At 37.9% G+C, this 144,179-nt stretch overlaps 5 protein-coding genes across 8 annotated transcripts; 1 reads left to right on the top strand and 4 right to left on the bottom strand.

Annotated features, from left to right (window-relative positions):
- Positions 1-93,108: 93,108 nt before the first annotated feature.
- nsun3 (NOP2/Sun RNA methyltransferase 3) lies at positions 93,109-102,722 on the bottom strand. The gene is made up of 6 exons (XM_084395430.1): positions 102,430-102,722; positions 102,090-102,199; positions 100,187-100,548; positions 98,468-98,622; positions 95,404-95,525; positions 93,109-93,524 (listed from the first exon to the last, which is right to left on the bottom strand). Exons 1-6 carry the CDS (start codon positions 102,547-102,549, stop codon positions 93,257-93,259), a joined length of 1,137 nt encoding a protein of 378 aa, XP_084251556.1. The 5' UTR covers positions 102,550-102,722; the 3' UTR covers positions 93,109-93,256.
- Positions 102,723-104,039: 1,317 nt separating this feature from the next.
- On the bottom strand, positions 104,040-118,121 carry arl13b (ADP-ribosylation factor-like 13b). 4 transcript variants are annotated; one of them, XM_084402858.1, is made up of 11 exons: positions 117,553-118,121; positions 113,611-113,681; positions 113,260-113,509; positions 111,026-111,131; positions 110,641-110,843; positions 107,897-108,011; positions 107,650-107,809; positions 107,349-107,468; positions 105,944-106,012; positions 105,371-105,435; positions 104,040-105,270 (listed from the first exon to the last, which is right to left on the bottom strand). In XM_084402858.1, exons 1-11 carry the CDS (start codon positions 117,609-117,611, stop codon positions 105,229-105,231), a joined length of 1,260 nt encoding a protein of 419 aa, XP_084258984.1. In that variant the 5' UTR covers positions 117,612-118,121; the 3' UTR covers positions 104,040-105,228. The 4 variants fall into 4 exon arrangements, with proteins under 4 accessions (XP_084258984.1, XP_084258985.1, XP_084258987.1 ...); XM_084402859.1 differs by having other exon boundaries at positions 104,040-105,435; XM_084402861.1 differs by lacking the exon at positions 105,371-105,435.
- Positions 118,122-118,693: 572 nt separating this feature from the next.
- Positions 118,694-132,198, bottom strand: znf654 (zinc finger protein 654). Its single transcript, XM_084402857.1, has 9 exons — positions 131,980-132,198; positions 130,974-131,119; positions 128,102-128,183; positions 127,119-127,254; positions 126,794-126,996; positions 124,370-124,506; positions 123,999-124,140; positions 119,940-123,858; positions 118,694-119,860 (listed from the first exon to the last, which is right to left on the bottom strand). The coding sequence occupies exons 1-9, from the start codon at positions 132,103-132,105 to the stop codon at positions 119,850-119,852; spliced, it is 4,902 nt and encodes a 1,633-aa protein (XP_084258983.1). The 5' UTR covers positions 132,106-132,198; the 3' UTR covers positions 118,694-119,849.
- A 543-nt stretch (positions 132,199-132,741) lies between these two features.
- Positions 132,742-134,142, top strand: cldng (claudin g). Its single transcript, XM_084402307.1, has 2 exons — positions 132,742-132,873; positions 133,349-134,142. Exon 2 carries the CDS (start codon positions 133,351-133,353, stop codon positions 133,978-133,980), a length of 630 nt encoding a protein of 209 aa, XP_084258433.1. The 5' UTR covers positions 132,742-132,873; positions 133,349-133,350; the 3' UTR covers positions 133,981-134,142.
- A 4,801-nt stretch (positions 134,143-138,943) lies between these two features.
- On the bottom strand, positions 138,944-140,343 carry htr1fb (5-hydroxytryptamine (serotonin) receptor 1Fb; the record flags this gene model as incomplete). Its single annotated transcript, XM_084403109.1, has 1 exon — positions 138,944-140,343. One exon carries the CDS (start codon positions 140,341-140,343, stop codon positions 139,225-139,227), a length of 1,119 nt encoding a protein of 372 aa, XP_084259235.1. The 3' UTR covers positions 138,944-139,224.
- Between the last annotated feature and the right edge of the window lie 3,836 nt (positions 140,344-144,179).

Raw genomic sequence — 144,179 nt, 5'->3', positions numbered from 1 at the left:
ATCCTTTTATTTTAAATATTTGGCATGGTTGTGGGCTGCTATGCATCCCTGTGTGTTTAATAAGCAGAGTGTACGCGTTGTGGACCTGCCTATAGGCGCACATTACTAATGTGCTCATTAAAATAAAAAAATAAAATAAAAATAATTGGCTCCATTGACTTTAGACCAGGTTTCAGTTGGTCAATGGCGCAGTCTATTTCTTTTTTTTTTTTTTATGAGGTTAAGTGCTCACGGAAGAGATGAGTTTTCAGTTGTCTTTTGAATGTTGTCAGGGATTCTGCATTCTGGATGAGGGTGGGGAGATCATTCCACCAGCATGGAACCGTGAATGAGAATGTTCTGGAGAGTGATTTTGTGGCTCTCTGTGATGATGGTACCATGAGTCGTCGCTCATTGAACGATCGTAGGCTTCTGGTAGGGATGTAGACTCGTAGGAGTGAGTGAAAGTAGGAGGGAGCTGAGCCTGTGGTAGATCTGTAAGCAAGCGTCAATGCCTTGAACTTGATGCGAGCAGCGAGTGGTAGCCAGGTGGGCTCGTTGAAGACAAGACGAGCTGCAGCATTCTGAATCATTTGTAGAGGTTTAGTTGCACATGATGGAAGTCCAGCCAGAAGAGCATTGCAGTAATCGTCTAGAATTGACCAGGGCCTGGACAAGAAGTTGTGTTGCATGCTCAGTTATGTTGTGCAGTGCAAACCTGCATGATCGAGCTGTCTTTGTAATTTGGTCTGTGAAGGTCAGCTGGTCATCAAATATTACTCCAAGATTTCTGACCGACCTTGATGGGATGATTGATGATGAATCTAGCTGGATAGTGAAGTCGTGCTGCAAAGACGGATTGGCAGGGAGGCGGAGAAGCTCAGTCTTTGCCAGGTTGAGCAACAGGTGATGTTCCTTCATCCATGCCGAGATGTCCGCCAGACAGCTTGAAATCCATGCAGCTACTGTGGGATCATCTGGTTGAAATGAGAGGAAGAGCTGTGTGTCATCAGCATAGCAATGGTTAGAGAAACCATGTGCCTGTATGATGTGTCCCAGTGATGTGGTGTAAATGGAGAAGAGGAGGGGTCCAATAACTGAACCCTGTGGAACCCCTGTGGTCAGTTGATGTGCTTTGGATACCTCGGTTCGCCATGCGACCCTGAAGGATCTACCTGTGAGATAGGACTCAAACCAGTGCAGAGGAGTACCTGTGATGCCCAGTGATGAGAGGGTGGATATAAGGATCTGATGATTCACAGTGTCGAAGGCAGCAGACAGATCCAGGAAAATGAGAACTGAAGATTTGGAAGAAGCTTTTGCGATCTGTAGGACTTCTGTGACCGACAGTAATGCAGTCTCAGTTGAATGTCCTTTCTTGAAGCCAGATTGGTTGACATTCAGCTGGTTGTTCAGAGACAGGATGGATGTTACTTGGTTGAAAGCAACTCGTTCAAGTGTTTTCGCAATGAATGGTAGGAGAGAAACAGGTCTGTAATTCTCTACAAGTGATGTATTTAATGTTGTTTTTTTAAGCAATGGAGTTACCTGAGCCTGCTTGAATGCAGTAGGGAAAATTCCAGTATGGAGGGATGCGTTGATGATGTGGGACAGATGTCTTGCTGTTGTCTTTGATGCACTTGCATGTGTAAACCAGGTACAGTTGGTTGCCTGATTTGTGAGTACCTGTGGTGATGAGCCGTTTGAGATCGAATGAGGCTAGGAGAGAGATGAGTATGTTGCATACGGCTTCTCTAGATGAATGTTGAAATCACCAAAGACTACAAGTTGGGTGACATCCTCAGGGAAAGAGGACAGAAGCATATCCAGCTCCTCCACAAAGCTTCCCAGTTGTCCTGGGGGCGATATATGACTACAATATGGTTCTTACTGGGAGTTGTAAGCGTAATAGCATGATATTCAAACAAGTTGTTATTGCATAGAGAAGAGAGAGCTGAGTATTTCCAATCGTTAGAAATGAGAAGACCTGTACCCCCACCCCTCCCAGACTAGCGAGGGGTGTGAGAGAAAGAGAAGTTTCACAACAGGTAAAAGGGATCAATCAATGAAACACTGGAAACCTGGGACAAACAGAAACTGAACAGAAAACTCAGGGGCTGTTTACACAACACCGTTTTCAACTAAACACTTTGGCCATTCATTTACACGACAACGTTTTGGGTGCCTGAAAACACAAAGATTTGAGGAAAAACAATTTAAAAATAAATTATGCTAAAAAAATATTAAGAAATATTAATATCTTATTGGGTTACATTCAAAATAATCTGTTTTTATCTGAAATTCATGCTGCATATATGTATCATATAGAGCAGGACCTTCTTTTAATTGGCTTAAAAGAGTACATACTTTTAGGGCGTAGTATAAGTAGGTGAATTGGGACGCAGCAATAGGCTCCATCTGAATGCATGCTGCTTCCCTACTATATAGGACTAAATGTACTTTTTTAATGGTCTCCATTATAATGTACATATATCTCCATTCTCCACATAAATCTCATCCTCAGCATAGTACACATGTGCCAGAACAAGACAGAACAAGAAAAACAACAACAGACACCTGCATTGATGTGATTGAAATACATTTTTATTGCTCATAACTTTTGGATGGAAATAGTGCAGATACTGGGCAAGACTCTTTCTAGTGTGCATGTGTTGCTACCTGTGTTCACTATCAAATGGAGTATAGTTTAAAAGGCTAACCCTGCGTCTAAATATGACTACTTATATTATATATATAGTAGATGAAAAAAAAAGTATGTGAGCTGATTAGTATGTCCAAATTAATAGAATTTATAAAACAGTAGTAACCTAATATTTTTGCCGAGATTCTGAAGTGTGCATCCAACAGACACATTACTATACCATGAGATACAGCGAATGGCAGTGAAGCAGCTATGCTATAGGTTAAATTACATTCTTTTTTTAAAGGACGCGAAGTAAGTTTCAAACCAAATGTAGCACCCACTATATGCAATTTCGGATGCAGCTTATGTGTTCGATTGTGTGTGTATGCTTAACCGAAGTATACTTAAAGCTTTATTCAAAAGGAGTACCTACTCAAGAGAGTATGCCATTTAGGACATAACCATAAAGATGAAAGATGAAGGTATCAAAACATTGCACCCTCATAATCAGATGAATGGCTAACGGGGTAATTATCGCAGAGTCTTTACCCTTGGCCTGAGCAGTTGTTCAGCATCACATAAACCTCCGTCAAGCTTGATAAGACATTTAAAAGTTAGAGATTTAACATTTGTCACCACCAGCAAACGGCAAGGACTCTTGAGAACCTGACTATACATGCCCGGGGCTCATAATTCATACTAAGAGAGGCAAAACACTGTGCAAGAGGGACATGATGGACACACACTCGCTCTCTTTGTGGCTCGTCATATGCAGGTAGGCTTCTGACACCGTAGCGGTGGCTCTGAAAACAAACGCGGTGACAGAAGAGTGTGGCGGGGCTCGAGAGGTCCATAAATAACGGTAATTACGCGTGACGTGCTCACTGGCGGCTGACCTCGGGAGCTGACGGCCATGGGTGCACATCCGTGACTCGCACACTAGGCAATATGGGCGATTGAGTGGAAAGCAGTCGAGACTACAGGAGGGTGGAGGAGAGCAGAAAGGGAGAGAGAGAGAGAGAGAGGACGAGAAGAAGCAGGGGAGGGATATGGGGAAGGCTAATGTATGTTATGGCTCCTGAGTGCTAAGTGCAGCTGTAAGCTTCACAGGAACATCAAAACACAATTGACTGGCTGAGCACTGAGCCCTCAGAGTACAGCTGGTGAAGAGATAGAGAATGACAGAGAGCGAGAGAGGAGAGAAAACCGGATGACTCACATCTCCCTGCATTCATACGCTTTGAATACTTGATGACAGCCTTAAGGTTACATTGAAAAGCCTGAGTTAATCTCAATATGTAGTTCATTAAAAATCTTGATTATCTTGGCCTTTCAAACAGTTTTTTTTTTTTTTTTTTTTACTTTTGTTTTGGTTAAGTTCTTTGGTTAAGTCTTCTTTTTTAGTCAGTTTTACTCCTATGATTGAAATGGCATCTAATTTTATCTGATGAAAATGCAATTGGGGGTTAGGTGCCTTGCTCAAGGGCCTCAGTCGTTTCCTGCCGGTAAAGGGTAACAAGGTAACAAGTCGGGTAACAAGTCCGACTCTCTAACCATTAGGCCACAACTGCCCTCATGAAAGAATGAAAAAAGCATGAATGAATCTTATGATTGCTGATTACTTCACACTACCCCACATTAGCTATACAATCTTATGTTGTAACTTAAGACACTGTTACTGCACATGAATGTTGTTAGGCTAATGGAAATCTTACTTATTTTATCTGATTAAACGTCTGTTGGAGCAAATTATCTAACTTTAACTTATGCAGTGACTTTCGTAAAAGTTAAGGAAACCTAAAACTTAAACTTACTTCAAACAGGGTAGCCAACTTTGGAGTTCAGCTTGGAGTGAGAATTACTCCAGCAGGGGAATAATTATTCTTAAGCTTGTGATTCAATATTGGATTCATTTGGATGTATGAATATATCTATATAAATATTATGTACTCAATAAAAATAAAAAAATAATCTGAATCATTGGTCCAATACATTTTTTTTATATTAAAACAATTAGATGCACAACGCCATTAAGACACTAAATTTGTTGATAAGAATAACATTGCTTTAAAAAATAAATAAAAATAATTCCGTAAAAGATTAATTTAACACGTCTTTTGTTTATTTTCGTTTGCTTCTAAGAGCCTAAAGCCAAAAGTTCTCTATTTAGTATATGGCGCTTCCTCGTTCTTTTTCGCCTTAAATAGAAGTGAAGAAATGAATAAATAAAGTGACCTTTGCATAGTAAAGTGCAATCGTATGCTCTTAAAACGACAGTAGAGGTTATCTGAGTCTTCTCAGGTTGTATAAAGACTTCACCATAGTCCAACAGGGAAGTGCTGTCAAAATTTTCAGAGGCTTTTTAAAAAAGGTTTTGCTGCACCAATACTGGGGAGACTTTAAGGCTTCCAGTATATTATAAACCCATGGGTGAGTTATATAAGAACTGCATTAATCCCTCTCACTCTATCTAGCCATCTTAGCTATCTCACAACTTCATGCTCAATGTTTTCTTGGCTCTGTCCTTGCAAAGTTCACTGCCTCAGATTATGCGAGAACATTTTATTTCAGCAGAGTGCAAAAAAAATAAATAACCGTCACAAAATAGCGTTCTCATTTTATTCAATCTGGCCACCCACTGTTGTCTTTGACAGCAGCTTGTCATGTTTCCCAACTGTTCAGTTTCAACCCCTTTGATGAATTGCCATCGTCTTTTTGCTAATTAGCAAACTTCCCTGCCATTCACCTGAGTGGAAAACAGATCTATCACAAAACTGAAAAAAAAAAGAAAATGTTTGACACTTCAAGACATACAGAGGAACCACTTAATCCTAAATAGCCAAGAGTAAAACCAGAGCTTCTTCTGCCCTAGCGATAATTGAATACGTGACTTGGAGGGTGGTCAAGGTCATGCAGGTGAACTGATAGTGAATTGAAAGGTTATCGCCGGAATGTCAGTCACAATATGTAAGGCATCATGGCTGGCTGGTGGTGTCAGATGGTTGCTTCTTTTAGAGCTCATAAGCCATACTATGAGAAAGAAGAGGTACTTTTACAGAGATCTCTTCTTGTCAGTGACTCCCATGGGAGAGTTTCTATGCAAGGGTGCGTCAGAATGTTCTGGTCAGAGGATTTTTGTATTGCGTCTTGCTCATGCTGTTGGCTGAGTACAAAACTGTGAATGTGTGTACGTGTGCACGTCGTAAGGAATTCAAAGTTACCAGCATACCAGTGTTTATTTTATAGATTCTGATTAAGAATGCAAGTTTGTAAGTGCATTTGGTGCAGTGTAAAATATTGTCAAGATTAAACAGCAATTACTTGCAATAAAACTTTACTGTGAAATCAATGCAGGCTAGGACATTTCAAAGCACAATACATAATATATTGTGTTGCTTTGTGGGTTAATATTGAAAATAGTTGTTTCATTTTAAGTCACCATTATGGTGATTATTGTTTCCCCTGGAAACTTGAAAGTTATTTTATTTTGATTACTTTCTCATAACTGGTTTAAGTCGTTTCACTGTCACATGGAGTTAAATAGCTAAGAAATTGACTATTGCGACTTAGTCTCTGCTGCAGAACACAACTAGGTCTTCAGCCCTGCTCCTGGGGACCCACTTTCCTGCAATTGTTATTTCCAACCTTCAGTTTACCTGGAGCCTCATTTATAAATGTTGCGTACGCACAATTTTTTTTTGCAATTTTACATGCACATGTCGTTATTTATAAAAATAAACTGCGTAAATATGTGTGCACCGTGGACACTCCTCTTTTACTGGCATGAGTGAAGTAAACTGAATGATTTAAACTCTGTTTTACATCTGATATAGCCTACATATTTAGATTAAATATGCCACTCTCATTGATAGAGTTTCATGAAATTTCATGAAATCATTATCCAAAAGTATTTTTTTTTTTTTATATGAATTTAAATAGAAATATTTGTAGTGGATGCGTTGCTTTTGAGCACCTTTCCTGTGGAATGCTGTGTTTTAATGTTTTAACTAAAGCGAGGATTGCTTGGCACATGATAATTCCTTTTTAAATTGTGTTCTAAATAACTCATGTTCTGAGAAAAAAAATGTGCGCAAAAAATGATCAATGATGCGCACTTGACTTCGTCTGCAGAGTGCTTAGCAATATAATGACATACAATGAAGGACCTACTCTGTGATCAAATGGTCCATTGATCCGTTTGACTAGGTCTAATGATACAGTACTGTACAACCTCTGCTGAACACAGGTGTACTTTTGGTGTTGTATCATGCACAGACATACAGGAGCCTAATGATAACCACTTTTGTGGTCTCCCCAATATTATGAAATATACCATTGTATTTGAAGGATATAATTTGAAGGAAATTGTAAGATATGTTATTTTTAAAATATTTTGTCAGACAATTATTTTACAGTGAAAAAAAGAAAGAAAGAAAAAAAGCATTAAATAAAATAAGCATTCCATTAAAATAGGCCTATATAAACATCCTAAAATATGCGTTTACCTTACATGCAAAACTGCATACATTTGTATATATACATTGTATATATGTATATATATATATATATACAGTATATATACACATGATAAATATTTGTTGTTGGACATTAGATGTGCCTTATTTAGAATTTTAAACCTACAAATGTATTTTTATGATAGAAATAACTGTAAAGGGACTATTGTAATGGGGTAAATCAAGTGTAGGCTAATATAGCCAATTACTAAGCTCAGATTCATCTTACCAGTTAAAATGTAGTCTGTGCTTTTGTAATTATTTATTTTAAATTTTGTGATTTTAACTTCTGCTTTAATAAGCTTTTTTATTTTATTTTAGATTGTAATGTTCTAATGTTCCTCTAATAACCATTCAAATGTACTACAGCTGCCAAATAAAACCAGAGAGAAATGTATTCATAAATCTTTAAACCTATCTAATTAAATCTTGGGCACAAAACAAAAATAAAACCTGGATAATATATATTGTGTGTATATATATATATATATATATATATATAGGCTACAATGATAAATGAGACACTATAGACCTACAAACGTGTTAAATTATATTGTATACTATCAGTTGTTTATGTAAAAAAAAACAGTCGACAAAACTAAATGTTTTGTATGTGTAATACGTTATGTTTTGATTAACAGATTATAAACATTTACTTTGCACCCTTAAAACCTTGGCAAGAGTTTACGTCAAAGATTTATATCAACTTAGAAATTAAATGAGCTTTCCTGAAAATAATGTTTTAGTATAATAATAAATGTGTAGTTTTACAATCCATTCATTGTGTTTCCAATCTTTAAAATAATACAGTGATAAGACAGTAATTATGTGACAAACATGTTTTATTTTGTTATTACACTTATGTAATTACATGTTTTTATACACTTATGTTTTTTATACACTTATGTTATTATTGATGTTCAACAATTGAGAAACATGCATTTAAGTCCCTCTGAAGTCCCTCTGTCATCAGCTCATCAGTTCTCAGTCTGTCAAATGTGTCCGAAAGAAACAGTTCTCGGTTCTGTACTGGTGATCCGAGAACCGCTGTACTTGTACGTTCGGTAGTGTGCGCATGCTCAGTTTCAGCTGCTCGTGCTCATCACTTCTCTCAGCACAACATGTCTCAGTTTAGTGAACTGTTGGGATTTACTGGAGTAACATATACTTCAGGCATGTCCAAAAGTACTGGTTCGACCGGTTCACTCAAAAGAACAGGTGTTGTGCTGAATTTCGACTCCCCTTCGCGTGCACGCTCATGACGTCACTTCACTAGCCGCAGCTGTCTTTTTTAATGTTCTTCGCCGGTAGAAACAACACAAAAACTCTCAGAAAGAGCATGAGAGCAAGGCACACTTTCCTTCCCGCTCTGAAACAGTGACCTTACTAATGTGCTCTGCATCTCCAATGTTAGCCTATATAGAAAAATGTGCAATGAACGAATGAACTGCACTGCAAAAATGCTTTTCTTACTTAGCCTTTTTGTCTTGTTGTTTCCAGTCAAAATATCTACAAATTCTTAAATCAAGATGCATTTACAACATAAGAAAAACTCTGGGTTTACCGAAGAAAACCTGCTCCCGACCAGGTTAGGTTCACAGAGTAAGTTACCATGGTAACTGACTCTGAGTATAAGTTACCTCTCTTTCAGAAACAGGCTTGACTTACTCTGCTTTCTCGGGTTTGACATACCTCCCATTCTGAAATGGAAAACCAGAGTTTCCCTCATTTCAGGGTTAACATACTCAGAGTTTTCACTTAACCTCCTTTCTGAAACAGGCACCTGGAGATACAAACTCCACATCAACAAAAATGCAAACAAAGAACTGCGAGGACTCAAGGCTTAAATAAACAAGGGAGGCTAATTAACAGAACAGGGAACAGGTGTGTGCTAAATTAACAAGAATAACTAGGAACACAGACTGGCAGGCAGACAGAGAAAACCAAAACTAAGGGTGCGTCTCAATCAGCTCCCTAGTTCAGTAGTCAGGGCACTGTTCAGGGATTCAGACATTTTAAGGGCTCTCTCATAGCCTGACGTCGTCATACTCAGATTCTAGTCAGAATGTGAGTCTGATACTGTTCCATAGAGATTTGATTATGGGGTGTGTCTCAACCGAACCAGGAAAAAAAAAACCTCTGCACTCAATTGGATAGACCTACAACCAATCAGAGCAACGGAGTAAATGACGCATGTTCTTCATTCATATTTTCAACCAACAAAATGTCGCGGCTCTCTGTTCCTCTTTTAAAATGAATGCGCTGTGGATATCTTCTATAACAGACGCGATGGCGGAATCTACACATGATGTTTCATAAACAAAGTTCGGGAGGAACACGTACAAATAATCAATCTAATATCAACTTGTCATCAAACAATACCATGTCTAACGTTACCCTATCTATCAGCATGAGGAAGCATATTCACTCTGTCAACTTACCTAACACTCCTTGACAGTTTTCCAGCATCCCTCCACCACCCCGAATCCTCACTCTTGTCTTGTTCTCTCACAACCAGGAATATCACAACCATATAATATTTACGCATTTATTCTATCGACTTATTTGTGTGAAATCTTATACGCATTTATTCTATCTGACTTATTTGTAAATGTGAACTCGTGAAATCTCAATTCTCCAGAAGCAGTCGTCTTTGTTATAAACTAATTCAAATCAAGCGCTCTTTGGTGACGTGGATGATTACGTTACCGTTGCTCATCTGTCCATCATCGTATAAAGCCCGCCCTGACAATTTGATTGGTCCGAACAATTTTTGTTCGGGCATAATAGCTCCTCAACGGAGCGAGTCCAGACCGAACTTCCCGACCAAAAAATGTTGTGGGCGGGGTTCGGGCTGGCACCCAGGCTAGCTCTCTCAATCAAAATCCTACAAGTGCACTGAAACATTCGGTCCCTAATAAGTCCTAAAATGCACTGTGTAAACTAGAGAACATTGATGCTCACTATGGTACCTTAACTGAAGTTCTGAAGCACGAAACATAAATCACATGAGCCAACGCACTACACATAACGACACGCAATAGATGTTTTTCAAAATACAAACCATTATTTATTTATATGTCAGCATAAACATACATCTAGACAGGTAATGAACATAATCTAGCTAACATTTATAATTTATTTACGGCTGAAATGTTGCACGTAGATACAAGCAAAGTATTTATCATACCGTACTTTAAATAACAGTAAAATATAATGTCAGAAAGATATCAGTTCTGCTGTTGTTTATAAATACCAATAGTGATGTTGTACAATGAGGACGTTGTCATGTTGCCGGAAATCAAGCGTAGCGTCAGTTCTGGCAGGTCACGTTAGTCAAGCTCCCATCAGCTGACTCTCAGCTGATCCACGTCTACCTATAGGAATACGACGCCTATCACTGAATACATTTATAAGCTCCTTCAGTATTATCAGCAGCTATCTCGTTTCTCAGGAGCTAATTACCCTCCTCCATCCCCAGCTCCTCCTCTCGTCAGTCAGGATTTGGCATTCTAATTCCCCTTGAATCAGAATAAATTAAATAAAAATCTTGAATTAATGATATCTGCAATACATTCCTGTTGGTTCTGTTCTGTTTATCCTAAGGGGGGCTATTGCTGCTACCCCTGCTCTTATCCATGCTAAGGCTGCATGGATGCGCAGGGAGTGCTTGCCCAGAACAGAACCACACCGCCAATCCAAACTGTATGCTAATTGTCAATCGTATTTGATGATAGTGGTCCTGACAGAAATAGAGTCATCAGTGTACTAATGTGTAGTGATCCAGCGTACTTACTGCCCTTACCAGTGCCCAATTTGTGTACACGATATACTGATTCATGAGATAAGGAGCTGATTGAGATGAACCCTAAAACATAAACGGACTGAACATACACATGACAAGGGTACAAGGGTAGACGACTCTGCTTGCATCCACCTGTTTGTCGAGATGAGAGGTAATTCACATAGTGCACCTGGATAGTGTAATGTCATTACTAATCACCCTGACACTGACGCTTTGACTCTGAGTGACAAAGTACCGACAACATGTGAGGAAAGAAGTGGCGGTATGTAAGAAAAAGTGAAGGTACGCTAAAGATAAAAATATAGAAGTGGCAGTATTGAGCACTGGTGCGTATCGGCCAACTTTGAGCACTGGTACTCGCTCATTGTGTATGTAGCCTATATATATATATATATATATATATATATATATATATATATATATATAAATTATTATTATTATTATTAGGCTATATATATATATTTCTTTATTTATTTTTACAAAAAAAGTTATATAGTGTACAAATTCTCCATCCAAGTATATCTTTTTCTGTTGAATAATGCAAGTCTTCTGAAGCCAATGGCAATTGTGGGTAGTAGAACGAAAGACAAGATTCAGTAAAAATCATTCATGAGAGTTCATGAGAGAAGTAGCAATGTCACGGTGGAGCAGCTAGGCTCGTAACAAAACCAAAAATACAAAAAAAAGAAAAAGACATGAATGAAAAGGAACAAAACAAAAATGTTGCTGTGAAGCTGCAGCAGTTAGTAAATAAACATCATGCTTCCATGCAGTTGTCAGTATTCCTAGACAGAGTGCGAATTACCCCACCATAATTGGGGGGTACTGCTCCTTCACTTCTTCTATGACCATCATGGTCCACTACCATATTGATATGGTCCTCTGCATATGGTGTGTATGTGCAACACACATACAAGGTCTAAACATGCGACAAACTGATAATCAGTAGGCTACAGAATATCTCATTGTTATTATATATCCAAAAGAGAACTGTTTTGATCAACTCCCAAAAGATAGAAGTTAAGTGCACTGAAATACCATTCTAATTACTGGTAAAAGTAATACCTTTACAAGAAGCCTATTGCCTATTTCAGGGTTTTTCCTGGCTCAAAATGAGGCGGAGGTGGTAAAATCATAATAATGTATTTTAATAATAAGATAATTAAATGTGTATTTTATTTTTTAATCATATAGCCTAATGTGTTTCCCACATTTTTTTGTTGGTGGAGCTTGGTATCTCTAGGTGGGTCTGGGGGCATGCCCCCCCCGGAAGAAAATTTTGTACATTTTAAAGATAAATTCATTAATCTGGTGCACTTTGAGTCACCCGAATCCATTGTTAAAAATAAATAATCCACCCGCAAACCGCCCATATTGTTTGATTTAGATATCTGCATCTGATCATCACATTACAATTATTCAAATTCTTAGTGTTAAGCATGATAATATGGTAACATATCACACTGAAGTAGGCTGCTTTAAAATGAACATTTATTTAAAATAAAAGTTCTTCTTTTGGAAAAATTACATTTCCTTAATAGCTTAAACAGAGGCTTTACTCCCTTCAAACTTAAATTGTCAATGTTTCATTACATCACTGTTTGAAAACACTCAGAATAATGTTTTGTACCTTTATAAAGGGCATTTTCCCCTCATTTCTATTAAATGTATGCTCCATCTTTCATTTCAAATTCTTAAATTTGATAAATATATTCAATTTAAATAATTAGACACTAGGCTGTTACCAATAAAATTAAATAATTTACATTGAAAAATTATAACTGTATTAAATTAGATTATTTTAAATATTTTTGAATACACAAATAAGGAATGTTGAAAAGAATGATACTTTTTGAAACTAGCGTTTTGTCATTCAACGTTGACACTTGCTTGAGAAGTTGAAGTCGTTCTCTATCTCCGTTGCTTCTAACCACGGTGGTTAAAAATGGTATGGTCCACAATAGGGGTGTCTGAAATCGCTTTACATTAAAATGTTCCTACAGTGAAAATAAGAGTTGACTTGTATTGTAACTGTAATTATATTTTTTCACAATATCAGAAAAATTATCTGACCCCCCCAAAACTGATATTTCTGTCCCCCCAGTACCCCCTGTACCCCCTGTAATTCGAACTATGCCAGCAACACCCCGGTATTTGTTTGAATGTTGAGCCGCAGCTTGTTAGATGCTGATGCAACAGAAACCAATCAGCTGTGCCATGTAGATAATGCTGTGATCGCTACCAAATGAGTCAAAGACTTATCAGCCTGCACCATCTAGAGTTTCATGCCAGAACTAGGTAATTACTAGTAGTTACACTGCCAAATTAAAGCCATATAGTGCAAAAAGGAATAAAATAAATTAAATTATATCATACATTGACACTCATGTCGTGAATATATACCAAAGTAGGTCTCCAAAAATATCACATAATTTGCCTACCCCTATCTGTCAGTCACATTCAACGTTATGTCGAGGACTGACAAATGGGGTCTCACTTGGGAGCCCCAATCACCTCTGAGTTTTAGAAAAAAAAATGGCCTGTTTCCTGTCCTCATCTGACGGCCACAGTCACTGTGTCACATGTCTGGGCCAGGAGCATGCTGAGACAGTACTCGTGGAGTGTTCATGTCCTCACTGTGAGAACTTGACCATGTCAACACTTCCGTCGCAACTCTCCTTCCTCGTGAAGGTTATTCACTTGTTCCTGCAAAGTGCCGCCCCCTGGCGGAACCGTCCATGTCTCCGATCCAAGGCCTATGAGACAAATGCAGCTCTGGCTGCTAAGGCTTACAGTGTCGCAGGACAGGCTGCCTCTGCCTTGCATCCTGCAAGTACACCAGGCCTCCTGGTGCACCACAGCATCCTGCAAGTACACTCAAAGAACTGCACAAGGGTAGTTCTGAGCAGTGCCTTCGTTGCTCTCCAGGTGACTCCCTCACTTGGTGAACACTGGATTGAGTTTCCTCCGAGCATCCTTCGACAGTCAGATGTGGCAGAGGTGTCCAACTCCAGGCCCAGTATTCGAGATGCATGCGTAGTTGGTCAGCCACTGTACTGGGCTAGATGCCCAATATGTTGTAATCCCAAATGTGTTCCATACGTATAGCACTGCTCCACGGGTCAGTGTATTTCCACATGGTCCTCCCTATGGGTAGGATGTGGCCTCCACCTGGACTAGGTTCACTTCCCCAGTGTTAACAACTATGGTCATGGCTGAAAGGAAAAATAGGAAGAGAGCTGAAGCATCTCTTCTCGTAAACTAACATATCAGGAACAACAGCTACAACCATCTCCATGGTAAGCCCTGTCACTTACCTCCCATTTGTCAGTCTTCTATATAATGTCTAACATGACTGACAGAGGGCAATATTTCAGATACATGTATTTAAAATACGTATTTGAAATACAAAATATTTTTGTAATTTTGTATTTTAAAGCTTTTGGAAAAAAATCAAATGTAATTTGTAATGAGTATTTTTGTATTTTCAAAATACATAAAATTCTTTCAGCCAGTCAACCTCTTTATCAGGGTACTGATTTCGTGCTTCAACTAGTTCAGACACGCCAACCCCAACATTCATGCATGTGAGCTGCAGTACAACTCAGCATTGGATCAGCAATTTTTCTGGAATAAAGTGAAGATGTCATGATCAATTCTACTTGTTGATTAAAGTTAAATAGTGCATTATTCAGATTTGCCTTCAGTTAATATGAAAGAATAAAAGAGCACAGACAAGTGGGAAAATAGTGTAAGCCAATCAGTCTTGATCGGTTGTTGATTTTTATCAACTAGCTTGTCAAATGTGTTTAAAGCATTACTGCATGTTAAGGCTGGGTGATATGGCACTACATATCATAGCGATGATATAAAGTGTGAATTGATGGAACTTTTTCTAAATTGTTTAAATAGATAGGCCTATTTGTGGGGTAAGGAAATTTATCCGTGCAGCTTTTAGTGGGCAGGAATTATTGGAACGTTAGAGTGGAAAAAGAAGCACTGATGAATGATACACCACAAAAATCTTCAGCTTTTAGTTTTATTGTTCATAAAATTAAATAAAAATGATATTCTGATTTAAAATTTTAGATAAACTTTCTAATTTGAAAAAACTTACAGAAACAAATGACCTTTACATAAAATAAATATAAAATGACTATACTTAAAAAGCATGGGACTACCTAAAAAAAAAAAAAAAAAAAAAAAACAAGCCTCAAAAGAGTTTGAAATTCAGTTCATTGCTGTGGTATCAAAAACTGATAGTGCAAATTGTGAAACCATGATATATTTTGTTACTGTGAAGTAAAATTAAGATTTTGGTCATATCGCCCATCCATATTATTTGCTAGATAGCAGAAAAGGTTTCCACAGTTTTACATACAGTATGAATTTTTTAATTGTGTTCACCACAAGTCTAGACTGTGTAGACAATGTAGACTACATTGTAACCTGGTCAAAAATATAGTATATAAATAGCTGCTATTTTGCATTTTTGCTTAAGAAAGAAAGAAAGAAAGAAAGAAAGAAAGAAAGAAAGAAAGAAAGAAAGAAAGAAAGAAAGAAAGAAAGATATAAGGTTAGGAATTAAAAGTCAGTAAGCCTATGTTTTTTCTTCATTCACTGTGACCTATACCTGCATCGGTTGGCCAATTTCACATGTATTTTGAAAATACAAAATACTGTATTTGTATTTAAATAAATAAAAAAATCACACAGTATTTTGTATTTGTATTTAAATACATTTTTACACGCAGAGTATTTTGTATTTTTATTTTAAATACATTTCCATGTATTTATGCCCATCTCTAGAGACAGGGAACGTCTTGGTTACTGATGTAACCCTCGTTCCCTGATGGAGGGAACAGAGATGTTATGCTATAACCCTGAACCACCACTGAATGGCAGATACACCATCTCGGCTCCTTAGCATAAACCTAAATGCGTGCTGCCATCTTATATACCCATATGTACAGGGGAGTGGCTCTGCATGCAAATTCCACTTGCAAATTCCATTGTCCATTTTTCTAAAATTCAGAGGTGATTGGGGCTCCCAAGTGAGAACCCATTTGTCAGTCTTCTACATAAACCCTCCATCAGGGAACAAGGGTTACATTTATCAAGCAAGACTTTTTTTTTGTTTTTTTTTTGACAAGGCAAAGTTATAAAAAGCCATGTGGTGTAACTCCACCCCCCCAAAAAAGTTTTTTTATTTTTTTTTAATTTAATATTCATTATATATATAATTTTAACCAGTGTAACGTCCCTCCTCATTGTGTCGCCTATCATTTACATCATATACGCGCAACCATCGATTTCAGTTTTTCTTCCGTAGAAACCATGGAATCACCACAGACACTTAAATATAATATGTGTTCAATTAGACGGGTGAGCAACTGTTTGGATACCGTTATCGACAGAAAACTCATCATTGTTATACTGTATAGCTCAAACACGGTTAGTCTTATTGTTTGAATCTCTTGTTTTCTTGATTTACCGCCAGTAACATGTTTGTACCATGCCTCAGAGACAATACTATGTTATGATGATCCGAAGACTGCAGACTACTGAAGAAGACGAAGACGAAGATGAGGATGATGTAGACCGAAGAATGAAGACACAGGGATGTTATGAGGATCCGAAGACTGCAGACTACTGAAGAAGACGAAGATGAGGATGAAGACGAAGATAAGCTGAGACCTCAGGGGAGAAATAGAGCATGGCCTCATGAGCTAACGGGGCTATACGCTAACATAAATTTCTCTTTCTCTCTCTCTCTCTCTCTCTCTCTCAAAACACGTCCATTTCATAAAAACTACCAGACATACCTTCTCACTTGCCTCAGGAGTCTATATTAGCCTCTGAGAGCTTTTTTTTTTTTTTTAAATCAGTTTACAGATGGCACAAAAATAGCACATTTAACAGTATTTTTCTGTAAAAGTACATAGTACATAAGGGAACTTACTGTCAACCAATTAATAGGTTTTTATGGGTAGAATTAGGGCTACAATCTATTTTTTTTTTTTTTTTTTTTTACAGTGCTCATACTGCATTTCACATCTAATCTGAAGGAAATTTTGAATTGTGAATGTGTTATATTCATATGCAGCTACTAGCTACTATAAATTATTCTGTTCATTTATAATAAATAATAACTAAGTTCATGAACAATAAGAGGTTTTTAATGTTAATAATAAAACAATAATAAAACATTTTGTTAGTCAAAAATAGTGATGTGTAAGTTCATTTTATGTCATTGTTTAAAGCTTTTTATGCCCTTTTTATTGCGAGATTTGAAGACAACGTAGTTAATTGATATTTGTATGGTTAAAAAAATATATAGTTTTTATTGTGGGGTAATGGGAATGGTCTAGGAACATAGTTCGAATTACAGGGGGTAGGGACAGAAATATCAGTTTTGGGGGGGGTCAGATAATTTTTCTGATATTGTGAAAAAATATAATTACAGTTACAATACAAGTCAACTCCTATTTTCACTGTAGGAACATTTTAATGTAAAGCGATTTCAGACACCCCTATTGTGGACCATACCATTTTTAACCACCGTGGTTAGAAGCAACGGAGATAGAGAACGACTTCAACTTCTCAAGCAAGTGTCAACGTTGAATGACAAAACGCTAGTTTCATAAAGTATCATTCTTTTCAACATTCCTTATTTGTATATTCAAAAATATTTAAAATAATCTAATTTAATACAGTTATAATTTTTCAATGTAAATTATTTAATTTTATTGGTAACAGCCTAGTGTCTAATTATTTTAATTGAATATATTTATCAAATTTAAGAATTTGAAATGAAAGATGGAACATACATTTAATAGAAATGAGGGGAAAATGCCCTTTATAAAGGTACAAAACATTATTCTGAGTGTTTTCAAACAGTGATGTAATGAAACATTGACAATTTAAGCTTGAAGGGAGTAAAGCCTCTGTTTAAGCTATTAAGGAAATGTAATTTTTCCAAAAGAAGAACTTTTATTTAAAATAAATGTTCATTTTAAAGCAGCCTACTTCAGTGTGATATGTTACCATATTATCATGCTTAACACTAAGAATTTGAATAATTGTAATGTGATGATCAGATGCAGATTTCTAAATCAAACAATATGGGTGGTTTGCGGGTGGATTATTTATTTTTAACAGTGGATTTGGGTGACTCAAAGTGCACCAGATTAATGAATTTATCTTTAAAATGTACAAAATTTTCTTCCGGGGGGGCATGCCCCCAGATCCCCCTAGAGATACCAAGCTCCACCAACAAAAAAATGTGGGAAACACATTAGGCTATATGATTAAAAAATAAAATACACATTTAATTATCTTATTATTAAAATACATTATTATGATTTTACCACCTCCGCCTCATTTTGAGCCAGGAAAAACCCTGAAATAGGCAATAGGCTTCTTGTAAAGGTATTACTTTTACCAGTAATTAGAATGGTATTTCAGTGCACTTAACTTCTAACTTTTGGGAGTTGATCAAAACAGTTCTCTTTTGGATGAACACATGCTGCACTTGGCGATCACGGTGGGGATTGATATGGTAGTGGACCATGATGGTCATAGAAGAAGTGAAGGAGCAGTTCCCCCCCCATTATGGTGGGGTAATTCGCACTCTGGTTGCTGGTAGCAGTATGCAGCGCGCTTTTAGAAACCATCCACCTTCCTCAGCTCCACCTGTATAGATCTGCTACGGGGGTTAAATCATGTATGTTACATGTGCAGCAGCAGCGTAGCAAATCTATTCCGCCAAGACCAAACACATTAACATTTCCATATCCATTACCATGCCAATCTCTATCATACCAATCTCCCGAGAGTTGTCATGACAGAACTACTACTACTACTACTAATACTACTACTACTACTATTTTAACAATAATAATAATAATAATAATAATAATAATACAATTATGCCAATAGCAGATTATGCCAAACTACTTAATATGGTTTTCTTTTCAAGAAGTTAATTTTTTTATACATTTTTTAATCATTATGATATCAAGATGCTGTATCCCTCACATTTATAACAAACAGAATTTAAATTAAGAAATTGAAAACATGTTCACCAAAGAAGAGGTGTATTCAAGTCATCATGAATTAATTTCATTTTATTGTATGTTTTGATAGATCAAAATAAAATAAAATTAAGAAAATTAAATAACAGTGCATGCACATACTATAAATGGCATAAGAAGCCTTTTAATAAAACTTAATCAATAAAACAACCGCTAGATCCTATAATCTTTTTTTTTTGTTGTTGTTGTTGTTTTTGCACGAACTAGGGTACTTATAGCTTAGCATGTAATGGCTATAGGTTATTTTATACCTGAATCTATTTTATATTTCCCAGTGAAGTCAAGTTGCAATGTTATTCTATGTTAATCATTGGCACCCATTGTGCATACCAGCCCACGTTACAGCTACAATTAGCTCTCCGGCAACATTCCCCTGTTTCTCCACCAGCTCTGCCATTTCAAACCGCCGGCTCAACACCCACACAGCCACACAACCAACCCACGAGAGGCTGACACGAGTCTGTGTGTGTGTGTGTGTGTGTGTGTGTGTGTGTGTCTGTGTGCATATGTGGTGTCGTGCTTTATGAGGATATCAAGTATAGCTACTGTGAATGCTTTAAAGAGAAGAGGAACAGCCGGGAGGGACCACTGTCTCTGCTCTCTGAGAATGAGAGGAGAGATCAAAGAGAGAGGAAGAGAAGGGGAGTGAGGGATCGGAGCGAGAGAGGGAGAGAGAATAAAAGTGAAAGAGCTTGAGCTAGAAGCCTTTGATCCTCCAAAATTGTGACCTTTGCGTGAACCAACAGCTTCCTCCCATGGAGACCCTGCCAATATGGCATAGTTCTGATTAAAACACAACTTCATTTGAAGTTGGATGAGCTTTTGATTGGGCCTCATGAAGAAAATAAGCTGTGAAAAAAACAGCTTATTTAACACAGAGATAGAGGTTAATCCTAATTTAAGATAATAAACCTTTAAAAATCCATTTGCTCTAGATGGATGAGTAATTTATACTGAAAAGGTCTGTTTTCATGCTCTTTAATAACAGCAATTGTTTGGCCTGAATGGAAAATCAGGTGTGGTCTCACTTGAAATGTAAACTTCCATACACGCGTCCACATTAAGCCTCACTAATAAGCTCAATTTGAGTTGGACATAAAAAAAAAAAAAAAAAATTGTTAACAAGGATAGTTCACAAACAAAATGTTTGTCTTCATTTACTTACCCTCATGTCATTCCAAACTCAAAACCTGTTCCAATGTTTACTTTTTATGTCAATTCAATAATAGTCAGTGGTATCCAAAACAACACTGGACCCCATTGACTTTCTTTATATTTGGACCAAAAAAAATATCTTTAACAAGTTGGTAAGTTGTTTACTCTGCTCATTACGAGAAGGACATGTCAGTTAGTGACTCAAGAACCACTTGGACCAATTCAGTTAGTCATGAACTAACCAGTTTTGTGAACAAGTTCAAGAAAAGATCTGACTCAAAATAATGATTTGCTACTTCTCTTCAAACTTTCTTGCATAGTTTGGGTACAGGCAAAAATAAAAATAAAAATATGCAAAGTTTCAAAATGGACAAAGACTGGCCTGTTTGACGCAGTCATGGAACTTTCTGGAACAAGAGAAAAGCGCAACCATACCCTCCCTCCATCCCTTCTCTCCCTACCATCTTCTTTTCTCATTTTCTGTCTCTATCTCTCTCACTCACTCTCTCTCAGCCTTCCCTATGGGTATTTCATCGAATATTTATGTCCTCTTCTCTCTCCAGAAGTGTCATTTTAACTTTAACAGGCTTTGAAGCCAGAGAGTTTGACACCACAGAATGTTGTAAAACTAAAATAAAAAGCATCGACCTGTCTCCCTATCTACAATAGCTTCATAGCAAGTCAACTGGAGATGCTGTGCTGTTCTAGCCCTTTAGACATACAGTATCATTAAAGCTAGAAAAACTGGAAAAGTACTGACTTATGAAGAACAATAAACAGTTTTAAAGGTTAAGAAGACATTTCCTCATTGTTTTAAAATGGAACTTGGCAACTCTAGCCATTTCTTCACTGATTTTCACTTTTGTTGTCGCATGTTATCTGAAAATGTCACAATTTCACAACACTGTCGTAAAAAAAAAACTCACTTGCGGCACCCTCCTCCCCCTTTCTACCACTGCTCATGTGCATTTGTTATTATCGGAGCCGGCCAACTTTATCGCGTGGCGCTATGTCTACCAAGGTGGGTAATACATCATACACAATATCATATGGCGTGTGTGTTTATGTCGAATTGCCGTAAAGCAGTTCTCGCTTCTCACGAGACTTCCTATTTCCAATTTACCGGGACGTTGTTGCAAGGTTGGTTTTCCACCTGGGAACGCTAGAGGGAGCGGGGAAAGTCACCATTTTCACCAGAACAGGTTATTTAACCATCCAAAAGATTTCTAAACGGTTTTATTAAGTTGAAATAGTTGCCAAGATCCCCTTTAAGGCTTCTATCATAAATACAAAGAATAATCTGTAAAAAAAGTTTTGCTTTAGGCCTATATGGTTTGCTTTTCTTTTTTTTTTCTTTTTTTACAAACATTACTGACTCTAAAAAATATATAATGTGGTGTAACCATAAAAGTATTTCCATGAATATACATGTGTTATTAGTCAGTTGGTATTTCTGAATAAATGTATCTAGCAAAAAAAAATAAAAAAATTATTCAATGTAAACTTGGCTTATAATACATCTTCTAAAGTAATTCAATAGCAATTGGATACTTCTTAATAATAGCAAATCTTCTAAAAGAAAATTTACAATTTCTCTAAACTACAATTATAAGCCAATCCCAGGTGAACAAGTAGCCTACACATAGTGAGGAAGTCTTCAACTCTCAGACAACCCATTCACCTGGAAATTGATTCCACAATTGATTCACTCTGACTGGTCAAAGCCAGATACTGTGTCCACGGGAGAGTTGATATTATCTTTCAGCCGATCAGCGATGGCTCTCCATATTCTTGGAGATGAAGAAATGATTAGGCTGTCCAGTGCGTGTCATCTTTGACAGTGAAGGATCAGAGGGAGAGTGTAGCCTTTGATGAAACAGAAAAATGGCCTGGGATCATAAAGCCAAAGGTAGGCCAAGCTAAGATTGCACTTCTGTTGACCATCACTATAACTCATTTTTCATCAGATCATCTACCTCAAGCCTCATATCATTCACAGAACTCTTATTCCCCAAATAGACTCGCCACAGATAGAATAAAGTAAAAAAATAATACAGTTCTTTTATTTATTTATTTTTCAATATTTGCAGCGCTTTCTGACCTGGCACTCCAGAGAGATTGTATCTTCTCCACAAAGGTTGATGCCAACTAAGATAACTACCCAAGTGATGATAAAATATATGCATACAGATGCACTTGTACACAGTATGAAATGAAAATGTTTTTTTTTACGTTGCCAGCCAGTGCCAGCATTTTTTATAATTTTCACTAAAATGTCATGGCCCCCAGAATATTTTGTTGTATGAATTTCTGAGCATGCAATATATCAAAATAAAGAACAGACCCTCATGCATTCATTTTTTTATTCTCACTTGAATGTGGCTAAGTTGAATAAAAAAAAAAAGCAACATTTTGAGCAAAAAGCTAAGAAAACAGAGTTTTGTCAAAGGCTACATATGATCAAAACATATGGAGTAGATTGCTTCCATCAACACTCCCAAAGCTGCACAGTCCTATAGCTCGTCTTGGGTCGACATTTCATTCAGTAACATTAGGCAGTTTCGATTTATATGCTGCAAATGTTGGAGATACAGATTTTCATTACATCGCAACACTTTATGTATGAATGTCTTTGCATTATATAACACTTCCAACTCAAAAATAAGTTTGCTATTATTAGTTCCCTTTCAGTCGCTCACGTTCAACGTAGTCTTTCGCTTCGGAGCCGATCGGTCTTCCTGACGGTGTCTCTGAAGAGTGTTCAACGAGCGAGTGTGTCGGTGCTTCTTCCACTGTGTGGGGCCCCTCCAGAGGACAGGATGCCGATTGCAGCATTTGAGGGTGAGCTGGCCTCTGGAGATGATGACTCGGCGGAGTGTAACGTTGCCCGAGCCAGATCCAGAAATGTCAGCTATGCTGAAATGGGCCGCCGAGGCTGTCGGGCTCGCGTGGAATCCTCCACCATGTCCTGAACAGTCTCGGTTGGATGATTGGTTTCTCGGGGCGGGCCGCGCTGGTTCTCAGCCCGCCGCCCCAGTGCCTTTCTTTCCCGAAGTGCATGGAGAGCTTACTAGGTCGTGGGTGGCAGTAACGGGGGTCTGGGCGAACCTCCAACTGCACTGGCATCCATTGCCTCGAGTTGTTAAGCAGTTCACCTTGCTTGATGCCTCTGCTCAGCAAGCCTGCATTGCTCAGTACAGCGATCGTTGCACTACGCTTCCCTCACATGTCGTAACTGGCCCGCCACCTCCTCCTATGGAGTCAGAAGCTTCTGAGGTCGCCTCTTCCACTTTAAGTTCCGGCCTGCTCAATCGTGCTGCCGAAGAGGCCTCACGACAGCCTGTGGCCGAGGAGAGTGGAGACTCCATCCCCAGGCGGTCCAGCTGTTCTGGGATCACTTCAGGGCCGCACAGTTACATCTGTTGCCTCTCCGAACTCGTCCCCTTTTTGGGGACGAGTTGTTTACTCCCTGAAACACGGAGACACTGGCATACAGCTGGCCCTGGGGCCTAAGCAAAATGCACTTCTTGCACAACACTGCTAAGTCAGGAAGGAGTAGGAGCAGGTCTTCTTAGTTGCCCCTTAATGGCCCAACTGGACCTCGTTCCCCCGAACTTATGCTCCTCTCGACAGCCCCTTCCTGACCCATTCCTCTGAGACATCTCAGGGACGGGGCACCGTTGGCACCCGCACCAGACCTCTGGAAACTCCATGGCTCGTTGCGGAGGTTCAGCTATCTACCTCAAAATTACTGCAGATACCATCACTTCTGCGAGAGCTCCCTCTAAAAAGTGAGGCTTGCTTACGACCTGAAGTGGAACCTGTTCGTTGTTGGTGTTCTTCTCACGGGAAGACCCCCGAAGGTGTTTGATCACTTCTGTGCTTCTTTCGTGCAAGATGGGTCGGAGCGAGGGCATTTCCCTCCACCCTCAAAATGTATGTTGCCTTTATATTAACGCACATCATGATGCAGTGGATCTAATCCGTGGGGAAGCACAATTTGATCGTCAGGTTCCTGAGGGGAGCAAGGAGATTGAATCTCCTTTTGAGGTTGAGATTGAGTGCTACTGCACTCAGAGAAACTCAGCCACTGTGTCTTCAGCGGTTCATATTTAGGAACATCAAAATGACTGCTGTGTTCGTTATTACACCCAAGAACAGAACACCACAATCGCTTAGACGCCATTCTGCTCCAGCGTATCAACAATGTCCGCGCGGGCTATTATGACAGCTCGCTCAGGGCGGGTCTGTGTTGAAACGCTGCTGTCAATGAGGAGTCACGTGACGTGGTAAAAAATAAAGAAATAAAATAAATAAAATAAAAGCTCTAGTATAATTTATTTGCAGATACATGGTTTGCTATATTTTTATATAATTCAAGGAAAACCATAAATCTTTACAGTAGTCTCCAAAGATGTCCACATATTTTCCATCAAACTGTGAGCCTCTATTTTAGTTTCTCTTCAGTTCACCAGAATGTGTGTTTTATCGTCTTGTAGCACCATAATGAATGTCTTGCCTGAAGCTAGTGTTTTTTTTTTCTTTTTTTTTCTGGTCTTTCAATGGACAAAGGGGTAGGATGAAGAATGTACCCTTCCTCACAAAGGACTCACAGAAACAAAAGACTAAGAATCCAAACGACTGCTTTAACACTAGGACCCTAAGACCTCAATTTTCAGTCACAGTGCATCAAAAATGAAATTTAAATTTAGACTTTTACTAATGGTTATGGTCTGTTTAACTTCTTTCGCACATCCTAATCTGATATGAATATTTATATGAATCATTTATTATAAGGGGCCTGCTATTCACTAAAATGTCAGACAACGAATCATACCTGTGGCTAACATTAGTCAAGCACTAATCCTATGGACAAGTGCACCAAAACAAGACAAGTGTGCCAAGACAAAACAGTGATATGAAATGAGCTAAATATCAAGTGAAATTTCTACCATAGTCAAGACAGACAGTTAGATGGTCATTAGAAGTGAAATCAATTATTTTAGGGTCTTTGGTCAATCTTTGTCCATCACATAGAATATCATGGGATATTTTTATATCTGCTGAGCTTATTTAAACTCACCCTGGACAACCCTCGGCATTCACGGGAAGCATAAGCAACTGACACATGATTTATAATTGGTTGAACATCACTTCCCATAGAGCTGCTATTTGCATATTTCCCAGCACTCTTGTCAAAGTGGCAGAGTTTTATGTGCCTTAACATATTTAGCAGCCTGTGGTGTTGACAACTTGAGGTGTTGCTGCAGCTTTAAATATCACACATGCTGTTGGAGTAAGATCAATCCTTTGAGAGCCGTTGGACAAATCTCTTTTCATCACAGTTGAGAGTAGGTTTAGTGTGACACTCATTTCATCGGCCACCAATGGCTTATCAAGCTTACCTACAGAATATAACCCATGATGGCCATTTGTCCTTATCACAATCCACAATCTAACTGAACGATTTCTCAAAGTCAAGCCACATGCTTTATTGTAACTTCTCTCCTTTTGAAGAATTGTGTTCTCTAATTACTCAAAATTTCCAATTTAGACTTTTTAAAGTACTATTTGCTTCGCCATTTTCAAATTGAGCTCCACGAACACGCAATTGTTTTATTTATTTTTATTTTACTAACAGAAACGGACTTATATTTATATTTAACGTTATATTTAATGTTTCATTTTGACAAGCATTATACCTATAGGGAGAGGGGAAACTAGGAAATCATCTGCAATTTACAGTAACCATGTAAACTTGCATTTAATCATTCTTTTAACTAAATAAATAACTTTATAGTGTAATAAGACATTTATTATAATTATTATTGTTTATTAAATTATTTCATACATATATTTGGGAAATGACCAACTTTTGATTGGGTGGGCCACAATTCAAATCCCATCCCTAGCTTCACCACTGTTGTGATTCGAAAAAATTAAGTTCTTTGATTTCTTGTATAAAGGTTTAAATGCAAAATAAAAGGCATGAGAGTCAGCGGTTTTTAGTTGTAAATTTTTATAAAAAATATTTGTGATTTTAACATGTTTAAATGTTTTGCCACTTGCACAACTTAATATATAAATGTGTATAGAAGTAATGAATTGCATAATATGTTGTTTGCATAATATGTTGTCTATGAAAGATTGTATAACTGTACTGTGTATACAATGAGAATCACATCAAATGTTGTATGTGGTATACTATATGAACAGTTGCACACTGCAAATGCAACATATGTGAAAGTACAATGAGCACAGGCTGCTTTTCCACCGCATATGTACTGCATATGCACTGCAAACAGAGTATGTACAGTATGAACCTGTTATAACAGTGTCAGTATATTGAATCTGTGCATTATGTCTGAAAGTGAAAGCAGCCTAATATTGCTGCTATCTGTGTTTTTAATGTTAATCGAACAACTAAAGACTCACTGCCAAAAAAAAAATAAAATAAATAAATTCACTTAATGCTCTTGACTGAATAACTTTTGTAACTTTAATAAGGATTCATCTATATTTAATTTATACAGTGAGTACTATGCGGTGTTATTTTACATTTGGTTACTTTATTCAATGTCTTTAATCTACTGAAGCAGTTTATTTCATTTGTATCTTTGTTCAATTGTGTTTATTTGTGCTATTGCTTGTAGTTTGATTATTTGTTCTTATTTTATTACAGATTGTTTAATTATATTTAATAGTTTAAAATTTATATTTATATAAAAAAAATAAAAAATTCAATTTGTCATTCTATGTAAAATGTCTGGTGAGTAAAATAAATTGTAGGCTACTAGCCAATGGCGACTCGAGCTTCAATTTGTCCATATGGGGTTGTATGATAAACATTTACAGGACTGAAGTAACTACTTGATTATCCGTACATCTTTCATACAACATAAATACATAAATAAACAAATTGTTAAAATCAAATCAAATATGATACATCAGACTTTTTAAGAACATTTTTGTAAATTGTATATCTCTCATCATCGTATTGCATTGCATTACAACACATTCTCAACAAAACACACATATGCATTCTTTTTTCTTTCTTTCCTTTTTTTTATTTTTTATTTTTTATATTTTGTCTAAAGGTTCAATAAACTTTTAAATAAATAAAAAAAAATCTTGATTTTGTTATTTGTCAGACTTTACAGGGTTAAATACAGACAATAAATGCACACTTTTTGCAATTAGAGGCTATGTAAAAAATAGACAGGTAAATAAATGAAATTGTATTGCACCAATATTGAGACATCCTTTACATTGGGCAATGATACATAGATTAGTAAGCAAGTTATTTGTTTTAGTGCAAATAAACTGTGGCAGGAAAAACATATGTAGGGTATAGATGCAGTAAGATGCCCCCAAGGATAAGATCCCTCCTGCATCTATTTGACCATGTCATTCTCTGGTCTAACATCTTAACACATTTACTGACAATTTATGCACTTATTAATCATGACTTTTCAATTAATCTGAACATCAACATTTGTGAGCATTATTCCATTTATTCAATAGATTTGATGAAAAATGATCAATTTGATATAACGATCTGTGAATTTATTTGGTTGGATATAAGAAGTAATTCATTTTGATTCATACAGTAACAAATGCTTTTTTTATTTTAAAGTGAAAAGTGAGACCCTTGGGGTAAGATACCCATTTCAGTATTGATCATTCATTATTATTTAGTTGTTTAATATCGTAATTTAATAATTGTTATTTAATAGTTCTGTGACTTAGATGTAGGTCTACAATTTGAAAGCATTATTCATTATTAGAATTATTCTGTAATTGTAATTAAGATGCATCTCTATGACTGGGATTCTGTTGACAGTTATTTGTCTGTCATTATTCAATTTCAATTATTAAACTAAATTGTCAAAATGCATACATTTTCACTATTTTATGAAATTAATTACCCTTTATTTTTCCAATCTTCATAAACACTTTCACAAATAAATTGTTAAAAAATGATACACATCATGATAATTGTTAAAAAATGATAGTGTATCATCATAGTTTATCTTACCACAGAAATGCTTTTTAATTTTATACTATAACAACTCAATTATCAAATGTTTCCTTTTAATAGCATGTCGGATGACGTCCCATTATCCTGAATATGCTTAAGTTGTATGTAATAATCAATGTAGAAATGCACACTGTTCTAATTATCTAATTAACTATTCTAATTATCTTATCTTACCTTTTATATAGATGTTATTTCATATTGTCACAGCACATAAGAGTCATTACATACTTCACTGATATGATTCCTATCTCGTGTTACCCTGTCTTGCCTTTAATTGACTTTAAGGTTTGAAGTGTATTTTGGTTTCTGTTGTTGACTTTGTGATTAGTTGCTGTGTTTGCCTTGTTTCCTTTCTCCTTGTTAGTTTCTACAGTTACCCTCATTAGTTACCATAGCAACTAATCACTCACACCTGTTCCTTGTTCCTGCCTTATGTTTCTTCTGTTCTTGGGGTACGTTTACGCGACAATGATGTACTAAAAATGGAAATGTGTTTAAGTTGCGTTTTTCACGTACAGAAGTCAACATTGCAAAAATCCCCGTTCAGTTCACACAGATTCTTGAAACCGATTAAAAACGCTGTATTACGCATGTCAGGCCAGTAGTTGGCGATGTCACTTTGTAAAGAAAAACTATGCGCCTATAGACTGAACACGATATACACACGCTTGATGTCACCATTTTCACAAATTCCCGTATTTGTAGTTTACCCGGAGACAATATAGCAGTATCGTTTTCAAAAGCATGCACTTTGAGTTTTCAGGCCCCCAAAAATACCATTGACATGTAAATGAATGGCCAAACCGCAAAAAAAAGTTTTCCACTTTTAGTTTAAAATAGTGTTTGTGTAAATGGCCCCTTAGTCTGGTGTTGTCCTCTGGATGTTTCATGCACGTTTATTTATTTATTTATTTTTCTGTGTCTGGAATACCTTGTTCTCTTCCTGGATTTATTGTGTTCTCTTCCTGGATTTACTTTTGTTGTTTTGTTTAAATAAATGTTATACTGCATTTGGATCCATCACTCCTTTGTTAAAACAGCCACAATACACCCACTAAAGCAGGAGGTATTTTTAGCCATTTTGATTTATTTCAAGACAGCAGCCTTATAAGGTGACTGGTATTGCATTAAATGACTGTTACAATGATGATTGCAGACACAATCACAGAAAAGAATACTCGAGGCCAACCAAAGTGAGTCATCAGTATTATCACAGGAGAATTGGTTAAAAAGCCCAAGATATTCAGATATTTGTCAGAGCCAGAGGCATCTAGTAGATAGTTAACCAGATATATACTACACGTATACTTGTTTTTTTTAAATAGGTCGAAATTCTCACTACAGACTCTATTCACATTTTTTTCAGTGTTTTCTGTACAACCATTTGCAAAGGCTGTTGTCCCATTATTTCAATGTCATTGTGGTATAACCTGAGGATTATCTCAGATAAACCTCATGCCCCTTGTGAAAAAGAAGCGTACTATAATTGTATTGAATGTGCACTTGTGGTGTACCTACTTCAAATCTAAAAAGTTTTTAAAAAAGCTTTACTTGCAGATAATATAGTATTAATCACTATCAGAAAAAAAAGTACAAAAGCTGTCACTGGGAAGGTACCCTTTGAGAAGGTACGCCTAAAAAGTGCATATAAGTACCTCAAAGGTACATATTGGTACCTAAATTATACATATTAGAACCTTTTGATAACACATTAGTTTAGAGTCCAATTCTCACTATTAACTAGTTGCTTATTAAAATGAAACGTGCTGTAATGTCTGATGACAAAACAGAAGATGTCGCTCACTAAAGATTTTAATCAGGATTGCAGCGAATGGCTATTATTCAAAACAATAACAAAAGCAGCATTATCTGCATGCTTTCTTCCATATCTGATAATTCACTGCATTAAAGGGTTAGTTCACCCAAAAATGAAAATTCTGTCAGTAATTACTCACCCTCATGTTGTTCCAACCCCGTAAGACTTTCGTTCATCTTCGGAACACAAATTAAGATATTTTTTATTCAATCTGAGAGCTGGATCACTCCTCCATAGGCTTCTCAGACACTATCACTTGCTGGCCCAGAAAATGTATTAAAGACATTGTTAATATAGTCCAAGTGACTCCAGTGGCTCAATCTTAAGTTTATAAAGCGACGAGAATACTTTTTGTGCGCAAAAACAAACAAAAATAACGACTTTATTCCACTTTTCATTTCCTTCTCTCTGGGCCTCGAGTCTTTTCACGTAGTGTTTAAGCGTAGCGCGTCTGTGTTGCACGTCACCACGTAGGCTCACTATTGGCCGACGCTTGTCATGTGTGTGATACGTGGTGACGTGCAACACAGACGCGCCAGCAAGTTATAGTGTCTTAGAAGCTATGGAGAAGTGATCCAGCACTCAGATTTAATAAAAAATATCTTAATTTGTGTTCCGAAGATGAACGAAGGTCTTACGGGGTTGGAACAACATGAGGGTGAGTAATTACTGACAGAATTTTCATTTTTGGGTGAACTAACCCTTTAACCCCATAAATGCCGGAAAAAAAGGGAAGAGCAGCAAATCACAACTATTGACTTTGACTTGCAGTGCTACAGTATAAATACTCACTACATATCAAACATATCAAATATCTGTAACAGACAAAGCAATATTAGTGACACATGGTAAAAAACACTTGTGTGTTGCGACTTTACTGTCGGATCCAAGTTGGCACTGTATCATATTTTATTTTCAGTCTCTCTGAAAAGCCTGCGTGGAACTGTGTCTTGTTTAAAAACAAATCCACAGTAAAATGAAGCGAACAAACGAACAGTGTCTTACTGACATGACCTGACATGGAACTTCGTTAAACAAATAAATAAAGTTCATTCAGGCTTTCCTAATGTTAGAATCACAAGGATGGCAATCCAAAGACTTTGTCCACGACTTGGCAGCTTGGTTTCAATATAATCTGTTTTTGGACTAATGAGGAAGTTTTGAGTTCTGACACTAACAGGATATTTTTTATTGTACAATGACATCTTATATGTCAAAATATTAATGAAAATTTGATTTCTCAATTCATGACCCCTTTAATTCCAATCAACATGCAGTTACCATGCAAATAAGTGTCCGAAAACATTACATTCAGTTCGTAATTAAGTAAATTAATTTAAAGTATATCATATATGTAATAAGAACGCGTAAAAAAAATGCTAAAGTGTACTTTCTCACAAGGGACCTTACAGCTAAAATTGCCAATAAACATGTTGATTTCAAAATAATGATTTTATCTCAATACACAGCTAATTGATCAATGGTTTCTGTACATATCAGTCAAACAGTCTCATCCTATCCAAGTATATACTATATAAGCTGCAATGTGGACCATGTAGTTTATTTAAAGGTTTGGCTATGCAAATGCAATAAATTCCAAAACAACTTCTTTAAGACTAATACAGATATGCAGCTAACACATTCTGGTGTGACAGGGAGGAGAAGAGGAAAGAGATGAGCATGTCCTTTGGTGACAGCTTGCTGAAGGTGACTCTTGTTCTGATGGTCTCCAAACTCCCACCTGCAACAGATGCATAGAAAAGAGCAAATATAGCAGCGGAGAAAGGTGCGATATAATGGTCGCCTGAAAGTGACAGGAGCCTGGCTGTATGCAAATAGTGTGTGTATGTGGATGCACGAGAGACTGTGTGTGTGTGTGTGTGTGTGCCCTGTTTGTCTGCCATACTTTTTACACATCATTATTTCCAAGCTGTCATTCAGTATATGGCCGAAGGGAAAGAGGAACAGTTTTTTGCCTCCAGGGAATATGCCGAAGCTAGAGTCTCTCTGCATGAGTGTGTTAGAATAAACACCAGAGAACTCAATCACACTATTCCCTTGTGCCCTTCACTCTTTCCTAAACACCACAAAGTTCATATGCAGGTCACCAGCAGCTATTGGTTAAAGGTGAAACACAGACAGTTCGAACTGGGATGGTTGGAATACAGTCAGATATTGTTATCCCTTCTGAGCTTATCTTAATCTCATTCCTGGATAACTCTCAGAAAAACACTGTAATCACAAGCAACCGGGACATATAATTTATAATCGGCTGAACATCACAGCCCATAGAGCTCTTATTTGCATATGTCTTAGTGCGCTTGTCAAACTGGCAAAGTATTTTTTTGCCTCAATGTATTTAGCTGCACGCGGTCTAGACAACTCGAGGTGTTGCTTGTAGTTTATGCGATCCGAGCCTGCAGTAAATAACTCCTTGCAGAGAGACGTTTTGTACAAACACTGATTAAGAAAAAAGTTACACTGTATATTTGACTATGCAAATCAGTTAGAGGCAAGAAACTTTTCATACTCATTATTCAGACTCACGTGTTTAGGTTTATGTTCAGAATTCCGAGGTCTCTAATTCACACGTTAAAGATGTTTAAAGCATATGGATCAATGATACAACACTCTTTTTTTTCTCCAGAGCAATCAATTTATTCAAACATAACTAAATAAATATTTCAACATAGGCTCAATAAAAAATAAAAAATAAACAATCTTCCTGTTTCTAGAAATCACTGCAGTTTCCAGCTGAAATGAACACTACAGTAGCAATAAAACACTAACAACGTTTATTCCTTTTCACAGAAATTATGATTACAAGAGCAGATTGTTGATTATTAAAGGTCCTATATTGTCAAAACTGAAATTTCCTGGCATTTTTCATGATAACAGAGGTCTAGGTGCTATGAAACTACCATATAAGTTTCAAAACAGTCAATCCACAGACACATGCACACAGCCTGCATAAAGTAGCTGTGCCTTTTCTCGAGCCATTGTGACTTCCGTAAAAATTTGATGTCAGAACTACTCAGTCACCGCCTTCAGTCACCACCCCGGGCACTGCCCACCGTCAGGAAACTACATCATTGCACAGGCTTCCGATTCTGAACAACATTAATAATAGAGAACAGTGGCTAATGTTTATTTATTCGGAAATACCACAGCAATTTAGTTCGACCTTAACCTTCTGTTCTGCACATTTCACAAGTGACTGCGTCTGTAACGAAGCTGAGAAATGCAGGCGAAGACGAGGAGCTAAATGCAGTGAATTATGGGAAATGTAGTTGTGAGTGAATAATAATAGTCTGATGTAGAGTGCCCTCAGGTGGCTCTCAAGGGCACTCCAGCTGATGGCCGTTACAGCGTCAATCGGGCACAGTTCAATGCCGGTTTTTCAAAGAAGCTACTCCTCAAAGATGCTGCAGTCCCTACAGTTCATAGTTTTACAAGTTTACCTTGGGCGTCAATTGCAGCATGTTATCGCGTTCTGTGGGCATCCTTGCAGATTTACCACAAGTAGGCTACACCTTTTACTGAAAAAAGTAACATTGTAAAACAAATTGTAGCATGTCAACTTACTGTATCAGTAGGAAAGCAATAGTTATAGCTTACTGCATTCGGTGTCTGTCTGCTAGCGTTACATATTATAAAGCAGTTAAGTGTTTTAAAATCAGTGTATAACTAGTTATTAACGTAGCCTACATATTTTGGAGATTTAAATCGAATTTGACCAAAAAAAGTCTGAGTTTGTTTACAGACAGTGCTAACGTTAAATCTGTATGCAGCATTGATGTAATGGTAATTATAATACTCTTACAATAACGCTGAAAGTAAGGAGGTGGTTGTTTGTCTCCCGTTGTCGCCGATTCGGGATCTGAGTCCGGCTCGAACATATAAGGCCGGATAACATTTCCCTCAGCAATGTCCATCATTACAGGTGTTTTATTTACCTTACTTGTGAGCATCTCCAAGCCACAGCCATAGACAGTAAAAGAAATGGACACAGCGACCTCATAGACTTAAACGGAGACAAGTGAAGTCAATTAGAAGCACTCACTTCCTGATGGCTGAACGTACTGCGCAGACTCAAACTGAGCTTGACGACGTAGATGTGATGTAAGCAACCTGTCTGACAGTTGTAAGTCTTCTGGTAGCTGTGCCAAGAGAAATCTGAATCATTCCCTTCCGAATCTTGCAGAGACGGAGAGTGTGAGTAGGAGCTGTCCATGAGCTAGGAGCAGGAGCAACTTTATAACTCTCTATGGGCTTCTCTCTTGACTTTATCGGACTTTATGCCTCCACGTCCCCCCGATTGACTGCGAGCTTCTCCTCCTGTCTATACAGTAATTTCTGTACTGTGCGACAGAGAGTCGCGTGGTTATGACGCAATCGTTAGCCTATTTTTACAAAAATGGCTTCTACGGGGCCATAGTGTAAGATACAAGGTAATGGAGCCTTTTATACATTATCGTGTTTCTTTAGAAATAAACAATGGACAAATGGAGTCTTTAAATGCCTCAGATGTAAAGTTAGGAATACGACGCCTATCACTGTATACATTTATAAGCTCCTTCATCATTATCAGCAGCTATCGCGTTTCTCAGGAGCTAATTAAATGGCGAAATTCGTCAGGCAAACCGCATCATCTCACATCATGATCATACCTGTCAACACTCCCGTTTTTCCCGGGAGTCTCCCGTATTTCACACCCATCTCCCGCCCCCCTCCCATTTTGCTATTTCTCCCGGGAAACTCCCGTAATTTGTATGGCCCAAACCTCGTTATATGAATAATCAATCACATCAATATAATAGGCTTGCAAAATCTGCGCAGAACCAATCACCAGGCGGTCATCCACTCCTCACTGCAGTCGTAGACCTTATGTAGCCCCAGCCCTTTTCAGCGCTGCGCTCGTTGTATTTTGTCTAACCGGTGTAGCAAATTAGCTCTATGGAATATTAATAATCAATAATCACTGGTTATAATTGATTATGAGTATTTGGATCAGTTAATATAATTAACTTACTGTCGTAAATTAATATTACAATCAATTAACCTGTTTGTCCCGTGAACACTCAGGATTAATTGTTTATTAACTCTAAGAAATGTACATTTCCGGGGCATGGGAAATGTCTTTCTTACTTTACAGTACTACTAAGAGCAGTAACCAAGATCTAAATGATTAGTGACTCCAGTTATGAGCTTGAGACACGGACAACTTTACGTGTGACATGAACAAGATTTTATTGACTAGTCTAAACACTTAAACTACTCTAACATACACACACATACATTGCATACAGTTTACCAAGGGAAAGAGAGCTGAAGCAGAATACAGGAAAGCAAGAAATTTTAGCATTGTTTGAAATTCAGCAGATCAACAGCCTTGAGCAAACCATCAGTTTAGTTCTAACATGCCCTTCTTTAAAGGGGTAAGGATACTTAATGTATCAAATAATGAGCCTATAGCTGTGTCCCAATGTGAAGGCTGCATCCTTCGAAGGACTGCAGACTTCAAGAATGCAGCCTATGCGTCCTTCGAAGGACGCACCATGTAGCCTTCGTAGGATTTCCTAATTGCGCAACCAGGTGTTTCTGATCACCGTTCCTGGCGCCAAGCAATGGTGCGAGAGGATTGCTGCCATCCTGATAATTCATTTGATATAATTGAGTAAACAGCTATGGAGCCAGAATTGGCTATTGTCATTTTTATGTTTTATATTTTACTGGAGGACATGGTGAGGATGTTTCAGCCCGGCGCTGCCAGGTCATGTATTTTCGGTTTAGCCCTGTTTGAATATAAAAAAGTCCAGTATTTCTCAAGCTCGTCATCGGCAGCTGTCACAGTTGCCAGGCGACAAGAACAATCCTCCGTAGGCTAGACCGGTCCGAGTGCTTCAGATGCGCCCTTTCATATGGGACGCAGCTGTATGCAACAATTTGTTAATATTGTGACAATAGGCCTACATTTTGTTACTTTAATTTTCGGAACTGCATATTTCGTTAAGTATTCACGTACAAATGTGAAATAACCTACTGAAGTACTATTTTTTTCCCCTCACATATGATTTTACATTAAACTACACAAAAGTATATAATGTAACAACCTTGAAAATATTCAGAAGTAAAATGCAGTAGTAGCATAATATAAATACAAAACTATCATAAAAACCCTGACAAGGTTTTTTTTTTTTTTTCCTGCAGAATACATACCTCTAGTTTTACTCTTGATACTTTAAGTACATTAGAGTATGCAAGATCATTTTGCTTAACTAAGGTTTTAGTAGTTTTTCCCCAATGCAGTATTAGTAGTTATTAAAAGTACTTTTTTCAGAAATATACTCTTAAAAAAATAAAATAAAATAAAAACTCAGTGACATGGGAGCCGTCGATTGAACTTAGTGGATAGTGTAAATATGCACTCAAACACTCTGGAGACCATCCCAGATGATGTCCCACCAGCAGAAGGCCTTACCAGGGTCTCTATTGTGGAGCCCATCCCGGTCCAGCAGCTCCACCAGGGTCTCCCTGCTCAGCTCAATAAAAGTCTACATCATTTTTTTCTTATTTTATGTACTGTAAATGTAAATGTTTCAGTTGATGTTTAACGTATGTTGTTAATAGTTGGAAAAAGTACTTTAATGTAGCCCGTGGAACAAATGATTTTCATTTACCAATTTTATTTGAAAAAAAAGTATACAAGAATTTGTTTCATGTAGAAATTATTACTGTCATTACAAAAATAAACAATGTCCAGAACAATTCATTCTCTTTTATTTACACATTTAAAGTTGCATAAAAACAATGTACAGATTTTTTACCTTTTAAAACCTCTTAACAAGCAGCGGCCCGTGGGCGGGCCGTCGGGGGCGTGGCTATACTTTTATAAATTGTTTAAGCTTTGTTTTATAACAAATATTCAACTGACAATCATAAACTATGCATCATTTGAAAGCTAAAACACTCAATAATCATGTTCTAAACTTGTTTTTGCAATCAATACACCAGAGAGGAAAGGGTTAAATTAAATGCAAAAGGACTGTTCATGTAAAAATGAGCAAAATAAACCGCTATAGAGCTGGTAAGTCCCGCCCCTTCCGTAAAACCCCGCTGGACCTCTAGGTTGAAAAATCGTCAATGCAAGTGAATGGGAGAAAATAATTATTTTCTGGTCCCGTTTGAATTGTGCCATGAATGTGAACATATGTTGTCTGTGAATTTTTTATATTCTATCATACAGAAGTTATTACACGACAATTAACACAAGGACAACTTCAGCCGAAGCTGTCAAAAGGCCGGTACATGAAGAACATGGCTAACATTACCACAAAACTGAGTAGCCTAATAACAGACGTGGCTACAACACTATATCTGCCACGCAATTTCGTCTAGCCTACATCTGACAATTCTGGGCTCAAACACGCCCTGCACACCACACATATTTAACATGTTAAATATGAAAAATACTGTTCGATAGAACTGCTTTGTTACCACAGTTTCTGCGTGTTTCCTCAGGGATGAAGTTCCACATTTGCGGCTATCCAACACGAAAATGTTTGCAGCAAAGCCTTTCACAATATTTTCTTCAGATAACTCCAAATTTCTCCCACACACTGGACTTGATTTTTGATGACGTATTGTCGACAACTTTACAATCTCCACTAGCTATTCTTTTCTTCAACTCCTCAGCATCCATCTCGACGACTGCAAGCAGATCGCGCGCGCGCAGTTATGATGAATTTTTAAAAGTGAAAGTAGCCTAGGTAACGTTATAGATCCTGGGAGGGCATGGTAAATAATAAGCTGATGTGGATTTTAAATTATTTTATCAACTTGAAATACAGGCATATTTTTGTAGATGTGTTCCTAAAAATATGCATATATTTTTACGTCTGTCATGTTGGAGCCATAGATATAAACAAACTGCTTCGGTGTGTCGCATAGATGTCGTCATCGTCTTGCTGCTCCCTCCCCGTTCTGTGATTGGTTCCCTAGCTGAGGGGAAAATCTGGTCCATGGTATCCAGACTGCCTAGCAGCGTGAATAAAATCGCGCTGCGCTCAAGGCAGCATGGGGAAACCCAGGCTAGGAATTTTGTTCAAATGTTCAAATGTTGTGCTGAAATCGTTTTTTTCTTGTGTGGTTTGAAGGGCAGAACAGTTCTGAATTGATATACATGTATGTAGTAGGCCTATATAGTGTTTACTCCTTATTTAAAGTGGCTGGGTGACAGGTGTCCATTTGGAGTCTCCAAATTGCATTTTGGAAAGGACGCCTATACTTTTCTTGAATAAAAGCTTACAGAAACTACATTTTTGGGAGTATCAACCTCAAATTTGAATCTAAACATGGTCAGACATTCAGTTTTATCTTTATGGTGTTTTCAGGCCCTTAACATAAAAGTCTGATACATTTTTCCCTAAGTGAAGTTAATTCAACGAAATCGTGAGTCACTTTCATGTAAATTTGACCTTGTTTTATTCTGTTCCTATGCTACTTTGAGTTATAATGACTCTTGTGTAACTAAGTTTCAAGTGTCTAGTTTAAAAAAAAGATCAGAGTTATGAATGTGGACCATAGGGTTTAAGAGCTACATACATTTGTATTTGGGTATGTCATTTTCTGAAAATTCTCAAAAATAGGGGCGCTGGTTTAAAAAATAAAAGTGAAAAAAAGTTGAACAAGAATATGTAGAAAAAAAAATATATTTTTCAATCATTCTCTCAAGAAGAGAAAACAGCCTGTCCATCATCTCCCTACTCTCCTGTGCTCTCCTCGCCTCTGCCTACTGGTGCTGCTGCCCCTGGCTCCTCCTCACCGTGGGCACCCACTGCTGAACTCGGCCCTGGTGTGTCCTCAGGGATTGAGGCAATGACGACAAGGGGGTTGGTGCAATGCCTCTGTCCCAACACCTCATCCATGAGGACAAACCAGGGCCAAGTTTCAGCAGTGGGTTTCCCACTCACACCCTCACCTGTCCCAGGACATTTGCAATCCTAAGGGCAGAGCAAATGAACCATGGCTTGTTGAAGGGATACTCCACTTTTTTTTTTGGAAATAGGCTAATTTTACAACTCCCCCAGAGTTAAACAGTTGAGTTTTACCATTTTCGAATCCATTCAGCCGAACTCCGGGTCTGGCGGTACCACTTTTAGCATAGCTTAGCATAGATCATTGAATCGGACAAGACCATTAGAATCTCTCTCAAAAAAATGACCAAAGAGTTTCGATATTTTTCCTATTTAAAACTTGACTCTTCTGTAGTTACATCGTGTACTAAGGAAAATGTAAAGTTGCGATTTTCTAGGCTGATATGGCTAGGAACTATACTCTCATTCCTGCGTAATAATCAAGAAACTTTGCTGCCGTACCATGAGTGCAGCAGGCGTATTGATATGACGCAGCGCCTGAAAATAGTCCCCAGCTCAGTAACTTCCAACGTGACCGGGACTAAGTTTGTCTAACCTATTAGACCTATTTTCAGGCCCTGCGTCATATCATTACAGGGTTTATTTCTCCTCCTCTGCCAGAATTTAAGTGAGATTCACAGCTTTCTGGACATTCCTTTGGATCGTAAAACTCTTATCAGTTTCAGTGTGTGTCCTGTAACAAGACACCGCATCCTGCCAGTGTGTTAGCTTCATTTGGGATGTTAGTTTTTGGGGGACGTTTCACAGGCCTTAGTTGGGACAGTGAGTTTGCTGGATTATTCATTAAATAAATGAATAATCTGTGTGTGTCTGATTGGTCCAGACGCTACACCGGTCTGTATTTTCACAGCGATCTTGCGTATTTATGAATGAACGGCTTGTTTTAAAATCTTCCCGGTCGACTGACATTTGTTAAGACATCTGCTTTAAACATTACAATCCTCATGATAACTTTCATTAACTTTACATTAAGTAAATCCACTTCAAAAGCTAATTACTCTTGGACAGCAATGCCATAGAAATATACAGAGCAACCGCAAAAGGAAGTTCAAAGACAATATTCTAAAGATGGCTGCGCCCTTGTTTCTCTGGCACATAAGGTCTATAGAGAATGAGGAGTTACGTCACAATCTTTTCACGAAGCGTTGCATTCCGGGAAGGTATGGCAGGCGATCGGGGTCAAAAGTCTACGAGACCTTATGTAGCCCCGCCCCTTTTCAGCACTGCGCTCATTGGCCCTCATTTATCAAAAGTGCGTACACCAAATTTCCAGCGTACACCTGGCGTACACCCAAAACCACGGTGACTTTGAGATTTCTCAATATGGACGTTGGCGTACGGCACGCTCAAATCCTACGCCAGCTCAGGAGGTGGTGTACGCACGTTTTGAGTGCGGGAATGCGCAGAAAAACAATCCCTAACACCACAAAACGCACTGACAAACTAAAAGATATGATATATTATGACCCACTGTAAAAAAACAACAACATAGGGATGTTAACCGATGACCGTTTGACCGATGGTTGACCGTATCAACCGATTAAAGTTGTCGGTAGTCGGTTAAAAAAAAAATCTCTAAATTAGACAGTGGACTAAACGATAGGCTACAGTTAGCCATCTCATTCCAAGATCTTTTTGTGTGAAGTGAACAAAACAAATCCCTCACACTCAATTTTTCATAACTCGCCTGTTTGTAGGCCTACTTAATAAACCAATAAAAACATTTGGTTTTCTGTGTCGGCTGCAAAGATGAAGTCTGACTCGCGATCTTCGCAGTAGTGAACGCGCCGGAGAGAAATACACATTTCATACAGATTAGGCCTACATCATTTTATTTTGTTTTGAATGGTTCTGTTTAAAAGTAGAGATTTCTGTAGATAATAGATATATTTATATTTTTTTTAGGTGTGTGAGGCGATCAGTCTACCTTATACGTTGAGTTTCGGTTCATGGATGATAGCTTAACGTTATCCAGTTCAGGCGCTGGCGCCTCCGTGATTATCTCTGCTATTTACTTTTTATTTATTAAATCCAGAAAATTGGATAATGAAACACTGATTAAAATTAAGATACAATTAATACAAAACGAAATTCGCTTTAAAGAAAGGCTTTGTGCTTTCTGTTTGAGGTCTCTGTGAAAGTTTTAAAGCATGCCGCTTTCACAGCGCTCACGTCCGTAATGGATAACTGTCACATAACAATGTTTTTTTCCTCATAAATGCGAACACGAAAAATAAAAGACAAAAGACTTTTTAAAAAAGACAACCATCCACAACTTTATAACACTCCAGGCAAAGTATACCTCTTTTTTTTGTTCAGTAATAAAAAGGCTTTCAATGACAAAAAATAAAAATAATTCAGACTGACAAAATAATAAAAATGACTTTTAAATAATAATAATAATAATAATAATAATAATACAAATAATAATAATAACGACATTCTTCTTCTAAATAACAATAAGCGTCATTAATAATAAAAATCATAAATAATAAGAAGAATATTACAAATTGTCATGCAATTATTAATGTGAATGAATGGTACTCCACATCACATCATCATCATTATTGTACACCCCAATACATGTGACGTGATACGAAATTAAATACTAATTGTTTCAAAACACATGCTGTAAAATAATGCATTGTGATAGGTCATTTGCTCATCCAACGTCGGAGAAGTTTCTCTTCTTTGCCGTCTTCCGTGTGTCCATGGCGTAAAATGAGGGCGTGGGGGAAGCGGAGACTTGAATATATAAGGGCGTGTTATTCTAATGACGCTCGTTTTCCACCGCGGCATTTATCAAGGGCAGGTATTGCCTACACCTGGATTTCAAAGGTACGCACAGCTTCATAAATCAGGCGATGAGAGGAGTGTAAGCATAATCTTACGCCAATATATACGCCCATTTCTACGCAAGAATGATAAATGAGGGCCATTGTCTTTTGTCTTCCGGTCTGTATTTTCACAGCGATCTTGCGTATTTATGAATGAACGGCTTGTTTTAAAATCTTCCCGGTCGACTGACATTTGTTAAGACATCTGCTTTAAACATTACAATCCTCATGATAACTTTCATTAACTTTACATTAAGTAAATCCACTTCAAAAGCTAAGTACTCTTGGACAGCAATGCCATAGAAATATACAGAGCGACTGCAAAAACGGAAGTTCAAAGACAATATTTTAAAGATGGCTGTGCCCTTATTTCTCTGGCGTATAAGGTCTACACTCTCGCATACATTTCAGGCGAGGCGCATCTCAAACAAACCTATTATTCCAAGGTTGTCCAGTTGCCAGATCTTGTATGAAACGCATCCTACTCACATAATACATATCATACAATTTTCAACCCATTTGTGAGCTCCTCAACCTGGCAACCTACAACCCAGTTGCGTTGTTGTGATATCTGGCGCAGGTAGACGGGGGAATTTGAGTCAAGAATCAGTGGTAGAAATGGCATTAAAAGGATCAGGTAATATGGGGAAAAAAAAACTAAATATAGCTGCAAATTTAACAATAGCTGGACTGAGGAATTTAATTTCTTATCTCTAAAATACTCCTCTGGAAAGACTAAAACAACTCAGCTTCTTAAGGGTAAGTTATTCTGTCTCAGGGCCGGCCCGCTGCATAGGTGGAAAGGGCGTAGGTTTGATTTTGAAATTGGTGGGGACATCCCCAGAAGCTGAGCTGCATCTGTCATTAAAGGGATAGCTCACCCAAAAATGAAAATTCTGTCATCATTTACTCACTCTCAAGTTGTTCCAAACCTGTATGAATTTATTTCTTCTTCTGAACACAAAAGAAGATATTCTGAAGAATGTCGGTAACCAAACAGTTGATGGACCCCATTGACTTCCATAGTAGAAAAAAATGCTCAATACTGGTTACCGACATTCTTCAAAATATGCATACAGGTTTGAAACAACTTGAGGGAGAGTAAACTATGACAGAATTTTCATTTTTAAGTGAACTATCCCTTTAACAGAAATGAACTGTTGGCATATTTGTTTCACATCAATAATGTCCAGTTTGTCAAAAAAAAATTCCCCACAAGGACAAGTATTTCGGATATTGCCATCTTTGTGGTGCATAGGGACATTTTGTCCCTATAATTTAGTGTTCTCTCTCTCTCACACACACATACAGAGACACACGAAACTAACGATTGTTTGCCATTTATCCCGCGATTGTAATACAGTAGTAAAAACTGATTTGCCCCGCGTTTTTTTACACAGAACTGTTGATACCTCCCTAGCTTACCGCATCTAGGTTTCCTTCGGAGGAGCATTGCCGCTTCACACAAGAGCCTCTCATATGTTAGAAAGAAAAAAACAAAGCCAATCAGTTTAGCGATATGCTTAACAAGCAGGCGGGACTCAGATATATTAACCGTTTGTGTACCATGAATTGCTAATTTTTCTCAGAACGCTCTAAGTAGATTTTAATCTAAGTAATATGTCTCCTGATTAAATAAAATAAGCCTAATACATAAAAACCACAAGACACAACAGTGGTTATATATAAATATATTTTGATCGAAATTATTGCTAGGTGTTTCATTTACCTTGTTGCACAGACCACCAACACAGATGCATAGTTTCTACATGCCATGTGCGTTCTTTTTATTTTCCTTTTCCGAACAGTTGTACTTGCACTACTCATCGCATTAGTGCCCCCTAGTGGCACTCATCAGTACATCTTTTTTTCTTTTCTTTTTTTTACATATTCCAATGTAACAGTCAAATAATAAAATAAACAAAACTTCTTTCAGAAAACTTCCTGTTGTGTTTTTTTTTTTTTTTTTTTTTTTTTATCACAACATTTTAACTATTTAACAATGTGTCACATATCAACACTCAACACTCTTTAATAAGTCTTTTGGGCTTAACAATTATTCTCCTTGGCCTCACTGGTTTTTCTGCATTCAGAGATGGCGATAGCGTACTATCTGCAAAGCTTTTCTTTGGGGTACTCTTCTGCCCAACATCTCTCTCATTGCAATTTTCTTTTGAAGCCAAAGAATTGCTCCCATCATCCACATTGAATTCTGTTTTTGGAATTTTCAGCAAATCCCACCTATTTCTGTGAAGAGTATTACCATACTCTGTGAATACTTCGTAAGATCTAGGCGTGATCTCTTTCAGAACTTTTGCTTTTGGTCCCCATTTACCGTCACATCTTACTCGCACCAAATTTTTACATTCCAGTGGGCGCAAAGGTTTTGCAGTTTTGTTGTAGGTGACCTCAGAGCTGCATTTCCTTGGCACAGATTGGTCTTTGCTTTGTAGCAAATGTTCAGCTGAGGGTAACTTTGTCCTCAGCTTCCTACCCATCAGTAGTTCTGCTGGAGATTTCCCATCTTCTAAAGTTGTTGACCTGTAGTTCAGGATAGCAAGGTGAGGATCCTCCCCAGCTTCAGCTGCTTTCTTCAGCAGACGTTTCACAATCTGCAAAGCCTTTTCGGCTAACCCATTTGACTGTGGGTAATATGGACTTGATGTTATGTGCTCGAATCCATACTGCTTTGCAAACTCTTTGAATGTCAGTCCACTGAATTGAGGTCCGTTGTCACTGACTATAGTGACCGGGAGTATCACAAAAATTGTTTTCAAATGCGAGATCACATGCTTTGCGGAGGTGTCTGTCAACAATGCAAACTCTGGATAGTTGGAGTAGTAATCCATGACAACTATATAATCTTTCCCATTCAGTTGGAACAAATCAGCTCCCACTTTCCTCCAAGGCTCGCATTGTTTAAAGTGAGGTAACAGCGGCTCTTTTTGCTGTTTGTATCGGTGTTGCTGACAAATCTCACAGCGTTGTACACGTGTTTCTACATCTCTATTCATATAGGGCCAATACATTACGTCTCGGCCACGGCGTTTGCATTTTTCGATGCCCATATGACCTTTGTGTACAAGTTCTGTCATTTGTTGTCTCATCGTACTTGAGACTACTATCCTACTTCCTTTCAGAAGGACTCCATCAATGATAGAAAGCTCATCCCTGAAATGCTGATACGGGCTTGGTAGCGTCTCGTCTTCCGGTGAGTTGATTTTACAAATCACTTCTTGCAATACGCTGTCGCTTGCTGTTGCGTCTGCAAACTCCACCCACTTCTGTTTGGACACAGGTATCTGGCCCACAACACAATCCACATGAATTTGTACATCATTTTCCGTGCTACTTTTACCAGTGTGTTGCAGGCTGGCTCTGCTAAGAGCATCGGCCACTATCAAAAGTTTACCTGGAGTAAACTCAAATGTCAAATGGTACTTCTGCAAACGCAACAGAAGACGTTGGATGCGTGGTGGTGCATCATCCAGGGCCTTCGTTGATATTGCGATCAGAGGTTTGTGGTCAGTCTCCACCATCACTTCCCTGCCATACACATACTCATGAAACTTCTCGCAGCCGAAAACTACACCTAATGTCTCTTTTTCAATCTGTGTGTAATTTCTCTCTGCTGCTGTCATTGTGCGTGATGCGTAAGCAATAGGAAACCACTCTGTCCCATGTTTTTGGAGTAATACTGCTCCAAGTCCATCTTTCGATGCATCGGTCGACACTTTGACCGGTTTTTCTGGGTCATAGAATTTCAGCACTGGCTCTTTGATGAGGCTGTTCTTAAGCATTTCCCATTCTCATGCATGTTGGTGCTCCCATTGCCATTCACTCTTTTTCTCAAGCAAACTACGCATTGCTGTTGTGTTGGCAGAAAGTTTGGGTATAAATTTACTCATGTAATTGATTAACCCCAATGCTTTTTGTCTTTAGGTGCTGGCATGTCAACTACAGCTCGCGTTTTTTTCTGGGTCTGGCTGTATTCCTGCTGCGGATAGCTTATCTCCGAGGTAAGTGATCTCAGTCACTCCAAACTCACATTTTTGTCTGTTTAGTTTCAGTCCAGACTTCTGTGCTTGTTTTAACACTTCACTGAGTCTTTTGTCATGTTCATTTTGCGTTTTTCCCCATATTATTATGTCGTCCAGAAAAACTCCCACACCTTCCATGCCATCAAACAGCTGTTGCACTGTTCTATGAAATACCTCTGGCGCTGAACAGATACCAAAAGGTAAGCGAAGGAAACAGTGTCGTCCGAAGGGTGTGTTGAAAGTACACAGTTTAGCACTTTCTTCATCCAGGACAATTTGGTAAAATGCTGATGATGCATCGAGTTTGGAGAAATAACGTGCACCTGACATTGTACTTGTTATGTCAGTCTTTGTTGGCAACTTGTAATGCTCTCTTTTGATCCACTTATTTAAATCTCTTGGATCTATACAAAGTCAGAGATCACCATTTTTTTTCTCCACAATTACCAGAGAATTTACCCACTCTGTTGGTTCCTCTATTTTTCTTATTATATCCTTTTCCATCAAGGATTGCAATTCAGATCTCAGCCTTTCTTTGAGAGCTACTGGCACCTTTCTGGCTGGATGTATGACTGCTTGAGGATTTTCCTTCAGCTGTATTTTGTGTTTGCCTGGTAAACAGCCTACTCCATCAAACACATCTTGGTACTGTTTAACTATCTCTTTAACAGTAGTTACCATCTCATTCTGTTTCTCAACTGTGTCACTCTGCGTAACTGCTCTACTGTTGATCACATGAACTCTCTTTATGAGCCCCAAATTTTCACAGGCCTTCAGCCCAAGTATAGGCTGTCTGTTACCCTCTACCAGTACACACATTACTTTCACAGTCTGTCCTGTTTTTGCTGTAAGTGTGATCCTACATACCCCTTTTGTGGGAATCGGCTCATCATTGTAAGTTCGTATATTTCTCTTTTTTTCTTGAACTTTCGGCTTTTTCCTCAATCTGTAGAAATCTTTTGTTGGCAGAAGGTTCACCTGTGCCCCGGTGTCCAGTTTAAAGGGTACAGTCACTCCATTGACATCTAGATGAGCTATCCACTCGTCCTGAGTGCTCACTTCATCCACCACAGCCTCCACAAAGAACTGCTCGTCCTCATCGCTGTCACTGGTGTCCTTAGCTACTACTCGAACTTTCTTTTAAGTCAAGCAGCATCATGCAAAATGATTTTTGATGATTCAAAATGATGACTATTCGATCCCTGATCATCGAATCAGACAAACTCTCAAAATTGCACGATTGGCTTTTCAGATGTAAATCTATATACTGTTCTGTAGTCTCTCCTTCTTTCTGCATCCGATTACGGAAAACATAGCGTTCGTACGTTTCGTTTTTCTTTGGTGTACAATAGTCTTCAAATTTTGTCATAACAACATCGTACTTATCTTTCTCCTCCTCAGAGAACTGGAATGTGTTGTAGACATCTATCGCGGATCGGCCCGCCACCGTGAGAAGCAGTGCGATCTTCCTGCGGTCATTATCCCTCTCCAGTCCTGCCGCTAACAGGTACAGCTCAAAGCTCTGTTTGAAGGATTTCCAGTTTGCATGGACATTTCCGCTCAGATTCAGCTCATTTGGCTGCCGAATGCTATTTACACTCATTTTACAACTATTAATCGATTTCTCCTGGTACCATGTTTCATTTACCTTGTTGCACAGACCACCAACACAGATGCATAGTTTCTACACGCCATGCGCGTTCTTTTTATTTTCCTTTTCCGAACAGTTGTACTTGCACTACTCATCGCATTTGTGCCCCCTAGTGGCACTCATTAGTACACTAGGGACATATCAGTGACACTGGATATTGGTAGGGACACGTCCCTAGCGTCCCTACTAAATTCTACGCCCCAGGGTGGAATAAGCAAATGCTAGGGGTGCCACTCATCAATTTTTGAGCGCCAAAAAGAGTGATTTTTTTTAATTATTTTTTTTATTTTAAAAATACTATTTTAATATTGTTAATTCGAAATGACCAAATAAAGCAAAAAAGGTCACAAAAACTTAACTAAGTCCCCCAACTCATCTCCCCCGCCCAGTGAGTACTTGAAAAGTGTTTCCATGATATTTATAAGCTATACAGTTTTATTTTAAAAAACAACAACAATATTTTATGTAAAATTAACATTAAAGAAGATCTACATTTCTCAGTTTTATTCATGGTGAAAACGTGAATGGTGCCATAGTTTAGATAGTTTAGTGGAAGATTGCTGCCATCTACTGAAAAACAAAAACTTTTGAAAGTGCTCAATAAAAAGTTTGCACATGAATGCTGTATAGGCCTAATCACTATTGTTATTTATGTTTAGGCTGTGGCTTAGGTTCTATTTTTGTATAATTTAACCATCCTCAGCCTAATAAAAAAAAATATATATATATATATATATATATATATATATAGAGAGAGAGAGAGAGAGAGAGAGAGAGAGAGAGAGAGAGAGATATTTAGATATAAGAGTTCAGATGCAAAAGCCTCTAAGTGCCATCTGAAATTTTCTTCTAGAATGGTCATTTTTATCAAGCTTGTATATTTAAGTTCAGTAATTTCACTTAAATGACATTTTCATTGCCATTTAAGTGAAATTACTGAACTTAAATATACAAGCTTGATAAAAATGATAATTCTAGAAGAAAATTTCAGATGGCACTTAGAGGCTTTTGCATCTGAACTCTTCATATACATAGATAGATAGATAGATAGATAGATAGATAGATAGATAGATAGATAGATAGATAGATAGATAGATAGATAGATAGATAGATAGATAATCTTGCCTAGGTGGGGCAGCAAATTGGTCAGGACCGGCCCTGATCTGTCTATAAACAAAACACAAACTTTAATACATCATCATCTTATTCTTTTTTATCTATGACTACTTATTTTTCTAATTCTAATTATTTGTTAAGTGCCATTGCCCCAGAGCTTGATGATGAGGTCAAAAAAATCTGCCAGACCCAGCCATTTGGATTACTTTGTGATGAGTCAAACAACATGCAGACAGAAAAATAACTAGTAATACTGGCAAGAGTGTATGATGAGAACAGTCTTGAGGTTGTGACTAAATGTATTGACATGCCAGTCTGCAATGTGGGTACAGCAGACAATATTTATGAGAAGCTAGAAACCACTTTGAGGTGAGTTTATTTACACAATGAAGAATGCACTTAAGGCTCATTTTAATTAGATGGCATGAATGTTCATTCAGTTATCACCAAACTAAAAGCCAGTCAACCTTATGTTCAGGATGTGGGTTGCATGTGCCACCTTGCCCAACTTGTCACAGGCTGTTGAATGAAGGTGTATAGCCACTTCCACAAAAGGTCAGTATAAAAGAAGAAAAGTTTTTCTGTTAGTTAGTCTGTTCTCGGTAAATTTAGGGTATAATGACTCCATTTATCCATTATTCATGTACATTTTCCTGCCCTTATTTTTTGTTGTTTGTGTTTCCTGTAGTGCCAAGAGAAGTGAGGTGTATAAAGAGTTTGTGGAGTTCACAGACACAGACAATCTGAATCTGCTCAGAGACTGCAGTACACGATGGCTCAGCCTCCACACGTGCATACAAAGAGTGCTGAATCAATGGGCTGCTCTGAAGGCTTACTTTAATAGTCATGAGGATGAGAGGAGTGCTAAAATCAGGAACCTGGCAGGCTACTTCAATAATCCTGAGATCAAGTTCTGTTTTCTGTTTCTGAGTGCCGCTCTTAAGCCATTAGTTGCGTTCAACACTGCCTGGAAGGAAACACTGTGGTAGAATGAATGAATGGTGGAGATCTAGCATTATAAAAAAAGAAGTGTTTCTTTTATTTAAGTTTACCCATGTTTGCACAATAGGCAGAGAGCGTGATGATCCATAAGCTTCACAGTGAGATGACAAGACTGTTCAAGAGATACTTGGGCTACATTGTTCCAGCTAGATTAATTGTGGATATTCCAATCAGTGAAGTATCATACATGAACACCAGCTGGCGAATGAGGATCTCTTCATTGGGGGTGAGGCCAGAACATTCCCTGAAAATTAAGAACTGCCCTCCATGGCAAAAATATATCAGTAAGTTATAACTTCAGTAATAATGCATGCTTCATTTGTCTTTCTTCATGATTCCTTGTTAATATGTGATTATGTTATTAATTGTGCTCTTAGGACAGTGAGAGCTTTCTATGTGGAAGTCATTGGGGAGATGCTGAAGGTCTTTCCCTTAGACTCACAGCTGCTCTGTGACCTGAAGGTGTTGGACCCAGCCTCTCGCCTGGACATCTCTCCTGAATCAGGTTGACCTTGTTATTTTATGATTTACCTACCCCTTCAAATGACCTTATTGAGAATACCGGCTCTGTACATTTAAGTATGAAGTATATTAACCTAAGTAACCTAACTAATAATGTATTGAAAAACTGTTCATACCACATAGTGACAAGGCTAGGTTGCATGTTTCCACAACTGAGGCTTGATCCAGATATACCGAGCGAGGAGTTCACAGACTACCAGGTCACAGACAGCAAGGAGCTAACCCAGGAAGAGAGAGTGGACAGATTCTGGGGCCTTGTAGAGAAAAGTGAGACTGAGACCAGGTTTAGTCAGCTGACTAGTCTGATGAAGGCACTACTTTGCATTCCTCATAGCAATGCCTCCTCAGAGAGAACCTTCAGCATGGTCAGAAAGATTGTAACAGAAAATCGAATGAGCATGAATAATAGTACACTTTGTGCTCTATTGTGCTGCAAAATCAACTATACAACCCCTGCACACAAGTACACTCTCTCCAGGGGGATACTTAGAGCAGCAAAGTCTGCTGCTTACAATTATAATTCTGGATGTAAGAAACACTAAACCATACTCATGCATGTAAACACACAATGTTAATGTAATGTAATGTAAAATACATGAAATACATGTGTTTTTGTTACATGTTCCACAGTGCTACAGCACATGCACCACAGTGTTTCCTTTTATGTAATATGACATTGTTTGCAATAAAAAGAAATAAAAAGAAACATGAATAATTCCCATGATTAATACCATATAAAAAAAAAAATTAAACAAAGGTTATGTGATTATACAACATGCTTGTTGTATCAGTTGTTGCTGCTAGTCTGAGCTATTGCTGTAGAGTGTATGCTTCCCCTGCCAAACTACACTAGTTTTAGCAATAGTTCCGTGATTATACAACATGCTTGTTGTATCAGATGTTGCTGCTGCTAGGGGTGTAACGGCCCATTCACACCGGACGCCGAAGCGACGCCGAAGCGTCGCGGAACGGAGGCCGCTTCCTTTCGGCGCCCATGTTAAGCCTTGTTTATACTTTCGCCCGGCTCCGCAGCGCGAGTCTCCGCAGACTGCGCGCGCACCTCCCCAAACGGACGAGGCGTTTATACTCGACGCGCTCGCCGTTGTACTATTCTTTGAAACGATAGGGGGCGACTCCAGTAATTATCCTCTAACCATCAGGAATCAGCGATGAGAAGAAGAAAGCTATACACACGTGACAATGTTTATTTTAGTACACGGCCACCAATACCACACTACAAAAAGAATCATGTAAAACCCAGTAAACCCTGAGATTATTGCTAGTGACAATAAAACAAAATATATGGATATGAGAATGTGTATACAACATAACTAAATTATCTATCTCTTACATATTTTCTAATTTCACTAAACATTTCATTAAGTTTCGTGAACATTTTTATTAAACATGGACCTTTATGTTCTTTAAAAATACTTTTTATGCTATTGTATGCTCATTTTTAAAATGTAAGCAACTCATTTAGACGTGCAAACTGGGTGCCAGTGTGGTGAGAAGTTCGAGCTCGGCCAGATTCGGTTCGAAGTCGTTTATCTTCGGATGCGGCGCCGCGCGCGTTGTTACAAAATCTGCCGTGCACACCGCCAGGCGAAATGGGCCCTTGCGCACCCAACGCGCGCGACCGCCCACTCCGCGATGACGTCATTTTTACCGCGCGCACCTTCGCGCTCGTGCGGACGCGTCGAGTATAAACCAGGCTTTAACCTATGGTGTCGTTCACACCAGACGCGGAGCGCCGCGGCATGCCGCGGCCGGCCCGCGCCGTGAAGCGCCAGTTTCGGCGTCTGGTCTATTTTTTGCGCGAGCCGCGAGTGATTCGCGTCCATTCTGGCAGGAAGTCACACCAAGAAACACGAGACATCCGGTCAATTGTCAAAATATAAGCAATTTTCAAATTAAAATACCGCGAGTATTAACAAAAAGTATTAATACAAGAAGTGTACAAACTTCTTGGTTACAGAAACATGGTGTATTCATTTTATGAGGTTATTTACTTACCCATGATGTAAAAAAATAATATAATAAGGAAATAATAATTTTATAATAATATAAAAATATAATAAAGAATAAACAACAACTGAGCAGAAGCGCTTGTTGACCGCCGCGGAGAATACGCGTCTAGTGTGAACAGGCAGGCGCCGGACCGCGCGTGATTTTCCGTTCCGCGACGCTTCCGCATCCGGTGTGAACTAAGGTTCCCCCAATAGATCCCATACACTGTTAAATTGGCTACAGCAAAACGCTTGTTGCAATGTGTCCTTGCTTGCTCCAGCTGGGGTGATGCTTCCCCCATTAGATTGGATCTATAGTGTTCAACATATGCCGCTAACATTAGGATGTATTAACCATTCTATCAGCCTCAGTCGTGTTCGGGGTAGTGTGTAAAAAAAAAAAATATATATATTTTCCTGGTTTCTTCAGAAGTAAACTACAAGCAAGTAAAACAAGGTTATGACATCATTGACAGGTGTCAGTATGCGCCCTTTTTGCAAACCTACATATTTGTGCCTAAATATATCTAAGTATCAGAATCACACTTGTTGCATTAAACCATCCAGCTGTATTAATGACATGTTGCTTAATTCTGCGTGAACTTTTTATTTTGTTTTTTAATAGAGATATAGAATCGTACATATTAGCATTATGGGTACGGTGTTGACGAAAAAGTGTCTTCAGCTGTTTCTTAAAAATGGCTAAAGACTCAGGGCCCGTCCACACGGAGACGCGTTTCGCTGTATACGTATACATTTTTTATCGTATTGGCGTTTCGTCCACACGGATCCGGCGTTTTGGGAGACTGAAACCGCTATTTTTTTAAACCGGGTCCCAAAGTGGATAAATCTGAAAACGACACCCTTGCGGTTTTGTGTGTACAGCCAATCCGTATATTTTGTGAAACGATGATGTCATCACATCACGTGTCGTCTGTGTCACGAGTAACAGCAACAACAATAAAGGCGGACTTATATGATTGTATTCGTGCTGCAGAAGCTACTAAGCCTACTAGCTTTATTACAGGAAAATCTATTGCTTCTCTGCAACTGTGGTGAGCAAAAAGCGATAATCTTTGTCTTCTTCTTCTTGGTTCGTTTACAGCGCGCAAGGTTATGCGCATGCTCAAAGTCTTCTTCTCCGTGTATAGTGTATCTCTGTGGCAGAATTACAGCGCCCCATACTGGTCTGGCATATATACTACACCGTTTTCAGTCGGTTTCAGTGGTTTCGTGTGTACGCAGATATTTCTTGAGACGACGCCGTGTTTACGGAATTTTTTTTTTGAACGAGGGAAAAAAAATATTGGATCGGGAACGCACCGGCTTCGTGTGGACGTGGCCTCAGTTAGGCGGGTCATTCCACCAGCATGGAACAGTCAAGGTAAAGGTCCGTGAAAGTGATTTTACAAAGAGTACATTTGTAAGATTTTGGTTTCCATAGACCCTCATATTTGTCACTGACCCACATGCTAGTTGATCAGTTCAGTGCATTCTCTTTTAGGGGTCGACAGGGAGGTATACACTTCACCAAATTAAAAATAGTTTCATGACAATCTAATGATGGACAGCATTATCAGCACACAGTAAAACAACCATGCATTAGAGCACAGGCAGAGCGTGAGAGCGGGATCAGGTCAGAGCAAAGTCATCCAAGCTCTATAATAACCAGTAAATGCAGTGCTTGCATCCATCAGTGAGGCTGGTTTCGGGGTAATGACGGTGGGCTCTGTTGGGAGAGAGTGACTGGCTAAGGGCAAAATGACTTGTATTACCCTCCACCTACATCAACCATACTGAATGCAATCATAACACTCCACTGTACTGTTAATGACACCACCTGCTACCTCCCTGGCACGTGTGTGTCTGTGTGTGTGTGTGTGTGTGTGTGTGTGTGTGTGTGTGTGTGTGTGTGTGTGTGTGTGTGTGTGTGTGTGTGTGAGGGGGCTACTGGCTGCTCATTTCCCCTGCCAGGTTACATTCTAAATAATAACACAGAGAAAACAGCCCTGGTATATATGTAGCTCTGAGAACATATGGGAGGTGGTGCCTCCAAATTCAGATGGGAAAATTATCAACAGTACAGGTTTTTTTTTTTTTTTTTAACACTGTCCAATTGTGACACCAGCATAAAGTTTCAGATAGAAAAGGGTTTTTGTTTTGCACTTGCATCTGATCCATACTTATTCAGATAAATAAGTATTTTCAGAAACAGCTTTGGTACAACAGTTTACACATGCAGCTGTTAACATTGTTGTGGCAAGACCAATCAGACACAAAATTATGGATATTATTTAATGAATAATCCAACAGACCCCGCAAGCCCATAACACGCCAAGCAGACCCATAAAACGGACTTCTCTCCATTAATTAATAGACAAACATTTCTATGCATGTAGCATTTCTATGAATGAACATGCATATCCCCATGATATTGAGTATTATTACTGTTTTGTATATGTATAGTATCTGTTTTATGCATGACTTCTGTTAGAACTTTTAGAAATAACCTTATTGGTATCATGCTTCCTATCAAAGTCATCCTTATTTAACACCCTGCACATTGGTGTACATCACCTCCTTATAGCATGCATTGTATACTTGTTATATTAATCAGAGTATAAAGGGACACAAAGTGCCAGCTCACTCTGATCATGCAAACGAGTCAGCTTCCAAACAAAGAAACCTTTCCTGCTTGAAAATTACACTTTTCTCATTGCTCAAGCCAAACTCGACCTCCACAGACTCTCAGTGACCTTCTCTCTGTGCCTTTTTCTTCTGTTGCTGTTTGTGTGGGACCTCACGTTTTTCCAAAGCCATGATGAACACATCAAGAATGTGGTGAATCTCCTATAACAAAGACGTAGACCGTGTCTTCATTCAGCCAGGAAGAATAAGCTTGTATCACTCCTTGTTAATAAGTTTGCTGATGGTTCTGTTCAGGAGGTTAACTGACTGTTGCGTTGGTCGTTATGTTTCCATAGCTTCATTCCTCTGTTTCTGTCTCAGTTTCATTCATTCACTTTCACTTTCCATTTGACCCATGTATTTGTCTGCATCCGAAATCACATACTTACCTATATAGTAGGCAAAAAACAGTATATGACAAAAGAAGAACTATATCCGAATCCACAGTACTCATAAAAGAGTAGGCAAAAAGTACCAAGATGATCTACTACTTCAAACGAGATCCTGAAGTGTGCATACGATGGACAATTTACCATCCCATGAGGCCACGGGAGAGGATTTATGAATGGTAGTGAAGCGATGCAACTGACGCTGCTAGGTCACATGATAATGACAACATGGCTAATGTAATACGTCCGGTTACATTCATACTACACACATTCATACTAAACAGAATGTATTTTTTGATGGTCATTACTTATTCAAAATAAGTAGAGTATGCGATTTCGGACGTAGCCTATGTGTTTGTTCAGACTAGTTATGTGTTTGTGATTTAGTTAAATAAAACATTTGTGCACATTAATGGGAGTGTTGAATGTGGTCACTGCTTGCCAATCAAAACCTTTAATGATGCGATTACAGCTCTTTAATATCCTTTCTAAGAGTTGATAGACAATTTTTACTGAGTGTTCGATGGACGAACAGGTTAATTTATTGTAATGTTAAACAAGTTAATTCTATTAACTGATCCAAATATGTATAATTAATTACAAGTTATGATTAATTATATTTCCCTTTCAAGCTAATTTTCTACAACATACAAATAAATGCATGCATGACAGTTCAATCTTTTTCCATCATGTTGACACTTTGTCAAAGGTATTCTGGTGGTGGTTTGGGAAGTGAATAATGCATAGGTGAAACTTTAAAGTTTGTGTGTGCTTTGGAATATGAAAATGTGTTCCACAGGAGGAAAGACTGGCTCTGATGCCAGCATCAAATCACAGAACTGGAATGGAGAAGCACCAAATTGTAATCTCCTCCTCATCAGAAAGGGATAGACATGTCAAGAGAAAGTCCTGTAAGACCTCAGGCCTGTAACGTCCATCCAGTCAGGAAGTAACAGACACTACGTTTCCTGAGTCTCCAGTCTGTGAAGAAGGAGGAAGCAATAGATACAACCACATTAGTCTGCAGGCTGTGAGGAAAGAGACATTAACAGATACACTATAGTCAATGTCTTCCTCCAGTGAGACAACAACAAATACAGCATATCCTTTTGTCCCTCCATCCCAGAGAGACAAATGCAGATTGACCAAGTTCTCAGTCTCTTAGAATCAGACTGACACGTCTGCAACCAGGTTAAGCTCCAGCGAGCAAACCTTCACTTCAAGGTACATTTTAGTCTGTGTGTTCCAGATTGGTAGGAACCTTTTAGTGTTCCATGAGATCAGCATCTCACAGTGCTTCGTGTTCAGGGCTGTTGAAACAGATTCTAACTCCTTTCTCACTGCACTGTTACTCAGCACAACCAGTGGGAAAATATCACTTAACCAAAACTCTTAGCAAAGACCTTGGCATTAGTGTATTGTCAGTATAATTTTCTCATTTTCATTAGATGTTGTTTAGCTGATGCCAATAAATAACAAATAATCTTTCATTTATTTGTTTAATGTGGAATAAGGTTATTTACCTGATTAGTAGAGAAACCTTTCTGGATGTTAAGAAATCTTTCTACACGATAACTTAACATTCAACTAAATAAGTGTCAGTTGCTCATAATATAATAATATTTATTGTATTACAGGTCTGTAGATTATACAGTAAAAGGCTCTACAGTTGATCCGATATTTTACAAATCCTTCAGATTGGTCAGCTGACATATTCTCTCCAAGTTACTTTTCTTTCTTTTTTTTACTATCAAGGTGAAAATCCTTAGCTAGTCCCCTGAAATAAAAAGAAGGAAGGAGTCACCTGGGTAACACTTTAAAATACGGATCCTTCGTTAATGAATAACTACACAGGAACAAATGAGTAACACAATATTAACAATCTAGTAACTACAATGAACTAACAAGTAACTCTGATTAACGAATTAGTAAGTAATAGCACACAGATTTAAGTGGTAGTTCACTATTAACTAATCAATAACTACTATTTTTTTAATACTTCACAGAGAACTAATGAATTTTTTTACAGATTTAATGGTATTTGGATGGCTGATGACTCAGTATGTTCCAGTACTCACCATGATTAGTCAAGTTATTCAAAGCCAGTCCAGAGGAATGCCGGAAAATCGGCCACAGGGTAAGTGTTCCAGACAAGTGCATTTATAAAAACAATTCTTAAAAATTATTTAGTTTATGAATAGTTCTCTAAAAGACAGCAGTGCATAGGCTAATTATTGACAGCTTTCCCAAATCATAAGTCTGCTACGCTACTACATATTGATAATTAGTGTACAGTATCTAGCAGTAATGTTAATCTAGTGCTAGTAATTTTTCCTGCATTAGTTATTAAGTTTTGCATGAATTGTGAATTTTTTTCATTATTTCTCTGGGAAGTATTAAAAAATTGTAGTTATTGATTAGTTATTAGTGAACTACCACTTAAATCTGTAAAAAATTCAGTAGTTCTCTGGGAAGTATTAAAAAAATAGTAGTTATTGATTAGTTAATAGTGAACTACCACTTAAATCTGTGTGCTATTACTTACTAATTCGTTAATCAGTTACTTGTTAGTTAACTGTAGTTACTAGATTGTTAACATTGTGTTACTCATTTGTTCCTGTGTAGTTATTCATTAACGAAGGATCCGTATTTTAAAGTGTTACCGTCACCTGACACTCTCACACTCACCTTAAAGGGTTAGTTCACCCAAAAATGAAATTATCCCATAATTTACTCACCCTCAATTAAGCCATCCTAGGTGTATATGACTTTCTTCAAACAGCCAAACACAAACTGACTGAGTAATATAAACAAAATATCCTGGCTCTTTCAAGCTTTATAATGGGAGTAAATGGTACCTTAGATTTTGATCATCTCTGGCTTCTGGTAACAGCCATACGCAAGTTGAGTTCCGGCGGAAGAGTGACTCAACGTATGACGTAGGATATAGGAGTAGCGTAAGATTAGGTCAGAGTAGACGCCTCTCGCTGATCAAACAAATAGGGCTGGGCAACAAACTCAAGCAAAGTAAATTATGGGATTATTTTTATTTTTGGGTGAATTAACTAAAACCCTCTAATTCGGTGCCAAGTGTGAGAAACACTACACATTAGTTCATAGTGTAAGGTGAATTATGTTCAATAAGATTTTAACCTGAAAATAAGTAAATATCAATGGAAGTGAAATAAATTTGAATGAATTAATATTAAATAAAAACCCAAACCCTGAGAGGGTATTTTGCCTCATTTCAGAAGTTCACTTCTTATAACTACTGAATAAAAAAGAAAGAAAAACAACTTAACTTAACATCAGTCTCTCAGTTTCAGAACAATTCAAATCATAGGAAGTTAAGTAAACACAGTGCTTGGTAACTCAGTGAATTCAGTTCTTCCAGCCCACATAAAAAGTAAATTTGCCTGAATACTACATTTGTAGAATAAAGAAAGCAATTTTCCGTCCCGTTTAAAGCCGGAGGCTGAAGAGCTTTTCGTCGATTATGATGCTGTTGTATGTCCAGGTAAAACCAAAAGAGGTAGAGTCTGCATTCATTTTCTCTTTTAATTGAATAGCGGCGAGTGTCTGGGTCGGTGTCTCAGTGACCATGAGCTCATTTAACCTGTAATGGCAAGTAAAATGAAAGTGGCATAAAGGGCAACACAGTAAAAGAACGTCTCGTACTTTTGTCAATCCATCAGTATCGACTGACAGGAGAGGAGAAAGGATCTTCATTCATCATATCTCATAATTTACCCATAATTCTCTGTCACCAGGACAAGAAGAGTGATGAAAGAAAACGCACAGGATGGACCATAATAGGAGCCACTTGAGTACAGGTGTTGAGGGAGAGACAGACACAGCAGTGAAGGGTAAAGAGTAAAGAAAATATATATGTGACCTAAAATAATGTTTAAACTTTCCCATAGTCCGCAGCTGTTTGTCTTATTTGAGAAATTATAAAATGGCCTTCACAATGAAAAACATGCTTCTTTGAATGCAGTTCATTAAATAAAGCATTTCCCTCAATCCCTTCTGAGCATAAATAAAGCCTGTACCAAACATCCAGAGCCTCATTAACATTTATTGTGTCTCGATAAAAAGTTGCAAAATTAATTTGACAAACAGGAGGGAAATTAGACATGGACCCCTGTGCATAACAAATATCAGCTTGTTTTTATTCATTTATTTATTTACATATTTATTTATTTATTTTCTACCCAGGTACTAAGAAAACAACTCATTTTACAGTCAAATTTATGGTTGTCGGGCCACCGTTCAGGTTCAGAGGTGTACTACAATGACGCAAAGTTTGTTTATTCATTCAAGAAGAATATTAATTTGTGGCTTGTTCCACTTCGACTTCTTCTGGTCTGTGTAAGGATTTTTAAAAGGATGCTAAATTATTTTAATTAGTAAAACACCACCCTGTAATCAAAAGGAAAACACAATTTTGATTAAGTTTGTGTTTTAATGGACCCACTTTTCCCTTTGTTTCAGGGGAAGAGCACACACACTAATTAATGTAAATAAAAGTAGTGACTCTACTAACAGTGCAAATCGCTGTGCAGCATATGTTTCTGGTAGCATTTAGCAACATATGTATCTGTCCAAGCTTAATGATGTTCATACCATTCAAAAGCTTGGGGACATTATTTTATTTATATATATATATAATATATACATTAATATTTTTATTTAACAAGGATGCATTAAATTAATCAAAAGAGCCAGTAAAAAAAATAAAATAAAAAAAAAATAATCTATTTCAAATAAATGCTATTATCATATTCAAAGAATCCTGAAAAAAATACAAAAAATTATAATGTTTTGCAGCACAACCGTTTTCAAAACTGATTATAAGAAATGTCTTGAGTAGCCTACATAATCAGCAAATTGGAATTATTTCTGAAGGATCATGCCACACTAACGATTTTTTTTTTTTTTTCAGCTTTACCATCACAGTAATATAATATAATATAATATAATATAATATAATATAATATAATATAATATAATATAATATAATATAATATAATATAATATAATTTATAACTGCTTTATCAAACTTAGTCTTATAGCTGACTACTTTCTCAAAAGAATAACTGTAGTTTAACTATTTTAAAACAGAAAGTAGCTTCACAGTGAATGATTGAGTGACAGGAGTGAGTTCCAAGGCCTCAAACCATACGATGTAAATCAACGGCTCTGTGGGGACTGTGCTAAAAAATCCAACAGACAGTGTAACTTCAGCGGGAGGCAAAAGTGCCCTGTGGAGTTACAAAGATGGATTCATTTTAGGTTATGTGCAGTGAGTGAGTGTGTGTGTGTGTGTGTGTGTGTGTGTGTGTGTGTGTGTGTGTGTGTGTGTGTGTGTGTGTGTGTGTGTGTGTGTGTGTGTGTGTGTGTGTGTGTGTGTGTGTGTGTGTGTGTGTGTGTGTGTATTTGTGATGAAATGTGAGAAGGAGAGAAGAGAGACATTGGTTTGGACTAAAACTGTAATAGGAAGGGTAACAAGGAGAAGAAAGTGAGAAATATATAGCATTGGTCTCAATTGAAATATATTGAGAGAATCTATAGAAACAAAGAGAGAGAAAGGAGGAACAAAGAAAAGGAGATAGAAGACAGCTTACATGATAGGTTGAGTGTCAGGAGGGAATCATAAGAGATAATGACAGTGGTGCTGTGCTTTAACACACTTCAGCACTCCCGTCAGCGCCTGATGGATGAGGTCTGGGCTCTTAACTACTCGCTGGACTAACTCAAACACACTCCACAGAAAACACTCCACACTGTTCTTGCTCCTCTCGAGGCCTCTGATCCACAGCCAGCAAGGTCATAGAATTGAATAGATGAAATAACTGTTATCAAACAAATGTCCGGGTTCGATTTCATATTTACAATTCAAATCAAGCTAAAAATTAACTGAAAATGAGTGTGGAACATCCAGTTTGGGCTTTTTAGATGTTGTTCCAGATAAACCCATTTAAAGTAACAACATGTAGTTTTTCAACCTTCATAATATATTTCCAAGACCCTTGTGATGGTACATCGACTTACAATAGGTTGAATGACACGTCTGCCAGAGCCTGACGGGGTCTGTATCGCTTTTACTGGCACTATTGGTGCGTTCAAGTCATCTCGTATCTCGTATTTACGAGTTGAACGCACTTGAACGCCACCACAATGTCGTAAATACCAGTGGGGAGCTCGGGATTTTCTCTAAGCTCCGATCTTTCCGAGTTGGGGGCGTGTCAGTGATTAACATGGCGGAATACACAATACGTAAAGGTATTTAGCTGTGATATTGTCAGGCTTTTCTATTAACAGCTCAGTTAGCTAATCGCCAACACAGAATATGATAGTATTATAATACAACAATGCAACATGTAACGATGTGTTGGCAGTGGCTTCATAAATGAATTAAAAACATAAAAATACAAAGTACACCTGATGCACATTTCTTTGTTCTTCATTTTCTAGAACTAGAGTTTAAGAACCTTACTGTATTTTTGTGTAATTAATTAAGAGAAAGTACTCCGCCATTTTGCTCCGACGAAAGTGACTTGAACGCACATGCCGTTATAAACACTACTTCCCACCTCGTACGTACGAACTTCCCAGGAGGACTTGAACGCACCATATGTAACTTCGGGGTGCGGGTAGTAACCAGAGCTCAAAAAGAACTACAAAATTCGACTGCTTTACGGCATACGTCACTTCGCCCACCACAGGCCAACCAGCGCGTCTGTTTTCGTCATGGCTGAAGCAGCAGCGAAACGTAAAAAGTCCAAGGTTTTGTCGGAGTAGAGTCGGAAGAGGAAAAGGGAGAGTGATAAACTGAAAGGCAGGACGAGGATCAATATTGGTCGAGCGTTTGCTCGCTGGCGTGAGCTTATCGTCAGACCGATGCTGACTTGGCCGTCATGCTGTTGAACTAGTAAGTAAATTGCTTGCATACTATCTTTAGTTTTTCTAATCTGTTGTCTGCCTGGCTACGTTACGGAAACTATCTGGTCCTCCATTTATCTTCATGAATCAGCTAACGTTAGTAGATGAGCGAATTATCAATCTGGTAGCTAGTAAACACTAACATGCTAGTTTTAGATGGTTAGGATGCTATCGCTATCATTCTCGTTCAGATTTGAGCATTGCAATCGACATGCAAATCGCAAATGTTTGAGTTAAAACGTTTAGTCTACTAAACATGTATAAATTATGAAAGGAGGAAGATTAATAATATTATCATTGCCCATATGAAAAAAACCTGCATGCTTCATATACAGTAACAGCCCGTTCTCAGGTTCTCATCCCAAGTCGTCATATACTGACGCTTTCAAAATTTCTTCAATATCTGACGCACAAAGCACCCTTTAGCGTCCATATGAGACGCATAACCCTGGTAGGACCTAAACCTACCCATAACCGAAGCGTCTCATATTGACGCTAAGGTGCTTTGTGCGTCGGATATTGAAGAATGTTTGAAAGTGACGATTTGGGGATGAGAATGCGTTGACAGTAACCGTAAATCATTTTACGACAGCGGTAATGGACAATTCCGCTTCCAACCTGTAGGGCGACCGCAGAGGAAGTTCCATGTTGTTGCTTTAACTTTCCCTCTTCAATTAAATATAAAAGGAGAGGTTTTAAAGGAGTCATAACCTAGTATTACATTGGATACCTACTGCTGTATTATAGTCTTTCAGGCCCTTCTAAAAAAGAAAAGTGGAAAAAAAATAAACACAGACCTACTTTTACCCTTATTTCTGAAGGCATTATTGTCTCGCGAGATCAATGCGATGTTTTGGCTGTCGTGGACGATCTATATGGCTCTGCACGCCAGTTGAAAGGGTTGTTGGGACAGCGTCATTAAAAATGAATTTCATCCACTGGTCCCTGATAGTTTCGTCCGATTTTGGGAGATAAAACACATTTACATGTTTTTTATGGCAATCAACCACAGAGCAAGTCCGGTGTGCACTCGGTTTCTCCATCTTTCTTGACTGAACTGAATATGAGGGGGAAGGGGGGCTTCCTGCTGCGGTGTCCATATATGGTATATCCTACTACCTCATGACGTCAAGAGGGAGCTGAAATCAAAATCTCGTATTTGAGTGCGCGTGCACGCGCGCTGGTTTATTTACCCTGAGGTAAACAAACGCTTCACTTTTAAATATCGGCTTCCCGGCCAGTGTATAATCGTTAGTCGATCATAACATACATTGATTCTCGTGGAAAAGTGAAAATTGCAGGTTATGACTCCTTTAAGAAATGTTCACACTTGCTCTTTTCAGTACAACAAAAGCATAATGGTGACTGAGCTCTAAGGGCTCACAAAGAAAACAGAAATCATGACATGGCTTAGTGCGATTATCAAAACGCGAATGCTCCGATTCAATTAAATATAAGCGTTGCTTGTTTCAGTGAATATGCGCTTGTAAAATGGATTGAGGAGCGCAAAGTTTGCCAACCATCTTCCAAACCCTGTAATGAAAAGCACTTATAAATCAGCTGTTGTCAACAAAAAAGAAGCTTTAAGTTCTCCCTGTGGTTTTCCACCAAAATAAAGGTATTCATGTTTGAAAATGAATTAAGACAGCCATAAATATTAATACTGTCATTTTATTATATAAAAATATAAAATTATTCAAATTGTGCAGCCTAAGCAATTTTTATCAGAAATATTGCAATTAGATTTTTCATCCCTGTGCATCCCTACTATGCTCTAAAAAGAGACAATAGTAACAGAAAAAAAGTGTATAAAAAAAATAAAAAGTATATAAAAACATATACCATGACAACAGTCCTTACAACTGATGCCCTATATCCCAAGTCTTCTAAAATCATACAATATATATATATATATTTTTTTTTTTTTTTTGGAATTAAAGTCGATTTGAAAATTTAAGTCGTTATTCACCAAATAATATTCACTAATAATCACTAATAATTATTCACTAATAATCAAATCTCTCAAGCCGTACCTGAATTTTAATTTGATTTTGATTCATAGTTGTTCATAATCGATTGGTTTCAGATAACTCTGAGGATAAGAATGCTGTAACGGTCTACTCTCAAAGTTCACACATATACACACGTACACAGATCCCCATGGCTCACCTCCCAAAATCCAGGCAGACTCTGCAGAAATAGTGGATTTGTGTCATTGTAGAATAGAATGTTCCACCCTGAGTCGACTGAGCTGTCTGCTCTGAACGTTTGTCCTGTTTGAGTATACACTGTTCTTTCCAAGGTTATTTTAACTTTGCTATTGCAGGATTGTGCCAGGACAGATAGATTTGAACCGAGAGAGATAACTGAGCCTTTAATGTCTTGGGAAACATACATTGGTATATCGCTTACACAGTGAACACTATGGCCTTTCTGTCTGCATCCTTATTAAAATAGGGCCTTGGGCGTCTCAACAAAAGTTACTTCAAGAGCATAGAAGCCTCTTCATAAAGATGCGGGATTCTGGCTAAAACATCATGATTATTGTCATTTATTTTCAATTCATACAAACACGTCTGACCTTTGCTCTGCATCTGGCTTCGGTACAGGAGACTCGCATTAACGGGATGCTTGGCTTTACCGCTGGGGCTCCGTCTCTTCAGCCAGGACTCGCTTGATTCATTTTCCCTTTAAAGTAAATGTGTCACTTGTGGTTTAGCTACTTTGTGGTGTATTCAGAAGCTGGATGAGGGTTTTGTGCCCTTGAGGCTGAATGCAAACAGGTCTTGAGCAGGAAAGAGAGAGAGAGAAAGAGGGAAAGAAAGGGTAGAATGATGGAAGAACACAGACAATGAGACTGTCAGGTGGCCTCGGAGGCGTGGCACAGGCCATCAATCATTCTGGCCGATGAACATCAAAAACAATGTGAATATCAAGAGTGAAGGACTGAGAGAAAGCCAGACTCTAAATATAGAGCCACCTATTGGCGATGCAATTTTTCACGCCAGTTAAATGTGCCCTGACAAGAGTGCACAAGACGGTTTTCTCTATGTCGGACGTGTGACCTTCGTGCGAACGTTTTTATATCATTACTATCCTACCTTTGACTTTTTCCCAGACATATCTTGTTCCTTTTCAGACTCACTTCATTTATCAAAGTTTGCATGGCAAGTCTTATTGGCCAAGGTTGCCAAAGTTAGTGCAAAGAGATTCAATTACTGTGTTTGAATAAGTCCAGTAACACACACATACACATAATACAGAAACTAAACTATATTTTCTTGTGGCTAACTGACCTGATGAGTTTGCTTGATAATGCATTCTCCAACACTACCGCTTGTTATCATTAATGTGAAAGGACTTGTACTTCACTAATTACTTTCTGACCAAAAGTATAAATATCAGCATGATCGTTTTTGCTCTTTTGACCCAATGTGCAGACAGGAGAAGAAGAGGGGCACAGAGAGGTGGACCAAAAGTGAGAAATAACAGACAAGTGAAACAGAAGGAGGCATCATTAGCCACAACATGACTAAACAGCATCCAATTACATCTGATTTACAGTGTTTTATAAAAGCATGTTCACAGACACTAGTATAATTAGTATAATTTGCTAATGCTAACATCGCTATTACTGCTCATACTTAAGGTTACGCTAAGTGTTATGGGTCAATAAAGACTGCCTGTGTGATACTATGATGAAATCACGAAAAGAGCTCATTAACAGCATACATATCTTGCAAAGAAACTCCATACTCCACCCAAAAACTGAAATTCTCTCAACAAGTTGTACACAAAGATTTTTTTTTTAAATTATCCATCTTTTGCATATAATGCAAGTGTGTGGGACCCCCAAAGTTGATACCTCAAAATCCATAGAAAACAATTTGATGTTTTGTTAATATTATAATTAATATTTGAAAAATGTTTGTCCTCTAAATCAACGACAACTAAAATTCGGATTTTTTTTTTTTTTTTTTTTTAAATCAATTATAGGCTTACACAAGGGTTATGGAAATGAAATTCCAGGTCAATAAATCTCTTAGATAATTTGACCTTTTATAACATGGCATGGTTAGTTCTGGTGCTAAAATTCCTAAAAACGATTAGTTGTAAAATAAACAAATAAACAATTTTTGAAATACCTTGGAAAATGATATGCAAATTATTAATTATTAACTTAAAAAAAAAAAGATTAAGATACAAACTTAAACTGCCATTCACAAGTTTGGGGTCGCTAAGATTTTTTATGTTTTTAAAAGAGTCTCTTCTGCTCAGCAAAGCTGCGTTTGATTAAAAATACAGTAAAAATTGTGAAATATTATTCCAATGTAAATCAGCTGTTTTCTATGTGAATATAGTAAAGTGTAATTTATTCCTGTGATCAAAGCTGAATTTTCAGCATCATTACTCCAGTCTTCAGTGTCACATGATCCTTCAGAAATCATTCTAATATGATGATCAAGAAACATTTATGATTATTATCAGTGTTGAAAACAGTTCATATTTCTGTGGAAACCACCATATATTTTATTTTTTCAGGATTCTTTGATGAATAGAAAGTTCAAATGAACATAATTTATCTGAAATAGAATCTTTTGTAACATTATAAATGTCTTTACTGCTACTTTTGATCAATTTAATGTGTTCTTGTCATGAAGTGGCAGAACACAGACAGGTAGTATATACACAAAGGTTTATTAAAGAGCACAGGATCGACAATGACAGGTAAATAGCTGAATTGCAGATAGGTTGAATACTGATGGTAAATGGAAGTCTGACTGAGTCTCTTATCTGAACACAGGAATGAATGATGAACCAGAGAGACAGAGTGAAGACCAGACAGGATGATCAACCAGGCGAGGCGAGGAACCGGAGAGACTGGATGGGGATCAGACGATGAACAGGTAGGTAGACAAGCTGGTAGAGTTCGGTTCAGGTAGCAGGTAGAGAGTCGGGTAAGTCGGTGTGGTATCGACGAGACCGGACAGTGAACTGATGGAAGTGCTGAACATAAGTAATGCTTGAGATCATGGGTGCAGAGTGCAAATAGGTGGTGAAGGCAGGTGCAGACAATCAGAACTCAGGGGATTGTGAACGAGTGGGCGGAGTGAGGATGTCTGGTGCTGACAAGGGTGTATCTGTGACAGTATTCCAGGTGGCCGCCTCGTCGTCGAGAGTCAAGGATGTCTTGGACTTGATAATTGTCTTCAGACGGATCCACGGGAGGAGGTACGTCGTCAGCACCTGATCCTGGGGAAGAAGGAACCTGAGGATTAGTGTACGGTTTAAGGAGGGATGCATGAAAAGGTGAAATGCGGTAGTGTGCAGGGAGTGATAACCGGTAGGTGACTTCGTTGATCTGCCTTTGTATTGCGAACGGACCAATGTATCTGGGACAGGGCTGTCGGAGACGGATGTCCCTGGTAGAGAGCCAGAACATTTGACCAGGTTGGTAGGTGGGATTCGCAGATCTTCGAGCGTCGGCCTGACCCTTGTGTCTCCGAACAGCCCTCTGCAGATGGACGTGTGCTGAGTCCCAGACCTTCTTGCTCTCTTGGAACCAGTGATGGACTGCTGGAACATCAGAAGGCTCACCTGACCAGGGAAACAGGGGCGGTTGATAGCCGAGTATGCACTGAAACGGAGTTAGACCTGTAGTGGATTGTCGGAGAGAGTTTTGTGCATACTCGGCCCAGGATAGGTATCGGCTCCAGCAGTTCTGTAGGTTGTCACAATATGACCGCAGGTACCTCCCGATTTCCTGAATCTTCCTTTCAGTTTGGCCATTGGACTGGGGATGCACATGGATGGAGTTTGGGAGGCTTCCCCTGCCGCTGCGAAAGAACCGCTCCTACCCCCGTGGTAGAAGCATCCACCTCGACGAGAAACGGAAGATCTGGATCAGGATGACTGAGGGTAGGAGCGGAGCAGAAGGAATCTTTGAGCTTTTCAAAAGCATTGGTGGCTTCAGTTGTCCAGGACAGAGACTTGGCCCCTTTCTTTAACAGAGAGGTGATGGGTGCGCTGATTTTGCTGAAACCTTGAATAAACCTTCTGTAGAAATTGGCGAACCCCAGGAAACACTGAAGCTCTTTGATGTTCGTAGGTAGAGGCCAGTTGGAAACGGCTTCCACCTTCCTCTGGTCCATGGAGATTCCGTGTTGGTGAATGAAATACCCCAGGAATTGGATGGACTCTTGATTAAATTCACATTTCTCCAGTTTGAGGAACAGCTGATGATCGCGTAGCCGTTGAAGAACCATCTTCACATGGCGGACGTGTTCAGACAGACTGGACGAGTAGAGGAGTATGTCATCGATGTAGACGATGATGAACCGCTGAAGCTAATCTCTGAAAATCTCATTCATGAAACCTTGAAAGACGGCAGGAGCGTTGGACAAACCGAAGGGCATGACCCTGTACTCATAGTACCCAGCAGGGGTGATGAACACCGTCTTCTACTCATCCCCCTTACGGATACGTATCAGATTGTATGCACTGCGAAGGTCTAATTTAGAGAAGATCCGTGCATCACGTAGTTGCTCCAAGGCGGCTGGAACCAGAGGAAGGGGGTACCGGAACTTGACAGTAGAAGCGTTGAGGGTCCGATAATCAATACAGGGGCGCAAGCCTCCGTCCTTTTTACTTACGAAGAAAAAACTGGAAGCGGCAGGGGACGTAGATGGTTGGATGTATTCCTGACAAAGAGCCTCCTCTATGTACTCCTCCGTGGCCTTCTGTTCCGGGATGGACAGCGGGTAGATCTTACCGCGAGGTGAAGTCGCCCCAGGCAGCAGGTCGATCGCACAGTCCCATGTCCGATGAGGTGGAAGTTTAGTAGCCAGTTGTTTACTGAATACATCCTGGAACGCCCAGTAGTAGATTGGGATCTCAGATTCGGTGTCAGTGGCTGGACTTTCGATGGTAGTTGAACCGATAGACAGATTGGAAACCAAAGTAGATGTGGAAGAGAAAACCTTCTTGATAGGATGTAGACAATGAGAAAAACAGTTTTCTCCCCACTTACGAACTTCTCCAGTAGACCAGCAAATATCCGGGGAATGGAGTTCCAGCCACGATCCCAGGATCGATTGTACATGCAACGGTTGATTTATGGGTTTCCGGCGAGCTTGAAGTCTTTGAAGTGTAGAGAGAGAGAGATGAAGTTGCCAGAATCGATCACCGCTTTCGCTGGAAAAGATCGGAGATATGTAAGCCAGACTCGAGTATATTTCATGGATGAAATGAAAAAGGGAAGATCAACTGTACTCACTGCAGGTCGTGGTGGACGAATTGGACATGCGATGCGGAGATGACCAGCGGTTCCACAGTAAAGACAGAGATTATTGAGAATGCGACGTTGCCTTTCTGCTGAAGTTAAATGTGTTGAATCCACTTCCATGGGTTCTGGTACTGGAGGGTTGACTGTCGATATTGGGCGAGGAGGAGGCAGTGCAGGGTTATCATATAAGCAGGCAGTGCGACGCTGGGCTACTCGAATGGAGCATTGAATGAGACCTTCCACTCCTATATTGTCATTGTAGATTGCCAGTTGTAAGCAAATGTCTCGATTGAGACCCTGACGATAAGCAGTAATCAAGGCCGTCTCATTCCATCCACTGTTAGCTGCCAGAGTGCGAAACTGCAATGCATATTCTGAAACAGAGGAATTTCCTTGCCGCAGACGAAATAACTGATCGTGAATAGACAGAGCGTTAGGAGTTTGAGCAAAAACTTCTCGGAAATGACCAATGAAATTCATAAGAGACTGAGTGACAGTACCGTTTGCAACCCATAGTGCTCGAGCCCAGATAAGTGAGCGTCCGGTGAGAAGAGAGATGACAAAAGCGATTTTCGCTCTTTCCGTGGGGAACTGTGAAGCTTGCATTTCCAGATACGGTTCGCACTGAAGCAAAAAACCGCTGCACTCCCCCTCCTCGCCAGAGTAAATCGCTGGTCGGGCCATGGGACTGACAGAGGCAGACGAAGAAGAATTATTGACTGGTGGATGAAGAGCTTGACGAATCTCCTGCAAAACAGCGTTTACAGGAATCTGAGGCGAAGCTTCTTCATCGATATGATCCATTGGCTCTTGCATGTTGGTCCGGTCTTCTGTCATGAAGTGGCAGAACACAGACAGGTAGTACACAAAGGTTTATTAAAGAGCACAGGATCAACAATAACAGGTAAATAGCTGAATTGCAGATAGGTTGAATACTGATGGTAAATGGAAGTCTGACTGAGTCTCTTATCTGAACACAGGAATTAATGATGAACCAGAGAGACAGGATGATGACCAGACAGGAAGGCGAACCGGAGAGATGGAGTGAAGACCAGACAGGATGATCAACCAGGCGAGGCGAGGAACCGGAGAGACTGGATGGGGATCAGACGATGAACAGGTAGGTAGACAAGCTGGTAGAGTTCGGTGCGGGTAGAGAGTCAGGTAAGTCGGTGTGGTATCGACAAGACCGGAAAGTGAACTGATGGAAGTGCTGAACATAAGTAGTGCTTGAGATCATGGGTGCAGAGTGCAAACAGGTGGTGAAGGCAGGTGCAGACAATCAGAACTCAGGGGATTGTGAACGAGTGGGCGGAGTGAGGATGTCTGGTGCTGACAAGGGTGTATCCGTGACAGTCCTTGATGAATAAAAGTGTTAATTTCTTTAACTTCTTTCCAAAAAAATAACAATTCTTACTGACCCCAAACTTGTGAACAGTAGTGTACATGTTTATTGCTTTGGTTGCACTACATGCCATGTGTAAAAGGGTTTTTTTTTTTTTAAACTACATGAAACAAACATAATACACAAAGTACATTTCTAACTTGTAATATGTTTTAATTTAGATTTTAAAAAGATTTTTCCTGCACTTGCTCTTGGACACTGTTTGTCATTCACCAAAAATCAATCAGGACAACTTAACAACAGTGGCGTGCAGTGGTGTTCTGAAATGAAGAGGCAAAATCCTCACAAACACACACACATACATATATTTATATTACGGGGCTGTTGAATGCTTGTTTCTGATTGCTTGACGAATGTTCTAAGGCAGGGGTGTCCAAACTCAGTCCTGGAGGGCCACTGTCCTGCAGAGTTTAGCTCCAACCCCAATTAAACACACCTGAACCAGATAATCAAGGTCTGATTATCTCGTTCAGGTGTGTTTAATTGGGGTTGGAGCTAAACTCTGCAGGACAGTGGCCCTCCAGGACTGAGTTTGGACACCCCTGTTCTAAGGTGTGCGGTTATTTTCAGGGAAACGCACTGCTCAGGCAGGTCTCGACCGCACAACAGTTCCATATCACTTCGCCAAATGATTTCAGTTATTGCAATAGTCTTTACAGCCCACAAAACTAAAACCCACATCGATAGTGACCAAGCAAATAAATATTGTAAACAATTATATACGTTTTTTTGCCACAAAATTACTTTTTATTGTGTATTTTGCAATTATTATTTATTATAAAGGCAGTACCAATTAAAACAATATATTTTATGTGTGAACAGATGTGCAGCTGTTCTTTTTTAATAGTCAACTTATTTTAGGACCATCGTTCGTCAAGCTCAGTAAACACTGGTCACAGACAGGAAGATTCAGGCCATTTAAAAACAAATAAATAAATAAATAAATAAATTACAAACATGACATAGTGGTGATATCTAAGTGTCTGAGTTGTTTGCTTTCTTTTAGTCTTTTAATTATAGTCTTCCCATTAACACCATTGTTTTGTTCATTCAGATAAGATTGATTTGTGAATGCGCATGGAAAAGGAGGCGGGATTTATCGCACAAACCAATTATATCTAATCAAAACAATCATAGCTCGATGGAGACATTGCCTCCTCTCGTGTGACTTTCCCCCATTCATTCAGAGGAAATGCCCCTGCTTAGCAACCACTTAACAACTTGGCAACCACCGAAAACCTGTTAGCTTTGTGGGGTTCGATTTCTGTTACCTGTAACATTTGCATGAGCACTCACATCAAAACAGAGTCTAGAATTGGGTTTATTTGCCATCCAATAGATTACAGCATCTTCCCGATTGGATGTTTTGATTTACAATTTCGAATTGTTATTCTGTCTCACGTCTGTTTATTTATTAGAAAATGACTGCACTCGCTCTGGCCGATTTTTGGTTTACTGCTCTGAATTACTGGAAAGAATTAAAGGTCTCCTCTGGCACATCAACAAATACTGTCAACAAATATATTCAGGGTCATTTAAAGAGATTGTGTTATGCTGCACACACATATATACACACTACATCAGCCAGAAGCAAGCGAGGCAGGTGGAAATTTGCATCATGTCAAGCCTTGTCCTGTCTGCTGACTGCAAGAGATTGCCTCCCTCTCTCTCTCTCTCTCTCTCTCTCTCTCTCTCTCTCTTTCTCAGAAACACACATACACAGTCAGACACACACAGAGACCTTGAAATACCTTGTTTACCTGGATTTGTGTGGCAGACATAGTCAAACCTAATCCCATTTAAAGCTTATGTTTCTAATTCAACCTGACACAAAGCATGCAAATGAGTGTACCCACAACAAGCACTCACACGCAGACACCAATTTGCCTCATAACACTTTATGACTTGTGGAAGATCTCTTTTAGACCAGGTGTTACAAATTAACACACACACACACACACACACACACACACACACACACACACACACACACACACACGTATAATATATATAAAGAGCAGCATAAAGAATTATCACAGGCCTATCAGTGGCATATTTGATAAGCAAATAGCCAAGCGAGGGAAACAAAATGAGAACATTAAGCCAGATGCACACTACAAGACTAATGTTCATTGCTTTTTGATATATTACACATACTATAAAATTAGATAATATTTAGTATATATAGATTCATTGCAATGCTTGAACAGAATAGGCTCTCCCAGCTGAGTCTGATTCATCTCTACCCGAAAAATGCTTGCATGCTTAAGCTATGGGGCGAAATGGACAATTCTTATTTTTTATGGAATATTTCTGGGCCCGGTTCCCCAAAACGTTCTTATCGCTAAGTAGTTCTTAACCTATTCCTTAACCTCTCTCTTAACGTTATGGCATGATTCCCGACACATTCGTACGCTAAGTATATCTTCTGTAAGTCACACTTTCGTAAGGTTGGTCTGGACCACTCTTAGCTTTATCTTATCACTGCTGCAGGTCTATACGAATATAATTCTGAAGTTTTAATACACCCAGACAGTATTCAATTAGGCTAATTCAAGTGTTTTCATGCAAAGAATAAAATTGTCATTACACTGATTGTTGTTAGATTTTTAATTATATTATTATACAATATTATTAATTTAATTAAAAAACGCTTTTAAAGGCCAGTGAAAGCATAGGCTACTGTCAGTTAAGTCCTATTCGGACGCTAATATTGTTTCTCATGGGCTTGTATGGTATTTTAAACATTTATAGGGGTGAGTCAGTGATTTTAGTGCCGTCCGAATCCATAATATCAGTGTTTTTTCTCACCCAACCCGCGTAAAAATCCCTGGCCAAATTAGTACCTACTGTTTTTTGACAAACAGGTCCTGTGGTAGTTTAAACCCTTTTTGATCACTGCCGAGCACAGAGATGTAGGCCTACACTTTTATTACTGAAATGCTGGAAAGTATTTCCAAGAACAATATTTCATCGCAGCTCCACCTCAGCGAACAAAAATGGGAAAGAGAAGAAAGCAAGTACAAATTTGAAATGGTTATTATGGCAGCAATATATGATACAATTTAAAAAATATGTAGGCTAGGCCATTATAGGCTATTATAGTTTGGATTATTTTTTATAATATTATTTAGAGTCCTAATAAATGCAATTTCAACTATTTCTGAAGTGCTTCTTTTATAAAGAACACCGCTTTCTCACATAAACAGCCCCTGCACGAGAGAATAATTGATTCTCGAGCCATCGATATCAACCAATTCAGCACCATCGCCACGGACAGCACCCGGTAACGTCGCACGTAAGAAGGTATATCTTAAGCAGCTTCCTTGAGCGTTATCGGGGAACCGGGCCCTGGTTATTATAAATAATTTATCCTTGCACATCAATATTATTCTTTTTTTACTCCATGTGTCCTCATAATCTTTAATAAAAATGTTTCCCTCTGTCTTGCAACAGCTTCTCTTCTCTGATGACATGTTTACTGACGCAAGTGCAGAATAACCTGTCACTCACATGGGATCACAGCAAAAGCAAATCACAGCAATCCAATCAATTCTTGATGGACCAGATCAAGTCATGTCTTACATTTTGTCTTGTTTAAGGGGCTGTTTCACTTGGATATATGCCACAATAAGGAAGAAAAGACTGTCACAACTAGTGCTATTCAGAGTCAAGGAATCGACTCATTTTGAGTCGACTCCCCATCACTACCATATATCTCCATGTTTGTTGAAACGTTGTCAAGAATAAACTGTCAAACTGCAATGCAAATTAGTTAATGCAAGAATGAATTTCAAGATCATACTCTATATTCAGTGAGGGCAAATGATGTATTCGACATGCGTAAATCATATATGATTTAAACAATGACTAGTTATGAGATTTAAGCTTATTCTGGCCTCACAGCTAAAGCTATTATCTAAAACCAAGCATGGTAAACATTTAGTAAAGTAGACTGTGGTTTTGTGCAAAAGTAGTGCTACTGAACGTCTTTCGTGGCATTATGACAGGCTGTAATTTGCAGGCTTTAAATGACATACATAACTGATTAAAAAAAAAACACTCTTCTATTTCTGCTGTGTTCCTATATAGTTTGACAGGTCTGTTTGATCTCTGAAAAATTGCATGAGCTTCTAAAGACACTGCAGACCCTTTAATATCCCTATCCAAACATAAACTTTTAGGCAATCAAAACAAACTCTGCAGATGTACTAACACACAGAGACATGCTCAAATGTGCACACGCAAACACTGGCACATATCAACCTCTAAACTTGTAATAAGTGTCTACTGAGATACGCCACATATCATAAATCCTTCATTAGTCATTCTCTCTCTGCGTGATGAATGTCTTTGCCCCAAGTGAAATCTATATCAGATTACAGCAATATTAATGTTTCAGACATTTTCGCAATCTCCCTCCCTCTACATACACAAATCCCCCTGGATACAGAGCCGCTCCGAAGCTTAGTCTATGTTAGCACTACTAGCACAATGCACACTCGGAGACACTCACTGAATACACAAGGCATGCGTTTGCCATGCTGATGAAGGAGGCTGAGACCTTGATCAAAGAATCATCAAGGTGTACGAGTAGGGAAAAAAAGAAACACACAAACAAACCTCAATTGCTGTTTTTATCTGATCTCCAAACAATAGTCACCTTGGAGCCATGAGTGTATCTCTCTGGTGACCTTATATGTGAGGGAGTAATACTCAGGAAATGTAAATTAAATGTATCTTACAATTGCACAACATTGATAAAGCTATTAGCTGACTGACAAATGTGCAATTATGTGTTCACCTAGTCCTAGAAAAATATAGGCCTAATATTAACCATCAATGTCCTCACTCAGAGGGACCAAGAAAAGTTATGGCACTGCACGGATGTTAGCTTAAAATGGTAATGGTAATTTGTGCTTTTGTAAGCTCATTTTAGCTCAATTTCATTAGCTAATATTGGACTCCTCCTTGGCAGTGCCGGATGTCTTCGCCTTTTGCAACAGCCAATTTTGCTGTCCAATATTAGCTAATGAAGTCAGCACACTGCAGCTCGGAGTGCAGACTCTAATGAGACTAAGCTGTGTAGAGTTTAAAATGGGATTATGTCTGTTTTACACAGTCTTTCTGTCAAATTAGCCCTGCAGCAGATGAAAAAAAACAAAACAATATCTACTCCCAGGGTCCACCTCGATTCATATCAAATATAAAATTAAAACTGTATTTTTATTTGTATTTTAAATAAGCCTAGCCAGGGACAGAGGCTGCAAATTAGCTATTAGCTAGAAGCCTGATGTGTACACAACATCTGCTGAATTCTGTAACAATGTTATCCTGTATTATTCCTGTAAAATAAACAAATATATGAAGAAAAAAAATATGGTAATACTTTAGTTTAGGATCCAATTCTCACTATTAACCAGTTGCTTTGTTAGCATGCATATTACTAGGATATTGGCTGTTTATTACTACTTATAAAGCACATATTAATCAGTAGATAAATTAATTAAAATAAGTTAGGTTAATTTTGAATGTATATTTGAGGGGGACTGTATTAGTTTTAAAGATAAGCATTCTTATTTATTATGGATCAGCTATGTCACTCTGTAATCTTGCTTTAATCTTGGTTTGCTTTTTGGAAAATGATTAGTTCGATACCATGCATAAATAAGTGATAGAAATGAATGGTTTTCAATTTCAGTCAGCAGTGATTGTGTTTTATTTTTTATTAGTTAACATAATTCAGAGTGGGCCAACAACCAATGGGGTTTTGTAGGAAAAGGTTTAACTACAGTAGGTAGGTTTATACTAAAACATGAATTAATAGCATAGTGGTTCTTTTTAGTACATTTTCTTTTAGTTTTCTAGGGGTCCAGACCTGACCAGGCTACTCAAGGCATTATTATATCAATCTGAAGGAGATCCAGAATAGTATAATGATGAGAACATGACTAAGTGAACACACAATATTCGTCTCACATGGAAATATAGGTACATTTATTTATTTACATCCGCCCCACTCCCCATTTGACCAGCCTGGTTCCCTTATAGCTGCCAATCATCTGTTCCTTAGTGCCACTAATCTGCCTTCTCATCAGGTCTTCAGCAGAGATCACACTCTGTTTTTAATTGACCTGATGTGTCAGCACATCATGAGCAATGAGGCAGAGCTCCCAAACACTTGCCAGAGTTTGGTACAGTGCCAAAAAGATGTTATTTCGCTCAGCAAGAGCCCAGAAATGAACTGAACCGTTTCAGTTACAGTTTGACCCATGAAGTCCCACTTCCAGAAGCCCTCGACCAACTCAGCCATCTCCACATCTGTCGGAATTCAGCAGATGTGGTTCACCCTTGAACCCCCAAAAATGAATTCAACAGATCAGTTGTCCATTCAGGAGTCCAATGCAGAGAAATAAAAGATTCAGGGTGTATAGAAACTTAAGGTATTAATCAGAGGCTTCTTGGAGAGCAATTAAAGAACTCTTTTGAAAATCTGATCACTTTTTTCATGTATTTATGCAGAGTTTATTCCTAGATTCATTAGGATACAAAACAAATTACAGCATAACAACATTTTAAAAGGTGTTTAATTATAATCATCATTTACCAGCAAGCATAAGTTCTAGACATCCAGACTCACACATTGAAAAAAAAAAAAAAAAAGATCTAATTATGTGTGATAAGCAAATGGGGAGAGCGGGGCACAACCAAACGCTTTTTGACTTTCTCAGTTTGTGTAAATCTACTTAGGGTTCAGGGTTTTTATTTAATTTCACACATCTAGAACAATTATGTGGTTTTGTTTTATTAATACAGTGTATACGTTTTTCTTGATTACATTGTAACATGTGAGGGGCACATTGTAACATGACCATATGACAGATTAAATGTTATCTGATCTAATCAAAAGAATATACAAGACAGACTAAAATATTTTCTCAATAAAATACAATTATTTACTTTTTCATATAAAATAATGGCATTTTTGAATAATTAAAAATAAAATAATTTGACAACGAGCATACCGGAAAACACAGCTACACAACTTAGTTAAAAAAATAAATAAAAAATTAATAATTACTGAACATTGACTCTCAGTCTTTATTCAAAGCATTAACGAACCATATCAACTGTTAAATAACATACTGGAGATTAAAATATCAGATTTGTCTAATTTAAAATAAACACCAAAAATAGAGATGAAAAATGAACATAAGAAATTTTGCTATGGTTAAATAGATGGTCAGTGATATCTTCCAAAGATTTCTGAATTTTGGCGCAATTTTTTTCTTTATATAGTGTTGATATGGCAACTAGTAAATACCCTACGTTTCCTCATGCTAGCATGTGTGGAAGTATTTAAAACAAGGGTGTTACAACTAGCCCCACGTTAGGTTGTGCCCCGCTGTCCCATATATATATGAAGAGTACAGATGCAAAAGCCTCTAAGTGCCATCTGAAATTTTCTTCTAAAATGATCATTTTTATCAAGCTCGTATGTTTATGTTCAGTTATTTCACTTTAATGGCAATGAAAATTACCTGTTAATTGTCATTAAAGTGAAATTAACCTAAATAATATACAAGCTTGATATAAGCAGATGGCACTTAGATGCTTTTGCATATGAAGTCTTCATATATATATATAAAATATAGATATATATGAACCAGTGCAAAGAGCAGCTCTAGGTTGCATGTACCAGGCTGATACACCAGGAGGGAATTTTGATTCATACTGTATCAGAATAATATGATAATCTTTAAATGCAGAGAACCTTATTGAATCACCATTCTTTATTAGAAGTCATAAACGTCACTTAAATGTGTGTAATATATAGTTTATGTTGTTCATTATTATTACACTGTGATGGCAGTCCACACTGAATGAACATTTCATTTGAATGGTTCTAGTTTATTTTCTGCATGAGAAATTTATATTTCGTTTAAGGGATTAATGTTTTTTTTTTATGTTTTTTTGTCTGTTTATTTATAAATGTCTTTTGTTTCTTAAATATTATTTACCCAAACATTGGAACTGGAGGTGCTACGTTGTCTCTTTAGCGCACATTAAACCTCAAAGAGCGACAAAGCCAAGAACCATTTATTTCTAGAGTGCATGCTAGTGAGTAAATGAAACCACAACCAAGATATGGGTTTGACATTTTATTTAAGTTTGTTTGAATGTGTACATTTTACCAGTGGTTCCGCCGGGATCCATGACTGCAGCATGGAACAAAGGCTTGGAATTAAAAGGGTGCAGCCTTTCCTGGTGTCCTTTATATATTCGGTTGGGAATTATGGGAAATGTAGTTTTTGTGTTGGGGTTGTGTGTTAATTAAAAGTGTTTAAAGGAAATTTAGTGTGATTATGTTTAAGTGTATTTTCACTATGGCTTTATGGTAAATGTGATTTTATGTTTATTTGAGTTTATGTATATATATATATATATATTTTCCCCCTTTAAGTTTGATGTAATGGAATGAGAATTTCTGTGAGACCCCTGTAATTATAAAATGGTTCGGTCTGGTTAAAAGGGCTTAATTTTCTGTGGCTGGGTTAGTTCTGGTGAGGGATCCCTGAGAAACATCTGAGACCCAGAACTCAGTAATGTGCTGATGTCCCATTTATGTGTGTGGTCAGTACTTAAGTTTTGCAGTCAATAAAATGACACTTTGTTGACTCCATGAATGTCTCCTGAAAATTTTATGGAAGAACCCTTACATACACCAATAATGGTATAAGTGAAAAGCACAAATGAAGGCACACCACGATAACAAGCTTTTTAAATTGTGTGGTTTATTTCTCCTCTTCAGTCTTTTGCACAAGACAGCTTTGAGATTGATGTGATGAAATAAAGTTCACAAGAAAAGTGTTTGTCATGCATTCAAATCTTCCGGCTAATGTAATTTTTTTTTCAACCCGAATGTGTGACCATGGCCACATTAACACAGACTGGGTAGGGCTGCAGTGGTGCTGGAGAAAAGTAAGACATATTATTAGCCAATCTTTGTTATATGCAGAGCAGTGTCGGCTTGTCACATTTTCCATTTCAATATTTCAGCAATCAAGTCCTGTGCCCGCTATTATTCCAGTGGTTATTTGGAATCATAAAGGTTCTGTCCAATATGCAAATGAATCAGTTTGTAACGACTGAGACAAGTCAGACACAAGTATTTGTTATAGTTTAACAAATGATAATGAACAAATGAAATGAACAAAATAACTCACTCTGGGGATCTGTGGCCCCATCCCCCCAAACAGGCCAAGAAGGTCTGGGTTACCATGACCACGATCAGATAAGTTAGTTTTATGACTCTTAGCAATGTGAACAAGGCCCCTGCTACAAAACCTACAGACATCAGAACAGACTCTCCTGCATTCATTTATCGATGAACTGATTAACATGAAATTAACATGCATTCCAGAACATTTTGTGAATGATTTACTGTCTTGTGTTGTGTCTTTTAATACTATTATCTGTTGATACTATTATCTCTTTAATACTATATATTTTATTATAGAACCAACAGTCAACGTAACCTCACGTATACCATGTTTGGTCTCTATAAATTGGTACTTTGAAGATCGAAATGATTGTGTACGTGATATGCCGATAGCTGTGCAACATATTAGTATTACAAGAATCTTTCTTAGTTTCGTCTTCAGAAACCAATCAGTGTGCCATTGCAAATGAGCACGCTTAGGACAAAGACTCATAAATCTTCCCCACAGAGGAAACTCCCGCCAGAAAGTCCACCCTTCTCATTGGTCAAGCAAACCCGGAGAGGTGGGGCCTTTCTCAGGCTTTATTAGAGACAATCCACAGTGACCTCTTCTTCTCTTCTGGCCTCAACTGCTGCTTCTTGAGTTGATAGTGGGGGGGAGTGGGGGAGTGGGGGGGTAGTGCTCTGAAAATGATAAGCTGATGGTTCTTTCATAGTTAAATAGATCTTCTCCATAGTTCTATTTCCTGCTTCCGGTTCCATATCACTCACCCTTTTACCTATGCATGTATGTATGTATGAATGTATGTATGTTTGTTTAGTTTAGTTTAGTTATGTTTGTGATTTAGTTAATAAAACGTGTGCTATGTAGTTGGTTCTGATTCTCTACTTGCAACAAAGTCCCTTTTACGATCTTGATCTTGTCACATGCTCTAAGCGCTGTACATGCTAAGAAATAATTATTTTTCGGTGGCCATGAAAGATATGCTTTTCTTAATAATAAATTAATAAATGAATAATCAAAAGAGTTCGTTGGAACTGATTAATTGATTGTAATATTAATTTAGCTACCTCAAGTTAATCCAATTAACTGACTCAAATATTAATAACTAATCATAATTGATAATTATGAGTTATTATTAATATTTCCCCTTTGGGCTAATTTGTTACAGTTTGTAGTCGGTTCCTTTGAATGAATCAGTCAAATGGATTAGCACCATATAGAATCAGTTCACATTTCAGTTCAAATCATTCATATACAGTTCACTCACACACTAAATCTATCTCAATTCATAACTGTTTTACCGTTTGACAAATTGGTGGCTAATTCGTATCTAGGTTGGGTTTGTCACTAAAAGTAACATGACAGAAGTAACACCATAAAAAACGTGGTTTTGTTCCCCACATTTTCACATTGATGGCTTAATTTGATCCAGGGTTAGGTGTAATACAGTGATTTATGTCAAGAAAAGTGTAACTGTTTGAAAAAAAAATCATTTAACACTTAGTCACTCTTTCAGTCTCAAATTAAAGCTTATTTAAAAAAAGCTTTTGCATACATCATCTGTCTTTACATGCATTATCATTATTCACTATTTCTTTCTTTATTCCTTTTTTTCTGCCTAATGTAAAATTTAACCCTGAATATATTTCTGAAAAAACTCATTTTTACTCCACATTTGGAAGAATATTAAAAGTAAATAAGATTACTGCTTTGTTAATTATTTACAACTAATTGCACTTAAATCCTTAAATGCATACCTCGGGTCTTTAGTGACCCGATATGTCATTCACTACTCTCCTCCTCATTCACTTTTTAAGGTTAGACATCAACCTTCTTAGTATTCGTCAAACAATTCATTATAACCAATATAACAAGAACAAAATTATAAAAGAATGCCTGTTTTCCCATTAATTTTTTGTAAAAATTGGATAGGGTTGCTAATGACCCATGGTGTATCACAGTGTAGGCATATTTTTTTCTGCACAACAATAAGTGAATCTTTGATGACTGAATAAGTGCAATTCACCTTTATTCCCCAAGGTGGCAATGTCTGATATGTGAAGTGACGTTTCACTCATAGTTACCGCAGGCAGAAAACAAAAAAATCAGCAAAACTTGAAATGGCTCAGCGATTTACTGCAGAGCAAGCACTGAACACAATCAAATATTAGTGTCACTGTCACTTGATGGTGGATCTGGTGAAGAAGCTGTCAGCGATCAAAATATTGCTTTTGAAGATGTTGAAAATGATAGTTTTGAGAATATGTTTGAGGTCGTGAATATGAGCCAGATGCTGAATATACTGGGAAATGAGCTCTGATGAGGATAGTGATGATGGTATAAAATATCTGCTCAAACTGAACCCTTCCAAGCTCCAAAAGTAACAAAATATGATTTATTTTATTCTTAATTGTTACTCTAATATCAGGAGAGTTTTATATTATCGCGACAGGTAGAGATCCATCCGTGTTAGATATAGATCCGGGCCAATATGTAATAATGATTGCCGAAACATTCATGCATTAAAGGGTTAAATGTTGTTATTTATAAAATAAAATAAATGATAGCTGACATTTCAGCTTACATGTTCATAAAAGGCAATTTTCTACTTTTTGTTTTAAAACTCAAAACTTTCCTTTTTTTTTGGCCACTCCTGTGAAAAATAAACAGTATATTTATGTGATGATCTAAGTACATTATAATAAGAAGTAGGCTAATTATAGTATTCCCCTGTTAAAAACAATTGCTGTAACAGTTTAAAACTGTAAAATATTACAGTAGGATACTATATTTGGTAATAACACTATACTGAAATGTTGCTTACAGTACCAGTCCTGTAGAAATACAGTAAGTGGCTGGCAACACAGCTGTAGGTTATTTTACTGTAAAGTTACAGCAAAAAGTTCTACTGTGCATTAAAGAGCTGTCAGAAGGAACTGTAACGGATTTAACATTTATAAAGCTGATTATCTGGCCGTACTTACATTATTATGCAACTGTTAAGCATGCTGGGTATGTCAAATCAAATTCAGAATATGTTTCTAAAATAAAATGGTCATATTGCTCACTGGCTATTAAAAAGTCTGTTTAATGAGGCATTTAAAATTCTTTCTCCATACTCTATTTTTTACCTCTCCATATACATAGACCTTTAGCTTTCTGCTTGCATCATGCAGCACCATTCATTCATTTTTAATGGTAGGTTGGTCAGTTAGCTAATATAGTCAGCTTTATTAAGAATCACATTTAATGGGCTACATAAAGCAGGATAGACTGTTATGGTCGCAGATGAAGGCTGATGCATTCTGTCTTTATCTCCTCTAAGTCAAAACCTCCTTCTGAAGCTGCAGGAAAAACTGCCCCAACATAAATGCCCATGACAGAACTGTAAAACCGGTCCCAGATCAGCAAAAGAACTGCTTCAACCCATAAGTGATGGACATTAGACCGCACTGGACTGTGACTGACGCCGCTGATGAGGAGCTCGATCTGAGGCCAGAACTAACTCAGCATTCCTTTCATGCTGATATTGGGACAGAAAGTATATGACTATATGACTTCAGCGCCACATTTTATTTTTATTTTTTCAGAGACCCACGAGACTGCATGTTTTAATATATATGCAACCCAGCAACCACCTGAGCAAGAGGCACAATTATCATTTGATGTATCATTGACATAATCCTTATACCCTATTGATAAGTGAAAAGCTATTGAGACGATAAAGATAGGACTGTGATCTGACGCTGCGTGCAGATGAGATCAACTGCACACATTAGCATAGCTAATGAAAACATTGCCCTTGAAAATAAATGAACGTGTCATTAGAGTTATGCAGCTAAACAAGGTAACCCATTGAAAGCGTGAATGCTTATTTCACTTTAACCTTTTCTCATATCTGTAGCTTAGACAGCGTAAAGAGCGTATCCTCACAGCAATTGCATACAATCAAAGACTATACAGACAGACAGTGCACTCGTATTGAATGGGAGAAAGTGCAAACAAAGAAAGTGCCAATCGCCGATTGGTAAAGTCATTGCGTCACTGGAGCTGCTGTTAGAAGCTCCGGTTCCGATAGAACAGGGTTTCTCAAACTCGGTCCTGGAGGGCCACTGTCCTGCACAGTTTAATTCCAACCCTGATCAAACACACCTGAGCAAGCTAATCAATGTCTTCAGGATCACTAGAAACTCACAGCTAGGTGTGTTTGATCAGGCTAAACTGTGCAGGACAGTGGCCCTCCAGGACCGAGTTTGAGAAACCCTGCTATAGAAACAGTAAGGCTGTGTCCGAAATCGCCCCCTATACCCTTAAATAGGGCACTATTTGAGGGGACAGCCATTTGTAGTGGTGACTGAAACCGTAGTAGACGTTATTGGATGCGTCCGAAAACTTAAACGATAAATGTTGCCTTCAGAGGACATATTTCAAGGTCAGAAGGTTTCAAGGCACATCCGAATGCAATGTTAGTTTCACTTCCAGTCTCCTGAAATACCTTCATCTGGTAAATTTTTGAAGGTAGCATAGATGTATCCTTCGCTGCCCTTGATATCCCACAATCCTGTGTTTTCCATTCTGTGACAGTTGAGCTAGAAAATAAAGATGGCGTCTGAAAGTTGCAGCTGGTCGTCAGTTTGTGTGTAAATGTACATTTTTGATCAATGTTTTCCACTTATGATGTATTTTCTAGTGAGAAATTACTATTGTAGTCATTAAAGATTCTTAGTTTTCACCCAAGCTCGCTCTATTTTGCTGTAGATCATTAAACCGTTATGCTGTCTCAGAAGTCCGTCCGAAATCAGTTTCGTGAGGTACCTTCGTGCGCAAACGCTGCCTGCAAAGTCATTACCTGATAGGGCAGCAAGGCAACAAGTCAGCTGCCTAAGTTTTCGGACGCAGCCAACGAGTGCACTCATTCAATCCCACAATGCACCACAATAACGAGAGTACAACTGATGCACACGCACTGTGAGAGTCGTGCGCTGAATGAATTCCCGCGTCTTGCCAGGAGATTGCACTCGCGGCTGAATCATCCATCCATCCATTTTCAAAAACCCTGTTGGTCCTGCCTAATATCATACAGGTATAAATTCTTTTTTAATTGATTATTAAAATGTTTAATTATGGTTTATACATGATAGTTTCCATGACAGAGTTAAGGATAAATCTTTTCATTACTACTGGAGATGCCAGTTTGCTACATTTCAATTAATTATTAAACAGCAAGCACAAACTATGAAAAAGCGGCAGCCCTTCCAGCGGACTCAGTGTCTGAATTCACTCACTTGTTTCTATCAACTCCTTCAAGTGGACTATATTAGTGGAGTAATGCAGGGAATAGTGAATGAGGGAATAGCTTGGTCCAGCCTGAAAAATGCATTTATTTTGTCATGATTCGAGCGTTTAGAAACAAAATTTAGGAGACTTTTTTTTTTGTCACATTTCATTGGTGATTTAAAATATGAAATGTAATCGTAAGCTTGGCGAACAAGAGCTTGGATTGGGGAATTTGATGTTTCCCCATTCAAAAAGATAGGAGCCGCACTTCCATGCCCCAGAGGTGTTTCAAAGATGGCCGTCGAGTGAAATTACTTTGTCTTAAAGGGACTTTTATACAATAGACTGCTTACCGCAACATAAACACAATTGCGTAAACGCTGCATCTTATTTGCTTACTAAATCACGCCATAAGACTGTTAAACAGCTCTTATATTAACTGCTACGATTGCTCATTTAATAAGCAAGCCACGCAAAATATGCACAAAGATATGGAGTAAAATATGTTGATTTCAGATGCTTTCTGTAAGCACGCTGTGGACTGCTAACAGCAAACTATCTGTATTTGAATGTTGAGCCACAGCTCACTGGCCGCTGATGCAACAGCTAGATAATGATGTGATCGCTATCAAATGAGTTAAGGACCGCCCCATCTAGAGTTTCATGCCATAGGTATTTATCAGTTATCTGTCATGGTATGCAAATTAGCTTATTGCTATTTTTTTTATATTGGTGCATCTCTGTTATAATATTAGTTGTTTGGGTAATAAAAAATTTCAGAGTGAATTATTCATGTCATTCTACCCCTGTGTAATATTTGTTTACAAAGCTTTGAAGAAAATCATAAAGTTTTTTGTATAACTCCAAATTCGTTGTGAATAAATAACTTTTTAATGTGCATCTGCATTAAGCTTACAATGTAAGTGACATGAACAAAACTGTTCAAATTGATAATCACAATTATTTGCTTGACCTTTAATCATCAGTCAACATTTTATGTATGTGATGGCTTTGCCTCATATTAGAGCCTATAGCTCTACCAGCTTGGATGTTCAGATCAAGTAAAACAAAACAAGATAAACACATGGCCGTAATCACGGCCAGACTCCATGACAAGGCTTGATGTCCCATCATTCTCCCTTTCGGGCTTGGATGTTATTAGCTCTGCGACTAGTGTAAGGGAGAGATTATCAAACGCTGTATGTTCCCGCTGTAGCTTCACTGCTGAGATTTTCGCTCTTCTTCTCTCTGCTTGATTATGCAAAGCAGGCCTATATTCTCCCTTTGAAGTGGGGTGAAGCTCGACACAGCTCAGCTGCCTCAGGGACAGCCTGCCAAAATAAGCAAATAAAAAAAGACAGGGTTCACACGGAGGTCAACAAAATGGCTGTCGTGGTCGAGGTCAGCCCATGTCGCAAATTTAGATTTTATAAAGAATGTTTCTGAAACGTATGGCAGCTGCCCAGTCAGTCAATGACTTAACAGGCAAGGTTTTATGTATGAAGGCACCTGAACTCCTAAAGAAACTGGTTTCAGACAGGCTAATGATCCAAAAAATAATATATGTTAGTAAATTGACTCCTTTCACTATTCTTTCATCTAACCGCTGAACTGCAGATCACTGTGGAATTACACCTTTTTTTGTAAATGCACTCCATATTGTGCAATGATTTGAATACACCTCTTCTATAATAAGCATGTTTTTATTTTCTAAATTAAAATGTATTTGATTATTTTTAAATGAAGAATGATGAAATAAGACTCAATAAAAGAATGAGCTGAAAAGAACATATACTAGTTCGGCGTAATCCTATTTCCTATTAAAAAAAATATAATATTGTAACTAAACTGCTTCACTTATTAATATTTGAAAAAAACTAATAAACAATATTTGACAAAAAAAATGTCTGCCAAATCAAAGGCATGTGGCACAAACAACATGCATAACTGCAGATAAATAGTAAAATAATAAAAACAAGTGAAATTATAAAGATATAGAAATGACTGTATGTCAAGATCAGTAAATCTACTGAAATATTATATCATTTATGACAAGGCAGCTAGTTCAGGTTGAAAAATAGAATATGGTGTGGCTCCTCGAAATCATAATATTTATGAATTAATAAGTCATAATTAACAACTTTTTACCTTGAGAAATATATATACAAATTGTACACTCCATTTTCAAGGTGTAAGGGGGGAAAAATGATGTTATTTTTTACTTCATAGTTACACCATATGACATTTTTAGAAAATGCTTTTTCAAAAAACTGTCTGTGATTCATGTCAGTTGACAGGCAATGTTGCTTTTTTTTCACCCTATACATATACACAAGTTTATATAATATTTATATTTATATAATCTATTGCAGGAAAGTGCAGAAGCCATTGTTTGGATGGACACAGATCTTTTAAGGGTAATGTGACATGCTCCTCAAACATAAAGCAAACCAACGCTGCAGAGAAAAACTTCTGCGTCTCTCTGTGCACCATTACCCGTGAATACACTCCCATTTGACATTTCAACGTTCTGGAGGAGAGACACTTTGAAATCTTTGCCTGTTTACCTCATAATTAGTCCCATAAGCAACAGTGCAGAATGTGTATGAAGTAATTAACAGGCGAGATGAAGTTGACTCATTACAGCTGTTTCACTTGTGCACTCTGTCTGTTATCATAGAAGCTGCTCCATCATATCCTGTGATATCAGATTATGATACTAAAAGAGTCATACTGTAGATGTCATGTATTTAGATCTATCGACTAGGAATGTTTGTGACTATTGGTTTCATCGTCAGTGAAGAAGTATCCATACATAAAGCGTAAATATTTTCATACATTTGCATAGTCACTGAAACATATGCTGTTAATGTATTATTGACGTAAATTGTATGTTTTTTTTTTTGTTTGTTTTTTTATATATGAACAACTTTGGAGACATGCAAATGTTTATGACTTTTAGGTTCATGAATTATTAAATGTATTGTATTCAATGGATGATTAATTAAATGTGTAAAATGTAATCACATTTATTTAGCATATGTGACATTATGAGTTTCATTCTTTTCTGTGTGATTTCTGATGCCATATTAACATAATTTTTAAGGAGTTTATAACTTTACTCAAGTCTAAACTGACTGTAAGATTTAATTAGTTCATAAATAACAACACTAATAACATTATTCAATCATTACTTAATCTTTATTTTTAACTGCTGTGGGACTGCTAAATATATGACAAACGCATCAGCATAAATCCATTCTATTTCCACATCGTATTCCAGTTCCTCAGAAGTTCTCTCTCTCTCTGGATGGATGGATAGACAGATGGATGGATGGTTACTTACAAATACCTATAAATACTTGAGAGATCAGAATGAAAAAGAAACTCACAAGGCCTCATAACGTGACATTGTTTGCAAAATAACAAGAGCCCATTATAACTACAATAAAATGAGGTAAAAACATCTCAAATATAAGCTATGCCTCGGCAAGCATGGGCAAACACACAGACATTGTTGGAGCTGTGAGCATATTTCCTCTATAAGCAGAGCCAGGCCAGTCATAAACAGACCCCCATTAACACTGGGTACTGTGTAGCAACCCGCAGAGTTGGCTTGGTATCTGCTGTGCAGGCCAGGAAAGCAATCTGAACATCAAACAGACAGAGAGAGAGAGATATAGTTTGAGAGAGAGAGAGAGAGAGAGAGAGAGAGAGAGAGAGAGAGAGAGAGAGAGAGAGAGGGAGAGAGCGCAAAGGGCAACACCAGATTAAATCAGATATCAGTATGGGTCGCCAGCGCTCTGTCACCCACATGAGGACATAGATGAGACGGTTCAGCTACACATGAACTGAAGTGAAACAAAAGAGCCACGTACACACTGTGCTTAATCCAGTTCCGTTATTTACAGGGGTGACAACTGCATTTTTCAACTGAATTCACTCCACAAAGATTCAGGTAGTGACAACAAAATCATCATTAAACTGGTGTAGTTTGTACAAAACCGACATGAACAAGTACTTCTTTGGGCGCAGTGTTGTTACTGTTACCTCAAATTAAAGGTAACACGATATTTCGATAGTCCACCATGTCATCCACATTTAGACATTCTACTATCCAAAAGAAAGTTTGCACCCACGTCACAACCAACTCTCATTAGAGTAATAGTAAACTGTGACTGTGTACTGCTTAACATCTGCTAAAACTTATTCTACTAACTCTAACCCTAACCTAACAGTCTACTAAATACTCTACTGAGAGTTAGTTGATATGTAGTTGCAAAGTTACTTTGTTAGACATGTAGTTTGTTCGCTTTTTCTCCTTGCTTCTGTTCATTTATTAAGGAAACATTTCAAAAGTTCGACAATAAAAATCATGCGAGCGAACTTTGCCCTCATTGGTCAGAATATTCCAGGACTTAGCTCATAGCAGCATTTATGCATTTTAAGAAGGATGAACGAAACCTCACCATTCGTTTGAAAGCGAGACCAATTTGGTTGAACCTGAACTTTCACGCATTCAGTTTCCTCCATGAAAATCGTAATGAACAGTGGACAATTTCTCAACTCGTCACAGGTGTGCAGGTTTTTTTCTGTCCTTCTCACAGTGGCATTATTAAAACAGCAGACATGGGGAGCTAGTGTAAATGTCAGTGGCTATTTTAAAGTCTTTACCCAACCAGGGCCCATTTCTCAGACCGGCAATGGACTCTGCGCGATCTTTACTGAGTATGCTTTAACGTTGCCAGTCTATCGGGCCTCGCTTTCTCCTCTTTTCCTCTCTCCCTCTGAGAGGCAATAATTCATTTCCTGCGCGAATGAGCCGCTCACTGATTTGAAAGGGCAAGCGGAGCCCAATGCAGAAAATGGAAGGGCGAAGACACCTGCCGTCCCGGCACAAACTCACACTGAGATATTTTTTCTCCTTCCATATGCAAGCAGAGCTGCTCTAAAATACATTCCAGTTTGTTTTATTGTACATAAAATAGCAACACTGTGATAATTCTATGAAGTTAACACCAGTTAATGTACCTCAGAACAGAAATTCAATTGTACATTTATGTAACTTCTCTACTGATGGATCATTTGAGTGTAACTGAAAGTACCAGTTTTAGTGTAAAGATATTTCACACACACTTTTAAGGGTTCCACAGGTTATACATTATATATATATATAACGTTTTGGAGGAGAAATACTCAGCCCCTAAGACCGTAAATAATTTATATGATACAACACAAAACTGTGATGTATGTAACTAAAAGATTATGCAACTCAATTAACAAGTATTTTACTACATAAATAACCCTGTGGCTCAATGTGCAGGAAAAATAAGTAATTGAACAATATCTAGACTAATATTCATCTAAATTACCTTAAAATGCATCGCAAACCTAGACTTCTAGGGTTATTTTAAGCAAAACATTTGAGGGGTTAATCAAACATCATTGTATTGTCAAGCTAAGGTTTCTCATTTAATATCCAGGTGAAAAATGCTTAAAATATAGTGCATCGATTTTGCAAGCCACTTATTAAGCAATTTCAGTGAATATTGTTGTTGATAAAAGGGTGTTTCTTCAACTATGGGCACTTTTGTCCTTTGGATGTTTAGAAAATGAAACCTGGTTCTCAGACTAAGTTTGAAAATTATTCGAATCACAGTAGAATTTATGAACGTCACGATAATTCCCACCACATCTCAAATTACATATGTTTAATATAATTTACCTTTTGAATACTTTTGGAATAAAATGACTGAAATAAGGCACAATTCAGTTACGCACAATAGAAACATTCCATTCAATTATATTTAACTTGATTTCCCTATTTTCTTCACATATTTTATGAATATTATATTTTACCTTTAAAAAAAACTGTATTAAAGAAATAGTTTGGTGTGCTAGAAACGAAGCTCTAATTGTGGGACATAATAATTGTAATAATAATAATAATAGAATTAACAATAAATATTAAAATGGTTATTTATCTTCATCAGAAGCTATGTGCAAAAGAAATGTTTCACATGACGCATAAGGAATAGAACAATTGTGAATCCACGCAGAAATGATCATCCTTAAAAATGCCAGCGGAAGAAGAGGCCTTTCATTACTAAATGCCTTAAGTCAGTCCTCCTAAAATAAAGTTAGTCCTACATAGCAAAGATATTGTGTCCAATGATACAAAAACAGCACAATTCATATCTTACAAGTGAGCGTGGCAAGAAAAATACATGTGATAGCATGTAATGGGCTCAACAGAAACATGAAATAATCATATGAACTGAACTTTTGGGCTGAACCTCCACGCTTTTAGGCAAAACCCTAGTAGTACATCACACAAAGAACACAATCCTCAGAGTGAATCATGGTGGTTGCAGCATCAAGTTTTGGGTTGGCTTCTCTGCGGCAAGGATTAGAAAACTCATAAAGTTAGACGTAAAAATGGATGGAGGCACGTACAGTAGAATCCCTGAGGACAGCGTGCAGCAATCCACAAAAGCACTGAAATTTGGAAGACGATTCATCTTCCAACAGGGCAATGACCTAAAACATACCGCAACAGAGCTTGAGCAATATTGCTCCGAAAGAATGAGCAAAAATTCCATTATCAAGATGTGCAATACCGACTTGGAGGCTACGGAGGCTGACAACCGTAATCCTGCCAGAGGTGATCCAACCAGGTTCAATCTTTGGGGGAGTGAATACTTGTATATTCAAATGCAGTTATAGTTAAATAACCCATCTAAGGTGCAGTTTATGTATAGCTGAAATAGCAACAAGCACTGATGTCCTCTTAGGATAATGTTGTTAATGCATAACCCTGTGTACTCTGCTGAAGTTTTTTTCATAAAAATAAAGCTACAATGCTGCTGTTATAGCACTAATAGACTGTTCCTTAAATCTATACACCTTGTCTAAGAGCCGAGGTGCATGCGATCTCATTTTCATATATCATATTAATGGTAAACATTCAAGGTGTGCTCTTCCATGATTCAGGAAAACTCTTAAGTTTTATTAGACGCAATTTGTCACTGAGCTCAAAGGCTGACAACAGCGAAACCTCCTCAAGCGGTTCAGCTGAGACGTTTAAAACACTTATGCAAAAGAGAAGAGACCTGAGCCCGCATTCATTACTCAAAACCTTGTTCATGTGTTGCGCTCTGAGATTTCAAAACAGCCTCCACTTGCGAGAGATCATCTTAAGTGGTGCTTCAGCTGGAGGGTCGCCAGCGATTAACATTTCTGCCTAACCTGTGCTGTTTTTTGCCTTTGCCGTGGCACAAAGAAAATCAAAGTTCAGATGTGAGTTCCATCAGATATACATGACCTTGCAAAAATACTTTTCTTTTGGAAATAAATGAATACTTGAATTCTGCAAGGACGCATTAAATTGATCAGTAAAGACTTTTACATTGACGCAAACAATTTCTATTTCTAATAAATGCAGTTCTTTGGAACTTTCTGTTCATTAAGGAATCCTGAATGACAATGTATAATGGCTTCCAAATTAAGCAGCACAACTGTTTCCAATGTTGATAGGAAATTAGAATGATTTCTGAAGGATCATGTGAAGACTGGAATAATGATGCTGAAAATTCAGCTTCCATCACAGAAATAAATTACTTTAAAATTACTAGAAAAGTTACTTTAAATTGTAATAATACTTGACATTATTAGTTTTTACTGTATTTTGAAATGTGGAAAATAATAATAAACAAAAATAAAATTTAACTATTCTCCAACAGTATTATTTATTTATGTATTGTTTGTTTAGTGAAGAGGGCTAGGATAGACAGTCATGACTCAATCCCATGTGAACACCCCAGCTCTGATGTGTTAAAAGTACAACTGCACGCTGCACCATGGCCCTAAGTAAGGTTTTAATATATCCTCCGTAATCGAGAAACATACATAGGTCCCCAAGTTTTACCCTTTTGCGGGATCACTAACTGTCCCACTGAAGGATGGAGGTGGGCAAAGTAGAAACGATCAGATAGAGAGTCAATTAACTGTTGCTCCAGGTCCAGAAGCTCCACCCCTGGATAAGACGCAAGGACCGCCTCCACAACTGATTGGTTCTCGGCTCGTGACATGGTGCAAGTGGAGTAGACAACCACTCCTCCAGGACGCACTGCTGCTAGTGCCGAACTGAAAAACAATAAAAACCACAACCAGCCAACCATTATTTCGAAAACTATGTTAGTAAAAGCAGTGGTGTTATTGTTAACCACAACTAAAACTATTAAAAAACATTTTCATTCATTGAAATAAAGCTGAGATAAAACAATATAACTATTACATGATATTAACATGAAAAACTTAAACTTATGTAGTTAGTTATTTAGCTGTTTTTGAATTTAAAATGTGTGAAAAAGTTTCAAAGATCAAAGTGCATGAAGTTTGTGACAAATTTGCATAATTCCAGCCTATGGTCTTCATAGGACAAAGCACATTTCTGCGCTGTGAAAGCAAATCCTCTTTTCATAGACTTCCAAAAGGATGAGGACTCTGGCTCGAATTGATTCAGTAAAACCAACGCCTCTTCTAGTCACTGTGTATCAAGTGCCAAGGAAGCCTCCGGAGCTGAAATTCAGATACGGTAATGGCGGTTTCATTTCTGACACACGTTGTAAGCGGTAGACCAATCACAAACACACTGGGCCATCTAACCAATCAGAGCAGAGTAAGCTTTCAGAAAGGATCCTTTATCAAATGGTTTCATTCACTGTAAGAAAAGAGGTGATTCTGCAATGTATATTATGAAAAATATGTAAGTGTTTTTTGACATTGGATATATGTAAACTGTTGCAGGAGACTTAAAGGTGCATTACGCAACATTTCATGTTAAAAATACCCGTTTTTCTAACCCATACATGCTTAAACAATTGCCTGATGGGCTGAATGAGCCCTTCTATGATCACTGCGATTGCCTCTATAATCCTGTACAGTAAAATAAATAAGAGGGTTTCGGGTCGGAATCGACTGGGCGTGACGTCATGCGCGTTCACGCTCACCTGGCTATGTCTGGCAGGTTTGTGTATTCGCCGCCATTATCCGCATCAGCGAAGACAACTCAAGCGACTTTTGCAAAAGTAGAAGATGGATTCAAAGAGACCGGCTTCTAGTTCATCCCAAACCCCAACGCAAATTCCATGTAACCGCGTGCACAACTCTGGTTGCAGTTTCGCGTGTCGCCAGAAGGGGGCATAGTTCTGCAAAAACTCAGAGACTTGCGCAATGCACCTTTAAATACCACTGGAAAACAAATGAATAACCTTTGAACCATTCTTTATGCACTAAAACAAAAAATAACAAAAGCACAAATTTTCTCAAATTAAATTACTCAAATTAAAATGTACAAATAAAAGCAAGTTCAAAATATTAATAAACACTGTAATAGTATATACATAATACTAAAATAATACTGAGAAACCTTTTCAACAAAGTGGTGCTTCAGGTGCTTAACCTTCAGAAAATGAAGTCAACCCCAGGAGGGTAAAATTATTATTTAAGCCGTCATTTTCATTATTATTACCGTTTATTTTCATTATGTGAGGTCTGCGATATTTGGAACGCTGTTACGATTTTGTCATTTTCTAGCAATAAACTAAAATATTAAAAAATGATATAACTTATATAAATCATTTATTATTTGCAAAAAGTCTGAAAATGCGATGAGATGCTTAAAAACATTCTTCCTGCCATACTGGTGGAAGGATACAAATGTTATCACTGTGACAAAAATTGAATTTTTTTTTGTACAAATTAGGAAACCATGCAACAGCAGGGTCGTGCATTAAATTTCGTACACATCTAAATAATGCTTTTGGTCATTCAATTTAGTTTACAAATAGGCTTTTCAAAATTATGCCTTTATTGTTGTACGATTTAAAATTTGACATAATATCGAAAAGGTCAAGAACTTTGCTCAGATGAAACAGAAACAAGAAAAATAATGAAGCAGCTTTGTTTAGCATTGTCTACTTGCCCACATGAGTGTGTGTGTGTTCCCGTGATAGATATTTACCAGAGCAGCTCCTTCTGTAAGAGTGGTAGTTGAGTTCTCTCCTTCAGCCACATTTCCCCTTGGTGGGTATCAGGGGTATAAAGCCAACTCCGGTCATTAGAGCACGGGGCATCAACAAGCACCTGACACACATGGACGGAGCAACGCACACAGAAAAACACACATCAGAGAACAGGTTTTAACTCCGCAGGGAGGAAAAAAAAAAACAGTGTACGAGACTGAAGGGGAATATTTCATGTTCACCTGGGGGATGGCAAACATAACACAAAGAGGAAAGCAGAAGGACAGCAGGGACCTGCCGGTATCGGCCTCATTAGCTCTTTAAAAGAAGCAACACACTCCCACCGTCCTCTGTGAGATCGGCTGGGCAAATGAGAGAGTGGCTGAGGCAGAGAGAGAGAGCGGTATAGTGGAAACACCACACACACACCTGGGGCCAATAATCTCAAATCGCACCTGAGCTAGAATCTTCTACAGTGCTTAAACAAACAACTAACGCAAGCGGCAAGAATCTCCCTGAAAGATTCAGATGAGCAATAGACAGGACTGAATGAAAAAATGATCCAAACCTCTCTTTCTCTCTGGAAATCCTGCAGCCCCATACCCACCAAAACCCCTTGTTCCTTGCTCTAGCTAAGCTCATCTTTCTCAGCTTCCTTTGAGACTACTCTCTCCTCATTAGAACTGGCTGAAACTGCAGTCAAGCTGACAATTGAGCCCCACTGTTTTTCTCCCTGCCAGCTTTGTATTAGAGCCTCTTAATTCCCTCTCTTAGCTCTGCTGCCTGTCTGGCTAAGAGAATGCCGGGGGGCACTCTGGAGACCGACGTCACTAAAGGACATGATGGTGTGGAAAGACCCCCGCGGGCCTGACAATGTGATCTAGGAACGGCTGCATTTTTAAGAGGAAGAGCTGAACCTGTTACCCTCATCTAAGTGCCAGCACTGATAAAGTGATTTGATTATGGGCGTCAGAGACCTATTCTTTTGTCACTTCGGGACAGGAGGTTTCATTACCACAGCTTGAACGCGTACCTGTGTCCCCTCCATCGAGGGTCCCGGGGACCTTAAGCATCTGTCCAATGTGAATGGAGGTCAGTGAGAGTAAAAACAAAACAAAAAAACAACACTGCCACCTTCTGGTTGGATCAGTGTCTCACAGCCATGTACTTATACAATTCACTGCATCTGAAATGAAAGCTTGTGGCTGTAAAACCCCAACAACTGTTATTCCTTTTCACACAAATTATGATTACAGCAGCAGATTACTGATTATTAAAGACTTACTTTCCTGCGGTTCCTTGCACAATACTTACAATACAATGTTGTGACCTCAAAACACTTTTAAAGGTGTTGTATGTAAGTTTTTGACTGTACTAATGCATACAAATACCATAATATGTTTGCAGATATTTAGGAATTGAAATGTGCGTTCCGTGTCGGAATGTCTGTTTTTGTTTTGGTCTGTGCGATACCCGCACGTTGCCAATTTACCCAATAGTATTTCGCCACCACAGGTTGCCAGTTGGCGGAAAACACAGCATATTGCAGCCAAGGAAGCCAGCGAACAAACTGGGTCAGAGATCGCAGATTCTAACTGACCTAAAAAACCTCCGGACTCATCGAAAAATCTCTATGAACGGGAGCATTAAAACGCATTATTACACGGCTCTGTGGAATGCTTGATTCTGATTGGTCAGTCGCGTGATCCAGTGGTATGTTATTCCTTGATAATAACCGCTGAAAACAGATAACACAGGCTCATCCGGGTTACTGAAGTCAGCAGCGCTCTACACTTGCTAGGAACGTTTTTCCTTCGTGGAAGTTTTGCTTTTGGTGAGCTAATAAAATATTAAAACTCAGTCGAATCAATATTGTGTGTACAGTTATTTAATTATGCCATCCAGTATCATGGCCTTGCTCTCTCGTTTCATACAAACGCAGCTGCTGCCATTTCGTGAAGCACGAGACACAATAAAAAAATATATTTTAGAAGCAAGCTAAAATAGCACGGTAGCTACAGCAAATACATTTATATCTCTAGTTTTCTTTTGTTAACACTATCGGTTAAGTTTAGGGTAGGGCTTAATGTCGGTGGTACGTTATTTTCAAACGCAATAGAGCATTAACATTTTAGCGCAACTCACCAGACATTTAATTTCTGAACTGCTGTGATACGTACAACATCCAACATAATAAAACAATGCCAGATTCACGTTCATCAGTATCGGATAAAGCTGAACATGTTTTTAGCGCCAGCCACTGAACATTTCACTTTGAAAGTGACGTGAAACATGTAAGAAGCAGAGTAATACCATTTTGTAGAAATGTGGCCACAGGGATGTTTTTTCAGTGAGCCAGTTAAAAAAATAACAAATTAACTTCTCCTAACATCGCAGCCACCCTGAGCCCTTTTCATTTAAAACCATCACGACACCTCCTGTCGCATTGTGTATTCGTTTACCTTTCTGCTCAGTGGCCCGACTCTTCTCTCACCGCCAGAAGAGGATAATACTCAGTCAGCAGTATCTGGGAACCTTAAAAGCTCCATATTCACTGCTTGATTGGCATGTTTGGTCTGGAGGGCTGCTAGCGACCTGCCTAGTGTCTCGTCACCCCATGATGAGTGGGGAAAAAATGCGTACATATGCAGCTTTGCCTTCAAATGACTGAGTGTGCAGAAAACCTCTATTCCACCTTGCAGCTTTTTTGGTTGCTTTGAGATAGAAAGTAAGGGCTTGCACTAAGTGTTACGCCAACTGTGATAAATGAGGGAGTTTGGAGGCATCATCGGTACTCATGTGAGAGTGTCACTCTGACATTCACAAATAAGCAGGTTTCTTTTCCCCAAACACTTGGCTGGATGACATTCATGGGAGGTTAATTCAGTGCATTTAGCTTCTGCAGTTAAAAGAATCTTACAAATGTTAGGTAATGCTCTCTCCACTGGAGAAGTCATTTGATGATTCGTTCTGGGTAAAAATCAGTGCTTAAAATAGCAAAATGATGGCTTAAGTGTTGTAGTTTTAATGGCTGTGGGAGATGAGCAGAGGTGAGAGTGGTACCTTGTCGTAAGCCCCTGGCCGCACGCTCCCAATGCTCCGGCCGTCCAGGTGAGTCACTGAAAGCAGATGTCGTAGTGTAGGAGGAAAATATGATTCCAGAGTCTTCAGTAGCCAATCATGTCTGTGCTTATCCAGCTCATTACAGTGCAAGAGACCTGGGAGTTAACAAAAATATAATTGTAGGGTACAACAAAGTCATTTACATTTAAATGGGTCATTTAATGAAACATTTTATTTTAAATTAGAAGTTCTATGTACTACATAAATGTGCTGTAAGTTTCAGTTCTGAACAACCAAGTCTTAACATAAAATACACTGCTGTCTGGAGTTATATGTAAGTATGGGTATGATTTGTTTTGTTATTTTAGTTTTTTTTTTATAAGTCATGCATTTAGGCTGCATTTATTTGATCACAAATACAGTAAAAAGTAATATTGTTAAACTTTTTTTTCTATTTTAATATTATTATTTTAAATGATTTAAAATGAATAATTTTAAAAATGTAATCACTGTGATGGCAAAGCTACATGTTTCACATTGTTACTCCAGTCTTCAATGTCACATAATCTTTCAGAAATAATTTGAATATGCTGATTTGGTGCTCAATAAACATTTCTTGTTATCACAGCTGAAAACAGTTGTGCTGTTCACTATTTTTGTGTAAACTTCTACTGTCTATAAGTAACTTTGCAAGTACATGTCAACTTATTCTACTAACCATAACCCTAACCTAATCGTCTACTAATAATACTCTAATGAGAGTTAGTTGACTTGTAGTTGCAAATTAATGAGAATTAGTTGACATGTAGTTGCAAAGTTACTTCTAGTTAGTAGAATGTCTAAAGTGGACTAAATCTAAATAAAGTGTAACCTAAAATTGTATCAATTATTCCACTAGAATACACTTGGAATCTCTTGTTTCTCTGCTCATATCCTCACTTATGTCACTCTCTCTATTTTCACAGAGATGGTTTTAAACTTTACCCCCACTTTCTTCACTTATAATTCCTGTTGGCATCCTTTACTTCAAGAATGGTTCAAAATTAGAAAAGGCAACAGACCAGGCCACTTATTTTTCTTATTGTAACATTTTGAATTATCTGTACTTTTAAAATGTACACGACTACACTATTGATAAAAATGTTGGGGCCATTAAGTTTTTTAAAAGAAATGAATATACTTATATTCAGCAAAGATACTTAAATTGATAAAAAAAATGACAGTAATATTAATTTACAAATAAAGCTGTTCTTCTGATCTTTGTAAAAAAAAAAACATCAAGTTCAACAAAAATATTAAGCAGCACAACTGTTTTCAACATTGATAATGATAATAATAATAAATGTTTCTTGAGCAGTAAATCAACATAGAATGATTTCTGAATTATCATGTGACACTGAAGACTGGAGTAACGATGAAAACTCAGATTTGCCAACAAAGGAATAATATATATTATATATATTATATATATATATATAACAGTTACTTTAAATTGTAATAGTATTTTACAATATTGCTGCTTTTACTGTATATTAAATCAACAAAATCCAGCATTGGTGAGCATAAGATACAATTTTCAAAAAACTTCCCAACCCCAAACTTTTGAAATGACACTACATGGTGTATTATTAGTTATGTTCCAGTCAGAGATCATTCCACATATATTAGTCCTGGCCCTGGCTATGGCTAACCTGACTCTAGACTAGGTTTGTAACTTACCAGGAGTGGCTGTCTGTAATATGGCCAGACTTTTCCCCCCAGGAGCTGCACAGAGATCAAGCACATTTTCTCCTTCCTTCACATTCAAAGTCAGTACTGGGAGAAGAGAGGCTGCATTCAGAAGGTAGTACTGCTTTAACCAGCCTGGGTGGTGGCCTTGGGTGGGAATACGCACTGGATCCTGATGAATAAAACACTGCAGGGGGATGTGTGTCGTATGGGACTTGGATTCAGGATGTGCCGTCTGTGGAAGGAGGTTTGTGTATCCGAGAGCTGTGAGACACTGCTTGAGGTTTGTAAGGTCACTGAAGCGATTAAGCAGGACACCGTATTGCCATGAGAGTGGATTCAGAAGCACATCCCTGCAGACATCAAACATTTATGTGGGCTAAATTCAGAGATTGTTTAATATATTGCACTTCTGTAAAATCAGGTAAAATCTTACATTTCCAGAAAGCTAATACTTACAACAACAGCAAAAAAGGTACTGTGAAAGTATCATGGTTTGGTAACACTTTACAATACAGTCTCATTTGGGTCCTGTTTTTTTTTTATAATATATATTAAAAAATGTGCTTTATCTTAAAAAATATATATATAAATTGTGGAAAGAGGCCATAGTTGCCTGTAGGGATGACAAGTTATCCTAAGGCTCTAAATAATTTTAGACCTGTTGCTCTGACATCATTGGTGATTAAATGTTTTGAGAAATTTGTCAGGGATGAATTTTTAGTCTTTTAGTTCAGTTGGAGTTAGCTTACCAGGCCAGAAGGGGAGTTGATGATGCTGTTGATGTTAAATATGATTATGAAACATCTGGAGGGAAGTAAACCCTTGTAAAATTGCTCTGTGTAGATTTTTCTTCAGCTTTTAATACTATTCATGTGTCATAAAGAAACTGATTTCAGAATTTAAATTAGAATTTAAGATATTGCCGATGATACTGTTATTGTTAGTTTGCTGACTAAGGATGAGAATTGTCATGGTCCAGCGGTGAATGATTTTATGACATGGTGTGACTTTTTGCAAGTAAATGTAAAAAAGACCAGAGATATGGTAATTGATTTTAGAGTCCTTTGGCTTCTTGACCAACAAGAGTGAAAGATCAAATGGTGGAATGGCCTAGCTGTTACAAGTACCTTGGGCTTATCATTGATAATAAGTTGCGTTTTGATACTTGTGTTGAAGTTGAATGAATGCAAAAAAGGCCAGCAACGGTTACACTGTCTTCTTATGACCATGTACTATGCATATTATATTGAATATGTCCTTTGCTTCTCTATATGCTGTTGGTATGGCAATGTAAATATTACACATTGAAACTCATTGAATGGCATTGTCAACCAAGGTAGTAAGATTATTGGTATTAAACAGACAAGTTATCAAATAGTTTTGAACGGTTTGTCTTACAGAAAGCACGAGCTATTCATGCAGGATGTACTCATCCACTGTTCCATGAATTTAAAATGCTTCCTTCTGGTATAAGTTATAGCCTAGTATGCCTGAACTTAAAAGCAATCGGTATAACTAAAATAAACTAACAATGAGCAATTTTTTTTTTACAGCATGTTTTAATCTTAGTTAATAAAAATGGTCATATTCATTGATGTTATGGTCATATAATGTTAACAATTCAACTTTTGATTTTAATAATGTATTAGTAAATGTTAGGATTAACATTAAGATTAATAAAATGCTTTAGAAGTACTGTTCATTGTTAGCTAACAAATTAAATCTTATTGTGAAGTGTCACCCATGGTTTTAAATGTACAACCATAATACCCTTCCCATAATAAATGTAATACCATAATAACCTAGTAAGTGAAAGCATGCTAAAAATGAAGATTGAAAACGTTTTTACAGTATTTTAGAAAATGATTATTTTGAAAAATCCTATGCCCACCTTGCACTACGCCACTGCTCTCCAAGCTCTTCACTGTACTGTGCCTCAAAATGCTTCAGTACAGTCTTACAGACTTGCCTCCGAGGTGCAGATTTACACTGTGCTGCAAGCTAATGATGTGAACAATTATTTAACCATATTTAAATAATTATATGTGTGTGTGTGTGTGTGTGTGTGTGTGTGTGTGTGTGTGTGTGTGTGTATATTTAATAAGAATCATTATAACAATTATCTTATACTTGATACACATAAAACACATAATGAAGTGTTGCCAGTGTTTTTTTTTTTTTTTTTTAGTAATATAACCAAAGACTCTACCCTCGATGTTTAGTCCGCTCACCGTATTAGTGGCTGTGCAATGGCCATGAGACGAGGCGATTAGAATACATTTAAAATACTTCAGCGCGAGAAGAGGACTGCTTGAAAATCCCTTTATACAGCATAATTTTGGAGAAAACATCGATGTTAGTATACCGGTTTTTTAAAGAATGTGTTGTCCGTCTTCTGACCGTGTTCCCCCAGAAACGTGGATTATGATATTAGTTCCGTGTTTCTGTGTTCACAGGTCGGCTTTCGTTCCGCGTCAGGTCATTTGCAGCACTGCTGGTCCGATGCATTGCAAACAGTCCCAACAAACACCACCACCACATTGGTCCAACAAAACCCAACAACTGGTGAAAGTGTTGTGAAATAAAGTCCGTACATTTTATTTGGTTACACTTTATTGTGTGCCCTTCTTACAATGTAATTATACAAATACGTGCATTATAAAAAATAAAGGTTACACTTTATTTACGGTGTCATTGTTGCAGTGTAATTATATATTTAAGTACTGAGTAATATTAATTAAGTGCATGTACTTACTAAAGAGTTAGGTAAGATTAGGGTTTGGTTGAGGGTTAGTTGCATGTAATTATGCATAATTAACTGTTAATACTATTGTAAGTAGGCTACATGTAACATGTAGCATAAAACAATAAAATTCTATGATGAATAAGTTATTTGACCACATATAGGCTATTTTTACATTACCTACTTTAACTCATCAACATAAGCTGATAAGTTTTCTCTTTTTTAAAAGTCAGTTTAATGTAATTTAAGTTGAAATGACTCAAACAGCCAAGATGATTGTACTTAAAACTTTAAGGCAGCTATATATATATATAGTGTAAATTAATCAAAAGCATGTTGCCTACATAATACATTATACATAATTTACTGTTTGTATTAAGTAGCCTATAGACTACATGTAAGATGTGTAACAGACTGTGTATTAAAGTGTTAGCTACTTTTTTATTTTAAGTTAGCCTAATTGTTAAAGTGTAATTACTCAAATAAATAGGCTACTACTTAGGTTACTTACTTTAGGCTTAGGATTTGATTTAGGGTTAGTTGCTGATTGTAATTACGCGTGCTTGCAGGACTGGACACCATTAAGTTAAGTGTTACCAAAGTCTCTTTTGTCAAAAGTAGGCCTATTTGTTAAATGTTTAAAGCTTTTAAGGACTTTCACACTCAAAATGAGGAAGCTTTTTTGTTGTTCTTTGCTCATTTTAATTTTGCAATCAGAATTGTTCAAAAGGAGAGATTTTAAAAGTACCAGATACTGTGATATGCAAGCCTAGAAAATGATGTTTATTTAAATGATAAGTGCTTTCAGTAATTTGAATAATGCACTTTAGAATGCTATGGATTTTGGAGCGATGATCAAAGTTTGATACTTACAATTACTGGCCTACTGGAAGGGCAAATAATGGAGGAAGACCTGAAAGATGTGTGATGGCATTCTATGGAGGAATATAGACGTTAACATTTTAAACCTAGTTTAACTTTTTTAATCAGTATAAAATATGAACTATACCAAAGGTGATTTCAAACCTTTTACATTTTGTTACACTTTCTGATTGCAGATTGCAGATGTAAAACAGTTTTCCCTTTGAATTTTAATATCACCCTTGCAAAAAAAAAAAAACAAAAAAAAAAAACTATAAGTGTAGGCATTTTTGTCTCTTTTCCATGAATTATACAGAAAGCATTTCCACAGTTCAGCTCTCTTTAATAGTTGCAATGAACAAAACCTTGATGGTGTAGTTACTGCATGTACCAGCAGAAGGCGCCGCTAACATTTGTGCAAATGTGCATTATCAAAAAGTTGTAATGACACGGAGATGTGTTGAGTGTGAGAGTGAAAATTAACAAAATAAACTCTCTCTTTTTTTAATTTGACATTCATATTAAATGTAAACGGGTTACAAAGGGCGCAGGTACTGGAAGCAGAGCAAAATGGATGATGGATCTAAACTAAATATTAGTGTGTGGGGTAAAACACAAAACAAAACATCCAACAAACAATGTAAATTATAAAAATCGCAATAGCATAAAATAAATATGAAAGCTGTTTTTTACAGTATATGACATAATACATTAAAAATATATATATATGGAGGGTAAGCATTGTTACACGTAAAGTAATATACTTTATCATCTTTCAGAAGATGACAAATGTGTTTTCCTCCCTGATAAAGCACGATTTACCATATAACTCAATAACGAGCTTGTACAAACTTTAAAATGTTTCAAATCAAATGTAAAAGTTTACTTTCTCGAGATAGTTTTATCTGTTGCTGGTGCTATTTGAGAGTATGAATGTCGTTCTCAAAATTAAGACAGCGTAGTGTATAAACGTATAGATGCTGCTGATATTTTAAAGGCAAACTGTGTCAAAATTAACTGCACATTTTATATGCAGAAGAGCTTAAGATATGCACATGGACCATAAGAACATGTTTGTACAATTTCAAGTACACAAATTTAAACTTTTATATATTTACATATTTTTCAATTCTCTTAAAAAATAGGTCTGTAACATGTTTTCCACAAAAAAAAGAAAAAAGAAAAGAAAAAACAACTCAATTGAGTTGCATATGTCTGTTAATACTGATTTTAAGTATTTTGGTCAAACTAAACAAACAGCTCTACAGAAATAAAGAACATTATAAGAATATGTCATACAGTGAATGTCCACGTCCCTTCATCTCATAAACACTGGCCAGGAAACAGCTTCTGATGACCATCAGTCATTGGCTGCTTGAGTTCATGTGATCCATCTGGGTATGCTGATTGGGTATCAATTCCTCGCTTATGGGCAATTACATCTGCGTAGATTGCTACACTGCCCGTGCTTGAAGATAAGAACAAAACAATACTTTGATTGGTTGGGACCCTTAAGAATTGTGAACCAGCGATGGGGGGGGGAAGCAGAGGTAGTGTTAGGAAATTACATCATGAGTATCGCTGTTCGGCCTCTGCCTAATTGCTACAGGTGGGAGAGGTTTGCCATAGAAATCTGCCAATAAAAGAGAGTCATGGAAGAAAAAAAATTAGGTCAGCAATGTCCATTTAAAAAAAAATCAAGGATCAACTAATTTCAACTGACCACAAAATACATAATTAGATTCCTAGATTAAAATGTCACTGCTCAATGTTTGCCTGCTCAAAAGAGGACATAGAACATTATATGTAGAATTCAAAATGTTTCCTACAAGCATCAGGGAAATGAATCGCATACATTAGTCACAGTGCAGGAAGCAAGTTGTTAAGGAGAATATGCAAGTAGCATTTGTTAGGTACAATATTAAAGTGGATGGTTGTGGTATTTCTGTTGGCTGATGACAGATGACTGTACAGGAAGGATGTGGCTGAGGCTTGCTGTGTGGATGGAGAGAAAACAAAGCTTTAAAGACAGAATTATGGGAGACACTTACATGGTTAGGAAACAGAATGAGAAAAGGAAAAAAAAAATGTTAGTGATGCGCATGCCGGAGATGGAACAGATGCAATGAACCAACAATTACCAGAATGCCTTGTATCTCCAAGAGGCTCAAGTTTGGGGAGCCTAGAAACTTTGGGAGTAGCCCATCCAACTAAAACCAAGAAAAAAGTCAAATTATTAGCTGTTAGGGTCATTAAAATGAAGCAACAAAAGGGAAAACTAGGACAAATCAGTGGTTATTTTGACTATGAAAATGAATGTTTAGCAAATGATAGAAAAGATTTTCTCTGACTTTCCAGAAGTCTGTTGTAATCCTAGAAAATGTTTTTTTTTTTTAGCTCATAGTTTTTAATCAAAATGTCATAACTCGATCTTCCACATGACAGACTTCTCTCTGGTGACATATGCTGGACGTCCAGACTCCATCCAATCAAAGACCGATGAATTTAACCCCACTCTACATTTTTACCCTTTTCAATAATACATTTACTCAGATGTATGTCACAATACAGAAAAAAGCTATTTTGCTATGCTACTTCTTTTTAAACTTTTCTTCTGTTAATAGGCAAGTAAAGGGACTACTCTTTATTTTCTAGTATGCCATTAAAGTAAAAAAATATTACTTGTGTTATGGATTGGATTTTAAATAAATATGAGTTGATGTACAGTAAATTAAATAAATGACCTAAACCTAAATTTGACATGCTGTATTTTCCAGAATACAAGTCACATTTTTTTTAATTAACCTAAACATGCTGCGACTTATATAATGCAATTAACATCAAGTTTACAAAACATGGATTTGTGCCGAATGCAAAACATATGGATTTGTGCTGAATGAGAAAGGTAGGTGAGCTTAAGTTTATTTGTATAGTGCATTTCCCACATACAAGTAGTTTCAGTTTAGCTTTAAATAAATCTCTTTAGGCTTGGCATTTATAATAAACGTTGTTTATAATGACTGCCACTTTAATTTATGTTTGTTTTATTCTTATATTTTTCATTCTTGTTCTGTTCTGAATATTGTTACATTTAAAGGATTTGTTGTGGAGTGAAGGGAACTAAAAACATGATTACAGCTAATATAATGTTTGTAAATATTTGGTTTTATTTATCAGTGTTTTACATTATTTCTGAACGTAATAAAAAAATGTGACCAATGCAACTTATCTGTATTTATTCTCTCAACAATGCAATTTTGACCAGGTGCGACTTATAGCCAGGTGTGAATTATTCCACTCCCTACCTCTGTTGCTTGTTTTCTGGCATTCTTTAAAATGTTTAATATTAAGTGCTCCTATGCTTGTGTTGTACACTTTTTTTTCCCCACAGCAGCTCATACACTCTGGTATCAGCCATTAAAAAAAAAAAAAAACTGTTTTGTTTGACAAAGGTTCATAGTGCAAAAACCACGGTAAACCATTTTTTATCAATTATTTGTTCATTGTTCATATCTGAGAAACTACTTGTAAAAGAGGCATTCTTACCTGGTAGGGGAGTAGGGGTGGGGCTTTTGGCTGCTGCTTCTTCCACTCTAAGAGGGTCAACTCTATGCTTGCGTTTCAATCGCAATTTCCTAGTTTTCTTTTTGGTCTGATCCACTGCTCCTGATTAAAGGTGACAGATACATTGCAGTTTTTTTAAGTGATTTCAGAGCCAAAAAGGTTTCTCATGTGTCATAATAGTGAAAGCTTGTATTTGAAATGAACTGACAATACAAAAATAAACCTTTATTCATTTATTACTCTCAGCATAATGGAGACCTTCTGAGGAAATTAGAGGTCCTACCTGATTCTGTACTCTCCGGGGTCTGTCTCTCGCTCTCTTCGTCCTCCTCCTCGTCCTCGTCCTCCTCATCTTGAAAGGCTGTCTGTTCTTGCACACTGTTCTGCTTGCCCTCTTCTCTCTGTCTTTGTATCTCTTGCTCTTGAATTAATTTGTCTTCAAACTGGGATTTTTATATAAAGTGAGTATTTTTTGCATCTTAATGATTTCATCCAACTTGTGTATTAAAAGAAACAATGTGACAACTAACCTCAGTAACAACATTGTTTATTGGCTGGAATGGGTTGGGCATGTTGGCATCATCTAGCTCATCCTCTTTCAGTGTCCTTCCTTCTCGCTCAGCCTCCTCTCGCTCCTGCCTGTCTCTGTCAGTGCAAAACATCTTCATTAAACTGTTGTTTGCATTTTGAACAGTTTAAAGTCATAATAAAACAAGTAGAGACAGATATTTTCTTCGGTATTGTAATGTACATCTGAGCGTAACAGATTATAAGAAAAAAAAAAGTGGTTAGAGGCTGCAAACATCAGCAGCAGCCATTTAAAAATGGGTGTTCCCCAGGGTTCTGTCCTAGGCACTCTTCAATTCTCTCTTTACACACACAGCTCTGCGGCCTTATGCAGTTTGAACTCAACTGTGTTTTTTGCAGTAGATGCAGTATTGATAGACCTGATCGCTAAGAGCGATGAGACGGAAGAGAATCTGACATGGTGATGTTGGTATAATTCATTCTCTCTTTTAAAATACCAGCAAGAATGTAGGGTGGGGACTTGGTTCTATCAATTGGCTGATGATTGGATTTTGTGTTGCACTCAAATGAATAGCTGACGGGCCAGTGCGAGCCAAGACTAACAGCGTGCCGGGCAGGGCCTGTAGCCTCGGACCTCAAGGCCAAAATCAAGCTGCATTTCCACTGTCGGGCCAGTAGCCCCGCAGTGCTACACTAAAACCCATGCTGTTGTTATGCTTCCATAGAAAAACGTCACACAACCCCACCGTTTAACCAGCACAGGGAAACTAGCGGACTGAAAACTAACTAGATCGGGAGTGCACATCAAACATGCTGAATCAAACAACATATCATTATTTAACATAAAAAGTGAACACACATACTTATTCAGTTGTGCCTGCCTGCCTCAATTTATTTGTGATCACAGCAATACACAAAACAACTCCATTAAGTACAAAGCCTTACACATTTAGAAAAAAAAAACCGATTACAATATATAGATATTATATACAATATTATATATTTTTATAAAGAATGAGCATTTCTATGAATTGTCCACGAAATTATGCGATCTCGAGGATGTTTGAGCGATCTCTCCCATGTCACTGTTATCCCTTCAGTCAGACCAACAGATGGAGCTCACAGAGAGAAAACAGGAGTTATGAGTTGTATGAGTTAACCGGAGTAAATGTAATTTATGACATGTGGATGCAGAAGTCCGGTATCAACAAAGGCACAGGGAAAAGACTGATAAATACACGATTACAACCATGTATGCTTTGTTTAAGTTCTTCAAGCAGCCTCAGGAAATTTCTTTAATCATATCTGTATTTATATTATGACAATAGTTAAAATAAGTAGCTTTTAGCATCACATATAAATATATTTCTGCTTCACACTGTGATCAGAATCGCCATCGGATCACAATCGGAAGTTATTTCACACACTCGCCGGTGTCTGAAATCGAGTTTTGAACTGAATTTTTTTTTAAATGTCTTTAATGTTGAGGTTAGCTGTTAGCCTGATATGAAAACATGGGAAATGAGCAGCGGTGTTGACTCTCAAACGCCACCTCTGTTCATAACCACCGCTAAAGCCCCTGTTGGCCTAGCCTGGTTCTACCAGACTCTCGTACATTTCATTTGTACAGAGAGTCTGGCCTCGCTCCATTGAGAAACGTTTACTTCCTTGAAGGCGGGTTCTCTGTTAAAGTTCAAAACTATTTTGAACTATTGAGTCACTCAGGATCTGCCATAACCAATCGCTAACGTGTGGTCGTCCGAATGATCAGAGGATTATGTTTAGAATAAGATGTCTGTCTTTTATAAAGTTTATAAAGCGACGAGAATACTTTTTGTGCAAAAAAAAAAAAAAAAAAAAAAACGACTTTATTCCACTATTCATTTCCTTCTCTCTGTTCCTCGAGTCTTGATAAAGCAGCGCGTCTGTGTGTTGTACGTCACACGTAGGCTCACTATTGGCCGACGCTAGTCATGTGTGTGATCACATCAACGTCATCGTTCTCAGCCACTCCTTCTATTCGCTGATTGGTCCTACAAAAAATTTGTTTCTGGAAACCTAAGAATATACAGCAGTCCCAGACGTAGTACTGAAGGAAAATGAAATTGAGCGGAAGTACGTAGGAGGGCGGAGCCAGGCTACTGTTGGCCTGCTTTGGACCAAGGAATTCGGTGGGCCAAAAAACTCTGGCCGTTGGCCACAATGATGCCCCGACGAGGCACGATCAAGCCCCGAAAGTGACAATGGAAATGCGACTGACCCTGGCACGCACTCGCTTTTGGCCCAACAGTGGAAACACGGCTAATGAGAGCTTGCAGACAACTGTTCAAGGGGCAGGGTTTAAGCGGACTAAAAGTTTGGAAAAGTCCGGCATTTCACCAGAGAGAATAGTCTGTCACTTGCATGGAAGATTGAGTTTAGATTAAACATTACAAGAACAACAACAAAAAAGAAACATGGATGAATCATCCACAATAAAATCTATAAGATGCATTTACTAAACAGGGTACAGTTTCATTTTATGCTGACTTTCAAGTAGTAACTCAAGCAGTAAAACAAAGAAAAACACAGACTAACTATGAGTACATATTTAAAGCAAATAAAACCAGCTTAGTTGATATGAACTAATTTCAGAACTAAACTACATTGTTTTAAACTATTCTTAACGAATAGGCGGCTCCTGATATATCTGGAAAAGAGGGATTAGCATGACAACCCATGTGAAAAGTCTTGTTAGCTCACTGACCTCTCCTCTCTGATCCGCCGAACTCTTTCTGCTCTTTCCTTCTTGTCTTGTTCTTCCTGAGCCTTCTGCTCTGCTGTATCTCTTTGCACACGCTCTGAAATTGCCTCGTAATCCTTGGCAATGTTATTCAGGAGCCAGTTAAGGCCATTCTTGATGGATTTGTCAACCTTCTTACCATAACCCAGCACAGCAGAACAGGGCTCCTGAGATCAGAGAAAACAACATTTAGTTCAGTTTTATATGATTGTTTTGCAACATTTCTTTCAAGTAATTTGCTGAATTATAAATATAAAAATAAAGCAAATTTCCCCACTCATTATTTCCACATTAATTACAAACTCAAACTGGTCTCTGATTAATATAAACTTTTTAAATATTAACTCACAATCTGACAGAGGCATTTATTCTCGTTGACAATCTTCTCTAATGACAGGGTCTCGATGATATCTGCTTCAGCCAATGCCCCATCTTGGTCCTGTTTATTAGCCAGTCTGAAAGCCAATCAAAAGAATACAAGCTGGTCACTAGGTGTTGCAGGTTACTAGATAAGCTGTCACAAACAAATGGCCTGAGGTCTGCACTTGAGGTAGACTGAATAATTAGCCTTGAGATGTTGAGCACTCTTGACTTATTAGCACACTTAACAAGCTATATTTGGTCAAGGACTTCCATCTGCTGCTCACTTCCTCAGTTAATTTGACCCACTGCAGCTTGTCCAACGCTCCAACAGATATACAGATGATGCATTGCACATTTGCTGCACACCGCCCCAATCCACTTGGACTAGAGGCAGGAATTATGTGAGAATGCTCTTCACTGATTACGGCTCGACATTCATCAAACCCTCCAGGCTCATCAACAAACTCAAGGTCTTGGCTCTAAACACCCTCCTCTTTCTGACAGGCAGGCATGGGTGGTGAGGAAGGGCTGCAAACATTTTAAAATGGGTGTTCACCAGAGTTCTATTCTGAGGCCTCTTCTATTTTCCCATTTACCCACACAGCTCTGAGTCCTTACACAGCCTCAACTCCATCACATTGACACATTGTTGACGCAATTTTGGTGGGCCTGATCAATAAGAGCTAGTAAGGATAGTAAAGAATTGACATGATGGTGTTGGTATAATTGCCAAATACCACCAATAAAAAAGAAGGATTCGCATGAACCACATACGCTGACAGCTTGTTTAGGATCGGCCCCAAGGTTCAGAGATCTTTTAACAGGTGTACCAATGAAATCATTCTGTCTGGTAGTATTACTGCCTGTTAAAGGAGCTGGACCTTGCACAATTGTAGAGGCACGCACAGGGTGGTGTAGAAAGCTGAATGTATCAATGAGGATGCGCTTCCCAAAATGCAAATATTCATAAGGCAGAATAGTACTAAAGCCAAAAAAAAAAAAAAAAAGATTAAAGACCCCAGCCACCATAACAAAAGCCTTTTACATTAATTTCCCCATTATATCTAAACACTTAATGCGGTATGTGAAGGTGGGGTATTTTACTTTTCTCCTTTCTAAACATGAATCTGCATATCTCATCAGTATGTACATATGCTTTAGGCAAAGTGGGATTTTGCACAATATCAGCATAAATCCCTATTATTTACTGGAGTAAATGCATTAAAGTAACTTGCATTTATCATTGAAGACCAGCAATAATTACTTTCTTTTTGAATATATAACGGCGATGCATAAATGTCACATTCAGACACACCCATTTAGCAGCTGTGATGTCTGATTAATGGATTAAACTGGCCCAGGTTTCTATATTATTTTTAAGATTATTTGGTATTTGGTGCTACCTTTATAGCTTTACTTGCCAATTAATGTTATTACACAACAACCAATTAGAATACATGTTACAGATGTAAACATTTATTTGAAGGGCACTGCATAATTTCTTTAATTTTCTGTACGTTGTGCTGAAGGGTCTGAATACTTATGACAATGTGATATTTCAGTTTTTCTTTTTTAATAAATGTGCAAAAATGTCAACAATTCTGTGTTTTTCTGTCAATATGGGGTGCTGTGTGTACAATAATGAGGAAAAAAAAAAGAACTTAAATGATTTTAGCAAATGGCTGCAATATAACAAAGAGTGAAAAATTTAAGGGGGTCTGAATACTTTCCGTACCCACTGTACATGTGTTATATATTAATTTTGTCTAATGCCTTGTTTTTATTCTATCGACAGCCATCTCATCTTCCATGTTTGATGATCTGTACTTATTCCAGCCATTAAAGGGATAGTTCACCCAAAAATGAAAATTCTGTCATCATTTACTCACCCTCAAGTTGTTCCAAACCTGTATGAGTTTCTTTGTTCTGCTGAACACAAAGGAAGATATTTGGAAGAATGTTTGTAACCAAACAGATCTCGGTCCCCATTGACTACCATAGTATATTTTTTTCCTACTATGGAAGTCAATGGGGACCGAGATCTGTTGATTACAAACATTCTTCCAAATATCTTCCTTTGTGTTCAGCAGAACAAAGAAACTCATACAGGTTTGGAACAACTTGAGGGTGAGTAAATGATGACAGAATTTTCATTTTTGGGTGAACTATCCCTTTAAGTCACATTCAATGACAAGAACATGTCAAGTTCTGAAAACTCACACTAATACAGGTTTGCCTGCAATACGAGGGTGCCGGAGAACCTCAGCCATTGTGTCTCTGGTTTCTTGGATTCTCTGGACATCACTGGAGTCCACAACAAACACTACTCCATAAGACTCAGAGTAGTAGTTTTTCCAAATGCCGCGGATACGTTTACCGCCACCCAAGTCGAAGATTGTGACCTCAAACTTCCCCTGCTTCAGGTCCACCTTTGAGAAGCCCACTGTAGGGGCTACATCTAAAGGACTTTCTATGACAGAAATATACACATTATGAGAATTATCCTGGATCTTGAAAACACAAAAAATAATTAGAAACAGGAAAAAAATTTTTATTATAGTGAAGATTTACCTCCCTGGATTCCTCTGACTGTAGCGGTTTTTCCAGCATTGTCCAGTCCAACCATTACTAAAGTCACTTTCCTGTAAGAACACAAATATAGCATCACTTTATCATGCATCAGACAGACCTACCAAAGTTCAAGACGGCCCTTCTAAGGTGCTAAGCTTTGAGGTGCAAAGGAAAAATCTAGTTTAAAACACCAGTGCCAAATACTTAGAAAAGTTTAGATTTTTTTTTTTTTATATATACCATTTTCAAGAAATATTTGTTTAAAGATGATAAGGTTAAATGAAATAACAAAAAAAAATTTTTATCATTCTTAAATCTAAACGTTTTTGGGGAGTTGCACCACGTGCCATTTTATTTCAACTAACCTTGCCTAAAAGATTAACTAAAAGGTCTACATGGGCTCTTTTTTTATTATATAATTTTCTGTAATTTGCCTGTTTCTTATAGGTTTTGTTCTGCATGGTCACACAGACATGGTAGAAAAAATTTAAATAAGTTTTAATAAGAAATTATTATTTTTATTTTTATTATTATATTAATATTAATTTAAGATTAAGCCAAAATACTTAACAAGTGTGTCTTTTCAAAAATGTCATTATGTTAATGAAGCTTTTTCATTTTGATATCAAGACAAATGTATCATCCTAAAAAAAATAATGGCCAAAAAAAATCAAGATATATCAAATCAAGTAATCAAAATAATGTTCATGAAGTCAACTTTAATCTGTTTAAAGTTGCCTTCATGAACTTAACTTTTTGACATAAAAAAAACAAAACAAAAACACACTGACATAAACTTATGAATTCACCCACAGCTGTGAGCGAAGGCAAGCTAAGCCTGTACGTTAATACATCATCTCATGACTGGCAAAAGCGCACAGGGATAAAGAGGATGATTCAGCATACCACACACACAAATACCAAGTAAATAATGTGGCCTTTTCAAGACACAAATGACGTCAAAAATATAAATTAAATGATAAGCTGTCCGGGGCTGTAGAGTCCCAGCTGTTTAAACTACAAGGCTTCCAGTGGAGGCTTAAGAGGCATAAAAAGACATCTGTGCCAACACAAATATCTTGAAGTGACATGGGATTTCTGCTCACCATCATCAACCTATGCTTAATTCTGAAGAAATGCCAGACAAACACATGGGCCAGGCAGCGTAAACAAACCTTTCAGCCATCACTGATGCAAACAGGAAAGCTAAAGTCCTTAGCTACCAAAAACATACACACACAAACAGATACTTAACTGCGGCACTTGCGCCGCAGGGACATCAAGCGCACTATCCAGGTGACAGTTCTCTGCAACCAGGAGGCCTTCATTGAGACTGGGAATAGATCAAGATGACAGCTAGCTTTCCCTTGACTTTGGTTGTTTTTGTTGATACACACACACACACACGCTCTCTCTTTTGTCTCTCCTGGCCTCTGGTCAGCTCTGTATCTGAGGGATAAGCTGGGGATTTCTACTTAGCCCAACAAGATCAGTGACATGGTGCTAGAGGACACACTACGTTCAGCCAATGAAATAAGACAATAACTTACACAGTTAGTCGTCAGTAAGACGTAACCATAACATCACTGGCACGTTTGGGGCCAGACATCTCCACTTTAAACGGACTGATTCTTAGGTACGATCAAACATTTTACCCAGATTTATCCTTATCAAGCATCTTGTTTCAGGCACAGCAGGTGATGTGAGTAATTAGATATTTATCACTTGGCTTTAAGCCTATGCCTGATTGTGAGTCATGTTCCAACGTGTATGGCGAGAGGTGCATTTAGGGACTCTATAATCAACATACGGCATCTTTATGAAAGTGGACTTAAATACTGAAATTGAAAATGACACCAGGGCTAATGCATCTTCATGACAAAATATGAATCTATTGTGTGGGAAACGAACAAAATATCTTGGCACAAGTGCTTTGGTGTCACCAGCAAAACGGTTTTGTTAACAGTTTTAAAAATATATTCTCATTAATTAAAATAAAGCTTGAATAAAACAAATTATAAATATTAGATGAAAAACAAAAAAATAGACATGTTGGCAATTAACTTTAAAAAAATACTTATTTAAAAAAAAAAAGTACTTATAAGCAGAGCCGGACAGTAACGGAGTACATTTACTTGAGTACAGTACTTAAGTACAATTTTGAGGGATCTGTACTTTACTCAAGTATCATTTTTGGGGAGTACTCATGACTTTACTCAAGTACATTTGAGAGGCAAATATTGTACTCTTTACTCCACTACATTTATATCCATAACCGTGAGTACCCGTTACTTCTCGGAAACCCTCAATTTGTTGGTTCCCTCTCAAATGTGATTGGATTGTGCAGGCGCCACTGATTGGGACAGCCTATCAGCAATCACCTCAGCTTTCCACCAAAGTCAACTCCATTGTCAGATTTAGATAAGAGACGAAACCATGGACGAAACAATGGATGAAGACGCAGCAGGTCCATCCCGGGAATGTGCCAACCCGTGGCCCCACCTCGCCAGACTATTTCAATTTTCTGAACAAGTTAATGATAGTTTTCGCTTCAAGTGTTTGCTGTGTTTACCAATGTAAGCACTGTGGCAGTAGTAATGCAATATTTAAAAAATTTACTCTTGTACTCTTGATACTCAAGTACTTTTAAAAACAAGTACTTTAGTACTTTTACTTAAGTAGACATCTGACTGTAGTACTTTTACTTGTACTTGAGTAAAATTTAGCAAGGGGTATCTGTACTTTTACTCAAGTAATGAAGCTGTGTACTCTGTCCGCCTCTGCTTATAAGTATAGTTATGCATAGTTTTTTTTTTTTTTTTTTTTTATGTCAAAAAGTTTAAAGTTGCCTTCATTAGCCTTTTTTGATGACTTGAATGCACCTCTTCTGTGTTTAGCATGTTTTTTTTTTTTTTTTTTGTATTAGAATTAATCCTGATATTTTTGGGGCACAAAGTAATGAGGGTGATACATTTGTCCTGATGAAATGCAAAATGGAAAGGCTTTATTAAAATAATGAAATTCTTGAAAAGAAAAGCTAATTAAGTGACTTAAGTGAAAAAATAAATACATTTAAAATCCTTTCAAACTCAAGTGGTGTGACCATGCCAAATATCAAACCAATTGGCATTAAAATTGTTTGACATTTTCTTAAAAATAATATTGTTTTTATTATTACTTTTAACCAACTGGTTTCAAGATCTTGTTTAGAGAATGTATTAAGACCACTAAAGATGTATGAACTTGTCTTTCTTTAAAGTGATATTTCACTCAAAGATGAAAATTCTGTCATCATTTTCTGAAGCCACATGTTCATGACAAGTGAAAGGTGACTAGAAGCTGTTACTCTGCCTAACATCTCTCAAGTACCAAGCAACATTTTTTTTTTTTTTTTTGGGTGAACTATGCTTTATAATAAATACAACTTGATTAGATATGTTATGTTCTACTAGGCTACATTGACCCTGTGATGCATACATTATTAAATCACAAAGGGGAAAAAAATGTTTCATAATTGCTTTCAATCATTACCAATAGTTTTCCATAAAATGATGCATTTTGAAAGTTACACATTGCACTTCCCCGTGCAATACAAAATAATAGTAAAAAATTCAGATGTACTTGGTGTATCATCACTTTCATCAGCTATGTTGATTTTTTTGTTGTTGACATAAATACAAAACACAATGACATAGGCTACAGTATAAAGAAGACAGTCGCACAGTTAAATAAAAAAAAAAACACCCATGGTAATTTTTTGTGTGGCTTCTGTGTCCAAATACAAATTGGGAACACTGTGCAAATATAGATAACATATATGTGCAAATATAGATAACATATAGGCCTACACAGTTGCATATTATAAGAATTGACAGGTCTGCTCAGAAAAACAGTTAGTAAATGTATCTTACGACTCAATGGATCAAAGTTGTAGACACTCACCTTGCAGGTTCTCTCCATCGTTTCAACCAGTTGCAGCAGTTCGCCATCAGATTGAACATTTCACCCCAAGTGTCTGAACTGGGATTTTTTATTTCATGACAGCCGTTTTGCCTGATTACTAAAGTTCCTGGCTAATTTCTTTCCTTTGTGTTTTAATCAACCCGTTATCTGCTATCACTCTTTTATATGTCTATCTTGGACTCGCGATTTGAGTAAAGACATCTTGTTGTATCATTCTAGCAGAGAATAAGGGCAGAATAAACTAAAGATGTCCAATTAAGTTACATTGTTTAATTTTCACTTACAAAACTGACCATAGAGTTATAGTTTCATTTTGCTCACTACCCGAATCAATGCACCCTCACTGAAGGCTAACCAGTTAACGTTAGCTAACGTTACTGCATACGATCCATTAAAACTATTCAATTACATTCGTATGTCTTTAGATGGAAAATCTATATACATCTATGTATCTATTATACAATGACTATACATACTGTTTCAAAGACGTCCCGGTGAATGCTTTACTCTCAATTTTAGACCTTTGTTTTGTTTTGTTTTTGCAAAAAGATGTAACGGGATAACTGTTAGCTTGCTTGCTAGCAGTCCGCTTTGTTGACCAAGCTGAATTTGGCTGCTATGGCTGCAGCCACAAGCTCGTCGAGGGTCGGGGTTGCCAAGTCTTTAAAAAGATTGTATGATATAATGTAAACTACGAAAAAAATAATTAAATGGAAACTTTCTTTGTTAGCTTTCAACATATGTTTGTACTCGGACAGCTTATAGTCTTTACACCGAGACCCTTATGATACTGCGTCGATCGAAGTGGCCGAAAAATATCAGTCTGGAAATAATTGACTTGGCAACACTGTACTTGCTTACACTGTACTTGCCAGAGTAACGTACTCTAAAAAGTGAACAGTGCCTCCCGTGGACGGAGACGTAGCAAACTGTAGGTAATTAAAAATGAAATGAAAATTTTCACCACATTACATAAACGGGTAATATAAATTAAAACATTGTGGTGGCACCATACTTTCTGCGAGACAAAGTAAAGTAATATCTGCATTTTTTTCATGTATAGCATGCCAACGATATCCAAAGAATACATGTCTGTTTACAATAAACCAACAAACTCAAATCCCCCTAAAATGTGTTTATTAATTAGGACAAAAAAAAGCTCTCAATATATAAACCCAGTCACCCAATCCAATCATATACAATTTAAACTCTTCAAACATTTACATAAGATACAAAACAAAAAAAAGAATAAATAAGACTGTTACTGCTCATAAATGGAACAGCTTTAAACATGCCTCTGTTTGAGACATAAACTAGTCCTCCACTTTGATTTTTTTTTTTTTTTAAAGAGAAGTCCTTTAGAATATGTCATGACAATGTTCGTTGAGTCTTTGTGGCACATGTACATGAGTATCTGCAGTTTAGACTAGGCCTTCCCAGCAGCACCAGCCTGCTGATATAAGCCAACAGTTCTTCTGATCCCAACAAAAGTCAGTCTGTCATTTAAAGACTTGGTGTCTTCAATTCTTCTCAAGTGACCACTAACTTAAACAGAAGCAAATTAATGACATTTGCAAAATATGCAATCAGTGACAATTTACAATGGTTCACATATGAAGGTTTAAAAAAAAGAAAAGAAAAGAACATGTTTATAGTGTGCTTGCAATACTTTGAGTGGCCTGTGAATTTCTATCCAGTACTTCTGCTCATAAAGCACCATGTAACACTGGTAGACACCTGACCAACTGTCACAAAACAGTAAATTAAACCTTCCATTAAACGCCAGACTGAGCACAACATTTTGTGCTTTCTAGAGCAGGTATATACCCTGAACAGAAAGACTGACCAAATCCTCTTGTAGTGTTATGGTCCTTGGTGGCCTCTCATTACCAGGAATTGAAAAAAGATCTTTGACAGAAAGTGATGACAAGTATTGAAAAGCATCTGCTGTGCATTTTATAGAAAGACAAACTTACTATTTTACTGAGAAAGCAGTTGATGATTAAGTAAAAATAAATACTCCCAAGTCTCAAAAAAAAAAAGAAATTTTGCATTTTCAACATCAGAACTTTTAACTAGAGATAACAGACCTTTGCTCTCAAATAAAGCAGCTGATCGGTCATACAAGACTACAAGAAGGCATAACTCGTTTCCCATGTGGATCTCAATATAGTTCAGTTTTGAGATGCTGACGAAGATGTTAAGCACACATGCGAGAACGCTGATTGCCTACAGCAGCATTTAGCAGTTTTCCCAGTAGAAAGACATGCTTGTCTTCAAGTAGCACCTATGAAGACAAAAATAAAATATTTAACAAACTGCAAAAATTAAAATAACCTTAAAATCAATAACAAAAAGGTACTTACTCTCATCATCCGAATCGAAACCAAAGAGGGATGTGCATTTGTCCTTGTGTGTTTGCAGCTCTTCCTCACTGTTGAAAGACTCAAAACATCGAGAGCAACGCTGCCTGGTAGGAAGTTTTACTGGCTTTGACACTGAGCCCAATAACTTTGAGGCCACCTGGGGTTCCTTCCAGCGTTTTGGCATGCTAATGTACGACTCATCTAGATAAGCTGAGGGAAGGGGTCGAATGAATTGTTTATTTGCAGGTTTTCCTGAAACGAGTGGTTCCTGCTCTTTAATGACTGGATCTGAAGTTTTGGCAGAAACGTCTTTGTTACCCTCACTATGCCCATTAACAAGGCTATGGTTCTTGCTACTGTAGCTGACAGAACTTTTATTGAGGACCAAAGGCTTTCCATCATCATCTTGATTTGCAGGGTCCTTCCACTTGGCTGCACCCTGAATCGGTTGACTGACTGAAGAATTTGCTGCTGCCTCCATACTACCTTCCAGAATTTGAGGGGCTCCATGCCCTGTTGGTTCAGAATCTTTGGGGAATGTCTTTATTTCCAAATTTGTATCAAGTCGATAATGTGTTTTTTCATGCTTATAAAGGAGCAAAATAGTCTCAGCTTGCATAGAGCAACCAGGAAAGCAGCACATCGCTCTCAATGGATGATGGACTAACATGTGCTCGCTCAGTTCTGTACGCGTTTGGTACCTTTCCTTGCAGCCGTAATGGTAGCATGGGAACTTCAGCTCACCTCTGTGGCATATCACATGGTCAAAAAAATGCTGGGGATTATATATCTTTCTACAACAGAAAAGACATTTTTCCTTTCCAAAATTGAAAAAGAACAGAAGCGCCTTCTTGTCGCCATGGTGGTGTGACAGCACATGTGAAAGGACAAGGATTGACTTGGCACTAAATGTACAAATCTCCACAGGGCATCTGACATGCGTAGATGCACCAGTTCTTTTTCCCTGGAATGGCGTTGAAGGCTGTTTGGACTTTGTCTGAGTCCCATTTTTATACCCCACTACATTTATTTCCTTCAATTCTGTATTATTGTCTATGGGTTCCTGATTCTCAGAACTATCTTCTGGACTATTCGTCATCTTCCTCCTTTTTATAGCTTCTCCATCCTCTTTTTGGTCTCCAGGAGTAATCTTCTTCTTTTTTACCCTAGAGTTCACAATTTCATCTTTTCTTTTAATTTTTGATTTGCTCTTGTCTTTTTTTAGTCCTACATTCTTAGATTCAGTCTTGACATTGTCTTTCTGACTTTGTGCACATTCTGCATTCTCAATTTTGTCTTTGTTGTCCTGTGGTAATGGTGTCTCAATTTGCTCTTTGTTGTCCTGTGGTAATGATGTCTCAATTTGATCTTTGTTGTCCTGTGGTAATGATGTTTCAATTTTCTGTTTGTTATCTTGTGGTAATGATGTCTGATTTTTTTCATTTGAGGTATTTGTCTCAGTCACACTCTTAACTTTCCTTTTCTTTCTGATCACTCCATTTACCCTATGAGCTGAGTTGCCATTGGAATCCAACTGTTTGTCCTCTGGAGTTTGTGCTTGCATAGCCTTTGGTCTCTTCCTTGCTAGTTTCATATTGAAAAACTTTTTGTTCTCATCTGTGGGCTGAGATCTCTTTGCTAAAACCCTCCTTAGACATTTTGTCTTCATCTTGCAAACCTTCTCTTTTTGTCCATCCGATGTACTTGGGGGATCTGAATTCTTGACCAACCTTGTCCGCAATCTAACCTTAGGCTCTGTGGTTTGCCCTTCCTTGTGCAAATCTGTGATGTTCAAACTGCAGTTTAACCTCATTTTGAGGTTTCTAAACTTATTCTTCACACGTTTAAACAGTCTCTTCTGGGCATATTGTGAGGCGGTCTCGGTGGCATTCTCACAAACAGTTTCACTAAAAAGCCCATTAGACTTTTTCAGTTCCTGAATGTGCACTTTAAAATGGATTGATGGGCTGCGTCCATGAGTGTAGCGTTTGTGACAGAACATGCACTTTCTGTCAATTCGGTGATGCCACAGTGCATGCCGTAGAATGTGTGGGTTTTTGGTTTCTTTATTGCAAAGGCTGCAGGTAACTGAAAGCTGGCAACTTGCATCACTTGCGGGGATAAGGTCAGAGACTAGACCATCAACAGCTGCATGCATATCTGGTGATGTCTCCTCAGGTCTTGATGGCATCACTGGCACCTCCATCCTCTCAGGCACACTTTTAGTGTCAAGAGAGTCAATCTCAGTTTCACTAAAAGTAGCCACTGTTTCATCAGGGAGCATTGTCTCTTTAGTAAGAACTGGAGGAGCATCCTCATGAAGAACCGTCATGTTTCCTGGCGTACTATAAGGTACAGGAATGGTGTCAGCTCTGGTGTCAGTTGTCACTTCTGGTGAAAGATCAACATTAATATTTTCTGCAGGACTAATAGGACTGTAAGGACCATAGTCTGGATATTTAGTGTCTGCATCTTGGGGAATTGATAACTCGCTATTTAATTTTGGATCTTCAATAAATTCTTTAACTGGCTGAAGAATGGCTTTAACTGAAGTGGATGTTTCCACATTTAAAGCTGGGATTGGTGTAGCCATGCTTTCCACCGCATTTTTATCCTGTGTTGCAGCTCCCAGGCTCTCTGTAGGTTCAGACTGTTGCTCAGCAGACTGTGGTTCTTGTTTGGATTCATTATGGTCCAGATTAAATTCTTTATCTCGGTGTAAACCGTCAACTGATATTCCTTCCAATTCAGCTTGTCTTGAATATGTGTGGAATTTTCGAACCATAGAAAGGCCTTGTTCCCAGAAAACAATCTCCTCCCGCACCTTGAAGTCTTTTTTGCTACATGGAGTAGATTCTGCTGATAGTAACTCAAGAAGAGACGCATTACTGTCAGGGCATTTCAAATTCTCTTGAATTCTATTAGTACTGCTTTCAGGGATATTAGGGGTCTCTGTGGAAAACAGTGAGGCCTGAACATCAGAAGAGAGGTCAACTTCATTATCAGGATATGAAAATTTCATTGTGACTTCACTGATTGCTGTCTCAAGTGAAATCTCTGTCAAAATATTTGACTGCTTTGGTTTCCTTCCTGGTTTCTTGGCCTGTCGAGGTTCACCGTTTTCTGCTTGGGCAGCTAACTGGTCCAAAAGCCATTGTGGTTTCCTGCCCTTGCGTTTCAGAGTGTTCATCTCTGTCTGTCGGGAAAGTAGTCTCTGACGCCTGCTATTAAGTTGCCTGGTGTGATTCTTTGCCAAGTCCAATTGCCTAAATGAACGTCGAACTGGAGAGGCCTCTGAATCTTTAACAAGATGTGACCCTGGCTTCCTCCCCCGCCTTTTACCTGGAGGTTTGGAGGATGCTTCCCCTGAGGCAGAATTAACCCATGTTTTCAATGACTCTGCTTCCTGGTCATTTCGGTTTGTAGGTTTCTCTGCTTTATTAATAGTCCTGTCTGTATTGTCTGCGTGACACTGACAATATCCTTTCATACAGTGACTTGGAATCCACTTGTCCTTTTGCATGATTTCACATAAGGCTGCTTTACCGACCTTATCACTCATTAGCTTCAGACAGTTTGTCTCGATGTTGAGAATGCTCCAGAACTCAGGGTCAAAGTACAGGTCTTTTTTCAGGATCTGGAGAACCTCAAAGCGTACACTGTTACCCACAAGACTGTTGTCTGCATGATACTCTTGATCAGGGTGAGTATATAGGAGGAACACATTCTTATATGACTCAACAGTTCTCTCTAGGAAGAAAACTAGCAGTGCACAAGCCCTACAGACCTCAAGGTCATTAGGAAGTAGGTATGCAATGGTTTTGTAGATGAGGGACTTGGTGACTGGATCATTCTTAAGGTCAGTCTGCAAGGCTCGTGCACAAAGCTCCACACAAATCCCCAGGCCATCTTTTCCAAGCTGAAAAAGAAATATTTTATTGCCATTATATAAAAAGACCATTCCATAAATATTGACAAATGGTGTGTTTGCTTAGATTTTTGTCTCTGTCTACAATTGCAAGCGTAATACAGTAAATTAATGATAAAATAATATCTTACCTCTGCCAAAATCACCTTCATAAATGGGAAAATCGCTTTTATGTTGGTGGCTGACAATATCATTACTTTGCATTCCTCTAGGAAGTTTTGTTTAGAAAGGTTCAACCGCAAGTAGAGTCTGCTCCATATGAAGACCAAATCCCTTAAAAGGAAAAAAGAAATACAGAAAAAAATAAACAAAGCAATTCCAATAGGGTCCTCACACCATCGGTGCTCAGGCCCTAATGAGAATGTCATTTTCTGCAACTTCAACACTATTTTCTGTTCAGGTTGTTGCAATAACTGTGTAAAAATGATAAAATGCTAAAAAGCGGGTCAATACACTGAAAACAATTCCTCTTCTAAATGTTTGTAGAGCTATTAAGACCCACCAAAGGTAGTACATGTCTCCAATCTGTAGCTTCTGAGATAGGAAGCCTTTACTCAGCATCAAAATAGTCTCATCTTTCTCTTCATTCTCCATCATGCAGAGTATCTCTACAGCATCCTTCCCATCGATATCTGCCATCTTTAGAAAAGAAAACAAGAGTGTAATTTTTGACATTTCTCATGAAATATGGTGATCTTCCATTATGTCAGAAAAACATCACATATATTTGGAAATCTTTCATGTCACTTTATTTATAGCTTCAGCTTTGTTTATATACAAACAACACACTACCTTTCTACACCTGAACAGACCACAAAAAAACGTAGAATAAATTATTTCCTGTGATATTGCATTGATTTACATTAAAATACGTAATTAGCATGATACAACTGCATGCCCTATACTATATATATATATATATATATATGTTTTTTTTTTTTCTGTGCCAGTTAAACAACCAACTTCACACTGGCCCTCTTAGAAGCATAAAAAAATAAAATAATAATAAATTATACGAAAGACTATAGATACAGGTATAGATATACACAATTCAGTCCTATTACTAATGAGTGGGAGAAAGTGCAACGTGCATATATGGCGGAATACGTCCAGCCTTCTAAATAAAAGAGCTGGTTGGTAAAGTCACTGCGTCACTGAAGCTGCCGTTAGAAGCTCCGGTTCCCATAGACCATTTCAACAGCTATTTGTTATTTTAAGGAAGTGACGTCTTTGGCCCTTGGATATTTCCGGTTAGCTGTCGAGCGCATTCAAAACATCGGCATGAGACGCTTAATGAACAGTCGGATTGCGATAATTAATTTAATCCTGCAATAAAAAAAATTCTAAATTAAAATTACATCCATGTTGTTCAGTGGTTGGATGCATCCTCAGGCTTGCAAGGCTGCAACTAAGCTACTTTAGAAAATTAAAGTGTTTAGATTTTAGATGTGATGCCTGGATTGCAGCAGTGAAGCGAGAAGGCTGGATCCCAACTAGCAACTCTAGGTTATGCAGCACACATTCTGATTGTTAAGTAATTGTTTGATTGGTAAGTAAATCTTTAGTTTTAGTTTTTTTCATAACTTATTAAGCTTGGCTAATGTTAATTCCAACATGCACTGATGCATTAAACAATGACAGTAGTATTTTTAAATATTGTGCATTACCTGATTAAGTTAAATAATAATTGTGTTTCTACTTTTATCTTTAGGAAAGCCATCAGATGCACATAATGAATTATAGCTCCATTTATACTTATTTAAGTAAGTATTACTATTCTATAAATATTTTTACAACGACTCATTAAGACCTATACTGCATCATAAAAACAGTTATAGTTACATTTATATTATTTTTATAATTACTTATATGACAAGCATTTGCTTTTTCAATGCACATGCTCATAATCCATTATACACTGATTTATAAATGATCAAATATAAAATAGTTCCAGAGACATTTGTTTGCTGGACCAATTAATTATCAATTATGTAAATCTCAGCCATATGCATGGTATTGCTTATAGCAGTTTGGAATTCTACTTAAAAAAATATATTGTTGCAGTATTTTGCTAGTATGTGACATTAAAAAAAAAAAAAGAAAAAGAAAAATCAACTATTTGTATTAATGATTAATGAAGTTTTTTTTTTTTTTTTTTCATTATTTGTATTATTATTGTTCATTAGTTACATTTACAAGTAAATAACTTAAAATGTATAATGAGCACATCTTCATAATTTCTTAACATTTGCTTTAGGAAAATTGCATCCTATGTTTTCACTTAAATCCATCAATGATGCAGTTATAGAGGTTAGTAACTGTATTACCACTCACAAAAAGTATTTATAAGAACACAACATGGCTATTAATAACAATATATTCACTTATTTGACAACTATAATATAACAACATTATAGCAATGCAGGCTGCATCTTTATAAATACATTCATGGATCCATACGACTGACTACGGTAATTAATACAGAAATCAGTGTATAACGGATTATGAGCATGCGCATTGAAAAAGCAAATCCATGGCTTAAGTAATTATAAAAATAATCTAAATGTAACTATAACTGTTCTTATAATGCAGTATAGGTCTTAATAAGTCTTTATAAATACATTTATAAAATAGTAATACTTATGCATAAATGGAGCTGTAATTCATTATAAACATGGACTTCACAGAAAGTGTTACAAAAAGATCTATTAATACATAACCCAACAGGGCAAATCATTTCAAGGCAGGACTTTAATGCACAACTAGGCAACACTAAGAAAGTCCAGAAAAGTCAAAGTCCTATGGTGTCCTCAGTGTGAACAATAGGGAATGGAGAATGTTTTGCTATTGTTCAGGTATGCAAACTGCCAAAAAAACGCGGACTGTGTATAAGGCCCGTTTCACACCAAGATAATTTCTCACTCACCTCCTTGTACAAGCGCTCACAAAGAGAAGCTCTCCGAAGGCAGATGAGGTAGGCTTGCTTGAAATAGAGATGCCTCCCCACAACAGAGTGCCGGATGCATCTCCTTGTCAGTGCCAAGGCCTCCGGAAGCCTCTCACATGCCACCAGGTAACGCAAACGCAGCTCAAAGAAAATGGATACTTCTGAACTCAGATATTTGTCCACTGCGAACAAAAACAGCAATTAAGAATTATAATAATCAACTCCATTCACAGTTTAGAAAATCCAAGGTAAAGATTACTTGATCAAGATACACTGTTTTTAAACAAAAGCTTGATAGACTGACCATCTTCTTGTGGTAGCTCTGAATCCTTGAGAATGGCCTGAAGTACAGGGTTTGCCCAAGGCCCTCCATCTTTAATAATATGCCTAACCTGCAGAAGGTAAACATTCTGGTGCCTTACCAGGCTCGCATAGCAGTCCTAGAATAGACAGAAAAAAAAAAAAACTTAAACCATATTAATGGAAACATACGAGTGACACAACAAGATAACCACTGAAAGGTTAAAGGGATAGTTCACCCAAAAATGAAAATTCTGTCAGTAATTACTCACCCTCATGTTGTTCCAACCGCGTAAGACCTTCGTTCATCTTCGGAACACAAATTAAGATATTTTTGATTAAATCTGAGTGCTGGATCACTCCTCCATAGGCTTCTAAGACACTATAACTTGCTGGCCCAGAAAATGCATTAAAGACATCGTTAATATAGTCCAAGTGACTCCAGTGGCTCAATCTTAAGTTTATAAAGCGACGAGAATACTTTTTGTCTGTGTTGCACGTCACCATGTAGGCTCACTACTGGCCGATGCTTGTCATGTGTGTGATACGTGGTGACGTGCAACACAGACGCGCTACACTTAAACACTACGTGAAAAGACTCGAGGTCCAGAGAGAAGGAAATGAAAAGTGGAATAAAGTCGTTATTTTTGTTTGTTTTTGCGCACAAAAAGTATTCTCGTCGCTTTATAAACTTAAGATTGAGCCACTGGAGTCACTTGGACTATATTAACGATGTCTTTAATACATTTTCTGGGCCAGCAAGTTTCAGTCCCTTAGAAGCCTATGGAGGAGTGAGACAACTCTCAGATTTAATCAAAAATATCTTAATTTGTGTTCCGAAGATGAACGAAGGTCTTACGGGGTTGGAACAACATGAGGGTGAGTAATTACTGACAGAATTTTCATTTTTGGGTGAACTAACCCTTTAAAGAGCTGAATTCTACATGATGCTCCCCAAGAATAATAGGATTGATGTCATGCGATTACCTGGAATGAGTCTAGAATATCTTTTAAAGGATGTTCGATGAATTCATCTTTTCCAAAGAACAACAGCAGTTCAAAGATACTCCTGCAAATGAAAAAAAATGAGTAGACGCTGTAATTATTCACTTTTACAACCTGTTGCACCAATAAACAATACGGTAAGCATTTTAGCCACTTTTCTATCTTCAGAGAGGATTAGTTTTCTATTAGGAGGTGGAGAAATATTATCAAAGCCGCTCAATATTAAAGATAATTAACAGTCCACACCAGCTATAACAATAACGGCACAGAGTAACGATATATTTGGAATCACTTTCAGAACGATTTTATTTAGCTGATGAACAATACAAAAGCCAATCAGAATCAAGTGACAGACAAGGACGTGCTTAGAATAAACAGAACAATGTTGTCTGTGGTGTGAACACTAATATAATTTTCGTTATAGTTATCTTTATATTTGTCATTTTTGATGTGGACGATCGTTATCGATAACAGCTTCATCTAGTTTGATCGATGGTCTCTAAAGGCCGATCAGAAGACGCAAAACTTGCGGGACAATTTTTCTATGTGCAGCTAAAATTGCTTCACTACATTCAAGTAAACAGTAAAATACAGTCTACTGTTGCTAAACTGCAGGACAAGCTATACAACAAGAGTTATTAAAACTGCATTAAGCCGCTCCGAGACGGAGTGGAACACGGACAAGGCGGAAAGTGAACTTTCACGCCTAACTGGTTAAATACACACAAAAATATGTCAAAATGCCCGGCTTGGTGAGTATTCGCGTAAAAATTCTGATCAGAGCACCTTTATTACAGACAAAGGTAAAAATAACTTAAAAGGGATTGTTTACCCCAAAATTTTCATTCTGAGGAACATAAGAGATATTTTGAAAAATACCAGTGTTTTTTTAAGTCCATACAATGAAAGTCAATGAAAGTCAATACTGTTTGGGTACAAACATTCTTCAAAATATATTTTGTGTTCCATAGAAGGAAGAAAAAGTCATACAGGTTTAGAACAACATGAAAGTAAGCAAATGATGACAAGAGTGCTCAGTTTTACCAGACATACGTTCTACTTTCCTAATTAGTTTTACTAATTTGTTCTAATTAAGTTATACAGCACCTGTAAAGTCAGCGCATAAGGTCTATAGATCGGTACAGGGATGACGTACTTTTGTAGGCCAAACCCCGGAAACAAGTTAGCATTTTAGCACTTTTTTTAATGGGTTTTTGACTAAATGTTTGAAATAAGGTCGGTGGTGAACAAAAGCTCAAGATCCTTTCATGTTTTATTCTACAATATAAAATACATCAGTAATACCCTCTTGCAAACAACTACAACTCAAACTTTCAGGGAAAATGTTTTTAAATAAAGACTGAAAGAGTTGCTTAGTGATGGTGACATTGAACTCATGTGACCGTGGTGTAGTTTGTTTATAGCCTACATTTAGCTTTTGACTTCCGACGATTGTATTTATGATTATCACAATGAACAAAATGAGCCAGAATCAGAAGCTTTCGTTTGTCACAGACCTTTTTTTCAGCAATAACCCAAAAGCTGAAGGAAAAATCCTATTGGGTTTTTGGGTAATTAGCTAACTTCCGGGTAGGCCTAGAAAAATACATCATCCCTGCACCACTCTATTGATGTGATCTCATGTGATTGACCGGTTGTCTCGCCCCTTGCGCCGGTAAACACGTCATCAGGGAAGTTGATGCAAGAGAGGGTTCTTTGACGCTTCAAAAAGCTCATAAAGAGATTGTAAAACTAATCCATATGAATTGAGCGATTTAATCCAAGTTTTCTGAAGAGAAACAATCACTTTATATGATGAACAGATTGAATTAAGGCTTTTATTCACATAAGCATTCATCAGAAAATTTGGACAAAACAGCTCAATTAATATGGATTAGTTTTAAAATCTCTTTATGAACTTTTTGAAGCGTCAAAGTGGTAGTTGCGTAGGTGCCAATGGAGAGTACAGAAACGGATAATATTTTATCAAAAATATCTTCATTTGTGTTCCGAAGATGAACGGAAGTCTTACAGTTTTGGAACAGCATGAGGGTGAGTATTTAAAGGGTTAGTTCACCCAAAAATGAGAATTCTGTCATAAATTACTCACCCTCATGTCGTTCCAAACCCATAAGACCTTAGTTCATCTTTACAACACAAATTAAGATATTTTTTATGAAATCCAAGAGCTTTCTGACCCCCCATATAGACAGCAATGTCATTACCACTTTCAAGACCCAAAAAGGCAGTAAAAACATTGTTAAAATAGTCCATGTGATTACAGTGGTTCAACCTTAAGGTTATGAAGCGACAATAATACTTTTTGTGTGCTAAAAAACCCCCAAAATAACAACTTTATTCAACAATTTCAGTCTCAGAGACGTGCCACGGAAGAGAAGAAATTGTTGAATAAAGTTGTTATTTTTGCACACAAAAAGTTCTCTCTTCGCTTCATAACCTTAAGGTTGAACCACTGTAGTCACATGGACTATTTTAACAATGTTTTTACTACCTTTCTTGGCCATGAAAGTGGTAATGGCATTGCTGTCTATGGAGGGGTCAGAAAACTCAAGATTTAATCAAAAATATATTAATTTGTGTTCCAAAGATGAAGCAATGTCTTACAGGTTTGGAACAACATGAGGGTGAGTAATTAATGACAGAATGTACATTTTTGGGTTAACTACCCTTTTAAAGGGATAGTGTAAAGGGTCTCACTCACTCACTCACTCACTTAAAGAGTAAGAGGGAACATGAATAAAAACATACAATAATAAAAAAAAGATACATAATTTAGAATAAATACTAATATAGTCTATTTTCTATTTCATGGAAAGCAGAAGTGCAGACTCACAGGGCCAGGCTACTCAGTGTGTAGCGTACATGCTCACACTCTGGAGGAAATGATGCCACACCCTGGACAAAAGAGCACAGGGCACTCCGCAACACCTGGAGCTGGGGAAGAGGCACTTGCCATCGCCCGGTTTGCTCCACCACCAACTAAAAGAAAAAAAAAAAGAGAGAAATTTAACAGAGAAAGAGTAGAATGACTAAATATATTACTATCAATATGCGCTTCTAAAAATAGAAATCATTACTGTCAGGTGACTTATAGTGTTTGTTTATAATCATAGGAGTCACTGCCATTCAATGGGTGGACATGGACTAACGTTAAGTGATACAAATTACGAAACATCAAACATCAATCAAACTTTTGTAAAACGGCATAAAAAGTTGATTTTTTAAAAGAGAAGGCTGGACTCATTCATTTAGCAACCATTTCATTCGAAATTAAAAGCTGCTGGATAACTGTTGAGAAGAAACCAGCGGTTTAAAACCAACCTTTACAGAGACTGGTTATTAGGACAACAACCACTGCTAACACTGACAGCATCGAGTTATTCTAGCATTTAACACTCTACAGTCGTGCATAATGATTTCTCAGACTAGGTGTGGCGGTGTATGGTTTCATAAAATTGCTGGTTAATAAAATATTACGAAGAGTACAGACGCTTACATCTTCTGCAGACTGCTTGTTTTGGAATGCAACTTAGGAATGCTAATCGTTAGCCACTTACCAGGCTAATGGAGCTAACTGAGAGAAAGTGACAGACAGTGACGCTACGTCCTCTATAAATCATGATCGGAAAGGAACTATCGCTCTATTGAGATCTACTTCTACGGTATTTTGAAAACACCTGTAGATAGAGAGGTAAAATACTGTGTGAATGTTGGCTTACGGTGGCTGTACACTGGGGGAGGGGAATCTGCTGACATGCTGCTAACACTGGTTAGCACATCACTGTTTGCCTTTTTAAAAAAGCTTGCAAACGCTTTCGTCCATTCCAGTGTCATCTTACCTCGCAAAACCTTTCACAGTACGTCTTGCTCTGAAGTCCGCGTTCGTCGTTTGTTCTAGTCTTTGACAAAGTCTCCAGTTCTTTCTTAAACCTGTCTAACTCCAATTCACTCTCTTCTTCCGCCATACTGCTTGTCTAAACCAGCGCGTACAACAGAGACCACGAACGTTACCGTGAGTTTAAGGACAACCCATCGGAACCATTTGATTGGTGGAATGCCCTGTCAGTTGTCGCTGAGCATTAAATGTCTGCTTTGTGATTGGACGACGACCCCTTCGATCAAACGGTAGTCCGAGTGTATCCTCACTCTGGATATTTGATTGGTTAGGCAAGAACCTTAATATTTTTCTGTTTTGTAATAAACACACCAAAACAAATAAGTTGTCAAAAACACTTTAATCGTTTCTCTAATGAACTAAGTTTTCCAAACACGCGCACTCCCATATTCTTGCCTTAATGCCTCCAACATGTTTAACAATCATATGGGCCTTTTATTTGATGTTTCTGAAATATAAGATCTATAAAATCATCGGACGAAATGTAAGTAACTGAGTAATTGATAACTAATAGTAATAATGAATAGTTTAATAATGAATAGTCAGCGTTATCAGTACAGCGTTAAACTAGAAACCAGTGATTTAACTGATTGATAATCAGCCAATCACTGATGGATAGTAATTAACAGCAGAACACAGCATCTTCATGCTATTGGAGCAATATAATTTAAAGGAGCACACGGACATTTTTGTTGACTTGAATCAAGGCTTTTAAAATAATTGTTTTCTTGTGCACAAGCATTTTGTGCTTGCTTCAGAATTTTGTCAAAATCATTGTGATTTGATTGGTGTGGGTGTTATAAGTTGCAAGCTCATCAACAGCATTGGAAGTTCTCAGGTAAGAGATGTTTATCGTGGAGATTTGTTACCGACTGGTAAAAATATTTCTCTCTGTAACCTTTAAAAAAAAATCAATAAATCAGTGTAAATTGTATTTCCAACAGTTTGGCAATAGGGTACGTGTAAACTAAATCGGCAATAAAGGTGCGGTCTCAAATGTCAGTGGAATTGTCCAGGCAAAAAAGTATATTGTCAATAGTGTAGCTATGTATGGCATGCTGTGCTCATATCACTTTTATTATTAGTAGTATTATTATTTTAATGTCCACCCTGTTGGGGGGAAACACCGCTAAAACCATCCTTGGCATATATTAGGCTTTATTTCACAAAGTCCTTCCAGTAAGTAGAGTTCCAGGATGTTTACCTCTGGTTACTTTAAAACTAATCTGCTTTCTTCTGTCTTTCTATCATTGCTTGCATTACTTCCAGTGCTCTTTCCTGTTTGGTTTATTGGCTTCTCCCTCTTTTTGCAGACATGTCTACTGGATTACAGCTTCTTGGGACCTCACTAGGCATTCTTGGCTGGCTGGGCATCATCATATCGTGTGCGATTCCTCTATGGCGTGTGACTGCTTTTATTGGAAACAACATTGTGACAGCGCAGATCATGTGGGAGGGACTATGGATGAACTGTGTGGTTCAGAGCACTGGTCAAATGCAGTGTAAAGTGTACGACTCCATGTTGGCTCTTCCTCAAGACCTACAAGCCTCTCGAGCTATCCTTATTATTGCTGCCCTTCTTGGTCTAGTAGGTATATTTGCCAGTTTTGCAGGTGGTAAATGTACTAACTGCTTGGCAGACGGTTTCGCAAAGGCTCGGGTTGTTGCAGTAGGAGGGGCCGCCTTCGTCACTGCAGGAGTCTTGGGTTTGGTGCCATCTAGTTGGATTGCCCACAGGGTCATTGGAGACTTCTACAATCCTCTAGTGGCCCAAGCACAGAAGAGGGAGTTGGGAGCAGCCATCTTTATCTGCTGGGGGGCAGCGGTTCTCATGCTGGTTGGTGGAGGCCTTCTCTGCAGTTCTTGCCCAAAAGGAAGGCCGTCCGGTGGGGGACGGTATATGCCGGCTTCTCAAAGTGGAAGGGAGCGCTTGGAGTATGTGTGACTGCAGGATGTTTGACTTCTGAAAACTGATGTGTCTGTTTTCCCTCCTTTTAAACATCTGTTCGTGTGACCTCCCTGTAAACTATGCATTTTAACCTGTTGCTCTATTACTTTCTATTAATATATAAAAATATGTAACAATAAAATGGAAGTTTTTATCCAACAGATGGCAGTATTGTTTTTGTAATTGCTGGAATTATAATTTTTCAAATTTATTTCTTCCTCCAGGGTGGGCTAAATAATGCCATTGGTAAATTTGGCACCGGTTTTTATTGTACTCTGCCAATGACTTCTGAATTCCATTTAATACCTGGTGCTTTAGGGAATTTTTTTTTTTTTTTTTTTTTGCAAATGACAAACAAATTAAATTGCCATGTGCCATACCTAGACAAAGCTTATTAAAATTCCCTTTCATCTGTGGCCGTTGCTCTGCTGCAGCAGGACCCATCAGATAAGTGATTCAAAGTCAGTGAATTGTTTTTATTTTTACTAAAAGAGAAGTTCCATCTGTCCTCATCTGTTTTAAGAGAAAGTAATTTCTCAAGAATGCAGTAATTCAATCATGTGGTAAAATGTTTTCCATCATTGTCTACAGCTACTATAGTAATGGCATAGAACTGTGAATGCCTGTTCTGAAAATTCACCCATAATTGTTGTGTGTACATATAATTATTTTTTTTTTTTTAAGCAAACGGCAAATGTAGCACACTCTAACATGAATGTTGAATATTAGCAGTCAGTCAATTGTGACCAGCTGTTTTCAAGCAAGTTTATTTAGCATACTGATTTCCATCTTCCATTCAAACAGAATATTCTCTTGTCTTTCTCTTGGGATCTTGCTGCATTATGCATTTTGAGCTAACCGTGAAGATCGCCCCAGGGAGAAGGGCTATGTCTGCCATCTTTGCACATGGGTGCTCTGTTCCACTTATTTTTTTTTTTTATTTTTTTTTTTTTAGCTAATCACTTAAAGGTGCACTGTGTAATTTAGCGGCATCTAGTGGTGAGGTTGTGAATTGCAACAAGTTACGGTGGCCAACAGGAGAGACAACAGATACCCCTTTTCCACCAAGGCAGAGCTGGTGCTGGTTCGGAGCCAGAGCCTAGTTTCAAATCGGTTCTTTGTTTTTCCACCGCCAAAGCACCAGCTCCGAACCAGTAAAACTGGTTCTTAAGTAGCACCAAATAATTGCAGGGTCTAGAACGGAGCCAAGAAAGAACCGCTTGCGTCAGGGGCTGGGGGCGGGGTTACCGTGGCCAACAAGACGAATAGAAACTTGTGACCGCCATTTTTAAATAGCAGCTAGTCGAGCTAATAGCAGCTCGATTATAATATCCGTCTATGTAAGTTACGGCGAGCTGCACGAACGCGTTGGATTCCGATGTATTTTTGCAAACCCATGAGCGTCCATAGTATTGCAACGTCCGTTATTGTTGATGGCTTGTTCGAGATGCATCGGAGCGGCGAGGACCGATCGGAGCTGCGGGAGTGTTTGGAGAGCATACGAATCCTTGTGCTTTTAGATCGCTATCGCAGTGCTTTTATGTCATGCGGCGATCGATCTGCGAGAAGCCGATGCATCTCGAACAAGCCTGGCGTGTTTGTGTTTGGCGCTAACGCACTAGCGGTTGCTGGGCAACATGAGACGTATACAGTGACGTAAGATCTGGCTCTGTTGTGGCTCTCTAGCCGGTGGAAAGGCAAACCGGTTCTTAGTAAGCTCGTCAGTCGAACCAACTCTGAACCAGCTCTGGCTCTGGCTCTGAACCAGCTCTGGCTCTGGCTCTGAACCAGCACCCGGTTCTTGTTGGTGGAAAAGGGGTAAGAGTAGCTAGTTAAAGGAGAACTCCGGTCAATTTTAACATTGAGCTCATTTTTTTGTACATTTGGAGTGCTGTCAATACAGAGAACAACGACAAAAATCGGTGTTGCCTACACCGAGTTATTCTATTTTTAAAATTTGCACCCTGTTGACTTCAATGGGGCAAGTACTAAACCTGCTTTTAGCCTCTTAACATCCTTGATGTGTCATTACAAGTGCACAGAAAATGTGAGCGATTCCTTCTGAGTGAACACGAGTGAATCTGACTGCAGTAGATGTGAAAGATATGTATAAAAATGATGTTATTTAAGCCAGCGCAAATACCTGTGTTTACATCCTGTTTTCGGTTGAAGTCCAAAGTAGTCGATTGCCGAGTTCACGCGCATAGGTTTAGTTACCTATGATCACGCGCGTGAACTCGGTAATCGATTACTTTCTATCGAAACACTCACATGTTTCACTCGTGTTCACTCGTCTTCTTTATAAAGAAGAACAAAAAAATGTTTTTAGGTTTACTAAACTTCAGTAAAACGATGTTATTGCGAATATTATTGTTACTTATTCATCAATGTGTCAGTGTTTTATTCGCTGACTTTAGTTAGCTTCATTGCATGAAGAACAACATAGTGACGAAACGCGTTTGTCCGTTTACGGCTAGTGTAGAAAAATGTCGACATATTTCAATGTAAGGGGACCCGCGGTGTATGTAGATATAATTGGCTCATTCTAAGGTAATAAATCCATTTTCAACGGTTCATTCTTTAAAATTCTTTTTACACCACTGAAAACATGGTTAGCCTATGTATCATATTGCATTTCTGTCAACAGATCCTCCTAAATATTACACAATGCACCTTTAAAGAGGACCTGTGTTTTTTCATGTGTTTTGGGTGTAGCTAGAATATGCTTTCATGCTTGACTGTTCAAAACACATTTTTCAAATATTTTACATCACAGCACCTCTCTCCCCAGTCTGACCCGAGCGTGTCGCATGGTTCCAGTTTTGATGAAGCCCCTCCTTCCCAATACAAAATTAGCTGTGATTGGTTAGCTGGCCCAGTGTGTTGTGATTGGCATCATTGTGTTTGGGAAATGTCATGGCCCTTAGCATTACTGTGAGTTCTACTCAGATGTAAATATTAAGGATATTCATATTAAGGAAATATTAATAAATATTAAGGACGATTTCAAGCCTGGTTCAGACTTAATGTTAATAAACAAGAGGATCGTCCAGAATGGATTTTTTGCACTGACTATGGATTTCACAGGAGGTTTCAGAGTAGTATGTTTGTTTGTTTTTTGTAATTTTCATATACATTTTAGATACGATGTAATACGCCATTTAATCGTGATATTTGTCGGAAAACTATGGTAATGCAAACAGTAATCAATCACAAAACCATGGCTGTTTTTCCCAAGGGGCGGTAAGCGAGGGCTTACAAAAGCCACAGAAAACTCTATCAACACTAATGCTGGCTTGCAGGTGAGCGAAGGCAAAGCTCTGCCTTTGGTTTACATCGTAGCAACAACATAAAACGTATAATTGGAACTGTTAATAGAAAACGCGATTTGAAATAAGACATACTTACACGTTCTGATCCACAAACAACAGATTGTACTGACAAAGTTTGAACTGCTCCATTTCTGTAGAAGCTTTTGTGCTTAGTCTGCGTTGTGGTCCTGGAAGCTGTTTTCCGTAAAATGTGCAGCACACAGATAAACATTGGGATTATAATGTTCAGGAACAATGTTTAAAATAAATTTACACCACTCTACAAGTTTGTCAGCCTTAGGAAAGTCAAACAAATGAGTTTTGGCTCAACCAGGCCAGTTTTAAATGAGTAACATTATGACTTCACAAAGCCTGGAAAAAAAATATGTTGTTGTCGTTCGTTGTACTTCTTGGACAGTGGATTCTGCTAAATAAAATATCTCCCTTTGGAGTAGACTTTGAGCTTTGTAAGTGAAAAAGCATAATAGGACCCCTTTTGATTCTGTGTGAATAATGCTACCTTCAATGGCACATGGTAAATTTATACCTCAGAGTCGGGCATTCATTATTACGATATGTCACATATTTAAGATGGAAACAACACTGAAGTAGACTAGACAAAATAATTACATTGTGAACAATATAAACCATTTTTTATGAAAATGAAATGATATGATTCTATTATATATTTTTATTTCTATTAAAAGCACTTATTTAAACATAGTATAATAATGATTATAATGATTCAATTTATACTTGTCTTCTGTATTTAAAATGATAAAAAAATGTAATGTACAATAAAAAAAACGTGCAAAATCATAACTCACTACAGACTTGCTAGCATCTACTAGATCAGTGTTTCCACAATAGTTTCAAATAGGCTTGGCTCTTCCAATGCCACAACTTGTGTATAATCTAGAATTCAGAGTTTTTAGACTTTCTTTGGTCATTCATGTGCTTGGAACTCATAATTCTGGTATTTACAACACTTGGTACATAATAATCAATAGTCAATCGTGTAATCCCCACACACAAACATGTAATCCCAAGCCCTCATTCACACATTTGAGAGCCCTCCCAATTTTTTTTTTTTTTTTTTTAAATCAGTCACTCGCAAATTTTTTGTATATATATATTTTTTTCCCATTCATTCTTAATTTAACCAGGTTAAAAACTCATTGAGATTAAAATCTCTTTTACAAGAGTGACCTGGCCAAAAAAGCAGCTACAATAACAAACATATACACATCATAACAGAAAAACACAATCAAGGATCACAACAGCAATATACCAAAGGATCAAACACCTAATCTGTTAAAAGTAACTTAAACTCGTTCAATGATGGAAGCATATTCAGGTTTAAGATGTTTTGTAAATTAGCAGAAGAAGCATTATTTAAAGCCTTTTTTTTTCTAGCTCTGTTCAAACCCAAGGAACTTTAAGATAAAACAAATCATTAGAACGAAAAACATTATTAATGTAATATACTAAAAAATATTATATATAATATAAAAAATATTTAAAAAAAAATCGTCAGTATACACAGCAACTTTTGAATGGCTGTTAATTAATGATCCAGATGGTGTAGTTACGACATATCAGCAGGGGCTAACTGGGTCATGCTAACCAGCCAAACTTTTACCCCTTGGTGTAAACTTGACAACGTCAATTTACATGACACTGTACACATGGCGCTTTTTAATTTTATATAAAATTCTCTATTTCAAAATACCGAAATCTTTGAGTGGAGCAAATGGGTTGGTTTTACATGCATTCATGTACCATTTACAGGCACTATATAAACAATATACTGATGAAATGTCTCTGAAAGATGTGTAATTCTTGCGTTAAGTCCGTTTATTTACAGCATGACAGGATTGTCATTGTAACTTGCAGATTTCAACTCAAAAGTTTGTCAGATGAAACAATTTCAAATGACATTGCTGCAACAGAAGGGCAGAAGTTTTTTAAATGCTTTCTTAAAGTCCTCGTTAAAGATGGTGTATATTAGCGGATTTATGAGGGAATTGAGATACCCAAGCCAGGTGAGGAAATCTGCAAGCACAGCAGAGGTGCTGCAGTTCGGACAAATATTCACTATCACCTCTTTCAGGAAGAACGGTAACCAACACACCACAAAGGCTCCCAGGATTAGTCCTAATGTCAAAGCCGCCCGTCTCTCCCTAGCCCCTGGGTTCCTGCGGACCTTGATGAGATTACCCGACGAGGAAGTGCTGCGCACCCTTTCCCCATCTGTTGATGGTTCGGAAAATGACTTCTCGATTGGGCAGAATGTGTCGGGACTGAGGGTGATGTCCTTATCAGAGCTCATTCCTGATAGCATGACGCTGCTCACTGTCTGTTTGACTAATCGGCTGCTCCCTCTACGGTTACGCAGTGTCTCCGCCGCCTTGTAGATCTTGTAGTAAAGAACCAAAATGAGGGCCAGTGGAATATAGAATGCTCCAAAAGTGGAGTAGACAGTGAAGGCCACATGGTCGTGCTCAATCCAGCAGTCCATGACTTCCCTCTTCCCATCCTTGTGTTCCACACTTGAGGATTTCCTCCACACTAAAGGTGGTAGAGAAACCAACACAGACAGTGTCCACAGGGAAAAAATGGTTATGATTGCTCTTTTATACGTGCGTTTCTGGGAATACGCCACAGCATCTGTGATGGCGCGGTATCGATCAAGTGCAATTGCAGCCAGGTGTAAAATTGAACAGGTGCAGCATGTAACATCGACACCCAACCAGAGGTGACACACTATCGGACCAAGAACCCACGTCTCTTCTGCGATGTACACAATGCTGATGGGCATCACTAGAACAGCTACCAGTAGATCTGTCACAGCTAGAGAGCAGATGAGGTAGTTGGCGGGTTGGTGGAGTTTGCGGGTGATCAGGATAGCAGTGATGACCAGGGAGTTGATGGCGGTGGTCGCTACAGCCAGGAAGGAGAGAGTCAGGGAGAGGAGGATCTTGCTGGGACTCATCTGGCTGGCCAAAACATCAGAGAGATCCACAGCTGAGCAATTGCTGGGGTCCATGGTGAAAGTATTTGCCATACGGTTGTGACCTGTAAGAGTTAGATAAAGCAAAAGTATGAGCAAGAGCAAAACTCCTTCCCGTTAGAAAAATAAAAGACATTGACTTTTCAGTTTACATTGATATCAGGGAGTGTCAAAAAAAGTCTTAAAGGAATAGTTCACTTTAAAATGAAAATTACCCCATGATTTACTCACCCAGGTGTATATGACTTTCTTCTTTCAGACGAATACAATCGGAGTTATATTAAATAAACACCCTGACGCTTCTGAGCTTTATAATGGCAGTGGATTGCAACCATCCATCATAAAATAACTACACACAGCTCCGGGGGGGTTAATACTAACCAACTGAAGCAAAGCGATGAGTTTGTGTAAGAAAAATATTCATATTTAACACTTCAAACTGATGGTTGCAATACACTGCCATTGTAAAGCTCGGAAGCATCAGGGTATTTATTAATATAAATCTGATTGTATTCGTCTGAAAGAAGAAAGTCATATACACCTAGGAGGGAAAATCATGGGGTAATTTTCATTTTAAAGTGAACTACTAAATCAGATAAACCATAACTCCAGTGAATTGGTGTTAACTTTGTTATTTCAGGGTGCGTTTCTTCAACTTATTTACCAGGTGTTTATTTGAATTAAAAACATCGTAGACATGCCTTCATTTGTATTATAAAAGCACAAGATTCAAGGCTTTATTTTTTCAATTAAACAAGTACATTTATATGGATACAAAATTGTCACCAGATAGGCATGTCATCTGGAAATAAAATTATTTAATTTTCCAAATGTTTTGTATTTTCCCCTTTTCTTATAGTAACTATGCAATATAACATGGAGGGCTAGCCTTTATCTTTTATTTTTAAATGCCTTAAATGCATGTATTTTATTGTTATAACTGTGTCCCAATTTTAAAATTCATCATAAACAAATATGAAATAATACATTTAAAACTCTAAACCAAGAATGTAATAATCAAAGAATTTCAACGTTCATGGTGTGAAAAGTATTTAAAAAAAAAATTCCCTACATTACAACTGTCCTTCAGTTGTGGCACTTTTGTGGCTAGCCGTTAAATTAGCTTTAGCAAGACGAAGGAGTTTGCCATTTTATTTCAAAATGCTGTTTTCATCACAGAATGCTATTAAACAATATATAATTTAATTGAGTTCAGAAAAAAGACAGAACTTCTTCTGTTGGACATTGTTAGTGGACAAATTACATAATATACTAAGTATGAAAAGCTTATTTTAAGAGCGCTAACTTACTAAAATTTCACAGGCTTAATTCAAGTGCCCATTGCTGAGGAGACACCCAAACTATGTTTATTTTTTAGATATGTTATTTTCAAATGTAATCTCAACTCAAGCACTTTGGTACAGTCTGCTATGCAATTTTCAAGGTGGCAAATTTGTTTGCCCCTTTGTCCAAATTACTCCCTCACATGAGCATAAAATGGTTTTCAGGATTACACTGCTTAAAAATATGTCGGGTACTTAAAAGGTACATATTACTTTTAGTTTTCTGTTTTGAGGCATATGATTTATGCTTATACATGCCAAGCTAGATGAAAGCATCTTAAAATGTTTACTATTTGTGTCACTACTGGTGAAGCTGTAATCTGGCCTTGCAGTAAGATGCTGATAACACTGAGAGACATTGGAGCCACCCTGTCAAAATATAATACGCCTCGCACAAGTTTGGTGATACATTTTTCACAGTACAGTGGAAACGTCTCGGTTACGTATGTAACCCTCGTTCCCTGAAGGAGGGAACAGAGACGTAGTCGACGTGTCGACTGATTGGGATCACGCTGGGATCATGCATGAATCGCATCACATACATAAATACGGAAGTGGATGCACGCACCAGTTGTTTTTCGCTGAGGAGCTGACCGGAACCCGGTCAGCGGTGGTACAGCAATAGTGGCTGGGGGACTACGTCTCTGTTCCCTCCTTCTTGGAACAAGGGTTACATACGTAACCGAAGGCATACGTTGCGGAAGCAACATCCTGCCCGAAGGAGGTAACGTGGAGAATACACATATGGACTGAGCGAACTTAGCGGGCAGTACAACAAATGGAATGTCACTGAGGTGGCTCCAGCCGATAAAAGGGGGGAGACGCAACCGGTCAGTGACGGCAGAGCAGGCTCTGCCAAGGGAAGACATGGGCTTGCCACAGGGAGTCAACCCGTGGAAAAATACACATATGGGATCGCCGTAGGGATCACAACATATGGATCCCACCTAACACAAGTTACCAAGCATACAAGTGATAGGTCTAGCATTGGACGCTCCGCCACATCCAACACCGAAGGGGTGAGGAGGAACTGAACAGGGTTCGGAAGAGGGAACTCAACTGGATGCAAAAATGCGCACTTATCCAGTTCATAGGAGTGGAATGGCGCAGCAAGCCGACACTATAAACCAGGCTAAGGTGAAGCTGGCCTTGTGTGAAGGGAGCCCACGGAAAGCAACCGGCTCGACACATAGGCTATTTTCCTAGCGAATGTGCTGGTGTTGCCCAGCCCACAGCTCTAATTCTGTCAGCGAGGCACTCGTGTCAACACCCAGGAAAGAGCTACACTATCTTTTTGGAGGAGCTCACTACCCGCACGGGTCCCGCACGGTGCACCTTGGGAAACTCACCAAGATGATGGCAACACTAATCTTTTAAGTGGGCCAACCTCTGCATGGAAACCGCCTTCCCTTCTGCTGGTTTCCGAAACAGACGAGAGCTGGAGAGGTCCTGTGACTTTGCATTCTGTCCTGAATAACCGCAAGGCAGGAGGAACAGAAAAAAGTCCTCCGAGGCAGCACTTGCAGGCTCACCACCTGGTCCTGTTTTAAGGGAGAGGTCGGAACCTTGGGCACATATCCAGGCCAGGGTCTCATATTAGTGAGAGTTAGCCGGCCCGAAACCAGGCACGATTTGTTGACTGAAAATGTGTGCAGGTCCCCTACCTTCTTGATAGAGCAAGCAAGCAGGAGAACTGTTTCTTAAAAGCAGAATTTTCAACTCAACTGCCTGCAGTGCTCAGGGGAGGTCTCCGAGTGCAGTAGCACTGGAGATAGGTCCCAAGAAGGTATAGAGGGGGCATCAGGAAGATTTCATCTCCTTGCACCACTCAGGAACCTGACAATCAAGTCGTACTTCCTATATCTCGACTGTATCCTGATGTGCGTTAATATAAGGGCAACATCTTTTTTTTTGTGTGAAATATGTTTATTAATTTTTAAACATTACAAAACAAAATTTACATCAAACAAAAGAACGAGAAAAAAGAGAGGTAAAAAAAAAATACAAATAAATAAATCAAATAAAATGAATAAAAAATAATATGGCTTACCACAGTAAATCAGTTTAAGAAATAAATGAAATGGAGAGTGGTATAATCATACAAACAATATATCTTACATATTTTTGCACCAATGTGCCACACATTTAAACCTCATTAAACAAAAGAATAGAGGATATATCTAAGCCCATATATATCAGAAATGGGTCCCACCTTCTATAAAAGGGGACATCTTTATTATAAGACGCACAGGTTAGATAATCTAATGAAACATATTCCAATATAACCCTGTGCCATAGTGACCTAGAAGGAGGGCAACATCATTTTGAGAGTGGAGCGGAACAGCCACGCTCCGACCCATCTTCTGCAGGAAGGAAGCACAGAAGTGATCGAACACTCTCGGGGGTCTTCCCGTGAGAAGAACACCAACAATGAACAGGTTCTACTTCAGATCGTAAGCAAGCCTAATTGTTTAGAGGGAGCTCTCACAGAAGATATAGTATCTACGTTCTTTTAGAGGTAGATAGCTG

This window comes from Rutilus rutilus, assembly GCF_951802725.1.
Source record: "Rutilus rutilus genome assembly, chromosome: 2".
Lineage (NCBI taxonomy): Eukaryota > Metazoa > Chordata > Actinopteri > Cypriniformes > Leuciscidae > Rutilus > Rutilus rutilus.
This window is presented reverse-complemented; position numbering and strand designations above follow the sequence as displayed.

Excerpts from the sequence above, each read along its gene's own strand:
- znf654 (XM_084402857.1), bottom strand. The coding sequence starts at position 132,105 with ATGGCGGAAGAAGAGAGTGAATTGGAGTTAGACAGGTTTAAGAAAGAA. Across the intron at positions 128,184-130,973 it reads ACACTGAGTAGCCTGGCCCT|GAGTATCTTTGAACTGCTGT; the intron begins GTGAGTCTGCAC and ends TTTCATTTGCAG. Across the intron at positions 124,507-126,793 it reads GTGAGCGCTTGTACAAGGAG|ATGGCAGATATCGATGGGAA; the intron begins GTGAGTGAGAAA and ends TCTTTTCTAAAG.
- nsun3 (XM_084395430.1), bottom strand. The coding sequence starts at position 102,549 with ATGTTTTCTCCAAAATTATGCTGTATAAAGGGATTTTCAAGCAGTCCT. Across the intron at positions 102,200-102,429 it reads ATTGCACAGCCACTAATACG|CTTGCAGCACAGTGTAAATC; the intron begins GTGAGCGGACTA and ends TCACATCATTAG. Across the intron at positions 100,549-102,089 it reads GAGCAGTGGCGTAGTGCAAG|GGATGTGCTTCTGAATCCAC; the intron begins GTGGGCATAGGA and ends TGATGTCTGCAG.
- arl13b (XM_084402858.1), bottom strand. The coding sequence starts at position 117,611 with ATGTTCAATCTGATGGCGAACTGCTGCAACTGGTTGAAACGATGGAGA. Across the intron at positions 113,682-117,552 it reads CGATGGAGAGAACCTGCAAG|GAAAGTGACTTTAGTAATGG; the intron begins GTGAGTGTCTAC and ends GTGTTCTTACAG. Across the intron at positions 107,469-107,649 it reads CCCGGAGAGTACAGAATCAG|GAGCAGTGGATCAGACCAAA; the intron begins GTAGGACCTCTA and ends ACCTTTAATCAG.
- cldng (XM_084402307.1), top strand. The coding sequence starts at position 133,351 with ATGTCTACTGGATTACAGCTTCTTGGGACCTCACTAGGCATTCTTGGC.